At 38.6% G+C, this 125407-nt stretch overlaps 1 protein-coding gene across 1 annotated transcript; it reads right to left on the bottom strand.

Moving 5' to 3' along the window:
• Positions 1–24581: 24581 nt before the first annotated feature.
• LOC139458968 (synaptotagmin-5-like) lies at positions 24582–115375 on the bottom strand. Its single transcript, XM_071240409.1, has 5 exons — positions 114973–115375; positions 60279–60487; positions 44664–45092; positions 40818–40938; positions 24582–26900 (listed from the first exon to the last, which is right to left on the bottom strand). Exons 1-5 carry the CDS (start codon positions 115373–115375, stop codon positions 26602–26604), a joined length of 1461 nt encoding a protein of 486 aa, XP_071096510.1. The 3' UTR covers positions 24582–26601.
• Between the last annotated feature and the right edge of the window lie 10032 nt (positions 115376–125407).

Genomic DNA, 125407 nt, shown 5'->3' with positions numbered 1-125407 from the left:
ATTTGTTTGTTGCTTAATGCCATATTTAGAATTTGTTTGTTTGTTTGTTGTTTAACGTCGCTCTCAACAATGTTCAATCTATATGACGGCGGTCTGTAAATAATCGAGTCTGGACCAGACAATCCAGTGATTGACATCATGAGCATCGATCCACGCTATTGGGATGCAATGACATACAACAACATCAGTGAGCCTGACCACCCGATCCCGTTAGTCGCCTCTAACGACAAGCATAGTAGCCTTTTACGACAAACATGGGTTGCTGCTGACCAATTGTAACCCAGGCCAAAAGGAAGCGATAAATGCTCGAAACTAGAGTCTGTTATGACTGTAAACTTAACTAGTGATATAAGTTGTTCCCCGAACAGACGAAAACGTCCTACCATAAAGTCAACACCATATACAAACCTAGAAACATTATCATGACGCATGGATTCGAAACCATCATCACAGGTTTCTGGCACCTTAGACGTCTGGGCCACCTGTTTCTCCTGAAGCAGCGTGATGTCCACGAAGAACACTTCCAGTGATCCAACAGCCTTGCTATGTTGAGCTTCATAGGATTAACGGCCAATGATGAAGTCAACTTCAGTGTTAACTAACATCATGTTTCATGAACTCGTGTCCATTTCCATTCAAAGGCTAGACGCTGATGTTAATGCCACGTGTGAAACTGAGGTATTGTGTCCACGTAATTGGCGTAATCTGCAACTGTCAGACTTATATACATTCTAATATTGGAGTTAGCAGACAGTCTGGGTTTCCATTGGCTTGTATCAAACTTAATGGGGCTGGTAAATGGCCAGAGCTTAGGTCCCCTTAACATCAACTATCTAATTTCCAAAGCTATGATTTGAAATAATAATAATAATAATAATAATAATAATAATAATAATAATAATAGTAATAATAATAATAAAAAATAATAATAATAATAATAATGATAAAAAGAGGTACATATCAAACTTTTCTTTGTTATTTTCAATTATTACTTATGGTTCACAAAAAAATAGATGTCCGAATAAAAATACAAAATATTTGGTTGATATGATAAGTTTCAATTTTTTTCGCAATGTGACAGGAACATTGCCAATTCACTGTACAAATGTGTTTAGAATGTAAACACATACCAGACATATTCTTAATAGCAATCCTGTTTAGGAACCCGTTTAAATCCTAAACACCTCTGGTGTTCTATCTGAAGACGTGATCGAACAAAAACCTACTGCTCTCCGGGCAGACGCTCTGTCCACGAAGGCGGTCTTTTACAAGAGATGTCCCTGTCTCATTAAGAAAAAAAACCACAGCCGCTTCGTGACAGTGGTTCAGCAAACCGCCAAGATGTTTAATAACCGAAACTGCAGGTTTATACAGAAACTGACACACGAACACGACACGAAACAAACTCCAGCGTTGTGACCTGATTTGCTTCCACCCTTGGTTTAGAATGTAAACAACAATGTATTTTATAGAACAGTTACTCATGAAGCGCTAATCAAAAATATGAAATGAGGCTGTGGACATGCAGACTGTTTTACACGATCAGTTGATTTCCCAGTCTCCCAACTTGGGCAACGCCTTTCACGAGTAGATTGAGATTCATCACGTGTAATGTTATCCAGAATCAGATTGTCAGTTGGAGCACTTGGCACTGGGGGTATCTGACATTGGGGTTTGACAAGATCAGATGGAAGAGTTGGCAGAGATCCATGGGTGTCTCCGTCAAAAGCTGACGTATTTGGTTCACAGCAAGGACTGGAGTCATTTAGCATATTATCTTCAAGACCACGAATGTTACCTGGAGACGATGGTGTAATGACGGTTGGCTTAATTGGATGGCAGTCAAAAGTATGAATGAATGAGGGTTACTTTGAGCGTAATTGGATTTTGGTAAACTTACGAACCTTGCAACTGTCGCCATAGATGTGTGTGATAATGTACTTATCTCTGGGTAAAGTTTTGTCTCTTTCAAGATCACCAATTCTCCTACACAAAGATCATAAGTTTGGGTTTTACCGTTTCCATTGCATTTTGATTTTGCACTGTAGCAATGATTTAACATCCGGGTGTCTTGTTGGAGCGAGATGATATTTCTGTCTTAAACTGAGAGTTGATAGCCTGTGACTTGATCCCTCTCTGTGTCCATATCTCACGAGCAGATAAGCCACACTTGAACATTCTGGAATTTGCACAGACTAGAGCAAGAGGGTCAATTGATATAGGTCTTCCTACGGGCATGAGATGAAGACATGCCATTCCAAGTTCCTGAATAGCACGTTCCGCCACGGATTCTGCTGTCGGAAATACAAATTTGATATATGTAGACATAGACAAGACGAACCAAAAAAGTCTATTAACAAGTTGAACCCTTCTGCGTTTCAAGCTGGCTTCCAAAAAAGTTATTCTACCTCAGATCATATATTTACACTTTATGCACTTTTTGAATAAACCTTGTCACGGCGTAAGCATACATTGTATGTAGCATTTGTAGATTTCAACAAGGCTTTTGATTCTGTTATGGACATATGAAGCTATGGACATGTCAACGAAAAGCTGGATTACATTGGAAAATGTTTACTATTATAAAATCAATGTATTCTAATGTGAGATCATGTATTCGTTGTGGGGATGGTGTAATCTTATTTTCATTTTTCATTAATGGATTATATCACGAAATAGCTGCCAATGGTAAACATGGTATCCAAATGTTTCCAGATTTGATAGAAATATTAATGCTACTTTTCGCAGATGTCATTTTAGTGTCAGATACTGTTGTTGGTCTACAAAGGCAAATAAATATTTTAAGTACATACACGAAAGAATGAAAATTATTATTAAATTTGGAAAACACTAAAATTTTGATCTTCAGAAAAGGTGGTCCAATAGCGTCGAAAGAGAGATGGTCGTTCGATGGGCAGTTAGTCAATATAGTAGATCACTATTCATATTTAGGAATCTGGTTCTTTTACACAATGAATTGAAGAAAAAAACGTGCCCTTGACTTGTCCTTGCGCACAAAGAAAGCTTTAATAAGTGTAATGTCTATTGCTCATAAAGTTGGAACGATGTCACCTAATATCTTCTTTAAGCTGTTTAATACCCAGATACAACGAATTTTATTGTATGGTTCCGAAGTATTGGGGTTTCAACGTTATGACTGTTGAGAGGAGGATCACTTAAAATGTAAAAAGTTTCTTAGTGTCGGATCTTCTACACCAAATTGTATGGTTTATGGTGAATGTGGTAGATACCCATTATATATTAACTCTCAGATTAGATGTTTAAAATACTGGTTTAAAATCCTGCATATGCATGAACAACGTCTCCCTATATTAGCTCATAACATGCTTCTACATTTAGATAACATGGGAAAGAATACTTGACATAGAAGACATCGCATATAAGAAATCTGGTCCCATGGTTTTGGATATCTATGGCTATGTCAGTCAGTTGGAAATGTAAAATTTATTTCTTAATGAATTTCGAAATCGGTCTATAAATATGTTCTACCAAGAATGGCATTCCGCTTCAGAGGATAGTTCACGTTATGAATATTACAAAGCTTTCAAGACTTTACTTCAACCAGATATATATTTATCAGTACTCACTACAGAAAACTGAAGAAAACATTTCATTAAATATCAACTTGGTTTACAAGACCTATTTGTAAATGAAGGAAGAAAACTGCCCATTGAACAACTGAAAAGAATTTGTCCATTATGTGATCTAGAGATAGAAAACGAAATTCATTTTGTGTTTGTCTGTCCATTTTACAATGATCTTCTGAAGAAATATATTAAAGATTGTTTAATGGCAATGTCATCGATACACGCCTTTGTAGTTATTCTGACGACATAGAAAGAATCTAATATATTGAATCTTTCTCTATACTTTAAGCATGCTTTAACCATAAGAAATGAATAAATCAAACAACGTGTATATCCCAATATGTAACATTTATGATTGTATCTACATGCGTATATGAGCTGGGGGCCTTTAGTACAATAACCTTGACTTTGACATTGGATTCCTGTTCACATTTTTGGCATTTCCGATGACAAGAGAAATTCCGTACTTTTTGAGAGTAGGGTCATTGGTTGATGCAGCAAAACAAGGAGCTGGGTTCACACGAACAGTCATCCCGCCATCACCAAGGGAGTGTATGTGTGCATCGAGAGTGAGGAGAGCGTCACACAAGTAGTCATGGCGTTCATTGTCAATTAACATGGTGGATGTCGTGGATTGTTTCAGGGAGAACTAAGTCCAACTAACGATGTCCGACGGATGGCGTCACCGGCATAGAAACAACTTATGGTAGAATGGGGACTGACTGAGGATTGTAGATACAACTGCTTTAGAATGGATTCGAGTGACATGCAGTGATGGCAAAAATTGTTGGTCTTGGCAATAGGTCTATCCAAATCTAAGGCGAAAAAAGTATCTAATGAAAACCACTCGAGATTGATGCTAGCTTGGATGATAAAACCATATGTAAAAGCTGTGAGGAATACGCTTATGATCTCATTATCTCTCACAACTAGCATATCATCTCCAGCTATAGATAACTCACGAAGGTATCTTTTCACGTCGGTTATGTCAGTCATGTTATTTGTTGGACCATTCGTGACCAACTCGTGTTATTTCGGGACAAGCCGAATAGCGACTCGTGACCCTCTCATGGCCATTTTTGCGACCGGGTTCCGTCTTAGCGCAAACGGGCATATCTAAAACAACTGTCAACTCGTTGCGTGATGGTTCATATATATATCCCTATATATTATATATATTTCAGATGCAATTTAAAGCATATCTGGACATGCGGAATTATACAGTATGATTGAACACATTTAACTGTGTCTTGGGTATATTGTTTGATGCAAAACATATGTAAAATCAAAAATTATTTCTGAAGGATTCTTTGACGAAGAACTTGAAATCATACGCCTATTCTGATTGGTTTGTCGTATTTTCGCACATAACATTCATCGATAGGGGGCGAGTCTTCTTGCAGGTTACGGAAAGGGGCGAGTGGTGACGAATGTTGTTGGACGAGTACGTTGTGAAGGAGTCCGCCGAAGGTCCGGACACGTTGGGTATCATTCCAAGCAGGACGACTGGTGAATGGCATATTGACTCCATGTCTTTTACTGTGATGCCTCTGACAACAGAATCATCTGCTTCCAGTATAACGACATATCTGACAACTTTGATCTGAACTACCACTGGGGCGTTGACAAGCTTAATCCGATGGCAAATTTACGGCATCAGAGATATGACGTATTTGCACTTGGTACCTGCTAACACTGGTAAGGAAAGTAGTTACACTTAAGCCAGCAGAGAATTGCCCGCGTCTCAGCTTCTCATATGCTTGAACACAGGGTCGACTATCTGTGGGGATCTGAGCAGTTTGTCCTGACTGAGTAATGTATGGGGCAAAGAGTTCCACAGCAGCTCCAATACCTAATGCCTCGACCTCACATTGGATCTTGTATGCTCCAATGAAAGACCGAATAGCTTGCACAGATGACAAACAGATGACAATGCTGGGATTCTATATGTGGGCTGACGGTAATGGTACCATGTGACCAAATCCACCCAAGGCGGTTGTAGAACGAGGGCATATGACTGTCTTAGTTGTTGTCAGTCTCACGTTGTTCTCATTTAATGCTGCTAGCAAACGGCTCCAACTTTGGAGGGCTGACGAGTTCCTACAAAACCAGTCAACACATTCATCCTCAGTTAGATGTCCAAGGACTCTGCACATAGACTCATCTGAACGAGTCTCGGATTGTTCAGCTTGTATATACATGTATTCCCTTCAAAGGTGTGACCACGCCACGATATTTCGTAGACGACTGGGCGAAGGGATCTGGTAGAAAGCGTTGAGTAGGTCAGATTTCACAATATAATTCCACTGTCCACTGTCCATTATCCCGTACAACTTAACTGGGCATATGGGAAGGTTTGGGTTGCTGTAAAGGCCAGCCTCGCCAAAGGAAGTGACAAGACGATTCCCACCATTCGGCTTCTTTGTTAAATACCTCAACCTTTCATTTCGTAGTTACATTCACCTTCTCTGGTTTGGCAAATACACCGTTTATTTCCAGGTAATCGAATTGTCTCTGAAGCTCCACCATTATATCTCTGTTGTAATGAGGGGGTCTCTCCTTCCTTCGGGGTGGGAGTGTAGGGCCCATATTCACCATTGCCTCAATTTTACCACTGAAACCATTGTATCTTGACACAGTTGGACACAACACATTGTCATAATGTGTTTAGATATTCACACTTGTCTCTCATATCCTGGCTCAAACAGGTGTCAGGGCAAGTGATACATGTTGAGAAATAAGATGAATGCGCATTTGACTTCTGCACAGGAGGTTGGGATCAGAGTTCTGCCGGTTCAAATCCTGGTCCAACTTCTTGTTGATGTTTTTTATTTGATCAATTGAGAACAATTGGATCATCAGAGGTATCATCAGTGATCCTGAGAACATGCCCGACAGATGTTTTGTTTGTTTGTTTGTTGTTTAACGCCGCATTCAGCAGTATTCCAGCTATATGTAAATAATCGGGTCTGGACCAGACAATCCAGTGATTGCCACAATAAGCATCGATCCACGCAATTGGAATACGATGACATGCGTCAATCAAGTCAGTGAGCATGACCACCCGATCCCGTTTGTCGCCTTTCACGGCAAGCATGGGTTGCCGACAGATGTGATCTCCTGGGAAGGAGAACAGGCAATCTTGTCTTTGACATACTGGTAAGATGGACTGTCAACATGGGGCTCCGTACTGTACTTTTTGTCAGTGAACTCTTCTGGTAACAAAGGTGTGCTGAGAGGGTGCCCACAGTAGGAATGCTTGGTGTTCGTCTGATGGAGGCATCGTTGCGCACACATTGGATGACCCCCTGATGATGATTTGGTTCTTTGCGGGTCTTGTAGCAGGATCGTTTTGGGACAGTAAGGGAATACCGACAATAACGTCAATGTCCAGGTGCTTCATAATCAGAGCATCAAGCCGGAAGAGTTTCTAGGAGGACCTCAAGTGGTGTTACACCGTCAACTTGTCTTGCTGATTGTGAGGCTGGCTTAGTCGGGAGGTTAATAGTAATTATACACTTGGCAAGGAATCAGTCATCATATTATTAGTAGCACCAATATCTAGGGTTAGTCGAACTGTATGTAGTAGACATGTAACATTGGGGACTGCATAACATCAACACACTAAACCGTAGGATTATCTATGAGAGCTCTAGGACCCTCCTAGGACAAGTCAGGCTGTTTACTTTGTTTGGTCCCTGTCATCCTGGAAGAATGGCTCCTCTTCATCATTATCAAGTATAAGTCAGGACAGAACTGTGCTTTGGTGTTTCGGGGGCGGTGGGGTAACCTAGTGGTTAAAGCGTTCGCTCGTCACGCCGAAGACCCGGGTTCGATTCCCCACATGGGTATAATGTGTGAAGCCTATCCTGGTGTCCCCATTGCTGATATTACTGGTGATATTGCTGGAATATTGCTAAAAGCGGCGTAAAACCATTCTCACTCACTTTGGTGTTTACATTTCGCAACTTTTGAGATGCAATCGAACATGCTCTCTCCGCCAAGATTTCAAAGAGAGTCGTACGACTCTTGCTCAAAATATGTTTGTTCGTGGTTACAACATTCAAGGTCTCAGTAAAGCTTTCAAAAAGTTTAATGGTCGACTTGTTGAGGACATTTCCAAATTAAACAAACGATTATGTCCGATGCAATTCCCTATTTTGACTTGTAACATATGTTCCCAGGTGTTGTTTTAGGTGAACAAGTGACTTGTCTTTGCATGTGTTTGTGACGGGTGCCACCGGTGGGCAGGATACGCTAATCTTTTCGCGAACACCTGGTATCATTACTATTTGATAGTGATTCATAAACACATTCTCATGATAATGTCGGAGCATGTACATGCACTTCTGGATGGAAAAAAAGTGTCAACATTAATTTACGATTTGAGAGGATTTGTCCTATTCTTGTGGTTAGTAAACTCCGACACGCCAGTAAAGACAAACACAGTCGCTTCGTGACAGTAGTTCAGCGAACCTCCAAGACATTTAATAGCCGGAAGTAGAGGGCTATACAGAAACTGACACCCGAACACGGAACGAAATAAACATAAACTACAACGTAGTGGCGCTGCATTTGATTAATGGTTCTTTTGATAAAGCAACATGGCCTGCATAAAAGCATATGGGTATTCGTGGACAAGATTAAACAAGTAAAAATAACCCGCTCCAGATAACTCGTGGGGTGATGCGTGCTTATGTGTGTATACAATCCATTTCAAATCAGACAGCAAAGCACATCACGAAACATCGTTTCCTGTCACGAGGTCGGTGTTGCATGATGGACAAGTGGTGGAGGAACCACACTCCGCACTGACTAAGAAAACTTTTTCTGATTGGTCTGAAATTGACTTCCGTTGCACTTATAGGAGCTATTTATATTTCTTTTTCTGATTGGATCACGATTGAATTCGTTTTCGGAAAAATGTTCAACTAACGCGCATAATGACCTAGCTATGGTAACCGTATCTATGTGCGGCACCATATAAAGGATTTGTATTTTATTTCGTGGCACTCAGAGCTGTGGCCTGACCTAATAGATCTTCGATCCAAATCTGAAAATCCTTGCATCCGTGCATGCGACCTGATCTAACGACAAAGGCAACATGATACACTTCTTGGGACACTTGCCTTCAAATACCAGTCCTTGTATTTAAGATCTGCAACAATATATTTACTTTTCTAGTTGAAAACCAAAACCAGCCGTGGCGGCCAAAAATCAGTATTCTCTCGATGATTCCAACTTGGTAAATACATAGAAAGTTGCATCGTCGAAAGATAAGTACACAGATTTAAAGGCAACTGCCTCAGGAAGCTAACCGCTTTGAAGTTTTTTTTTCTAGGACTATTATTCATGTACTTTATGGCAAAGTTGTTAGTGTGGTGTGTTCCGAATCCGGAACCTATTTGGAGGACACAATGGAACAACCCGTAGCAATGTGTAGCGACAAGTCAATATCAAAATCGTTTATAGGGAACAGCACAGAGATGTGGCATGGGATATTATAATAGAACTGAATTTATAACAAAATCTCCATTTTGACATCCGTCACAAACACATGCAAAGGCAAGTCCAAATCAAAATTGTTTATAGGGAACAGCACAGAGATGCGGTTACCGCAGCTAATTCGGGTCCTTCCATGTGGCATGGGATATTCTAATAGAACTGAACTCATAACAAAATCTCCATTTCGACATCCGTCACAAACACATGCAAAGGCAAGTCCAAATCAAAATTGTTTATAGGGAACAGCACAGAGATGCGGTTACCGCAGCTTATGTTGGTCCTTCCATGTGGCATGGGATATTCTAATAGAACTGAACTTATAACAAAATTTCAATTTTGACATTCGTCACAAACACATGCAAAGGCAAGTCAATTATTCCCACGGGAACGTATGATCAAAATAGGGAATTGCATTTGACATACTTTTTGTCACTCATGCGTCAAATTTTGAAATATAACCACATGTCTACCATAAGACTTTTTGAAAGCTTTACTGTGGCCTTGAATGTTGTAACCTTGATTAAACAACTTCTGAGCAAAAATTGTATGACGCTCTTTGAAATCTTGGAAGAAAGAGCATGCCCGATTGTTCGTCAAGGGTTGTGAAATGTAGACGCCAATGGCGGGAGCTGCCGGAATATTGCTCGACATAGAGGGAAATACCGTGACAAAGGGGGAAACTTGAACTTGTGCCCGGAATGTGCCAATGTTTCTCCAGCAGTGAATGGGTACCCGGTTGGATGAGGTGGAAACGTATACGCAAAATAAAGTGACAATCTGTCTTATGCTTACCACGCAGCTAGAAAGGTATATCTCCCATGGTGAATTGTCAATACTTATATGTGATGGAGAAACGTTGTGTATACAAACTAGAAAATATTGTCAACGGCGAAGAGAAAGGAATGTTAATGCACATGTCCGTTTACCGAGGTACTGACATGTCATTAGCTTCAGACAGGCTTCTGTGGGAACGTGTCTTATGGATGTGCCACAGGTAATGTCTTGTACCAATTACAATGATTTTGGCCACGATATATCCCTTGGTCGCGATATATCCCTTACCGGTAATCTGGTAGGTTCATCCGGGTATCTAGTAAACACCATATCAAGTACTCCACCCTTATAACACGTTACTGACACTTTCGTTATGTTTTAACAAGTGCGTTTAGTGTTTAATGTTGAATTATTTTTGCATTGTTTGATTAATTGTACATAAGTATAAATAATGTTTTATTGAGAATCTGAAATAGAGTTTGTTTGTTTGTTTGTTTGTTTGTTGGTTGTTTGTTTGTTTGTTTGTTTGTTTGTTTGTTTGTTGGTTGTTTAACGCACTCAGCAATGTCCCAGGCGGCGCTCTGTAAATAAACGAGTCTGGACCATACAATCTACTGATTGAGATCATGAGCATCGATTTGGATACAATGACATACATCAACCAAGTCAACGATCCTGACCACCCGATCCCGTTAGTGGCCACTTAGGACAAGCAATGGTTGCTGAAGGCCTATCCTGACCTGGATATTCACGAGGTTTATGACTTAGAAGGTCTATTTTAAATTATATCGAATTATCTATACGATTATTTTGATGACTGAATGAGCCAAGTGTTGCGATAGATGTGGGTAGGATATTTTGAAACATATAGGAATGTCGAAAAGATGAGTAATTTATATTTAATAAATAAAATGCTATTTTCGTTGCTAGGTATACACACATCATGTCTGGCAATCCAAACTCATAACATTTGCTTTGTTATGTTTAACACACGATAAATATACAGCAGCCTGTTAATGGGCTTATTTCCTGCGACATATCGATACTTGTTATCATACCGGTACAAGACCATCAATTCCTAATTGATTTTGTGACTTGAAACCCACGCAGTCACGTCCCGTATATATTTGAAGGTGAGCTCCGTGACTTATGATCGATGCGAGTATAGGTCTAGTGTAGGTCTAGACTGTTGAATTACTGTCTGTTTGACATTGATTGGGAGACTATTTGTATTTGAGTATGATTAGCTCAAGATGGAACTAGACTTGTTCAACATCAGTACCTTGATAACCCGCATCAGAAAGGATCAAGTTCGTCTGGAAATATAGAATATTAGATTACGCTATTCTATCACTTAAAGTGAGTTGCGGTGTACCGTTCTTAACAGTATATTAGTTAAATCCGTATAACGGTGCAAGTGATGTATACGGTGCTGATAAACCCAATTTCACAATTAGAGGATCAGGGATTCGAACCTACGACCCGAAGATCATGGTACAGTAAACTATGGTTATAACGAACCCAAAGGGACTACTAATTTTAGTTCGTTATAACCGTAGTTCGTTATAAGCATATATACATCATAACTACGGCAAATAGTCGGGACCTAAAAGATAAGTTCGTTATATCCGTCAGTTCGTTATAAGCGTGTTCGTTATAACCGTAGTTTACTGTACTATCTAACGGATGCAGTCCTGTACATATTGACCCCTATTATTTTGTCTTTAGGCACCATTGCGACATCATAGAGGGATTTAAACGTCTATATGCATATATGTTTACCTTATATAATCAGACGAACGACCACTATCATAATACTAGTATATCATGACGGCGAACCTACGACCCGAGGATCATGGTACAGTAAACTATGGTTATAACGAACTCAAAGGGACTACTAATTTTAGTTCGTTATAACTGTAGTTCGTTATAAGCATATATACATCATAACTACAGCAAATAGTCGGGACCTAAAAGATAAGTTCGTTATATCCGTCAGTTCGTTATAAGCGTGTTCGTTATAACCGTAGTTTACTGTACTATCTAACGGATGCAGTCCTGTACATATTGACCCCTATTATTTTGTCTTTAGGCACCATTGCGACATCATAGAGGGATTTAAACGTCTATATGCATATATGTTTACCTTATATAATCAGACGAACGATCACTATCATAATACTAGTATGTCATTCATGTCCATTTTGCCGTATCAGGGAATATATGTATGCGTTTCACAGTGAAATCCTGATGCGGTGAAATCGCAGTAAAATCGTCCGGATTAACATATAGCTAGTTATACAACACCAGTCAAAAGAAATTATTCACTTGAAAATTGGATTTGACCAAAACATTAAAAAAACATTTTCAAAACGTTACTAAGCTGACGTAAGGTCCAAGACATAACTATGATACCCGTATCCAATACATCACCATCGATTGACCATTTCTTGTTTGTTTTATTTTTAATCACCATCAATCATGGGTGTTTACTTTCTTTTTCCCGGCAGTTTAGCTTCCCGTAAGTACTGAAGTCTCGTGCGAGCAAACCTGTGACTAATGGTATGATCAACGCTTCACGCTTCTCAAGGCACTACTATAATTGCTGTTTTAACACCCTATGTCCATCGCAAGGTGCTCAACGGCACTCGCAGTACATACAACATCTACGCAAAAGGGGGCGGTCGGGTAGGCTAGTGGTTAAAGCGTGCGCTCGTCACGCCTAAGACCCGGGTTCGATTCCCGACATGGGTACAATGTGTGAAGCCCATTTCTGGTGTCCCCCGCCGTGATATTGCTGGAATATTGCTGAAAGCGGCGTAAAACCATACTCACTCACTCACTTACTCTACACAAAAGGGATGATTTACCGGATTTCGCTGACAATTCTGGTGATCGTGGATCGTTTTGATTTCACCTGCACGTACGGGCATACAGTGAAACATTATTATACTACCTAAAAAAGGTAAGTAGTACTAGATTCTTTCCTATTACTAGTAGATGATGACATGACAGATTAACTATAGTAATATGAGAGAATCGGGTGGTTGTTAACTTTTTAAATATATTTAACAGTCTGGGAAAAAACACTTTTAAGAGAAGGGTTTTTAGTTCTGTTTTAAAAAGAGCCTGAGAGGAGATTGTCCTGATGGAAATTGGAAGATTATTCAACAGAGATGGAGCTGCTATAGCGAATGCTTCGTCTCCCAGCAGCGGCTTTGGTGCTCGGCTGCGTCAGTCGAAAGGAGTCCACAGATCGAAGTGAGCGATACTCAAGATGGTGACAAATCCTTTCGTGACCCAGACAAATGACACGTGACAAGTGACCCATAAATATACACCTGGGAAATAATAAGCATCACCTTTTGATTAAGTTCATATCCTGAACGTTCACGTATCTTTTGGGAATATATACATTTGGTTCTCCCTAAGTCTGAGGACCCTTGAAGATTCTGGGGTGGAATAGCTCTTCAGCAACCCATGCTTGCCGTAAAAGGCGACTATGCTTGTCGTAAAAGGCGACTAACGGGATCGGGTGGTCAGGCTCGCCGACTTGGTTGATGCATGTCATCGATCCCAATTGCGTGGATCGATGCTCATGATATTAATCACTGGATTGTCTGGTCCAGACTCGATTATTTACAGACCGCCGTCATATAGCTGGAATATTGTTGAGTGCGGCGTTAAACAACAAACCAACCAACCAACCATCCCTAAGTCTGAGAAAAAAACGGAACTGTTTCTCATCACTTTACATCCTGCGCGTCAGTCATTTTTTTGCATTTTTATTATTGTATCACACCCACCCCACCCACCAACCCCTACTCCCCCCATCCATGCCACTAAAACATGTCATGTGAAACAGGTTGTTATCCATGGTTGACAACAGACATTGTATTATAGAGCAACAGAGGTCAATGAGTGCCCTTGTTCCTCCTTCATCACTTTTGTTTTCCATAAAAATTACAAAGTCCTACCTCTCTTCTCACTTTTGTGAGTGAGTGTGTGAGTATGGTTTTACGCCGCTTTTAGCAATATTCCAGCAATATCACGGCGGGGGACACCAGAAATGGGCTTCACACATTGTACCCATGTCGGGAATCGAACCCGGGTCTTCGGCGTGACGAGCCAACGCTTTAACCACTAGGCTACCCGACCGCCCCTCTCACTTTTGTGTGCAGCCCAAGATATCAAAGACACCTGCTGATAATGTATGAACATCCTGCTGTTTCGCCGGATGTTGATAAGTAATTAGTTATATGATAAAGGAGCGGAGTAAGTATAAATAGTGTAAAGAAATGGTCAAATAACTTTTGCGATGGAGCAGTTATAATTACAATACTTGTCCTTAGATCATCGATTTTGGTTTTTGCATATTGGTTTGATTACTTAAATTTCTAAACATAGGATCTTAAAGACTTAAGTATTCCGATCGGTTTTCTTTCAAAATGAAACAGCGAGTGTTCCGCTTCGTTGCCTGTCTGCAGTTCTGCCAGTTATCCTGTAACTTGGTGATCGTTGTATTCGTACAGTGCATGATTCTTGTCCCCAACTTTGTTAGTTTGTTTATCTGTTGTTTAACTCCGCTCTCAGCAATATTCCAGCCATATGACGACGGTCTGTAAATAATTGAGTCTGGACCAGACAATCCAGTGATTTATGTGCACGATATCATGCTAACCGTGCATTGCAAGTTTTCTCCATAACATCATTTTACACGAGAACCGTGAAGATCCGGGGTAGAATAGATCTTCAGCAAACCCATGCTTGCCATAAAGGCGATAATGCTGTTTGTCGTCAGAGGCGACTAACGGGATCGGGTGGTCAGGCTCGCTGACTTGGTTTATGCATATCATCGATCCCTATGATATTGATCACTGGATTGTCTGGTCCAGACTCGATTATTTACAGACCGTCGTCATATGGCTGGAATATTGCTGAGTGCGGCGTTAAACAACCAGCCAACCAACCATTTTACACGTGCAGCATCGCTAAAACGCAGCAACGAGTTTTCATTTATTACGTTCTGTCTTATAATGCTGTCACCTATCTGACCTTCCAAGAACATAAACTACGTACAGTTAACTACGGTTATAACGAACACGCTTAAAACGAACTGACGGATACAACGAACTTACTTTTTGGTCCCGACTATTTGCTGTAGTTATGATGTATATATGCTTATAACGAACTACGGTTATAACGAACAAAATGTCCCTTTGAGTTCGTTATAACCGTAGTTTACTGTATATATTTCAGGTAGTTTATGAGCAGTAGTTTATTCAGAAGTAATACAGGCAATACTCCGAAGACTCACAACGAGAAGTAAAGAGTGAGAAAGTATATTATGATGTAGACTGTCTCAGTAACATAGCTTGATATATATAAACTGAAAAAAAAATTTTCAAATGGTTGTATTTGGGGTAGCATAATCAAATTAAATTTGTGGATTGTTGGCTATTCATAAAAATATTGCTATTTTCGAGGTGTATTTTTAGTTAAAGCCTGAATTGAAGCCACCACGAATACAGTTTATAGCGGCAATGCTACAGCTAACAGTGTGTGTGGTTTGTCCCCGTGTGAACCTTTTAACAAATTTAACATCCGTGTCTCATTTCTCATGCAATCGGCCTTATGTCTTTACTCATTTTGAAAAATAATTAGTGAAAGATTGTGAATAAAGGCCAAGTGCGCTTGTACCACACTAAGGTGTTTGTAAACAGCACACAAATGCTGGAAAGATTAATCGCAGGGTATTTGTCAAATAGATTGCTTTATTCCCAAGATAGTACAAAACGTATTACCAGAGTAATGTAATATTTCTCTTCAAAGGCTGTTAGAAAAAATGAATTTGACATTCGTACGGCGTGAGGAAACAAACAAACACTTAGATTTGTATGCAAATTGTGTGCATTTCGCGAACGCCTGACGTCATCACTGATTTTAAATGATCCAATCATATCATTGTCACCTCTATTTCGCCCTTTACGATCAGTGGAATCAGTTTCAGCAGATATTCAAGACTGATTATTCTCTGGCTTTGAGGTTTTCTATACATTTCCAATCCACGACGAGTGAGTGCGTATGGTTTTACGCCGCTTTTAGCAATATTCCAGCAATATCACGGCGGGGGGGTACACCATTGTACCCATGTCGAAAATCGAACCCAGGTCTTCGGCGTGATGAGCGAATGCTTTAACGACTAGGCTACCCGACGCCCCGCAATCCAAGATGAATAAATTACACGAGCTATATATTTACAAGATCAAAGAATATGCTTATTCGTGTATTATAACTTTGTACTTAGATACGTTACCACATTTAGTGAAATAATATATTGACGCCAGGGCTGTGATAACGCAGCACCACCATCAGTCTCAAACAGTTGATCTGGGTGGTCCTTTCTTGGAATATGATAAACAAAGATAAGAAGTTTGTGTTGGATGTTCCGAGTATCATGTAGGTGCTGCTTTAGGACCCTTGACATCACTTTGAGTGAATGAGTGAGTGAGATGGGTTTAACGCCGCTTTTAACAGTATTCCAGTTATATCACGGTGTGTCAGCTTAATATGGGAGGAAAGCCCGAAGTGATGCAGGTCTCAGACGTTTACCACTTCGGTGAAACCCACGAGCACGGGTACGATGCTGACAAACCTAGAAACATAATTAGGGCGAACAGGGATTCGAACCCACAATCATAGGTTTCTGGCGTGCCTATGGGACGCAACTCTGCACAGCGAATCGCGGCCCTTTAGACGACTGGGCCACCCGTGCCCCCGACATCACTTTGAAGTGACCAGATGTGCAACAAAAATTACCATAACATCTAATCATTTAATAGAGCGGCGGGGGAGCCTCGGGGTCCAAGCATTCGCTTATCCCGCTGAAGACCAGGGTACAATATGTGAAGCCCATTTCGGGTGTCCCCGCCGTGATATTGCTGGAATAGTGCTGAAGGTGGCTTAATACCATACTTAGTCATTCACTAACATTTTAATATAGAAATAATACTCCCTGTAATGTTTCTGATTGGCTGTTTATATCCACAAATACTCTCAAAACTATCCCAAACTGAAATGTGTTTGCATTTCTGCGTTTGGAAGTACCTTTTTCATCTCAGCAATGTTCCAATTATATGACAGCGGTCTGTAAATAATCGAATCTTGATAGACAATCCAGTGATTGACATCATGAGCATCTACGCAACCTTTTTCATCTCGTTATATAGTTTTCAACAATTACATTACTGATATCATCTTCGTCTTCCTCTCTTCACCTTTAACATATTTAGATACAATGAGTCGCGTTATTCCGGAAACACATTCGTGATTACTTGTTAAGGAATCTAGCTATCTGACTGGCCAGTCACCGTCCTGCAAAACCCCATGCAAGACAGCTGGCATAATGCTTGCTGTCGTGTCACTTGCAGCACTGTGTGCTCTTTGAATTACCACACAGATAGACCGGTGGCGCTCTCAAGATAACCTAATTGCCACACACAAGTGTTTCACCTTAAATAAGTCTTTGTAACTTGAGAACACGTAATGGCGAATTCGAAACATGTATATATGCGGTAATCCATGAACTGAAAGTGAGTGCGCATATCCTGGCCGTCGGCCTCGTGGTCAACAAACCAATGCAGCTCGTAAAATCTCGAACACTCTTGTATTGGCACAGGCAGCTTGTTACTCCTGGCAGCTTGTTGTGCAAAGTACCTCTGTAATTTGAATCGACAATTCAGAAATTTGATGACGATACTACTGGAATTGCCCTGTGGAGATTCCGGTTAAAATGTTCTCCCGCAACCTATTCCGGTAGAAAGAGACGACTTAATGGATCCGGTGGTCAGGTTCAGTGACTTGGCCGATTACTTGTCATCGTTCCCGACGGCGTGGATTGCTGGTCTTAATATCAATCACCGGATTGTCTGGTCAATACTCCATTATTTACAGGTCAAGGTCATATAGGCCGAATGCGGCTTTAAATAACAGTCTACTGGAACTAATCTTTAATCTCAAACCTCTTTCAATAAGACGTTTCGGTTGGTCCTGACCTTTAACAGATATCGGCCAAAATCAAACCAGAAAGAGAAACCGTTTCAGAGAAATTAAGTTCAAAGACACCTAGGATTGAGTTCTCTATGGCGTTAAGTCGGTGCTGGAAAGCTTCTTGAAGCCTTCTTCACGAACACATTTAAGTTTCTTAGTTGTGTAGACTTCAGCAGCGTATAAGTTAATGTTCTTAACGCTGCAGCGGAATGATAGATGCTATAATAGACTTTTTGTGGGTTTTTTCTGGATGGGTACTTGCGAGCGGCAAGTTATCACCAACCCCCGTTATAGCGCACGTGATCGCATCTCGCCTTTCTTTTGCTCGTTGTCATTAGAAGAGAGAAATATTTATCCGAAAATGATAAACAAAACTTAACCTTACAAATATTAAAAACACGCCATATAAGCACCTTGCTCAAATAAAACTTGAGAAAAGACACGCGGATGACTTTTCGCTTAAACAGATATCCAGCAACACGATCATGCACATTTAGTTCTGCCATTGCTTACCATATGTCTGTCATTTTTTCCTATAAATACCATTCTAAAACCTAATTTAAAATTTTCCAAAATGCATAACCCGTAATATCGCAAAAAACGTAGCACATAGAATATTGATTTTCGTAAGTTAACAGAACACAAATTGATAAAAAAAATATTTCATATTAAGTTTAATGAATAAAATAATTGAGTGCGATACCAGAGATATGTAATTCTTATAAGTGAAGCGGTGCGCATGATCCAAAAATGTGTAACCTTAATATATCGCGAAAGGCATAGAACATAGTGCTACGGATAAGGATGTGTAGAATTTGGGGGATATATTGGTTTACGTCGGTTGGCAGATGACAAATTGATAAAAGCACTTTATTAAATTTAATGAATAAAATAATTGAGTGCATTCCGTTTCACCGTTTTGATTCCCTCTCGTCGCATTCATACAGAAACCTACTCTAACCTTTTTTCCACGGACAGAAATTCGCGTATTTTCTCATAGTTTCACAAAAATCAAAGTTATTTGTACAATCAGTTTTATACACAGAATATTTCAGAAACAACACGAAAAAATGCCAGCTTGCCAATACAGATCTGTGTTTTTCCATCGGGCAAATTCAACATTATAAGTAATTTAAAACTGAAGAATAAAATTAATAATTAATAGTTTTTAAACCGCATTTATGTTTACTCCATCCAAGGTGTAATAAGTTTCTTTATCACCTAAGTCTCTGTTAGAGATGAGTAAGTGAGTGAGTAAGTTGGGATTAACGCCGCTGTAACGGTATTACAGTTATGTCACAGCGTGTCAGCTTAATATGGGAGGAAAGCCCGAAGTGATGCAGGTCTCAGACGTTTACCACTTCGGTGAAACCCACGAGCACGGTACGATGCTGACAAACATAGAAATCTAATCTGGGCGAACCAGGATTTGAACCCACAAACATAAGTTTCTGGTGTGCCCAAGGCAAATCTGCACAGGGTAGTGGTGCCATAGACGACTGGGCCACCCTACCAGGCCTGAGAATGAGCGGATATTAAATCGTGTCGTGTGGGCTACAAAATAAAACCTTCTTAGTTGCACAACCTTTTATTCCCTATTTACAATAACTGACAAAATATATAAGAAACTCTGATAAAACGCGTATATAATTTATCTGTAACCAGCGGTCACTTATAAATGTCATCAACCAACAAGACTTCATTTGTCACACAATAAAAGAAAGAAGTTACAGCTTATACAATGAAACAAAGGAATTAACAGCTCATCATACAGAGAAGAAAGAAATTTACAGCTTGTCAAACAATAGAACAAAGGAATTTACACCTTTGTGAAACAATTGAACAAATGAATTTACAGCTTGTCAAACAATAGAACAAAGGAATTTACAGCTTGTCAAACAATAGAACAAAGGAATTTACACCTTTTTCAAACAATAAAACCAAGGAATTTACACCTTTGTCAAACAATAGAACAAAGGAATTTACACCTTGCCAAACAACAGAACAAAGAAATTTACAGCTTGTCAAACAAAAGAACAAAGAAATTTACAGTTTGTCAAACAATAGAACAAAGGAATTTACAGCTTGTCAAACAAAAGAACATAGAAATTTACAGTTTGTCAAACAATAGAACAAAGGAATTTACACTTCATCATACATTACAACAAAGGGATTTACAGGTGGTATAAACAATCGTCCTACAAATGGTATGAAACATACAAATCTAGTTGAGTACATAATAATGTATATTGCACTGCCTACATACCAGTGCGGGTGTCATCACATAGGGGGACAAAGGTAGAAAAATATGATATGAATAGTGAAATATGATATTATCACTATTTATTCTTTTATCTACTTTTACTTCCATTTTAATTCTTTATAGTAATCTCCATGAGACAAGTAAACAATATTGATAAAACATCTAAAACATCAAATGAAAAGAGTTGTTTAAGAAATCATTTTGAAACCCTCATATCAGCTGTAACTGCTGAAGATATGCCAGCACTTCACAGTACCTTATTGCAATGAATGTGTTCATCAATGCAGCTTATCTTAAACAATACTAAACATTGAAAAAATTGAAAACAGTACATTTGTGAATGAGTAAGTGCTAACCACACTGACCAGGTAAGCCTGGTGAATATAGCAACATTTGTGGATCATATTTGTAAATCACCCATCTTGGTTTCATGGTATGTGGACAATCAGAGACTTACAGGGGTTTCACTGTATGTGGACAATCAGAGACTTACTGGGTTTCATGGTATGTGGACAATCAGAGACTTACTGGGTTTCACTGTATGTGGACAATCACAGACTTACTGGGTTTCACTGTATGTGGACAATCAGAGACTTACTGGGGTTTCACTGTATGTGGACAATCAGAGACTTACTGGGTTTCACTGTATGTGGACAATCAGAGACTTACTGGGTTTCACTGTATGTGAACAATCAGAGACTTACTGGGTTTCACTGTATGTTGACAATCAGAGACTTACTGGGTTTCACTGTATGTGGACAATCACAGACTTAAGCTTCACATTTATTCTGGGACTGACCATTTGATATTGGATAGGGGGTAGATATAATCAGATGTTGGGATAAAAAACAACACTTATTCCAGAAAGTTATTGAAAAAAATAATTTCTTCCTCAGGTTTTAGCTAAAAACAATTTTGTTCACAAGACATGCTGAATGTCATAAAATAAAATTGGTGTAAAGCTCCTGCTTATCCAGAAACAAGTGACAAAAAAAAATCCTATCTGTAACAAAAATATCAGACTCCCTTAGATATTAAATGGAAGGTCCCTTATTTCCCAATCAGAAATGATTATCCCATGTCGTTGTGGTATAAGTCTTCCGGTAATGCACCAGAGGTACTCTTCTCACAACAGGAACCTACCTTGTACCAGGTCATTGACCTTTGGTACCAACAGACCTTTCTTTACGGTACTTATACAAAGACAGTGGCTAACAACAAAATTCTGCTGGCATGCATCATGTGTTAATAAATTTGAAATCTTCCTTTTACTGTAGAGGGTTTTATTCAACACAATTATTGGTTTATATGTCTTCGATTCTGGTTGAGCTGAATGTTCTTCAAAATGTCAGAACTCTCCATGCATTTCCATTTTCAGATTCAGTGACAGAACTTCTAATAAGATCCATTGTAATTTAACAGAGAACTGTCTGAGGAGCTGTCTTCTTTTTAAAAATGAAATATTCTTGCAAAAGAGTGACTGACTGATTTGTAGTCCATACCATTTTTGCCATATTAAGTGCCCAGCTCCAATTAGTGCATCTTGACCAACATCTGGACCAATTCAGAAGTCATCTTCATAACTGCTCCCTAATAAGACTGTAAATTTACAGTCCTTATTCAGTTGTGTATATTGTAGATTATTTACAGAAAACAGCCATGTAGAATATATATATATACTTGCCAGGTATCTACAATATATTAGTTTTAATGATATTGGAACAAAGTTTGTCCACTGCTGCTTGATATCTGACAATAAATTGAACTCTATGTCAATAGCTCATGATACAGTTGGAATCGTACAATCGACTTTCTTGGACACATCATACATACATGTACATAAAGTGGAAACTGATATTGAACTGAGATTGTGTGATCATTTTTACATTGCTTAAAGGGCAAGTTCACACGGAAATGAACCTTTTTTTCTTGTACTTTTTCCACATTAAAAGTGTTAACATAGAAGTGTCATAGACAAAAATATAAAAACATCATATTTAATTAACATATTTTTTGCACTAAAACGATTTATATTTTTCACATTTTCCAAGTGTTCTATTTCCATAACAAAAACATCATGGCTTATGTCCCTTGCAATATGACGTCATTGGTGCCAATTGATAAACATTATGACGTCATCATGCTTTGTTAGAGCCGCTTCACGTGGTGTAGGTACAGTTTTGTGATTCTAGCATCTCAGATGCCAGCCAGAATTGTGTTATGCTGAGTCACCACTGCGCCGGAGTGTGTCGTAGACCATGTTGTTTTACCGCAAACTGGTCCTTGATATCTTTTGCGTTGAGAATAGACAGGGACCCAGTTGAATTGGCACCAATTACGTCATAATCTAAGGGGGATAACTCAGGCCTATTTCGCTCGTAAAACGAAGGCCTCATAACGGCATATCACTTTCACACTATTGTGAGCTTCCTACTTTCACTGTGAAAATAAAATGAGTGTATATTTTCAAACACAGATACTAACTAATTCTAAAATTGCGTTTTGTTTAGAAAAAGAAAGAAAGTGATTTTTGCGTGTACACTTCCCCTTTAATGTTGTACAATGCAAATCATACAACTTTAAGTGACATTTTAGAAGCAGCAGTATTAATGAAGACAGAGTTGGCCATGGTTTTCCACTTCTTAATTCTTTCATTGCAACATCTGTACTGAAACATCCCAGTAAAAGATTAAAGAAGTCGAAATCCATAAGTCAAAGATGTCTTCCTTGCCAAAGAAGTAACATCCAAGGTGAAAACAAGTATTGTAACGGCATCTTGATGTCAAGGTGTCTTCACAAATGAGGCCATAAATTAGGTCACAAAGGTTCTTCCAACAGGAAATGTATTCAGATAATTTATTATGCCATTGAGCATTCACTCTAATCTAATCATTCTCACTGAGTATTTCAATTTTCATTTCCTTTGGGTATTCAACATTTTTTATCACTCCCTCGATCATGTTTTGAATTTGTAAATATTACCATTGCCTTCCTCCCTAGGAATCTGCAGCACGAATTAGCCTAATTGTAACGAAATATTGATGTGTAGATTAACTGTTATTCATTTCGTCAATCACAATAAATATTCATACAATCTTGCTGAACTGCCTGATAAATCTATTGGGACAGACAGAGTTTTTTCGTTTAGAGATTTTGACACTGCAAAATCTGGATGGCCGAAAAAGACAATATAATAAAATGCTTTGTACAAGATTTGTTTGCGTGGATCGATGCTCATGATATCAATGACTGGATTGTGTGGTCCAGATTGATTATTTACAGATGGATTTATAGCTGCAATATTGCTGAGTGTGGCGTACCAAACAACAAACCAAACCAAAAAACAAGACTTGTTTAATCCTCTTGAAGTTTGATTTGGATCGGTGATAAAAAAACTAAAAATTCTTGGCCTTGTTTGAAGCCTGATAACATTATTAATCTAAAATTTAGCAGTTGCATTTCACTGTCATTTTTATTGTCAACAGGTCAACATAAAAAACCTTGTCATTCCAGTTAAGTTTTTTGGAAAATGTCGATTTTAAAGATCTTTTGAGCCATATACCGAGCATAAAACCAAGGAGGGTCTTATTTTCTATAAATGGGAGAGTGAACAATATTATAAAGCACAGTATGTAACACCGTGAGAATACAAACAGGGTACAAAAGGAAATACAATGTTATCATAAACAAAACAAACTAGCAATACTAAGTATGTTATGTGGTAAAATCTATTTAAAAAAATAGCCACTTGAGTCAAATTTACATAATTCAAATTATTATTTGAATGTACAGGAGCAGAGTTACCTCCCTTTCAAGGACCAGTCATTATTTTCCCACTATCAACACATATTGCAATACAATCACATCATCACAATACAGTTTTTACTATACAAATCAGAAAGTTCCATGGAGTCACAGTGACACCTACATGGCTCCATGGAGTCACATTGACACTTGCATGGCTCCATTGAGTCACAGTGACACCTAAATGGCTCCATTGAGTCACAGTGACACCTACATGGCTCCATTGAGTCACAGTGACACCTAAATGGCTCCATGGAGTCACATTGACACCTACATGGCTCCGTTGAGTCACAGTGACACCTACATGGCTCCATTGAGTCACAGTGACACCTAAATGGCTCCATGGAGTCACAGTGACACCTACATGGCTCCATTGAGTCACAGTGACACCTACATTGCTCCATGGAGTCACAGTGACACCTACATGGCTCCATGGAGTCACAGTGACACCTACATGGCTCCATGGAGTCACAGTGACACCTACATGGACACGTTCTGTCTGTTGCCATCTGGATGTAGAATCATCAACATTGTCACAGATCACATCTAACAGATCACAGAAAACACATCAGGTGGTAATAATAGTATTTAGTGCAGTTTGATCGCATGTATAGGAATTGTGTCATTTAGGGTTTTGTTTTGATGGTTAAGGAACTGACAAAAAAAAACATTATTTCTGTGATCACTAACAAGGAAACGTGTCACAGATATTGTACATACACTGAAAGCAAGGTGTATATACTTCAAGATATGATCAAACAATACAATTTCTTTGATCCAAAAAACAGAGAACTGTGGTAAGGGAAACATATTCCGGTGTGTGTGTGGTGTCATGTGTGTGTGTGAGTGATGTGTGTGTGTGTGTGTGATGTGTGTGTGTGTGATTATAATTAACAGTATAATGTTTTGTGTTACTGCTTCAAGATATCTAATTTTGTTCTTGAAAAATATCTTTTTGTAAATTTGCATGTTTTTTGCCAGAAAATCCATCATGTTTGTCCATAATTGTTTGTTATTTGTAAAACCTGAGACAAAAAAATGCATTTGCTGTAACCATCACATTTTTTTTAAATATCCAGGATCCTCCTCAACGTCCTGAATATAAAAAGGCTGATGCCTTGGATACGCTCCAACTGATATGGCACATGTGTTATGCATCGTAAGGTGCACCAGGTAGAAATGTGATCCGATGAAAGGCAATATCAACACAGTAAAACTCCTACTTGTGTGAGAGTGAGTTGGGTTTTAGCACTGCTTTGAATAGTATTCAAGTTATATTATGGTGTGTCAGATTGTATTCACAGTAGCTGTAGATAATGTTACCATTCAAATAGTTCAGCTTCTGTGTAATTTCATATCAAGTTCAGAGATCAGTAGGTCAAGGTCATGTAAATCAAGGTCAGTGCAGTGTATGTATTTATAACTTCTCTTTGGTGACTCAGAATCCACATTTCAATGATGGACATTTCAACTGAATGTATGTACCAAGAGTTGGGTTACGTGAGAAAACGTGAAGGTCATTTTCAGAGATCATAGTCAATATTTTGTAATCCATTTGTCACTGAATTCATTCATTGTAGTATGTCAAATGCCATATTTCTTCTTGTATGACACATGTCATGAAATTGAGGTCAAGGTCATTTATCCTCCAAGGTTAAGGTCACACAAACACATCGTTCATCAGACAAGTAGCGAAAACTTCATGTTGAAACCACTCTGACGACAGAGATGACAGGAGAGCACAAGGTGATGACATCACAGCAGGAATTGATGATGTCATGACATCTGATGACACTACAACAAAACTAATGACATCAGCACTAGTTTTGATGACACCAGCTGTCAAGAAATGACATGACATCCCAATTTTAATCACTGAAGTAAAGGTTGGTGTGGAGCTTGGTATGCAGAATACCCACAAAACACAGGGCCCTGTTCCACAAGCAGTCCAAGTGCTATGCCTGTCAACGTTTTAACTCCGCAACATTAACACTGTTTTCACATGGTCATAGCACTGTAGCCGCTTGTGGAAGGATAAACAGCTTGTATTTTGTCCCAATCTGCGACCTTATACCACTGATAGTACAACACATCGTCAATACTTCGTGGCTTTGGATACTCTATGTTCCTCCATAACCAATGAATACATCTGGCCACGATACAGCAAAGTCATGACCTATATTTTTAGTCAAGCGATGACATGAGACTGCGTATAACAGCTGAAAGTAAAATGAGCCAAACTCTGAGCAATCCCTCCTGTTGCCAGGCACAAAACCATATGAAACAATGAGTTCACTGGAGTGTGCCAAGACTGGGTCACATGTTGCATGAGAACTATTGCCCATTGTGTGATCTTTTCAAAACATTCACTGGTCAGAGCATTTACTGATTTTGCTCTCACCAAAAACAGATCATGGCTTAAGTTGTTGTTTGGATTAGCATCATCACTGCAAAGCTGCAGATGTTTTCACAGGTGATGGAGGACATAGTGGAAACCCAAAACCGAGAAGTCTTGACGCTGGGTACAGCATCACCACTTCACAACCATTTGAGACACATGGCTTTGTTTAGTTCCGTCATCTCGTCGTCTTCCTGGCGTCAGCTGAGGTTGTGCCACCTAGCAACTGCACTCTTGGCACTGATGAGGTCCTTCCAGTGAGCTATCTCGTCTCCTTCCGAGGCGGGACCGAGCTGACTTTTGCCCAGCAGTTCATCATTACCGATCTTATTGTCATGGTATACAGCTAGCTCCAAGCATATATTGTTGAGGAACTCCTTGCCAAGGTTAAACACCAGAGCTTCATTCCAAACAGGATTTGTTGTGTTGTGTTTTGTTGAGGTCTTCTTCTTCTTTAACTTCTTCCCGGAAAAGGATAAGGTTGCTTTCACATATGGATCTGAAAGAGGAATAGGAAGTTTAGAAAAATAAGGTTACTGAATAGGAGTTGCAAAAAACAGTTTTTGTTTGTTTGTTTGTTTGTTTGTTTAATGCCACACTCATCAATATTCCAGCTATATGACAGTGGTCTGTAAACAATCAAGTCTGGACCAGACAATACAGTGATTGACATCATGAGCATCCATCTATGCAATTGGGATGAGATGGCATGCATCAACTAAGTCAGCGAGCCTGACAACCTGATCCCGTTAGTCGCCTCTTTCGACAAGCATGAGTTGCTGAAGACCAATTCTAACTTGGAATCTTCACAGGACTTAAACTGTTTTGGATTCATTTCAGTAGGTTTATGACTTTTTGAATTTGATCCCACGCAATTGGGATCGATGACATGCATCAAACAAGTCAGCGAGCCTGACCACCCGATCCCGTTAGTCGCCTTTTACGACAAGCATAGCCGGCTTTTACAGCAAGCATGGGTTGCTGAAGCCCTATTCTACCCCGGAATCTTCACGGGCACCGGTAATAAATAATGACATGCTGATGTTTGCAGGTCTAGATTGGACATGGGCACCAGGTGCCCCTTTAATAACACAAACAGCATTGTTACAGCTATGAATTAGGAGATACACTGCGGTCTGAAATTTGAGGTAGCCTCACTGTAGATTATACACCTCTTATTTCATTTAGAACAGAGCACTTAAGCATGACCTCAAATTTCAAAACACAGAGGGTTTATCTCCATTCTACCATGACAAAATTAAATGAGAATCCTTTTGTGTCAGTGCAGATGTTGTTTGAAGTGGAATTGATTGAGTACAATGATTTGAGTGGGTTTACAATCTAAATTAAGGAAACACAGCGAAAAGCCTTTGATGGATGGATGGATGGATGGATGGATGGTTTGTTGTTTAACGCCGCACTCAGCAATATTCCAGCTCTATGACCGCGGTCTGTAAATAATCGAGTCTGGACCAGATAATCCAAGTCAGCGAGCCTGACCACCCGATCCCATTAGTCGCCTTTTACAACAAGCATAGTCACCTTTTACGGCAAGTATGGGTTGCTGAGGACCTATTCTACCCCTGAATCTTCACGGGTTTAAAAGCCTTTGAACAAATAATGATGCAGTCTATGGTTAGATATTGGTTTTTTGATATATATATATTTTTTTCATCATTAAGCTTTACTCTCATATATGACAGGCATTTAAAGCATGGGTCACAGCTTGCCGTAAAAGACGAGGATGCTTGTCGTAAGAGGCGACGAACGGGATCGAGTGGTCAGGCTTGCTGACTTGGCTGATGCATATCATCGTGTTCATATTGCTTGGATCAATGCTCATGATATTAATCACTGGATTTTCTGGTCCAGACTTGATTATTTACAGACCACCATCATATAGCTGGAATATTGCTGAGTGTCACCAGTATCAGAAGATAATCCCAGCTGTATTTTTCGAATTTGTTTCTTACCTCATGCCAATCTGAAATTTTCATCATGGTGAAAAGCTGCTTTTAAATCCACCCATTCACGTTTCTGAATATGTATTATCACATGCTTGAAATTGAACAAACACACTTGAAAATATAATGATAGCACTCCCTCATTACACTAAAAACTGGTCTTCAACCCATGTTTGTCGGAAGGGGCAACTAAAGTCATCATATCCCAAATTGCATGGATCCATGCTAATGATGTCAATCACTGGATTGTCTGGTCCAGACTCGATTATTTACAGACCGCCGTCATATAGCTGGAATATTGCTGAGTGCAGCATCAAACAAACTGAAAACTCAGTTGGATGCAAAGTGCAAATCCTACCCCTCCTGCTATCCTAAGTGTGCAGTGAGGCCATCTTATTGTTGACATAATTCACGCTCGCATTAATTTCAAGATTTACAGTATATGGAATATTCCTTAAATATCATGGGACTATTGCTGGAATATTCCCCGAATATACTGCAATACTGGAGGGATATTGCCATAATATTGCTGGAATAATTCCAGGAAAATACTGCAACATTGTTGGAGCGTCACTGTAGTGTTGCAAGAATGTTGCATGAGTGTTGTAAGAATATTGCTAAAAGCAATGTTAAACCCTTCTCACTCACTCTTAGACCTATTGAGGTCCAGTTCCAATGTGAGACAGTACAATGTTTGAGCCACTCTCCTGACCTAATGGCTGCTAGCCTCACGAAATACCCTTCTTAATCTCATTTCATTCTATGGTCCTCCGTGCGTCTTCAATAACATTTGCAATTTTCAACCAGTTTCAGGTGAGTCCGGAAGGTGACAGCGTGGACAATCAGCAACAGAAACGTTATTATTCCCAGTTGAAGGGCACCCTCAGTGACATTTCCTGGCTCATAAAAGCACCCCAAAATAGAATATTGATGACCGAAAGAGACATGTCAATTTTGACGAGCCATCAGGCAAAGCCATTAATTCATTAGATTTACCAGCCTAGGAACATGTGTTGAAATACAGGACCAGAGCTTGACCACAGTCCTGAGCTCAGCTAGTGCTTGGATTGTCTTTGGTCTTTCCTTGACAGTAAGAGTTAGAATGGTCTTAGTGCTTACACAGACTTATATAGGTCTGTGGTGTTCATAATGAATGCTATTTGAAATGATGCCAATGTTAAAAAAACCCATCTAGATTGAGAGGCCTCCTCAATAATTTACTTTGCATTTTTTAAATATTTCACAAATGTGAAACAATTAAGAGACAATCCTATTTTCTTCCTGCCAAGACTGGAACTAAATTCAGTAATGAAAAGAACTTTAAACTCTTTCACTTTTTATCAAAAAGAGTGTTTCATGTCTTTTCATGACAATTCTTCTAGATCACCTTAAAAACATGTTCTCAAAAAGATTTTATTTTTATTTTGACAAAAGACCATGGATAAAAATCCTGAAAATATGTGATTAAAGAGGAAAGAGCTTACAATAAACCAAATTGAAGCTCCACTCAGCTAATAATTAACTTTTGAATTATATATCATTAACTTATTTCGTTATTTGAGGACCAAAGTGGGCTTTATCACATTGAACCTGTCCTTGAAAGTATTAGTATTGAGTGCTGCATTATTGGCTAATGAGGAGAAAATCCTGGATTTGTATCCTGCTGATCATTTATTGCATCACTGAAGTGGAAACTAGCATCCGAGTGCGTTTGATTAAAAGGCACTCAGTCTTTTTGTGACGACTAGAGGATGAAAGCCAGTCCCTGTTTGAGTTCGATTTTGAAGTTTTTACTTAAGTGGACATGAGATATTTTGTTCAATGGTCATAGTTACTGTGCCAATATTGCTTTCAATGTATGTAATAACTGGTTGATGTAAAGAGAGAGATGATTAGGTCTGGGAATTGCATAAGGCAACTATGCAAACACCTGTCAATGCCTTCCATTCTGTGTAATTTGTAAGGTAATTTTAAAGTTAATGTGCATCGGAGGTTTAATTTGAAGAAGATGATTTCTCGTAGTCAAACATGGCCTTGATGGAGTTGCCTTGTTGCGAAGGTCCCTTGATAGCAGATCATAGATCCAGTTGTTTGTCATCAGATGTTCTACACAAGTGCTACAAATGAGTTCTACAGCTCGATAGATTGGTTTCCCTCCATAGAATGTTGCAATGCAAACAAATTCTGGACAGATAACATGTAGCAATCAGCACTACCTTCAACTTCAGTGTACATTGTATTATGGACTGAAACAATTTGCACTGTTTGAGTGGCATTCTAGAAGTTGAGGAGTAAATACGAAAATGTACAATTTTATGGATAACAGCTTGTTTAATTGCATGTAGCATTCTACATTTTCTTTGCACGTCACATAACTTTACCAATTTAGCATACCCTGCCCATGTCTTCCAAATGATACATACACCTTCAAAACCCTGTACACTCCTTTTAAACCCTGCACCTGAGTCCCAAACCCTTCACACACCTTCAAAAACCTGTACATGCCTTCGCTTTCAAAACCTTCAGAACCCTTAAGACAACTTCAAAACCATTCACCTGCCTTCAAAATGCTTTACACAACTTCAAAACCCTTCACACACCTTTAAAATCCTTCACATGCCTTCAAAACCCATGTACTTGCCTTCAAAACCCTTCATACAACTTCAAAACCCTACACTCGCCTTCAAAACCCTTCATATGCCTTCAAAATCCATGTTCTTGCCATCAAAACCCTTCATACAACATCAAAATCCTTCACATGCCTTCAAAACCCATGTACTTGCCTTCAAAACCCTTCACGCAGCTTCAAAAGCCTTCACTCGCCTTCAAACCCCTTCACATGTCTTCAAAACCCTTCACGTGTCTCCAAAACCCTTCACATGCCTTCAAAACCCTTCTTGTGTCTCCAAAACCCTTCACATGCCTTCAAAACTCTTCACTCGCCTTTAAAACCCTTCACTTGCCTTCAAAACCCTTCACATGCCTTCAAAACTCTTCACTCGCCTTTAAAACCCTTCACTTGCCTTCAAAACCCTTCACATGCCTTCAAAACCCTTCTTGTGTCTCCAAAACCCTTCACATGCCTTCAAAACTCTTCACTCGCCTTCAAAACCCTTCAAATGTCTTCAAAACCCTTCACATGTCTCAAAAACATTTCACTCACCTTCAAAACCCTTCACTTGCCTTCAAAACCCTTCACACAACTTCAAAACCCTTCACTCGCCTTCAAAACCCTTCACATGCCTTCAAAACCCTTTACACACCTTCAAAACTCTGCATACACTTAGAAATTAAACTCACATGCCTACAGACTCTACACAAGCCTACAAGATACTGTTCATTGCTACAAACTCATGACACACACTGTGTGATGTTTGAAGAGGTCATTACCATGGAAATACCAAACCTCATCACATGACCCCTATGAAAAGAGAACAAATGGGGCTCCCAAATAATTTTTTCAAATGTGGTAACCGTGGAAACAAACTAAACGTCTGATTGAGACAGATTGAAAAATCATTACACAGTTTGTGGAATCACCAAAATATATTTATTGCACCACTGCTTTTATGGTTTCAAAGGTTTTAGATCAGATTTGGCTTTGTTCATTAGACAAATCATGGAGAACAAACCAACGATGAAATGAATTATTGTTGACATTTTACCCATTAATACAGAACCCTGAACTTAATTTATTCAACAATCATTTATTCAATGTAGGATATATACTACTCAAAACAAGTTAAGGAACACTCACAGTCAGAAGGCTGCATGTTCCAATACAAGCAGCCATGACACATTAACTTTAGTCATATGTAAAAATGGGGTGTTCTTTAACTTCTTTTGAGTCATATATTATCAACAATTTTGTCGTCAGTACAGATTGTCTTATTTAACATCAATGTCTATCACCGAAAGAATCCCAGGATGATTGCCATATTAATTGAGTGTACTTTTATTACCATTCATTTGTAAAAGCTGGGGCAAATAATTTAATTATCAGCCATTTGGCTGACATCGGATATGGACTGAGCCCACAACGTGCCCCCTGAAATGCATGTAAATGAACCCAGGCATCTGCAACCAAACCATTTTGCATCCCTCAGGACTTGCAATGTAAATTATATGCATCCATTCACAATTTATATGCATATAAGATGCAGTATTCATCTGTTAAAACCTTGTACTCCTTGAATATTGTCCTTTGTCAATCACTTCTGTCATATTCGGCCACTTTATATGTTTAAAAATCATAACGAGAATATCTAGTTGTCATCCGATAATGAATTTTGAGTAATTTCCATACCAATTTAATTTGACATTTCCAGGAAGTCCAAAACAAACTTTTCCCTGCTCTTCATTAGTTCAACTTTAAACTGATTTATCTACTTTCTAAACTGATATAAAATCTGCATCATTAACAGACTATGTCATAACGTCTCCATTAGCAGCAAAATGTATCTCTTCCAGTTGCTTTGATGTAGAGAACTTGCAAGATAGATTGGACAGCCTGTTTGAAAATCACCGATCAAACTCATTTTCTTCAAACAGTAATTTTCGGTGAACAGGATTCTCAAACAGTAATTATATTATTTTCAAGAAAGGCGAATAATTCATGGTGTTATAAATTGCACTCATTCACTGAACAAACATTTTAATATTGTAATTTACCTCAGAATAATATACTGCCCGACTTTATGTGCCCTTCGTATGAGATAATCAAGAATACATCACGTCTATATTACCCCCAAGTGGAATGTAGAATATTATTAACCTTTTTTATGAAGAATCTTCAAAGTGGTTTTAGTCTCTCCTGATAATAGGATAATGTCAAAGAAAAATACTAATCATGATTTTACGACAAGTTTGACAAGGTTGGTTACAAATAGCTCTGTAACGGAACTGGCACGCGAGTGTATAGCCCCTTGAGATGTACTCCCCATTCTTATATAGTAATATATGTGTGTTGTTGTAGGAATGTTCATGCAAAGAGCTCATTCAAATGAAAATGATATATTGATATTTTTGTGTGATTTTGATAGTTATGAGATACAGCCTAGCAAAATGAAATAATGATATATATATATATCATCCAAAACTGGCTCCCACAGGAGAAATGCTTGTGTGAGATAGGGACACATCACTTCAATGAGATTACAACACAATGCTTTGCAGGCCTTTGTGATGTCATTGGTTACCATGATGTCATAATCAAATGACCTCACTACTCTCCCTGCCATTGAACCTTGTTAGCTGTACTTTATACGCTCAAGACTTTTTATCAATTCTCTTGATTTGATCTCCGAAGACACTTGGATGAGATTCTCTATTTAACTCTTTGTAAGACTCATACACACAGACATGCCGCTGACATACCAACGATCATAATTAGTGAATTCACAACTAGTACATCCTTACATGGCTAAGGGACACAACTCTACACATTTGTGTCAGCTTTGACCACTGGGCTGCCATTGAGAATCTAGAATTGAGAAGTTTAAAAAAACTGACATTCAACATATTTGTATTTAAATTCCGTATGGTACTTAAAATTAAAATATGGTTCTTGTAGTTTTGACATTTGTAGGTAACTTGAGATTGAGAAAGAATTTGGATGATAACTAGAATCTCACCCGAGTGTCTTCAAGCTAAAATATATCAAGACTTGTTTATAAAAGTGAAAATATTCTTGGTAACTTTTTTCAACTCTAATTGATATGGTTGATCTCAGAAGACACTCGGGTGAGATTCTTCAGAAGACACTTGGGTGAGATTCTTCAGAAGACGCTCTGGAGAGATTCTTAAGAGGACACTCGGGTGAGATCCTCCAGAAGACTCTCTAGTGAGATTCTTCAGAAGACATTCTGGAGAGATTCTTCAGAAGACACACGGGTGAGATTCTTCAGAAGACACACGGGTGAGATTCTCTACTAACCAGTCAAATAGGGCTATCAATATCTATGAGGTGCTGCGACATATATCACTCAATACTGATTTTCATTTCAAGGGGGAGAAATGTTGCGTTACGTTTGTTTACATATAGTGAGCACCAATATGCACACGCTTTTACGCAATACGTCACATGCCGCAGCATCGGGAGTGACGTCATGACTATGTACCTGTGGTCAACTATGAATAAATCATTGTTCAGTTCAGACATCTTTTTGCTTGATATTCCTTCCAAGTTAGGTGTGGATCGTACAAGTACCTGAGCTTGATGTACAATCTTCCAAATACACTAAAGTAGGCATCCATCATTTCTGTTTGTTTGTTTGTTGTTTAATGCTGCACTCTAAATTCCAGCTATATGACAGTGGCCTGTAAATAATCGAATCTGGACCAGACAATACAGTGATTGATATATAATTTGTCCATGTTTTCATGGAGGAAATATGTTTCCACTAGCCACTGTTTTTAAGTTTGTGTAGTCCAGGCAGATCTGTGAGTGATTGAGTGAGTGAGTTGGGTTTAACACTGATTTTAACAGTATTCCAGTTATATCACGGCTTGTCAGCATAATGTGGGAGGTCTCAGAGGTTTACCACTTTGGTGAAACCCACGAGCATGGGTATGGTGCTGACAAACCTAGAAACATAATTGGGGCGAACCGGGATTCGAACCCACAATCATAGGTTTCTAGTATGCCCAAGGGACGCAACTCTGCAAAGCAAAAAGCGGTGCCTCAGACGACTGGGCCCCCCGTGCCCCTCAGGCAGATCTGTATCGAAGTAGTGTACATGAATATCCACATAAAGGAAAATATCCCATACATCTGCAGCTGTACGAAGAAGTTTGTTTGATGTCACGTGTCTTTGTAACAATCAAGGATGGAGGGGTAGCCTAGGGGTTAAAGGGTTCACTCGTCACACTGAAGACCCGGGTTCAACGATTCCCGACATGGGTACAATGTGTGAAGCCCATTTCTGGTGTTCCCCGCCATTATATTGCTGGAATATTGATAAAAGTGGCATAAAACCATACTCACTCACTCACTGTAACCATCAAATATTTTAGAATATATATAGTATTCTGGATATTAGAACTGGATAATAATGTTGGTTCACTGTAGATTGTTTCAGGTGTTTCACGTAGGTGTCAAGTCTCATTGGTCAGCTGAGATAGCACACATGACAACAATGTTCATAATGTCCACAGTTCCAGTGAGTTAGATAACAATAAGCAATCAATTAACATATTATCGGCTAATCCTTTGAACAAAGTATGTTTTTTTAAATTGGCACTTCACACCAAGATATGGCCGTATTCCATCAGCTTTAGTAAACCTACACATGTAAACACTTACTCTTGACAAATCCACTGTGCAAGATAACAGTGATTAATCAATGAACATATTTTCGGTTGATCCTTTGATGAATGTTTTTTTGTAACTCAGCCAATCATTCCTCTCTTGCTGCACTGTCACATGCATATTACATAACATACACATTTCACCCCAATTCAAACCAGTGGAGTAATTACCCTAGACACAAGAAATGCCAAATGGGAACCTTCGTCAGGTAATCTGAGTGCTGCTACCACTAATTATACCTGTAATAAATTCATTAACTGAGCATCAAGTGAATGATGACAAATAAACAGGTGTAGAGTTATACAATGTACCGGGAAACATGGATGACAAGGGAGTAGCAATCGTATTAATCACGCAATCCGAAATCAGAAAAAACTTTCACTGTAGGAATATAACCGTCAGGGGTATTTCCAAATAACGACATCTGATGAGCTTCCGCTATTCTTTTTGTCTGTTAATTTAAGCTGGAGAAATTAATTAACATGCACCCTTTGTAATATCAAAATCTTTAAAGATCACGGATAACCAATCAGTGTACAGAAATGCGTACAGGTATTGCCTCAAAGTTTATGAACGCTGTCATTACAGATGGTAGCCCAGTCTCTTGTCTCGTGCAAATCGACTCATGGCAGACAGTAAGCCCCAGCAGACAGTGTTAGACAGCTGGGAAGAAGCCAGAGATTAGAGCCCCTTTAAGATATTTCCTGAGACCTTTAAATACGAAACAATATGTCACATTGATACATGCCGAAATGAAAAGCTGTAGGTGAAAAGTACATTTTTAGGATGACAGCAATATCTAAAATCAGTATGAGCAAAATTTAGGATCACAGGCATACAATTTCAGCTTCATCAACCCAGAGGTTTTACAGGAGATGTTATAAACAGGGTTACAGAGTATACATAAAAACACATTATATACTGGCTTCCATACTATCAGTGCTAATTACTGTAAAGTGCTGGCTTCCATTGTCTATTGCTAATCACCTATCAGAGCCAATCATCTGTTGGCTTCCCTTGTTAGTTTCTACCCTTTGTTATTTTCCACCTTTTGTTATCTTATTAATTTTTTTGTCCTTACATGTACATATATATTCTCTCTGCCTCATGACATTCATTCACCTGATGGAGTAAGCATATACTCAGAAATGTTGTGTTCCTCATAATAAAGAAGTTGACATCTATAAATTATCTTCCTTTCATTATATACTCATAATTCTGCATATCAAATTCTTAATGCTACTTGCAAATATGGCTGATCAATAGGAAGAAATAGCATTTACAATATGGTTGCAGTAGTGGCCATGTTGAATATCAAGCTCTACCTTCTCATGGGGTGGAATAGGAACAGTCGTGGCTGATCAAGAATTATTATTTTGTATTTTGGTCGAAAGTACATGATCTTGGAGTATGTATGGATTTACGGTACCTGAATCTAATGAGAAATGAAGCATGTACGGATTTACGGTATCTGAATCTAATGGAGCAAGTACGGATTTAAGGTATCTGAATCTAATGACAAATGGAACATGTACAGATTTACGATCTCTGAATCTAATGAGAATTGGAGCTTCTTGGATTTACGGTATCTGAATCTAACGAGAAATGGAGCATGTACAGTTTTATGGTATCTGAATCAAAGAGAAATGGAGCATGTACGGATTTACAGTATTTGAATCTAATGAGAAATGGAGCATGTACGGATTTACGGTATCTGAATCTAATGACAAATGGAGCATGATGGATTTACGGTATCTTAATCTTATGACAAATGGAGCATGATGGATTTACGGTATCTGAATCTAATGAGAAATGTAGGATGATAGATTTACGGTATCTGAATCGAATGAGAAATGGAGCATGTACAGATTTACGATATCTGAATCTCATATATGAGAACCATCCTCATCACATGCAAACAACTCTATTGATATGTACAATGAATGATAAATACCAGATAAAAACGCTGTAGCCCTAGGAAAAAAAATTACTTTCTTGTGCAAGATATTGATTTTGACATGGTTGTGCCTAATCGTAAAATCCTGACATTGATAATCAAATAATTATCATTAGTCATATTATCTGTCAATTTGTGGCCAAAATAGTCTCTTGAAATGTTTCAAGGCTATAAATTGAACTAATAAAAATAAGATTGGCACCATCTGCTTTATAATTACATTATAGGGGTCATGTGTACAGGGTTGTAAGAGCTGAGACACACTCAGAGTGAGTTGGTTTTGACATGATTTTAGCAATATTTCAGCAATATAGAGTGAAGAATGAACACTACAACCAATAAGCTATCCCACAGACCCTTATGCAATGTAGGCTGAGATCGAGGCCTTAAAAATTAAACATTTTGAGAAAACCAAAATCTGTATTGCAAGGTTGTTTTATTCAGTAACAATGGTTTTTAAAATAGAAATGATCTCAAATTATGTTTGGCAGAGACTGAAATGCTGAAATGAAACACTGTCTTTGAGTGGATATTTTAAAACTTGATAATAGAAACATCCCAGAAAAATGAATTGAAGTTCTATTTATAGGAGACCAGACATTTTTTATATTTTTTTTCACTAACAAAACCAATCAAATCTCAAAAAAAAAAAAAATAATAACTTTGAAATCATTTTATATATTTTATGACGTCTGCTTCCTACCCATATTGTTTACCCATACCCAACCAACCAACAACAGCCCCTCCCCCAAACACCCCCACATCCCCCCACCTATGATCATTGTACTCTGGCACACATAATGGATGAAAATGCCCACCTATCCACCCCTAAAATCCTAATTTTCAAACTGGAAAGACTTTCCGTCTTTTCCTATTAACATTTATCAAATTAGCGCCATAAAATTAAGGTAGCCTGGAAGTCTGGGACATGAAAGGGGGGCATGATCCTAATGTTCACCAGACACAAAGGGGTTTCACCCGTGAAGATCTGTGTTAAAATTGGTCTTCAGCAACCCATGCTTGCCATAAAAGGTGACTATGCTTGTCGTTAGAGGAAACAAACGGGATCGGGTGGTCAGACTCTATGACTTGGTAGATGCATGGCAACCCATATGGCCCAAATATATCAAAGCTCACGTCAATCACTGAATTGTCTGTTCCAAACTTATTTAAATTATTCACAGACCGCCCTGAGATAGCAGGAATATTGTTGAGTGTGGCATTAATTTACAACAAACAAACAAAGGAATTTACAACTTTTACATGTTAGTTATTACAAATTTCACACTGACACAAATGATTTTAGTAACTGTAATAATTTTATTTTAATTACAAGGGACAAATTATAGGGGTTTTTTATTTAAGAACTGTATGGGACGTCTATTCTCATATAACACTGCATTATCATTTCAGTGTAATTTCATTTGGTCAATTTCATGTTGTCAATTTCATGATGTTAATATCTGCCACTCAATCACAGGCCTGCAGCTGACGGGTGTCTTGACAAGATGCTATCACTCTAAACTGACATATCGGAAAGATAATAAAAATGACCTTCACATTTATGACAATGTATTTTGAAAATTTCGGGAGAAAAAACAATTTCAATAAAGTTCAAACTTTTTACAAGAAATATTGCAGTGATAATGTTTGAAAGTAAATGTCATCACAGGCCCAGATCATGTAATGGCTTGTTTTATGATCTAATTTACCCAAGATCCAGTGAAAGTAGAAGAATAAAATTGGTGTGTTTGACAGGAAATGTGACAATTTTTGCATCTTTGCTTGTATTATGGTTCAACTGATATTTTCAACTGAGTTCAAATTCATATTTCATTTCATTTTGTATCTAGATAAATATATCATTATGTTTTCAACCTCTTCAAACCATAGCCAAAAAGTCTAAATCATATGGTGGGGCAATGTCAAAAGTCATTTGTAATGCAATAGTGTTGATAACAAACACAATGCAGCAGCAAAAAGCCACATCAATAGTCATCCCCAATTTTGTGGATTTGATACATTTTGTCCGTTATACTACCATTATCATCTTTATGGTGAGTGAAATTCATGGTATTATAAGGCAGATAAAAAAATATGATGAATTCCAGGAGATTCAAAGATTATATAATGGAACTGATGACTGCAAGATTTCATGACATTTATTTGGACATCTTAATTACATGTTCCAGGCCAGGTGTAGCAAATCAATATGATGGCTGAGGCGGAATCTTGTGAATATACTCATGGTGGTTTAGGTTGGGGACATTGCCATTTTTCATGAATACATCAGATAACCTGTAAAATGAACTTATAAGAGCATTCTTGGAAGAGTTATATATATTAAACACAACATTGATAATATAACATTGATAGCACTGACACCACCAAGATATCACATCAGAGTTCTAGATGTAATGTTTCATTTGTTTGTTGTTAGTTCTTCATGTAATGTTTCATTTGTTTGTTGTTTACTGTACACTCAGCAATATTCCAGATGGTGGTTTGTAAATGATCAAGTCTGGACCAGACAATCCAGTGATTGACATCATGAGCATCGATCTACACTATCAACCAAGACCCCTCGATCCCGTTAGGCGCCTCTTACGACAAGCATAGTTGCCTCTTACGGCAAGCAGGGGTTCCTGAAGACCTATTCTTACACAGTTCTTCCAAGGGTTTCACTTAGTAAATCGTGTCTGCTTAACTCACTTGCTGTTATTTTTGTGTGTGTTTTTTTGCCGCAGTCAGGAATAACACACGGCCTGGATGTTGTCACATCTGTGGTTGATATTATGAGGAATGTGTTACACTGTCAGGGTACAATGAGTGAGTGAGTGAGTATGGTTTTATGCCGATTTTAGCAATTAATATTCCAGCAATATCAAGGAGGGGGACACCAGAAATGGGCTACACACATTGTACCCATGCTTTAACCACTAAGCTACCCGGCCGCCCAGGGTACAATGACATGTAATGAACGAATGAACAGCCTGATCCAATTCGGTCCCATCTTACAATGAGAGTGTGGTTTTTCACCACTTTTAGCAGTATTCCAGCAATATGTTACGGAACACCTGAAATGGATTGACACATTGTACCCATGTGGGGATTAAAAGCGTGTCTTTGGCATGATGAGCAAACACTCTAGCCATATGGCTACCTCCATGGCCTCACGGAACTTACCTAGAGTTATCTTCCCTTCCTCTGAGTGCCGGAGATTCCTGGCTTTGGTTACAACAATGGTAAGTCTTTCAGCACTGGGCAAATAACACAGCGAGAACATCAGATCCCCTATAGCATGTTGCTGTGGAAACAAGTATATCATTATACAGATATATCTGTAAATATATCCAGTAAATATAAGCGAGAACATCAGATCCCCTATAGCATGTTGCTGTGGAAACAAGTACCATATTTTCTTGAGTATAGTGTGCACCCAAGCATAATGCTCATCCCTCTCTAGGGTATTAAGTATTTTGGAGAAAAATATTTGTTCAAGTATTATACGCAGAAAAAAATTACACTGTGTCACTTCAGCGAATTCAGGTAAACGAAAGGGTGATAAGAAACTTGGTCAGTACAAATTTGAAATTGGAGATAAAAAATCAATAGACATGTTGATTTATCATTTATATAGTATTTTCTGTTCTGCAAGCATTGTTTTACGTGCAGAGATTAAGATTACCATTTGTATTTTCTCGTTAACTAGGCTGGAAACAGCAATCAACTATACACACGTTTTCTTGGAATCTACCGGTGATGCGGTTTAAACTTACCCAATGATTTAAAATTAAAGAATTTTGATGCAATGATCAGAAAATTTTTTATCTGAAACTTTTTTTTATCAGGAATAATGTATTCCAATATCGTGTTAGTTTAGCTGCAGCTTATAATATATATATTTAGAATAATAATAACCATAAGCGTAGCACTTCGGTGCAGCTGATCACTATTGCCGGATATTTTTTTTCGCATGGAACAATTTGACCAGTCACAGTTGACAGAATCGTCAAACTACAAAAAATATGACTTTTAACGAGTCAAAGTATGGCATATATGATATATGTATCCATTCTCTGTCAACTAGAGTTAGTTTCAAGACGTCAATAGTGGTAATCTGACCGTGGTTGCTATAAATAATGGTGAGATGTGCGATCTACCGATTACTTCACACACGATTTCGGCGAAATTTAATTTAAACAATATTGAAAGAAATTTTGAATAAAATTAATGAAATAGGTTACAAATATAAGTCCAGATATACAATGAACACCTTTTATAACCAGACAGTGTAATAACAAGATTACATTGCATATTCCAGGATAGATTTGTTGACATGGCAGTTCTGGTCTTCGAAAGGCATTTAGAAGTGATACACATAAGGAAGAGAATATATGGATGTCAACTTCTTTATCATGAGGAACACAGTAAGCATATACTCCGAAACATTGTGTTCCTCATAATAAAGAATTTGACATCCATATATTCTCTTCCTTATGGTATTTCTGGTGTCAGGGGCTTGCGGTAATGTCTTTGCATTTGGGAAAAAAACCATCAAAACTCATTTGGCGTGTATAATACGCACCCCCGTATTTTTTGGAGAAAGAGTGTGCACTATACTCAAGAAAATATGGTATATCATTATACAGATATATATTTCTACATATCTAGTCAAGGGCAAATGTCACATTGGCCAGTCACTGTCTTTTAAAATATAGGAAGTCAGCTGGCCATGGATAATATGATGTCACGGTGTTTAATCACGGACTATTGAATATTCAGAAGGTGGGGAGCCGAGAATTCTGTTGGGACCAAATATGTTGATCCCACTGCTATAATACACGAACCTACTATATGTCTCTCAGGTTTTATAACATTTTAATGAGGATGTTTTTTTTAAAAAACAATTTGTTTTTAAACCCAAGTAAAAAAATTTTTTTCAGTATTTTCAAGAAAAAAATTTTTTGTCCCAAAGACAAAACAACGCCCCAACATTAACCTCTTGAGGCTAGTCATTCTTTTAAATGTTTATGATGGCTGGCGATTTATCGTCCATGAGTGTGCGAAAACAGATAACTTTCCAAATGTCTCTGCATTTTTCATGACCTTAAAGAAGTGATAAAGTCAGGGCAGAATGCCCCTTGGATTAGCTGGATGTCGGACAGAGGGTAAAGTGGCTTAATCTCTGTCTGACAATACTCTCATACATATTACAAAAATTAGCATTAAGATATATATATGGACGTCATCATATTGTTAACCGCCTCCGTGATCTTGTGGTAGAGCGTTCGCCTGGAGAGCGGAGGTCCGGGGTTCGATCCCCGACCGCGTCACATAGAAAGACGTTAAAAGATGATACTTGTTTTTACCCTGTCTGGCGCTCGGCATTAAGGGGCTAAAACAAGGACTGGTCGGCTTGGAGTCAGTATACTGTGTCTGAGTTGGGTATTCATGTTAAACTGCGGCATGGTATCTCAGTGTGCTAGCACTATAAAATCGGCATCAGTCCGGACTAGTACAAGCAGCCACACACAAACACATACACGTGCATGCACGTCGCCATATACGTGCAATAATCTTTGACGCAACGTTAAACCCAATTTCACCTCACCTCATCGTATTGTTTGAGTGCTGCATTATTTTGTAGGAATGGACAGTTGGTTGTGTTCCCTCATGCAGTTGCACATGTGCTACACTCTGTGGCAAGCTGATCTTTACAAAGATGCATGTGTACACTCTTTAGAGTGTTTTGTCAAAGTGTAAGAGTTGTGATGTGTTTTAAGTTTGGGAATATCCTCGTAACTCTCCATTCCTTTAGAATAATCAGCCTCGGATATTCCCCTCTTCATGACACTCAACTCTGCTGATGTACTATTCTACACACTCTTTGAGAGTTGGGGCTAAACAATTGATCGTTGATCAGCCCAAACACATCTGTTTAAAGATTCATGTGTATTCTTCAGAATGTGTTATAAATATCAAGACCAGAAATAAAGAGACTTTGTCCACCTCCCTTAGCAACTGCTGTTGTACCTGAGAGATTCGGTGAGGTGAAATGGAGTTTAACATCACGTTCATGATAATTGCACTTAACGTATTCGACGTAATAAGCGCCCAAGGCGCTCTCAAAATTAGAAATAGGTGGCTCTTATTAGAATGTTATTTTGGTGGAAAAAAACAGAGTTGAAAGATAAATTTCGTGGTTTATGCTGAGAGCCTGAAATGTTTATGTACGACAAATATATTTTTCCAGAATTAAATGCCCATAATTAAGGGTGAATAAAACACACGAGTGCGTATTATACACGAATAAATAAGTCTTGTGTACATTGATCACTTGGAAGGGGTGCTGATAGGGATTGTTCAATAGCCAATATCTTAGCTAATGTCGCCGTGGGCGCTTATTAGAGAGGGGCGCTTATTACGTCGAATACAGTATATGGCGACGTGCATGCACATGAGTGACACTGCCTTCATGTACTAGTCCAGACCAGTAAATGCTTGTTATTATAGTGCCAGCCCACTGAGATATCATGCCACAGTTGGAACATGGATACCCACACAGACACAATATACCCACTCCCACCAGTACTTGTTTTATCCCCTTAATGCTGCACACCAGGCAGGGTAACAACATATATCATTTTATAACGTCTTTTCGTATGATGCAGCCAGGGATCGAACCACCGACCTGTTGATGATAAATAATATTCAAAATAAACATGCAATGTTGTTGTTTGTTGTTTAAAGCCGCACTCAACAATATTCCAGCTATATGACGGCAGTCGGTAAATAATCAAATCAAGACAATCCAGTGATTGACATCATGAGCATCGATCCACATAACTGGGATACGATGACCATCATCAACCAAGTCAGGGAGCGTGACCACACAATCCCATTGATCGCTTCTTACGACAAGCATAGTCACCTTTTACAGCAAGCAGGGTTGCTGAAGACCTCCATGCAATGTAAGGTACATGTAGCAACAAGCACACAAAATTATACGAAATAGTCATCACTACTCACATCCTTTTTCTCGCAAGGTACGATCCCCTTCCACAGTATAACCTTTTCACTGAGATCTACCAACTCCAGGGGCACATGCACTTGTCCAATACACTCATCCCGGGAGAACTGGTCATAATCGTACAATAGCACCTCCAGGGTTGTCATGGCTAACTTATGTGATGACACTTCAAAAACGAACTCCTCCTCAAATTCGGGGTTCACTGTCTTCCTGTGAATCTTGCTCTGTAATATACTCCTTTGTTCGGGAAGTAACGAAACTTTGCAATATGGGTCCGCCGTACCGCTGAAATCCCGCGGTACAAGATCCCTGGCTTGTATCATGTGTACCGTGAGTATTGACGTCTCCTTGTTGTATTCCATACTAAGGTTGATGGAGCCTTGCTGCTCCTCTTGGAGTGATGACACCGAGCTCTGACGTACCAGTTGCTGTAACAGAGAAGAATGAGTTAGTGAGTGAGTGTGGTTGAGTTTACATTTTTACAATATTCCCCTAATATCATACGTTATTCCCCTGTGGGAGTTGACCCAAGGTATTTTTCGTGAGTTTGTGAGTGACTTCGTAAGTGGTGAGTGGGTTGGTGAGTGGGTTGGTGAGTGGGTGAGTGGTGGGTGGGTGGGTGAGTGGGTGGGTGAGTGGGTGGGTGAGTTGGTTGGTGAGTGAGTGAGTGAGTGAGTGAGTGAGTGAGTGAGTGAGTGAGTGAGTGCCAATCTAAACAGTATTTCGGTAATATCACTTTATATGAGAAAACAGCTCAAATAATAGGCTGTAGTGATTTACCACCTGCGTAAAACCTACAGACAGGTTTGAGGGCAACAGGACTATAATCAGGCTAATAAGGGATTTCTGGTCTGGGTATTGACAATGACATATTGTTACAACAGAGAGGAGATAATGGACAACAATATATCCATGAGATATAAGGGACCTTGTGGGTGAAAAATCACTTTTGACTACTGATTATATATTAAAACTACAGTATCTTAGTACCACAAAAATACAAATGATAAACTTCAATTCATATTTATTACAGAGACACATGGTACCAAACATTTGGACTCATTTTCTGCAAAGTCCCATTTTCAGGCCGTTTATGTAATAATTGCAGTTTTTTTTATATAATGTCTGATTAAATGAAAGTATGCTGAAATGATTTGAGTGTGTGAGTGAGTGAGTTGGGTTTAACGCCGCTTTCAACATTATTCCAGTTATATCACGGCGTGTCAGCTTTATGTGGGAGGAAAGCCGGAAGTGATGCAGGTCTCAGACGTTTACCACTTTGGTGAAACACACGAGCACGGGTATGGTGCTGACAAACCTAGAAATATAATCGGGGTGAACCGGGATTCGAACCCACAATCATAGGTTTCTGGCGTGCCCAAGGGACGCAACTCTGCACAGCAAATCACGGCGCCTTAGACGACTGGGCCACCCGTGCCCCCTGAAATGATTTCAAATAAAGTTCTTTTTACATTACGAACTAACGAGATAAAAATATGATATTTTTTACGGTCCGCACAAATGGGGAATTTTATGGAAGTAAGTTGCCGTCAAACGTCTTTCTTTATGACATCATAGCACAATTGTATCCTAACACCCATAAGGTCCCATTTCTCCTGGTGGGTCACATATTGTTGAAATTATGGAGACATTATGGACAAAGACATGTTGCTTTACCAGACAGGAAACAATGATATATCGCTGTAATGGATTGACAATGGACAAAGAAATTCTCCCATGACATGGACAAGACAATAAAGTTTCAAATGAAAGAAGAAAATTATTAATGATATTTCACTGATTGTTTGTTTTGTTTGTTTGTTTGTTGTTTAATGCCGCACTCAGCAATATTCCAGCAATATGACGGCGGTCTGTAAATAATTGAGTCTGGACCAGACAATCCAGTGATTGACATCATGAGCATCGATCCACGCAATTGGGATCAATGACATGTATCAACCAAGTCTGTGAGCGTGATCACCTAATCCCTTTAAAGCCTTCTTCCCCAGATCTTCACGGGTCTGATATTTCACTAAAACAGACAGTAAACACACAACAAGAAGAAGTCAATGGTAAAAAAACATGATGATGTACCAGACAGGAAACCATGGATAGATGCGACTACAACAAACACAATGATTGGCACCAAAAAAGTGTTTTTGTCTGTAATGTTTTATGCCATCCTGACGGGGTCTTCCCAGTTAGCTCAAAACTGAAATTTGGGAGGATTAAGGGTACCATATTCGACGTAATAAGCGCCCAGCTCTAATAAGCGCCCACGTTGAGATTTGCTAATATATTGGCTAGTGAACAATCCCAATTAGCACCCCTATTCGCATATAATACGCACCGCTTCCTTCCCCTATTCGCGTATAATACGCACTTGTGTGTTATATGCACCCTTTATTATTGGCAATTAAATCCTGGAAAAATTTATCTGTCGTACATAATCATTTCAGGCTGTCAGCATGAACCACGAAACTTATCTTTGAACTCCAAAATAATATTCTAATAATAGCCCCCTATTTCTAATTTTGAGAGCGCCCTAGGTGCTTATTATGTCAAATACGGTATTAGAGATAGGGATGTTGACACTGGACTTATGTTTTATCTAGATGCAGCCTCCCAGGGAGTTCCTGACTTTATATATGTACCCGAGTGTCCTATGAGTGTCATGTGTTGTTATGCATCTGAAAACTATTTTAAATTGTGTACATAAAATAAATCAATCTATATATAAAAATAAAATTGTGTTATTATTGTTCATACAAACTATGTCTGGTGGCTGCAGTAGTCAGGAGATGGAACAGACTATACTATAATCCCCCATTGTTCTGCCAATTAACACCTATGTTACAACTCGCTGCAGTTAGCGAAAATGGGGGATTTTGTGCTGACTGGAACTAACCATCCTGACACCATGTGGCAAACTCCACATCCATGAATGAAGCTAAACCTTAGCCCTGCTGGTAAAGAAAGGACTGTTCGTCTGTCTGACCACAGTGCTAATTGGTGGGACTATCCGGATGGGGTAGCTATTTCTGTTTCCTTTTCACACCAGTCCAGTTCCGGAAGCTGAGTTTCGCCACTAACAAGGCAGATGCAATAATACATATTTCGTTGCATCGGTAAAGTAGGTGAAACCTTTGCAGTAAGTCTGACAAGAGAATATACAATAAAGACCGCAAAACAAAGATCTGAGGACATCCCATTACGGGGCACGTCAGACCGACCTTTCGTGAGCTTTGACCGACCAATGCATGACTAAGAAGAAGTCGACAATAGCCAATCAGAAGGCAGTTTAATCGAGCTTTACGGCACAAGTTTCAAACTGGCGACTACACTTTTAAACATATTTTGACATATACACAATCAAAAAATTTAAAACTGTCAAAAGAACATTCTGGAGTGGCTAATAGATGGTCTAGATTGTATGAATACAGACATAAAGCCCATAACTGTTGTTGGGAATACCCTGTGTGTGTTTTTTCAAGGTTGCACGATCAAAAATCACATTCCAACTGTCACTTTCATGATCTGATAAGTGATTCTCTGATTGGTCATATGAAAGGTCGTTCTGACATGACCCGCAATTTAAATGAGATTGCAATAAAGTTTAATTCTTTCTTTACACCAAGGCAATTAATAAGCCCAAATGGATTACACATGTATAGCAAAACCCAGTTAATTTATTGGTAAGCTCAGAGACGTGACCTGACTCTTAACCCTGTATGACCACGTAAGATGTCCGCCCATGTGCGAACCATTCTGAAGAAAGGGGTAGCAGATGGTCCACGACAAGTCAGTACGATGGATATGTGCCTCTCTAGGATAAGAAGTCTGGCATCGACTTGTCACACCGACATCTTAATAGTCGTATGAGCAACATATGTGTCCATGGGAGCATAGTGAAATTTATCATCATGACCTGCACGTGCACAACATGTGTACACCCTCTCTACCTTTAACAAACCAAATATGTTTGCCTCAATTCTGTGCACTGCCTACCAGAGCAACCTGTCCTTATATCTTCAGACCACCATGTAATAATGGGTTGTTTTTTAATTGGAAATTTACACGATATACATCTCTTCCATTGGAAGAGAGGCCGGTCACATGACCATGACAACTGAAGTTCATAAGAATATGAATGGCACAATTTGACGTTCATAAGTTTTTTTAACAAGATTGCATTCTTCCACATTCCTGGAGAAACCCCTGGAAATTCATTTGCATGAAGACACACGAAAGCATTGTTTCCGATCATTTTCTGCATGCATGTGTGGATGTGTGTGTGCAGCTGCTTGTACTAATCTGGAGTAATGCCAATTTTACAGTGCAACCAGCTCACTCACAGATGCCACGCTGCAGTTTAACATTAATACCCCACTCAGACACAGTATACTGACTCCGAGTCGACCTGTTCTTACAGAGTAACCACAAATACCTCCTTTTAACATCTTTTGGTTTGACCCGGCCGGGTGTCAAACCACGACTTTCTGCTCTCCAGGCAGACACCTATCCACTTTACAAAGAAGGCAGTCCAACTAAAAAAAACCCTGACCTACAGAAGTAGAGAGTATGTTTATGTGAACATATTCGAAAACAAAACACGAACACCATTACTGGTGGCCATGAGGGGTCACTTTGGAAGGGGAAATAACTCTAAACATGAGGAACTGGAACTGACTTCAGCATGCAGAACAAATTTAAATTGAAACATCAGGGTGATTTTTAGGTACAGTTGAATATGAGAAACAAGAAATCTTTAGGTAGCCTTCTTGCCAGTCAGTTCTGAAAACATCTTGACTCCATCAAAAAGTGCATCGTTTGAAGTGAAAATATCTCTAAACAATGTGGAACTGGAATGGTATTCAGAAACATAAATAATAAGTTCTGGTCAGGTCAATTGAATATGAGAAACGAGAAACTTTTGATGTAGCTTTCTTGCCACACAGTTCTCGAAACAACTCAGTTGCATCAAAAAGTTCAACTTCGGAAGGGAATAACCAAAAAGTTGCGAACTGGAACTGAATTAGATACACAAGAAAATCATTAGGGCAGGGGTCAGGAACATGTTTAGATTTGGATGCAAAACAAGAAACTTTCTTATTTTGCCTTGCTGCCAGACAGTTCTCCATGCACGTCATAAATGTGGTATATATTCAGCTGCACTGACAGCAGTGATGGTGCTATATCTGCACCTAATGAACCACTCAGACCAGTATCATTATACTGTATCTCCCAATGTACAACAGTTGAAGGGGACACTATCATTGCCTTGGAGGAAAACTGTCAGTCACAGGTATAGAGGTTTGGCTGGCCAGACATTTTCATCACAGTGTTATCAAGATACCTGATTAGTATGTGTATTTATACGTTGCCGTTCTGTCTGCGGATTTTATTGTGTCAATGGCACAGCTACACGGAAAACTTTGTGCAAAAGTTGATTCAATCAGTGTATGTTTTGGTTTAAGATTTTGTTGTGACTTGGACAGTTTGTGGTTAAACTTTATTCAATAACTTGGGTAATGTCTCTACTATGAAACTGCATTACAATGCTTTGCAGATCATTGTGACATCACAATCAAATGACATCACTAGTCTCTGCCACTGAAGCTGTACTCAACGACCAGTGGTAGTTGTTTATCATACAATAAAACACTGCAGGGAGTATAACCATGAGAGGCACAGCCCAAAGTGGTTTATTCTCCCTGCAGTGTTTTATTGTATGATAAACAATGACCATGAGTCATTTATTTCTTATTTCAGAGGGGCGGTCGGGTAGCCTAGTGGTTAAAGCGTTCGCTTGTCACGCCAAATACCCGGGTTCGATTCCCGACATTGGTACAATGTGTGAAGCCCATTTCTGGTGTCCCCCGCCTTGATATTGCTGGAATATTGCTAAAAGTGGCGTAAAACCATACTCACTCACTCACTCACTCTTATTTCAAAAATCAACATTATGTACAGGCTCTTTAAGGATGTTGATAAATGTACAAGCTTTAAAACTATTTTCCCAAATTTTAATAGTGATGAATCCCTGAATAGAATCGGACCTCAGGAATTTCGGACAAGTCCTTTTTTTAAGTTTGATATTTCCCGCATATTCTCACAATCCTCACATCGATCATCTGTACCCTTTCTCCTAATACTGAATGTCAAATGTCTCCCACTTTTGGATGCAATTGTTCTGCCACTGCGTTATCTGTGTAGCTCAGCTACATCTATGGGGTACAACTTACTGGACATTTCCCTATAAAAAATAATGTTGTTTAATATATGACGACGTCATCAAATTGTGAGCGCATGTTCAAATCTCCAGATATGACGTCATGATAGAACAATGTTTTATCATGAAAAAGAACATGCTTCGTTTCACATTGTTCTTTGTGATTTGTTGCATAGCTATCTTATATTACTGTTTACAAACTTAAAAAGTTGGAGAAATATTTTTTGAAGACTTTTTTCACTGGGTTTCTTTATCGCATTTGAATCGCATTTTGTTTTTACTGTATTCGTGTAATTCACATTTCGTTTCCACTGTAATCCTAGTTTTGTATTTTGTCCCTTATCTGATAAACTTGTGTGAGTTTGGAGAGTCGGGTTTGTGATTTATTGGTGTGGTGGCAGCAGTTAATCCACCCAAAACACCTTATGTAAAAAAATACCAGTCTTGATTATCCGATTAAAGAGATTTCATTGACTTCTTCGAGAGGCATTTAGAAGTTTATATTACTGGCTTCATCCTTTTGTTTATATTACAGGCTTCACCATCCAATATGTTAAACCCTTCTGTGTACATAACGGGTGTCTCCACTCCAGCAGTGTAACTGCATCTTAAACCTCCTCAATGGTATAAACACTGCCTCCTTTCCTGTATATATACTTGTCAACCATACTCTACCATACCATACATCACTTGCTTGATAACGGTGTTAGAACCTAGACCGAAACGCCACTCCTATTTGTAATAAAGAAGTTGTTCTTCCATATATCTTATCCTTACTGAGATTTCATTGGACATAAAAGGCAAAATAGCAGTGAAAATTATTTGTATGGATCACTGAAACTCAGTGAAGACACAAAGTGTTTGAACTCCAAAATCCTGGAGTTTAGTGTTTAAATACCAATTGATGACATAGCTCAGCCTCTTTCCATGTCAGTTAAATTTTCATGTACTGCATCAGAGATATTACTGCAACCTCACAAACAAATTACTTACATAGAGATTATTATAAAAGCACTGATTTTTTTTAAACAAGTGTTAGAATTCTTTTTTTTCCCAAGCGAGAGCAAGAGTAATACATTTATTCTTACACAATGATCATAACATCAGTATGGCACACATACAAGTGTCAAGATTTCGTTATAACCCATTATTCTGTAACCCTTTTGAGTGCCCCTTTACAAAAAAAGCACTGATTACGACTACCTACTTAGAAAACCACAATTGTGGGATGACCTCTTCAGTAATGACGTTGTTTCTTACGTAACATCATTCCGACCTTACGTTGCAATAACATTCAAATGTTTCAACACTGCCGTCTGGAGCAAGTAAAATATACACTGTTGCACATGCAGTGATATTTGCACTAGTGCACATCCGACCCTTATGAACTTGGTTACTTCCGACCTTATGAGTAATTCTGAATCTTAACACTTGTCTCAACCTTGACCCACAACAGAATACTTCACCATCACAGCCAAGAATAAATACCATCAACAATAACAACAAAAAATCTCACGAAATGCGATTTATTGTCGACAAGTATTTAAGACACAGCAACCAATCAAAATGTCTATAAAAATACTATGTAATAACTACGCTCTGGCCCCAATCCTCTGACATCATTAATAGACAAAAGCCGACCTTATTAGTACAATCGTTATAGACAACCGGAGGACAACAGAGAGCTATATACGACCTAACTCAGGCACAAGGCTTCTTGAAATCACCTAATGCTTGTGTCAATTCCATACCATCATACAATGGCCATACCAAATCTTCTCCAAACCCTCTTTTCTAGGAAGAGTATTTGAACCGAGGTGGCTCAGAATAGCAAAGCTCTTCTCCCGTCCTGATGTGGCATGAATCGGGAAAATTATCTGTTGCCCACAAGATCCTTTCTGTCTACAGGAGGTAACAGAATGCCTTGTTCCAAGAGGAAATTCAATTTCGGGAAAGACTACAGTCTGTGACTAGCATCAGACAGGCCTGTACAAATTCTTGTTGTCGCATAGCCTTGAGGCTACAATCTCATTCTCAAAGAGTGATAAGATTTGCTGTCAATTTTGTCCCGGTTTTGAAAGATTTGAGTAGAAAGAAGTTGCTAAGAATTGAGGTTTTTGGCATCTTCAAACATCTTTTCCATCTTCAAAGCTTCTAATTTTGGATTTTTTTGTAAAATAGTGGTTTCCTTTGAGATATTACTGTTTACAGTTTAAGACTTGTCATTGTGAATTTATTATATAAATTCAGAATTTCATTTCCATGGCAATATTTACAAAAAAACATATTACAGCTCATTTTTAAAAAAAAGGGATTTGTTCTTAGTTGAAATATAAAATTATTTTATTTACAAAAGGAATAATTACAAAGGTATTGTTACTTATGGCATATTGATTAATTGTTGGTGTCAACTGACACTTATCAATATTGAAGTATGATAATTACATGAGATTATCTCATTTAGTTGAATGAAAGTGAAATGCTGTTGAAATATAACATTTTTTTGTTCTTATTTTGTAAAACTTTTGTTTCAAGATATTTTCGAGAAAAATACTATATAATAAACTCTTACAATGAATTGAATTTTTATTATTTTGCCTTCTTTGGCATATTGACAAAGAAAATCCGTATGTAACAAATTGAAATCGTACAGTATTATTTTTAGAAAAGACATTATGATGCATCAGTGACCAAAAAGATGTCTAATCCGATTTCCTATTTTGACTTGACCATATGTTCCCATGTTTTTTTCATTAGAACAACTGACTTGCTTTTGTGCAGATGCAACCAGTGGGGCAGGATACGCATACTGGAAATGGAAAGCGTACAATGAGCTCTTGTATGAGAAGAGATTTTGTAAGAGTATGGAAACAGTCTTTGTCGCTTTTATTTCCGAAGCTTTCCCTTAAACAGTAAAACCATGTTAACCTCGGATAGCTATGTCTAAATTAACAGGATTTCAATGTATTGTGATAAAAAACCAAACCTCCATGCTATCATCACCTTACAAACTATGGCTATGGCTTTATATTTAATTAATCAGACAACTTTTTGTATTATTATTGGTTATGGATGAACCAGCTTGAGATTTAAGTCACAAACAGAAAAAAAATAAAAAGTAACTCATTTTCATTGACCATCTATTTTGTTATTATTGATGGATGAGCAATAAAAGATAAAACTGAACAAAGAGAGAAAAAAAGTAACTGGTAACTTGTCAAATTAGGAGGTGATGAAATGTAAACCTGTAAAAAAATGTGACCACATTACAAGTGATGAAATGTGAAATACAGTCTCTGATCACTTACAAATGATGAAATGTGAAATACAGTCTCTGATCACATTACAAGTGATGCAATGTGAAATACAGTCTCTGACCACATTACAAATGATGAAATGTGAAATACAGTCTTTGACCACATTACAAGTGATGAAATGTGAAATACAGTCTTTGACCACATTACAAGTAATGCAATGTGAAATACGGTCTCTGATCACATTATAAGTGATGAAATGTGAAATACGGTCTCTGATCACATTACAAGTGATGAAATGTGAAATACGGTCTCTGATCACATTACAAGTGATGAAATGTGAAATACGGTCTCTGATCACATTACAAGTGATGAAATGTGAAATACGGTCTCTGATCACATTATAAGTGATGAAATGTGAAATACGGTCTCTGATCACATTATAAGTGATGAAATGTGAAATACGGTCTCTGATCACATTACAAGTGATGAAATGTGAAATACGGTCTCTGATCACATTATAAGTGATGAAATGTGAAATACGGTCTCTGATCACATTACAAGTGATGAAATGTGAAATACGGTCTCTGATCATATTACAAGTGATGAAATGTGAAATACAGTCTCTGATCACATTATAAGTGATGAAATGTGAAATACGGTCTCTGATCATATTACAAGTGATGCAATGTGAAATACAGTCTCTGATCACACGACAGATGGTGAGGTGAAATGGGGTTTAATATCGCGCCCAAGATTATTGCACTTAAAAAGTGATGTTCATGCATCTAACTCTCTGGGCGGACACTCTACCACTGGCCCACGGAGGTGGTTGATCACATTACAAGTGATGAAATGTGAAATACAGTCCCTGATTTAATTAAAAGGGTTTGTGAATGTCGAGACTGACCACGTAGATAGGTATTTGAGATTTAGGATGATTTGGACCATTAACGGTCTATTTATGTCCAACACAAGAAATGGTTTTAATAAAGGGCAAAGAGAGTATTGAAAATGTGATATGTTCAATACTCTTGTTTGATAAGCAATATCCTCAGAAGTTGACAATGGCAATGTTTCAGTATAGATCCTTCTACCATTCTCAAGCAAGGCTGATGAAATGTGCCTTGCTTGACAATGGTATAAGGATCTATAAATAAATAGATAGTAACTCATTTTCATTGACCATCTATTTTGTTATTATTGATGGATGAGCAATAAAAGATAAAACTGAACAAAGAGAGAAATAAAGTAACTGGTAACTTGTCAAATTACGAGGTGATGAAATGTAAACCTGTAAAAAAATGTGACCACATTACAAGTGATGAAATGTGAAATACAGTTTCTGATCACTTACAAGTGATGAAATGTGAAATACAGTCTTTGACCACATTACAAGTGATGCAATGTGAAATACAGTCTCTGACCACATTACAAATGATGAAATGTGAAACACAGTCTCTGATCACATTACAAGTGATGAAATGTGAAAACAGTCTTTGACCACATTACAAGAGATGCAATGTGAAATACAGTCTCTGATCACATTATAAGTGATGAAATGTGAAAAACGGTCTCTGATCACATTATAAGTGATGAAATGTGAAATACAGTCTCTGATCATATTACAAGTGATGAAAGGTGAAATATGGTCTCTGATCACATTATAAGTGATGAAATGTGAAATACAGTCTCTGATCATATTACAAGTGATGAAATGTGAAATACAGTCTCTGATCACATTACAAGTGATGCAATGTGAAATACAGTCTCTGATCACATTACAAGTGATGAAATGTGAAATACGGTCTCTGATCACATTATAAGTGATGAAATGTGAAATACGGTCTCTGATCACAATATAAGTGATGAAATGTGAAATACAGTCTCTGATCATATTACAAGTGATGAAATGTGAAATACGGTCTCTGATCACATTATAAGTGATGAAATGTGAAATACGGTCTCTGATCACATTACAAGTGATGAAATGTGAAATACAGTCTCTGATCACATTACAAGTGATGAAATGTGAAATACGGTCTCTGATCACACGACAGATGGTGAGGTGAAATGGGGTTTAATATCGCGCCCAAGATTATTGCACTTAAAAAGTGATGTTCATGCATCTACCTCTCTGGGCGGACACTCTACCACTGGCCCACGGAGGTGGTTGATCACATTACAAGTGATGAAATGTGAAATACAGTCCCTGATTTAATTAAAAGGGTTTGTGAATGTCGAGACCGACCACATAGATAGGTATTTGAGATTTAGGATGATTTGGACCATTAACGGTCTATTTATGTCCAACACAAGAAATGGTTTTAATAAAGGGCAAAGAGAGTATTGAAAATGTGATATGTTCAATACTCTTGTTTGATAAGCAATTTCCTCAGAAGTTGACAATGGCAATGTTTCAGTATAGATCCTTCTACCATTCTCAAGCAAGGCTGATGAAATGTGCCTTGCTTGACAATGGTATAAGGATCTATATCAAAACATTGCCAATAAAGTAAAAATAAAGAAGTTGTTATCCATAAATTGTGTCTACTTTGTTCAATACTCCTTTCTGAAATGGTTTAAAAGTTGATGAACAATGCATGAAGATATGAGTCTTCCATAATATATCACATTTTCCAAACGCAGACACCAAGTCTAATATATCCTGCTGAATTGAACCATAAAATGTCTTGGGGCCCAAAAGTGTGAACAAGACTGACATGAAACAACAGAAGAGTTATCCCCCTTGTTTGAACATTTCTACCTCAGTTGCTCGCAACTTGTTCAATCTCATCAAGATCAGATATTTCACTTTGATTGATAGCTCCTCTGACAAAAACTGACAACTACTCTGAGCGAACTTTGATCCGCAAATAAAAAATGAATGATTCATTGGGTTTTGACCTGATCAAATGTTAGCTTTCAGCTTGCCTTCATTCTCAAATGGGGAGGTGGGGTAGCCTGGTGGTTAAAGCGTTCGCTCATCACGACAAATACCCGGGTTCGAATCCCCACATGGGTACAATGTGTGAAGTCCGTTCCTGGTGTCCCCCACCGTGATATTGCAGGAATATTGCTAAAAGCAGAGTAAAACCATACTCACTCTTCCGCAAACTAGTGGCTATGGGCAGCCTTTCACTGGAACTTTTACTCATGAGAGATGTGGGATTAATAAAACCATGCACACCTGAAAATCCTTGTTGATTTTTAAAGTGAATTGACACTGTGTAAAATATTCACAATATAACACAGTCACTAGTTTTCATTCGTAACTGCTCATTTGCTTTTGTTTCTAAGCTCAGGTGAGGTGAGGTGAAATTGGGTTTAACCTTGCATCCAAGATTATTGCACTTATATAGCGACATGCATGTAGCTGTGTGTTTGTGTGGCTGCTTGTACTAGTCCAGACTGATGCCAATTTATAGTGCTAGCTCACTGAGATACGGCAGTTTTAACATGAATACCCCACTCAGAAAGTATACTGACTCCGAGCCGACCAGTCCTTGGTTTAGCCCCTTTATGCCGGGTGCCAGACAGGGTAACAACAAGTACCATCTTTTAACGTCTTTTGGTATGACGCGGCCAGGGATCGAACCCCGGACCTTCCGCTCTCCGGGCGGAAACTCTACCACAAGATCTAAGTTCAAAAGTCAAACATGCGGCTCCAATAGCTCCACTCACTCGCACTGAGAATTAAAAGTCCCCATGCTGATAGGCTGATTAGAACTTATGTCAGACCTTGAGAGGGGTATCAAATCTAATTACTAAAAGATCTGATTTTAATTAGATTGCACACAGATCCATAAAAGGAATACAAGCCAGTTGATGAGATAAACTGAGAATCATTTTTTTATATTATTTATATCCTGAAGGTATTACGCTGAATTTACAATGTCCTCGCCAATGGAAGTCCGTGTCTCATCCTAATGCCACATGACTGTACTGTGCAGTAGGGTGATCACAATCAGATGTCAGCACCAGGCTCGGGGCTTCCAGCTGCCTGGGACAATACTCTTTACCAGTAAAGAATTAGTACATGCAGTCATCATCTGCCTGGTGGAAAGCAACATGGCTGAAGTTTGCACGAAGACGAAAGAACTGGTCCAATCGGTCATCTCTAATGAAGTCAGATAAGCTTAAATGGCTTAATATGTTGCCCAATAATTGTGACTGAGGATTGTGGAAGCCTTTGAGATTTTGTTTTATTGGATTACGGGCTTCGGCGATAGCTTTAACAGATTGGAAAAAAGATTACAGATAGGTCTGTTGTGCTGGTCTCTGTTTTGATGGAAGATCTACAATTCAGTGAAAGAAACTCTACAACTATTGTTCTTTGGTCTTGGGCATTGTAAATGATGCTTTTGATCTCACCCAAAATACAGTACATATTTTTCATTGAAATGTTCAGAAGTCTATATGATGTTCTTCACTCCGGACAGCAGGATAGAAAGGGTATATACATTGCATCGATAGCATTTGAAGGTTTCAACAGGGAGGGGGTTGGCACATTAGATGAAGAGTGAGGTGAGGTGAGGTGAAATGGGGTTTAAAGTTACGTCCAAGATTATTGCACTTATATAGCGACGTGCATGTACGTGTGTGTGTTTGTGTGGCTGCTTGTACTAGTCCGGACTGATGCCGATTTATAGTGCAAGCTCACTGAGATACCATGTCGCAGTTTAACATGAATACCCCAATCAGACACAGTATACTGACTCCGAGCCGACCAGTCCTTGTTTTAGCCCCTTAATGCCGAGCGCCAGACAGGGTAACAACAAGTGCCATCTTTTAATGTCTTTTGGTATGACGTGGTCGGGGATCGAACCCCGGACTTTCTGCTCTCCGGGCGGACGCTCTACCACAAGACCACGGAGGTGGTCTAGATGAAGAGTAGTATTATGACAGCGATATATGTGGTAGTGGACAAACATGTAATTTTTGTTTCTTTTTTGTTTAAAGCCAAAATACAGTGGCCTGTAAATGATCAAATCTGAACCAGACAAACCAGTGATTGATATCATGAACAAAGTCCATGCTGGCAGGGTATGACTCGCAATCAACCAAGTGACCTTTTAAAAGTAACCAGTTGCTGGGGATCAAACCTACCAGGAATCCCCACGGGGTAAACAGAGTAAAACCACGTGATATCTTTTATTTGGCTGAGTAATAGATGAAAAACTAAATGTCTACTGAATGGTTAACTCTGTTTACCAGTGCTAATTGCATAAATGATCAGAATTCTACCTTCATGCAACACCAAACAGCAAAAGATCACATTGCATGAAGCTGTGTAAATAAATGAACTGCAGACATCCAGATCACTAATCAAACAATCTGTGCAAGGCTCAAATAGAAAATAACATTGAATACTCATGTAATGATCCCAAAAAATGGCTCGGTGGACTGACCCAAAGTACTGATGAATCTCTAAATCCTAAGGATATTTTACTAATTGATTTTCAAAACTGGTAGTTTATGAGTAAAATATAGAAGTCTTCTGACATATATTATTTAAACTATGATGTTTCAAAATTAGCTGTTGTCCAAGGAATGTTTAAGTAACATAAATTGTAGGACAAAATGACTTCTGATATGCTCCTCAAACAACTTCAATGTTAGCAAGACAATCTCAGGTCGACACATTGGTTCATGTTTTCGATATTCCTCGCATGTATGTTTGGATGTATATTGAATAATGATTGCAGCTGAAGAAGCTTAAACTTTGACAACCACATTCCTACAAACACTCAAACACTACCAACGCCTTCCAATTTTGTTTTTTTTCATTTATTTATGTACATTTTTAACTTGAAATTCCCAAAAAATATTTTCCACCTACACAGAATTTTGTAAACTAACAAAAAATAAAAATCCTGGTTATAAACTGTATAAGCCTGAAATGTTTCTCAGCTTGTGTAGCTTTGAACGAAGAAAACATGACTTTCATTTTTGTGTGATGTCTCCTAAAAAACAATAAATTGAACATACATGAAGCAATGTTAAAAAACATGTATAGATATAGATATATAAACACTGTACAATGCTAATCTTTAACAAAGTCTACAACACATGGAAAGATTCACAATATATTTTAGAATGTGAAGAAAAATACAAATCAAATTTACCTTTTTGTCATAAAGCCTTGTGTCAATTTTAGTGAAATCGATGGCATCGTGCATTGATGCTCTTCTTCGTTGGTTATAGGCAGGCGGGGGGGTTGATGGAACAGCCTCAGATCCCATCATTGGCCCAGTCAGCTTCTCACTCGGAAAGGTGAAGGCCAACTCTCGGAGACCGGGTATTGAGGCAGGTGTAACTACGCCGGAACTTATTTCTGGAACAAAAACAAAGAACTAATATATTTATCCATGAAGAAGAAGATCCAGGCATCAGAAAAAATCCATACATTTCTCAGGCTCGGATGAGTTAGTGAGTTGGGATCAACGCTGATTTCTGTTGTTTCTGGAATAACACAGCGTGTCAGTGTTATGTGCCAGGTCAGCTAAAAATGATGCAGGTCACAGATGTTTATCAGACAAAACCATGGTAATATGCAAGACCAAGCAGATGTAAGATTAGGTGAAATGGGGTTTAACGTCACGTTCAAGATGTGTATGTGTGTGCCTGCTCGTACCAATGCTGGTTTTATAGAGTTAGCCCACTGAGATACCATGCTGCAGTTTAACATGGATACCCCACTCAGACACAGTATACTGACTCCGGACCGACCAGTCCTTGTTTCAGCCCCTTAATGCAGAGCGCCAGGCAGGGACACAACAAGTACCATCTTAAACGTCTTTTGGTATGACGCGGCCAGGGATTGAACCCCCGACCTTCCACTCTTAGGGTGACTGCTCTACCACTTGACCATGGATGGGGTGACAGACCAAGGACCATTAGCTAATGAAAATTTGTAAATCTGTAAATGATCAAGTCTGGACCAGATAATCCAGTGATTGACATCATGAGCATCCATCTATAATTGGGATACAATGACATGCATCAACCAAGTCAGCAAGTCTGACCACCTGATCCTGCTACTCTTACATCAAGCAAGGATTGCTGCTGAAGACCAATATTAACCCGGATCTACACTGGACAATGGACAATCTGTCATAAGACAAAGTGTTTTTTTCAACCAATCTTAATGATTTAATTAATGGTTTTGCCAACAGAAAACTTCTACTGGATAGCGACCAGTTATTGCCCCCAAAAAAGTTTTCTCCAACCCCCATTATGGCAAGCATGTGATACTTGTTTTACTTTGGATCATTTTTATAAGAAGAGAGACATATTTATCCATAAATAATGAAATAAAATATTCTTGTCAGGAAAACACACACCATATAAGCACCTTGCTAAGATAAACTTTAGAAAAGAAATAATTAACTTGTCAACAAAAAATCAAACAAGACGATGAAGCACATTTTGTCCTGTCATTGCTTACATTCTGTCTCTCATTTCTTCCCCAAAATACAATTCCAAACAGTAATTTAGCTAGTTTTCTAAAAATGTTCAACCTTAATATATCACAAAATCTATAGAACATTGTGTTATGGATGAGCATGTGTAGATCAAATCCGGAGGATATTGCTTTACGTCGGTTGGCAGACGACAAATTGATAAAAGAATTTCTTATTAATTTAATGAATAAAATAATGGAGTGGGCTACCCAGAGATATGCATGTGATCACATGGCACATGCTGTTTACACGATGGCATTACTGGTACTGATAGTAAACGGGAAACTTCTATTTCCACCGATTTGATTCCCTCTCCTAGAATTATAACAGAAAATCTACACAAACTTTTTCCACAGACAGAAATAAGCGCATTTGCTCACAGTTTCACAAAAACCAAAGTCATTGGTACAGTAAATTTTATACAAGGAATAATTTAGAATGTTGAGAAATGGTCAGTGACCATGCAAATTTGAAATGCAAGTCAATAGGGAAAGCAACCGTACAATGCTTCATACAAAAGACACTTTTCAAAGTTTTCTTTCATTCCTCCAAACAACAAAACTTCTAAAATTTAAGCACACCCTCCACTTCTTTTCTTTAAAAAAAACATGAACTTCAATTGATCGTTGAGAAAGATCTTCATGTCATTTCGAGTTCATTCTCAAATAATGTCTAAAATTCCAACTGCTGAAACGCTGCTGCCAGCACCGACTATGGTCTTAAGCTGTATTTAGCATTATTCCAGCAGTACTGTGGCAGAGGTCACCGGAAATGGTTCCTCCAAAGAGTCACGACAACTGGGTCATATATGATTCAAAGGAGCAGACAAAGCTATTGAAAGAGTCCACAAACAGCTCTTGTAACAGAACAGCCAAAAAAATAGGAAAAAATGAAAATCTCTCTCACATCCCCTAGAGCATACATTCAATAATACATTTACCCTCATTACCCACTCATCCCCTTCTCAGCTTCAGCAGCCAATAGTCATCCCTTTTTCAGATCTTGGAAATTCAGAGACTTGAGGGTTTCCTTTTGATACTCATGAATTCCCTTGCAAAATGATGTTTACATAACCTTATACATGACTTAATTTCAGGGACAGTGTGAGTGAGTAAGTTTGATTTTATGCCGCTTTTAGCAATATTCCGGCAATATCATGGCGGGAGACACCAGAAATGGGCTTCACACAATGTATCCATGTCGGGAATCGAACCTGGGTCTTCAGCATAACGGGCGAACGCTTTAACCACTAGGCAACCCGACCGCCCCTCAGGGACTGTGTGTTTGTCTAATAGACCTGCTAGAGAACATTTCATTTGATGATGGATTTCGATCTCAATGATATGTCATTTAGCAAACAAAAACAGAAGTGGTTTGTTAGAGAATTAACATATGATAACTTCAATAACAGTACCCTGGCACTGTAGCTCACCTGGATATGTAGTCAATAGTTTATAATGTCACTAAAGACAGCCACTTCACAAAACTTTCTGTCAGTATTGTTTTTCAATTATGTAATGGAGAAATTATGACAATCTGTTGATTTTACTAACAGAATCAACAGATTCAAATGTTTGTTTGTATGTTGTTTAATGCTGCGCTCAGCAATATTCCAGCTGTATGACGGCAATATGTAAATAATCAAGTCTGGACCAGACAATCCAGTGATTGACATCACGAGCATCAATCCACACAATTGGGATACAATGACATGCATCAGCCGAGTCAGCGAGCCTGACCACCTGATCCTGTTAGTCGCCTCTAACTGCAAGCATTGATGGCTGAAGACCTATCGTACCACAGATCTCCAAGTGATTTCATTGACTTAAACCATGGTTGGAGTATAATTTCTCTATAATTTGGAATTATGATCTATAGTTATACTTGTATGAGTATAGTTTCCCTTGGTAAAAATGCATATTTGGAATGGCCAGTGAATTCCTGACACAGAATTAACTACAAGAACAATCCTGTGACATCACCATAATGGTTTAATTTCTAAATAATAATGAGATCTAAAAAACATTAATATTCTAATAATTTGAACAAAAGATGAAGAAATATACAAGCCAAAGTTCAGCTTCCTCATTTCAGAGGAGAAATCTCAGTCAGGTGAGCTAAAAATATGTAGTCGTCGGTGTTTAACGTTTTTCAAGGTGTATATATCTATGAAATATACACCAACAAGTGCAATCAACAACACCAACCACATGTCCATCACTGTCAAACACATGCCTCACATTTATTGATTTATTTCACTGCAATCAGCAAGCTTCCTCCTTGTCAGCTGTTTAATCTGCTTCACAATATACAGTACTATCTCAACTCTCTGCAAATTATGGGTCTCAGCTCGAGGGCTTTTCAATTATTTCCACCATGGTCTAGGTTGCATTGATATCAACGTGTGCCTAGCACAAGAAACACATGTTCTACCCCCAACTGGCCTCTGTTGCGTCAATGTTACTGATAGATGCCAAAAAATTTATTCATTTATCTAATTTTCTCATGCAATTTTTCAACATTTATTAAATTAGAACATGGGGAAAAACAAATTTATATCTTGTTTTATAATCAGCTGACTTTGAATTTTTCAAATTGCATAGAGTGCTTTGTTGGTTTGAAAATATGCTTACCAAGCCCTTTTTGTAGGTGGCGATAATTTAGCCTGCACAAATTTAATTAATTGATTTTTGGCTCGACTGTAGCTTTTTGTCCATTTCTCAAATTATCTTAAATCCATAATGGGAAATAATTTTGTCCAGCAACATTTTATCAGACTGCACTACAATGCCATTTTGTCTATGCCATAATTAGCACGGCCGGCCAGGTATGTCATCTGATTGGATATTATCACCAGTCGGGTATAGAATATACGCAATCATTTCATTGGTTGTTAGGGGACCTGTGTAACATTCAAATAATTATAGTATGGATTCCATGTACTGAATTCGACGTAATAAGCGCCCACGGCGATATTTGCTAATATATTGGCTAGTGAACAATCCCAATTAGCACCCCTTCAGATTGATCAATGTACACAAGACTTATTTATTCGTGTATAATACACACTCGTGTGTTATGTGCACCCTTAATTATGGGCAATTAAATTCTGGAAAAATATATCTGTTGTATATAAACATTTCAGGTTGTCAGCATAAACCATGAATCTTTCAACTCTGGTTTTTTTTCACCAAAATAATATTCTAATAAGAGCCCCCTATTTCTAATTTTGAGAGCACCCTGGGTGTGTATTATGTCAAATATGGTATGTCAAGAGTATGTCTAGTAGGGGCGTGTCAAGTAACCCTGATTTAACGTGAATTATATGATTTTAGCATCGTACGATATTTATCTTTTCAATTTTATGGGTGCGGTTTCCACCCACACCCTCGATCTGTGCGGTCATAAAGATAGACATTGATTGATATTCGTAGCCAATCAGTGATAATTAACAGGATGGTATATGTCACACCTGCAGTCACTCATCTCACAAGAACATGTAACTGCAGTAGATTATTGCCTAATGTGTGCCATCAGTCAGTCCAGGTATCATAAAACATTCAGCCTTGTGTATAGTATATTAATGTAACACGTTAGCAAGTGACACGGATTCACAGAGTCTATGACATGTCGCTTCATCTTTGTAGTGCTATTTCAAGACTACAACGACAAATTTTGATTTGGAGAAAATATATGAAAGAAACAAAGCAATCTGCAAACACTTGTAATCCATGCGTCCAAGATGTTGTGCATCCTGATTATTTTCATCTAAATTGTCCGTCACAGGTAACTTGTGCGATCAGGCATGTAATTTTGGAGTTACTTTCCCTTTATCAAGACCATATATGGAGTCTCTGTATACTGTAAAGCTTGAAAATAACGCGAGCGTGAATAAAATGCGAAAAAAGCGAGTGGTCTTTGCTCGCATTAATTAACTTCGCATTTATGTCTCCAAAATGACTATCAACAGTAATACGGCCTCACTGCACACTTTGGATAGTGGAAATAGCAACATGAATATAAACACAAACACGGTTTATTGAGCAGCAGTTGAAACAAGGATATAGCAATGTCATTTAAAGAATAGGAATTACACAATGGGCATCAAGTGAGTTATCACTGCTGGGGTCAAGAGTTCTACCAACTCATGTCAAGTTTGTTGACACTTTCTCGCATACCAATCAGTGAACTGTTGTTGGTTCAATTATTTTATTGCCTTTGAACTTCCTTCATGCCAGTCAACAGTGTTGTTTTTAGGAAAACAATGTTTATTGTTTTTACAGAAGTGCTCTACTCAGTGCTAATAAGCAGTGCTATTTGCTGTATGATTGGATTATGGTAAGGATATGTATCATTCCACTGGGGATAGGGTGGCTAGGGGTCAGCAGTCATATTAATTTGGAGATGCATTAATGTCCAGATTTACAGTATTAAGGCTCCATCTCCGCTGTATTTTCAGACTTTGGAATTGATAGACAGGACAAAAATGCAAATACACCTTATATATGCGCCGCTTTCAATGTTTTGAATACGATATTTGCATTAACGATGTTACAATCTATCCAAATCTGCCAAGTTGTATATGACCATGAGACCTGCACTTTAAGTAGCTTTAAGGTGCTCCTTGTCAACCCAATAAATTCAACCCAAGATCCAACAAAAGCCAAACTCATACTCAAATGAAAGGAAAATTGAAATTGCCATCTCACGCCTCAGACTCAGTCACAAAAAGCACTGTGACAAGGTTTGTTCATCTTGCAATCAGGCTGAATCCATTGCTCACGTGTTACTAGAATGTCAAGACCGCGCCCCAGCCCAGGCTTGGTTAAAACAAGAATTGCAGTTAGATTGGCTATCTGTCATAGATCTCCTAAAGCCAAGAGATGCAATAGCGAAGGCCAAACTAACTCTATTTCTGAGAGATGGACAGATACTTGAACGTATATAAACAGAGCAGCCAAGGATAAAAATGAAATTATATCAATATACGAAAATAAAAATCATATCAATACAACAGAAATTATGTGAATACCAAACTCAAAATAGATATGTGTACCCTACTCACACACATGAGTCACAAAGAGGGACAGGTCAGCCAAAATTGCAAAGGCAGAAGGCGACCTCTTAAACACTAAATTGTCAACATTATTCTTACTGGACAAAACTCTCTCTTCAACTGAGCACTGAAGGATAGATTAAGCACATATGCAGGCTGGAACGTTCGACCAAGTTTTCTTGGTCGAAATTCAACAAAGTTTTTGACACGCCATCAAAGTTTTGGTGGAAATTATCTTTCCAAGGTGCATGCTACTGACGAGGAATTGTTTGCTGTTCTCATATGTATTTTGTGTATTGCCATGTTGAGAAGGCGGCGTCCGGGTAGGCAAAGGCATATTTGGTCCCGAGAATGGCTGCTCGTTGTTGAAACAAATCAATTAATTTTTCCAACATCTCGTCAGTCTAAAATAGTTGACTTGACTCTATGCACTTCTGGTTAAAAAGGGGTAAATGTTCCTTGCAGTCTGATTGGCTAAATTAAATAAATGTCATCAAACTTTGATCAACTTTGACGAGAAATAGGATCGGTTTCTATTCCATCAAAGTCCTGTCAAAAACTTTGTCAAAGATTTTGACGGCATGTTACATTATCAAAAACTTGGTCAAAATGGACTTTGACCAAGTTTTTGATCAAAGTTTTTGATAGTGCAATGGGGCTTTGGCTGCATCAGTCCTCTTAAATGAGAATACAAACCAACAGTGGGAGTGATGATAACAAAATTTCATTCCAAAACTTTTTATTAAACACTCTGTGGCATAACTGAACATATATACCTAGACAGATTAATTGATTTCTCTGTCTAGTCTATTACTTGAAACGCGAAAGCAAATAATGGCCACGTATTTCTTTGAATGAATATCAATCAAAATAAACTTTTAATTTCCTCAATACTCATAAAACTAAAAAATATATGTTTGCTATTAACACAAATGATCTGCTTATATATACATTTATGATTTCTTTCAACACAATATCACATAGAATAGTCATTCTTTCTCTGATTTCAATATCACTTAAAACTTTTTTCCAAAAATATCACCTTTTCTTAACAAGTACAAGATCATTATGAAACATAAGAGAGGTGAACTCAAACAGAAATAGATAAATACTTACTCTAAACATGATTCAGTACCTAAAGATTGGCAGTGTATTGACCAGCACCCTGTCAGTGGACCTTGATTTGCTCTGATTTTCCAATAGCACCAGCACCATCATAAAATCAATTCTCACATCTTTCCTTTTTTCCTCAAAACATTACTTTGTAATGGATTTCTCACTTGATGATATCTCTGACAGCAACAAAGGTATTATTCCACCAGGATCAATGTACCAGTGGGAACACAGCCACATTTCAATACCGATAAACCATGCACGAAGGAAACCTATACCTCAGTAATTTGCTGCCTTTCAATTTACTAACACCAGAAGAATAAGCTGTCTTTCCAATATTGGAAAGCACATGGAATGAACAGGACTGAATAGGAATTAATGTTCCCCCTATTCTGTCCATCTGTAGAGAGCTGCTAGTTCCACCATTTCCACAAATCAATTGACTACCTTTCCCAGGTTATTGCCAGATTGGGTTTCAATGGAATGTTTACAGCTGTTTTTGATTGTTTTAGATATCAAGCAGTATCGCCGCAGCCTCAGCCTTTGGTGTCAACATTTCACAACTTTTGCAGTGCAATCGACCATGCTGTTTTCAAGGTTTTAAAGAGCACCATTGTGTTACGACTCATGCTCAAAAGATGTTTGATCAGGGTTATAACATGAAAAGGTGCAATTAAGTTTTATGGTAGACATGTGGAGAACATTTCCAAATTTGACGCATCAGTGACAAGAATGTCTGATGCAATTCCCTTTATACTTGTACCATATGATCCCATGTTTTTTCTGGTGGATTATTGACTTGCTTTTGCATGTGTTTATGATGGTGCCACCGGTGGGGCAAGATAAGCTCACCTATTCGCAAACACCTGGTATAACTATTTCATTGTGATACATAAACACATGCTTATCACATAGTCAGAATGGTACAATGGAGATTTCTTATGATTAGGAAAATGGTTTCATCGCTATTCTTGACATTTAGTGACTAGGATTGTTTGTAGGGCTGTGACAGGTATTCAAGTACTCCAGCAAGGCTTGGGTTTAGATGGACCCAATGATGAAGCCAAGGCTTGGGTTTAGATGGACTCTATGACGAAGCCAAGGCTTGGGTTTAGATGGACTCCATGACGAAGCCAAGGCTTGGGTTTAGATGGACTCCATGACGAAGCCAAGGCTTGGGTTTAGATGGACTCGATAAAGAAGCCAAGGCTTGGGTTAAGTTGGACTCCATGACGAAGCCAAGGCTTGGGTTTAGATGGACTCGATGACGAAGCTATGGCTTGGGATTAGATGGACTCAATGACAAAGCCAAGGCTCGGGTTTAGATGGCCTAGATGACGAAGCCATGGTTTGGGTTTAGATGGACTCGATGACGAAACCAAGGCTTGGGTTTAGATGGACTCGATGACGAAGCCAAGGCTTGGGTTTAGATGGACTCAATGACGAAGCCAAAGCTTTGGTTTAGATGGACTCGATGATGAAGCCAAGTCTTGGGTTTAGATGGACTCGATGACGAAGCCAAGGCTTGGGTTTAGATGGACTCGATGACGAAGCCAAGGCTTGGGTTTAGATGGACTCGATGACGAAGCCAAGGCTTGGGTTTAGATGGACTCTATGACGAAGCCAAGGCTTGGGTTTAGATGGACTCCATGACGAAGCCAAGGCTTGGGTTTAGATGGACTCTATGACGAAGCCAAGGCTTGGGTTTAGATGGATTCGATGACGAAGCCAAGGCTTTGAGGACCATACAGTGGGGATACCTCACACCTACACTTCTATAACATCATGTGCTGGACATGGTAGAGAGAAACAGTACTGTGTCTGGATTAGGGCTGGGACGGGTAGCTAGGGTACTTGGATCGGGTAGGTCCTGACTTGGACACGGGTCCCCACAGGACTACCCGGACACATGGTTAGTCATGTGATATATTTTTTAAAGACAAAAACTCTCTATAGCTAAGGGGTTACACTACAAGTTTCTAAGGTATGCATTTCTTTCTGACGATGCACACATTCCTTTTGACTTGTATATGTTTGAGTAAAGATAAAGCTTCAGTCAACTTCAGCGTACGCATAATCTGATCGTTTGATATATGTATCTAAATAGCTTTTGTCAGGGCTGTGGTAAAACAATTAACAATCAGACATTTTGTACCCAACTCTTGAGACCTACAGTGGGTACCCTGGTAGGGTCGGGTAACAGGGGGTGCAAGTTCCAGGGTACTAAAGTTGGACTTGTCCTAGCCCTAGTCTGGATGCATTTTGACTTTCGCAGTTAATCAAAGAAAGAAATCAGGTTTTGTCACAAGGGTACTAAAGTACATTTTCTTTAACTGTCAGATCATTTATAACCAGTGAGAATCTGTAATAATGTTTGTTTGTTGCATGGAGTAATATGCCATCAAATCAATGTTCGGACACCAAGAACTGACTTCACATATTGCCCATGTCGAGAATCAAACCCAGGTCTTCAACATGAATAAATGCTTTCACCACTTAGCTACCACACACATCTTTGGCTGCATTCATACATTAATACAGACTATCTAATGTATAGATAATTTGGACAGATGGAATTTGTTGAAAATAAGAATTCCAGAATTAGAAAGTTTGGAAAGTTTGAAAATGAAATCTTTTCTGTCGTGCAAAAGTTGGTCTGTCTAAGATTTTATAGCAATACTGATCGAGTGTTTGGTAGAAATTCTGCCAAATCAAAATCTGATTTATCGCAATAAAAATAAACTCTGAATATTCACACTTCCTTTCTTATGGTGTAAAATTTATTCAGAGACAAACATAGAAAATTATTAATGAATATTTATAACCTCACTCTGTGTTGGATTCATATTGCAAAATAAAGATTATCGTTTCTTCCATATTTCATTTTCAATAAAGGAAGCAATTATTGTTGGATACATTTATCGACACTGAGTCAATGCTGAATGTCATTCTACTATGAAATTATGAGATGAATTATTCCAAAATGTTGCACTTGGCGGATGAAGATTATATGACAGTTCCTGAGATGTTTGTTTCATTGCTATGCAAAAACAGTCCGATTAAAAGACAAATGCTAATATGCTCAAGAGGATGAAATGAGATAGTAGCAATAATGACGATAATAATTTACGACTGTATTTCCACAAACAGAGCACGACCTCTAATAGACGCCAGGTCAAACCAAATTGGAAGAAAAGCATGCCAGGTCAGTAAAACAATAAATGACTTTCCCCTGACTTAGAAACTATATAATGAATGGTCCCTAACTAAAGGTGAGAAAAATTACCCCCTTTTTTATCTGAAATACGCTCTTTAAAACATTTTTGTGCAACTTATTTTAAGAAATTAACCTAAAATATAACCCATAACATTATGTAATATTAATTTTATTATCTAAATATGCTGAAAATGGGTGCACAGAAAGAAAATTATTACTGAAGTAAATAATGTGTGGATTAATGAGTGAATTTTGTCATAAGGCCACAATGAATTAAATATTGTTTAGAAATCTGAGGCTGGAAAGTTTATATATGATGATTTCAAACAAACAAACTCCAGGCAACTGTTGAGGGATGTGAATCTAAGGAAGCGGAAATGTTCAGTAGGACTATTAACTACATGCTCGTGTAGAGATCACCCGTTTATTAAACACACAGCTGTATTACACATTGAGTGATACTAAAACTCGTGCTGTACTGCGGGAACAAGATTCTGTAACAAATATTGAAATCTCCCAGCATTCCTGACATTGACATTGCGTGTAGAGTTGACAGATCACACAGAGAGGTGCTTATGCACACTCACTGACCCTAGCAATCCTGTTGCTAGGCTGACGTCACATGGCATTTTTTTGCTGGTGGATCTTGCAACACATTTTCACAAATTACACCATAGGGTCTTGTGATGTGATTGTAAACTTGTAGTGCAGGGCCCTGTTCCACAAAGCAATCATAGCGCAACAACAGTCGTAAGTCTATGCACTGGTATGGGAGTTACGATAACCTAGCACTACAATAGCTTGTGGAAAAGACCCCTGAATTCTAAATGTGGGCCTTACTAAGGTATTCAATTAAAACGTATCAATGTTTTATTTGTTTGAAGTATGATTCTGTCAAACTGAATTTGAATAAGCTGTGGATTTAAATCATTTTTTTATAAATGGCAAGTAATAAATAAAATACTAAACTCGCTCCGATGTAATACCAATTTCATGATTATTCATTGGCCTATTGGAACACGGCAGTGAAATTTAAATTATTATTTTTTATAAATGGCAAGTGATAAATAAAATACTAAACTCGCTCCCATGTAATACCAATTTCATGAAACTTGTGAATTCTATATGTATGTAGTATATATTCATGAGGTAAACAAAGAAGGAAATACACATAGTTCTCTTTTTTGGTCAGTAGGTACTTTAGGACAATAAAACGTGGTTGCTGCGTGTTAGTGAGGCGGCCAGACAGGAAAATCTAATGACTAACTTATGGCCTAAAACGTCTTAATTTTGTCACCTTTTATTACTGTTATAGTAATTACCCTTTCAATAACTCCAATATCTGCTTGGATTTTGCTCAGTCTTAACCATGAAAAATATTTTCAACCAGCCGACTTAAACACTCCACATGACTAACTTGGCAAATGCATAGTCTCAAATTTAACAACACTGTCATCAATTTTTTCATCTATGAGCCATATGTTGACAGGTGGCGTGTTGTTCCTGTCCGCGACATCCATGACTGACACTATTTTCAGCAGGAATAAGATTACCATCTGTTGCCAGAGAAGCAACAGCGTGGAAACGTGCAACCTACGTTAACCAATGATGAAAAGCTCACATTTCTCAATGTTTTGTTTCTATATCCAAAACACCTGTTAGTTTCGAATATGTTTTAGCAGCTATGATTTTCACAACAGTATGGCTGCATAGTTTGAAACTTCAAAACACAACGCGTGTATCAGGAGATTTGATTTTAGTGAGTGAGTGAGTGAGTGAGTGAGTGAGTGAGTGGATATGTATGGGTGAGCGAGTGAGTTAGTGAGTGCAAGAGCAACACTGCACTCATCAATATTCCACTTATATCACAGCATGTCAGCTCGATGTTAGTCCCTGAGAAACTATAGCCAATGCAGCTCATGCAAGTCTATAATAGTGGGCAAGTCTAGATTACTGAAGCTTCAGGGTCCCTGAAAATGAAGAGAGTCTCTGCCTTCCTTCTTATTTGATCTTATTTAGATAATTTAACAACTTTATATTTTGCAAATATGTTCATTTTAGAGATGAGATGTTAATTTAGCTTGGTGTAGGAGATTGAGAAAAGTCACTGATAGTGACTACAGATCTTGTATCCTATTTGTAACACATCCCATTATATTTTTTTAATTATTATTATCATCATTATCATTATTATTATTGTTGTTGTTGTTGTTAATTTGTCGTCCACTGAGTTCATCACCACAACATTTACCATTCAAATAAGCTTGATAAGCAATGATATATATTTGATTTATGGTACAGCCAGCTACAGTGTTGACAATCCCAGCACAATTCCTTGTCCAAAAGATTACCTGGTTTCGAATTGCACAGTTCAATTCAATCAGCACTATAAATCAATATCCATCTCTGAAGACCTCAACCAAACTTTTTTTTTAATGATCCTACCCCTGATCCCCCCATGTTTTTTTGTGATCCTCTGAATCCCTCCAGCCCATATGCCTGTGTGTTAAATGACAGGTCCCTCACATGTGAATAAAATATCTTGACATGACTGACTTGACTACCATCTGTTCAGCTGCTACACATGAAACAGCCTTTGGGCAGATGAGTTGAAATTCCACATGGATAAATTTGATTTTCACAGAGAGTGGCTGAAAAATAGAATTCGGCAATCAATATCTTAAAATGGCAAGACAAGGAATTTTGCTCAGATTTGAGCATGTTGCCTTGGCAATAAAAATCTTTCTAAAACCACATCAAAGCAGAGAAGATACTATTCTCCTGACAAGCAATTACAGCCTGAGAATGCTGTGTCACATTGCTTGGGAAGGATCTCATTTTGTGGTTTCTATCAATATTTCATAAGTGCATTGTTAGTTTGACTGGGTCACTCTACATCAAGAATTGATTTCATGGTGGGTAGGTGTTGCTATGATTTTATCAAAGGTCCATGATAAGGTGACATTAAGAAGCTCTCGCCTTGTAGGAGTTGTCATATTGTTCTTTCATTAAACAATCTGATTCAATACATGAGAAAAATACCTACAAACTAAACTTATGATCCCATGCTGCAGGGTCACTGTGCCTTCTGTCCCAATACTGGACTACATGCCTTCTGTCTCACTTCAAGCCTTCTGTCTCACTACTGGACTACATGCCTTCTGTCTCACTACATGCCTTCTGTCTCACTACTGGACTACATGCCTTCTGTCTCACTACTGGACTACATGCCTTCTGTCTCACTACTGGACTACATGCCTTCTGTCTCACTACTGAACTAAAAGCCTTCTGTCTCAATACTGAACTACAAGCCTTCTGTCTCACTACTGGACTACAAGCCTTCTGTCTCATTACTGGACTACATGCCTTCTGTCTCACTACTGGACTACATGCCTTCTGTCTCACTACTAAACTACAAGCCTTCTGTCTCACTACTGGACTACATGCCTTCTGTCTCACTACTGGACTACAAGCCTTCTGTCTCACTACTGAACTACATGCCTTCTGTCTCACTACTGAACTACAAGCCTTCTGTCTCACTACTGGACTACATGCCTTCTGTCTCACTACTGGACTACAGGCTTTCTGTCTCACTACTGGACTACAAGCCTTCTGTCTCACTACTGGACTACAAGCCTTCTGTCTCACTACTGGACTACAAGCTTTCTGTCTCACTACTGAACTACATGCCTTCTGTCTCACTACATGCCTTCTGTCTCACTACTGGACTACAGGCCTTCTGTCTCACTACTGGACTACAAGCCTTCTGTCTCACTACTGGACTACAGGCTTTCTGTCTCACTACTGGACTACAAGCCTTCTGTCTCACTACTGGACTACATGCCTTCTGTCTCACTACTGAACTACAAGCCTTCTGTCTCACTACTGGACTACAGGCTTTCTGTCTCACTACTGAACTACATGCCTTCTGTCTCACTACTGGACTACAAGCCTTCTGTCTCACTACTGGACTACAAGCCTTCTGTCTCACTACTGGACTACAAGCCTTCTGTCTCACTACTGGACTACAAGCCTTCTGTCTCACTACTGGACTACATGCCTTCTGTCTCACTACTGGACTACATGCCTTCTGTCTCACTACTGAACTACAGGCTTTCTGTCTCACTACTGGACTACAAGCCTTCTGTCTCACTACTGGACTACATGCCTTCTGTCTCACTACATGCCTTCTGTCTCACTACTGGACTACATGCCTTCTGTCTCACTACTGGACTACATGCCTTCTGTCTCACTACTGGACTACATGCCTTCTGTCTCACTACTGGACTACATGCCTTCTGTCTCACTACTGGACTACAAGCTTTCTGTCTCACTACTGGACTACATGCCTTCTGTCTCACTACTGAACTACATGCCTTCTGTCTCACTACTGGACTACAAGCCTTCTGTCTCACTACTGGACTACAAGCCTTCTGTCTCACTACTGGACTACAGGCTTTCTGTCTCACTACTGGACTACATGCCTTCTGTCTCACTACTGGACTACAAGCCTTCTGTCTCACTACTGGACTACAGGCTTTCTGTCTCACTACTGGACTACAAGCCTTCTGTCTCACTACTGGACTACATGCCTTCTGTCTCACTACTGGACTACATGCCTTCTGTCTCAATACTGAACTACAAGCCTTCTGTCTCACTACTGAACTACAAGCCTTCTGTCTCACTACTGGACTACATGCCTTCTGTCTCACTACTGAACTACAAGCCTTCTGTCTCACTACTGGACTACAAGCCTTCTGTCTCACTACTGGACTACAAGCCTTCTGTCTCACTACTGGACTACATGCCTTCTGTCTCACTACTGGACTACATGCCTTCTGTCTCACTACTGGACTACATGCCTTCTGTCTCACTACTAAACTACAAGCCTTCTGTCTCACTACTGGACTACAAGCCTTCTGTCTCACTACTGAACTACATGCCTTCTGTCTCACTACTAAACTACAAGCCTTCTGTCTCACTACTGAACTACAAGCCTTCTGTCTCACTACTGGACTACAGGCTTTCTGTCTCACTACTGGACTACAGGCTTTCTGTCTCACTACTGGCGTACATGCCTTCTGTCTCACTACTGGACTACAAGCCTTCTGTCTCACTACAAGCCTTCTGTCTCACTACTGAACTACATGCCTTCTGTCTCACTACTAAACTACAAGCCTTCTGTCTCACTACTGAACTACAAGCCTTCTGTCTCACTACTGGACTACAGGCTTTCTGTCTCACTACTGGACTACAGGCTTTCTGTCTCACTACATGCCTTCTGTCTCACTACTGGACTACATGCCTTCTGTCTCACTACTGGACTACAAGCTTTCTGTCTCACTACTGGACTACAGGCTTTCTGTCTCACTACAAGCCTTCTGTCTCACTACTGGACTACAAGCCTTCTGTCTCACTACTGGACTACAGGCTTTCTGTCTCACTACATGCCTTCTGTCTCACTACTGGACTACATGCCTTCTGTCTCACTACTGGACTACAAGCCTTCTGTCTCACTACTGAACTACATGCCTTCTGTCTCACTACTGGACTACAGGCTTTCTGTCTCACTACTGGACTACAAGCCTTGTGTCTCACTACTGAACTACATGCCTTCTGTCTCACTACTGGACTACAAGCCTTCTGTCTCACTACTGGACTACATGCCTTCTGTCTCACTACTGGACTACAAGCCTTCTGTCTCACTACATGCCTTCTGTCTCACTACTAAACTACAAGCCTTCAGTCTCAATACTGAACTACATGCCTTCTGTCTCACTACTGGACTACATGCCTTCTGTCTCACTACTGGACTACATGCCTTCTGTCTCACTACTGAACTACAAGCCTTCTGTCTCACTACTGAACTACAAGCCTTCTGTCTCACTACTGAACTACAAGCCTTCTGTCTCACTACTGGACTACAAGCCTTCTGTCTCACTACTGGACTACAGGCTTTCTGTCTCACTACTGGACTACAAGCCTTCTGTCTCACTACTGGACTACATGCCTTCTGTCTCACTACTGGACTACATGCCTTCTGTCTCAATACTGAACTACAAGCCTTCTGTCTCACTACTGGACTACATGCCTTCTGTCTCACTACTGAACTACAAGCCTTCTGTCTCACTACTGGACTACAAGCCTTCTGTCTCACTACTGGACTACAAGCCTTCTGTCTCACTACTGGACTACATGCCTTCTGTCTCACTACTGGACTACATGCCTTCTGTCTCACTACTGGACTACATGCCTTCTGTCTCACTACTAAACTACAAGCCTTCTGTCTCACTACTGGACTACATGCCTTCTGTCTCACTACTGAACTACATGCCTTCTGTCTCACTACTAAACTACAAGCCTTCTGTCTCACTACTGAACTACAAGCCTTCTGTCTCACTACTGGACTACAGGCTTTCTGTCTCACTACTGGACTACAGGCTTTCTGTCTCACTACTGGACTACATGCCTTCTGTCTCACTACTGGACTACAAGCCTTCTGTCTCACTACAAGCCTTCTGTCTCACTACTGAACTACATGCCTTCTGTCTCACTACTAAACTACAAGCCTTCTGTCTCACTACTGAACTACAAGCCTTCTGTCTCACTACTGGACTACAGGCTTTCTGTCTCACTACTGGACTACAGGCTTTCTGTCTCACTACATGCCTTCTGTCTCACTACTGGACTACATGCCTTCTGTCTCACTACTGGACTACAAGCTTTCTGTCTCACTACTGGACTACAGGCTTTCTGTCTCACTACAAGCCTTCTGTCTCACTACTGGACTACAAGCCTTCTGTCTCACTACTGGACTACAGGCTTTCTGTCTCACTACATGCCTTCTGTCTCACTACTGGACTACATGCCTTCTGTCTCACTACTGGACTACAAGCTTTCTGTCTCACTACTGGACTACAGGCTTTCTGTCTCACTACATGCCTTCTGTCTCACTACTGGACTACATGCCTTCTGTCTCACTACTGGACTACAGGCTTTCTGTCTCACTACATGCCTTCTGTCTCACTACTGGACTACATGCCTTCTGTCTCACTACTGGACTACAAGCTTTCTGTCTCACTACTGGACTACAGGCTTTCTGTCTCACTACATGCCTTCTGTCTCACTACTAAACTACAAGCCTTCAGTCTCAATACTGAACTACAAGCCTTCTGTCTCACTACTGGACTACATGCCTTCTGTCTCACTACTGGACTACAGGCTTTCTGTCTCACTACTGGACTACAGGCTTTCTGTCTCACTACTGGACTACAAGCCTTCAGTCTCAATACTGAACTACAAGCCTTCTGTCTCACTACTGAACTACAAGCCTTCTGTCTCACTACTGGACTACATGCCTTCTGTCTCACTACTGGACTACAGGCTTTCTGTCTCACTACTGGACTACATGCCTTCTGTCTCACTACATGCCTTCTGTCTCACTACTGGACTACAGGCTTTCTGTCTCACTACTGGACTACAGGCTTTCTGTCTCACTACTGGACTACATGCCTTCTGTCTCACTACTGGACTACATGCCTTCTGTCTCACTACATGCCTTCTGTCTCACTACTGGACTACATGCCTTCTGTCTCACTACTGGACTACAAGCTTTCTGTCTCACTACTGAACTACATGCCTTCTGTCTCACTACATGCCTTCTGTCTCACTACTGAACTACAAGCCTTCTGTCTCACTACTGGACTACAGGCTTTCTGTCTCACTACTGGACTACAAGCCTTCTGTCTCACTACTGGACTACAAGCCTTCTGTCTCACTACTGGACTACATGCCTTCTGTCTCACTACAAGCCTTCTGTCTCACTACTGGACTACATGCCTTCTGTCTCACTACATGCCTTCTGTCTCACTACTGAACTACAAGCCTTCTGTCTCACTACTGGACTACAGGCTTTCTGTCTCACTACTGGACTACATGCCTTCTGTCTCACTACTGGACTACATGCCTTCTGTCTCACTACATGCCTTCTGTCTCACTACTGGACTACATGCCTTCTGTCTCACTACATGCCTTCTGTCTCACTACTGGACTACATGCCTTCAGTCTCAATACTGAACTACAAGCCTTCTGTCTCACTACTGAACTACAAGCCTTCTGTCTCACTACTGGACTACATGCCTTCTGTCTCACTACATGCCTTCTGTCTCACTACTGGACTACATGCCTTCAGTCTCAATACTGAACTACAAGCCTTCTGTCTCACTACTGAACTACAAGCCTTCTGTCTCACTACTGGACTACATGCCTTCTGTCTCACTACTGAACTACAAGCCTTCTGTCTCACTACTGGACTACAAGCCTTCTGTCTCACTACTGGACTACATGCCTTCTGTCTCACTACTGGACTACATGCCTTCTGTCTCAATACTGAACTACAAGCCTTCTGTCTCATTACTGAACTACAAGCCTTCTGTCTCACTACTGGACTACATGCCTTCTGTCTCACTACTGAACTACAAGCCTTCTGTCTCACTACTGGACTACAAGCCTTCTGTCTCACTACTGGACTACAAGCCTTCTGTCTCACTACTGGACTACAAGCCTTCTGTCTCACTACTGGACTACATGCCTTCTGTCTCACTACTGGACTACATGCCTTCTGTCTCACTACTGGACTACATGCCTTCTGTCTCAATACTGGATTACATGCCTTCTGTCTCACTACAAGCCTTCTGTCTCACTACTGGACTACATGCCTTCTGTCTCACTACTGGACTACATGCCTTCTGTCTCACTACATGCCTTCTGTCTCACAACTGGACAACAAGCCATCTGTCTCACTACAGGATTGTTAGAATTAGTTACTGGGAAAACATGAACAAACAAAATCTATTTTCGGCAAAGCTTACAAACTACGAAAATCTGTTAAATCATTTTATATATTTAAATCATAAATAAAACATTTCATTGTTTTCTAATATCTATATCAGTCCTTCCACAATGGATCAGGTTAACCATATTGTGAAAAGTTTGAATGTGAGTTAAACAAATAAATTATAGAAAATCTAATATAATAAATTCCAACATTTTTTTGTGTTAAAACATGTAATCCTTGGGGTTTTTTCTTCAGAAAATTAAACATTATTCCACTATCAGCCATGTTCACAAATCTAACACTTCACATCTGTATGAGGTTTCATAATTTTAGCAATCAGTTGTACTGAAAAAACAGATAGCAGCCACAAATAGCCATGTGATTTTTTTTTCATGCTGATTGACATTACGTTGGACAGAAAGCTGATGTAATTCTGACACGAAATAGTGCAATAAACCACATTTGAACTCATCTGTCAATCAAACAGACATGTACAAGGTAATGTAATAAGTTCGAAGGCCATTAAGCATAACTCAATTATGTAGGTTATGATTTGTCAAAAGTTTTTAGCAACAAGACATCCAAGATTGTTATTTCATGTGATTGACTTATCTTGTGCATGCATCACTAAGACTTGCTTTCAACTCTAAAATTGGTGTTGACACGATGTACAGGAATTTCCGAAATTGACTGATGAAAATGCTCAGTGCTCACACGTTCTATCAGCAAAATTCAGAACATTTCATTTCGCTTTCAGAGAATGACTGAGGAGACGACTGAAGTGATGCCAGTCTCAGACATGTTCAACTTTCATGAAACCCATGAGGATGGGGACGGCGCTGATCAACCTCAAAACATTAGCAGGGCAGATCTGCGACTCCAACCCACGATCATTATTTATAAGGTCATGCAGAGTTGCGTTTGAACACTAAGGATCCTTAGCGTGCCAGAAATCTATGATTGTTGGTTCGACTCTCATATTTGCCTGACTAAATAATATTAATAATGATGACGACGACGACGATGGTCGCGACGACGAGGAGAAGAAGAAGAGGAAGAAGAAGAGGAGGAAGAAGAAGAAGAAGAGGAGAAGGAAGAAAGAGGAGGAGGAGGATAAGAAGGAAGAGAAGGAAAAGAATGAAAAGAAAAGAAAAGAATAATAACAGTCCACTTATAAAGAGCATAACTCCACATGCAATGTATGTTTGAAATGCCCAAGACAGGATCAGTTCAGGTGAAAAGGTGAGTCCTTAATCTGCACTCGAGATTTGAGTTGTAGCAGTCACTCAGTTTGTCAGCACCCTACCCGTGCTTGTGGGTTTCACAAAACTGGTAAACATGATGACCTGCATCACTTCGGGCTTTCCTCCCACACGAAACTGACACCGCGATAAACTGGAATACAAAGCGAAGGTAAACCAAACTCACTCCTCACCATGGTAAAGAAACAGGTTCTCAAGAGAATCAACTTCTTAATCTGCCGGCATTAATCATCAAGCTCTTCGGATGATGGAAAGAAACCTGAGATTTATAAGTGATCTGCCCATAAAACAGGACCCAATACAGATGTAATTCAAATCAGGTTTTTCAATCTATTTCGATCTTCCGAACCTTAAAAAGAAATAACATGAGACTTTCGGAAACATCTTTACTGAAGCTGAATGAGTGGTCAGTGTTTTTATGGTGTTCATGATATGTGAATCATTTACGTCGTCAATGGGAATAAGAGCATTTATTTACAAATAGAATTATTTCAAATGTGAAAATACTTTTCATCGAGATTCATGCCTTGATGGTGGTCAAACTAACCTTGTGGAAATAGCCATGATAGGAACAAATAGCTTCTTTGAGACACATTGAGAAGTTGGAGTACTAAGTGAGGATAAGATATATGGATGAACAACTCCTATTATTGTAATAAAGAAGTTGTTCATCCATATATCTTATCCTTACTTTGGAATGAATCAGCCTGAACGTTCCATGTTCAATATCAATGTCATATAATGTCATAATGTCATATCTTAATTTGTTTAAAATGCATGGTTAAAATCTCCTCTCTATGAAGATTTTTTTGTGAAGTGGTGCTTAATTGGATATAAGTGTGTTTGTTTGTTTGTTTGTTTGTTTGTTTGTTTGTTTGTTTGTTGTTTAATGCCACATTCTGCAACATTCCAGCTATATGATGGTGGTCTGTGAATAATCAAGTCTGGACCAGACAATCCAGTGATTGATATCATGAGCATTGAAACACGCAATTTGGATCGATGACATGCATCGACCAAGTCAGCGAGTCTGAGCAACAGATCCCATTAGTCACCTTTTAAGGCAAGCATGGGTTGGTGAAGACCTATTCTAGCCCAGATCTTCACAGGTCGAGTTATCAGAGGAAACATGATTACACTACAATTTGTCTTTGTATATAAAACTCATTAGTAAGCACTAAACGGCCTTGAAGTGATTGCTCACACCTCACATCTTCAATTTGGACGAAAAGTATCAATTTCCCTGAGTTCAGTGATCAACTCAATACAGTCCTCAGCTAACATGTGTCAAAGGTCCAATGACCCAAGGATTTCAAAGTTACAAGAAAACAGGATTAATTGTCAGGAAACTTGTCCCATGTCTTTTCACAGCTTTGATAATTTAATCCAGTGTTAACTCTTCCCAATGTTGTGTAATTTGTCTGGACACTAATCAACAGTTTCAGCAAAATTATCGACTAATGTATGTCTTGTTTGTCTCCCCAAATGAGACAGACGTGGACATTTCGAACTCTTGACCTTCTCAATCTTTCACTGACTAACTTGGTCTTGATTGAGTGATTAAGTGTTGATTTGGGATGCACATTCACCCAAAGCCAGACAGATCTAATGATAAGAACAAGTTCAGTGCCATTAATTTGGTTTTGGATTTGACGCATGGTGTACAAATGTTCGCGACATCATCCAATTCAAAATACTAAAGAACATAAAGTGAAAAGCATGGATAGTATGTTTCAATAGCAGGCAAAACTTGTTATGATATATAGCTTTTCTGTTAATCAATAATCTTGGGTAGGAAAAAAATGAATTTGGGTAGCCTGCATTATTTTATCCAATCTCATTAAAATCAGATCTAAGTTTTCGCTGCCACTAAACAAAGATCTGAGGACATCCCATTACGGGTCACGTCAGAACGACCTTTTGCGAACTCTGACCAACCACTGAAACAACTAACAAGAAGTCAATATCAGCCGATTAGAAAGCAGCTTTCTGGAGCTTTACAGCACTCGTTTTAACCTGGCGACTTCCATTTCAGACTACGCTTGTAAAATATGTTGACAGAGTTCTCAATTAAAATTTTGAAAACTGAACAAATGAACATTCCTGAATGTCTAATGTAAGGTTGCGATTCTATGGCAGTGCTTCCCACGTACTGTGCAACACCTCCTCCGTTCAAATGTTTATGCAACAGAAGCAAGCGATAGACGATAATTTTGACGGAATCAGTCGTATGGGCCGCAACTGTCGTTCGGAATACCCTGTGTTAACTTTTTCAAGGTTGCATGATCAGAAAACACATTCCGACTGTCACTTTCATGATCTAGTAAGCAACGCTTGATTGGTCGGATGAAAGGTCGTTCTGACGTCACCCGTAATGGGATGTCCTCAGATCTTTGTTAAGCGATAGCGAGAACTAAGATCTGATTTTAATGAGATTGTATTTGATCATATTTACAGACCGGTGTCATGTAGCTGGAATATAACTAAGAGGCGGTGCTCAACAGCATGCACACACACATAGTGGAGGACCTCTGCTGCATGTGAAACACCTCTTTGTTAATTTTCTAGATATTACCTTCAGATGCTTTGACTTTCTATAAGTGTTTTCTATACTTGTAAACCAAATATTGCCTCCCTTAGCCACACCAGGAATCGCTGAACATGGCATCTATTTCAAGGATTCTCTCATTTTCTATGGTTATCTTATGAATGTAATAATGAATAATGTTAACTGCACTCACATTCATGTCTTGTATACCACACAATTGGGATACGATCAAATGCATGAACCAAGTCAATGAGCCTGACCACCCGATTCCCCTGGTTGTAAGAGATTAAGGGGACAGGGTGGTCAGGGATGCTGACTTGGTTCATGCATGTCATCTTATCCCAATTGCTATTGGATCGATGCTCGTGATTTCAGTTACTGGATTGTTTACAGAACGCTGTCATATAGCTGGAATATTGCTGAGTGCAGCTTTAAACAACAAACAAACCGAAACACTAACAATGACATCACTTTTGTATGTAGGCACACTTGGTAAGTAAGTACAGAATAAGTTATGAGGACAAACAGATTTATTTTCAAAGTGAATTGCTTTTTTCAATTTTCAACATTATTTCCCCCAGGACAAATACCCCCTCCTGTTGAAGTAGGATGCAAAAAGGGTCTCCTCTTCATTACGATGTAAAATCACAGTGATGAAGCAAGACACTGTTTGCCACTCTGGTGAAACCAATTAACATGGATAATTTGAACCCATAGTCATAGGATCCTTGCATGCTTAAGGGACATAACTCTGCACAGTCAATTGGGGTAACTTAAACCATCGGCCCACCTATGTCCCTGCATGCATCTGTGAACAGCCTATTCCATGACATAACAACCATGTGGGCAAAAAGGCAACAGCCTGGATATAATATAATATAAAGTACAAAAATAACTTTGTCAATATTAACCTTTCTCGGCAATCCATCGGTCCGCCCACAACAGTGAAGCAACTTTTGTCTACAAGATCCTATGTTTGCTTAGAGTCTGCCTAGTTCGTTCAGTCATTACATTGTCATAAGATTATGAAAAGCAGTCAGATGTCATACACAGCGACAAAATGAAACAAAGTAAACTTTCGGACATATTTCGAACAAATCAAACTGTTCTGAATTAGGAAAAAGATTCCAAGTTGCGTCAAGCATAGATATGAAAACTGACATAGCGTTCTCAGACGCTGCACGCGATATGTCCAATACTGTGTACACGTGTAGAAGGCCTCAGCTACGCCCCAGTTAGATGCTGTTTTTGGTGTTTTAATTCCAACTTGGTAATTATGTGCTGCAGACATCAGGCAGAATATATGCCTCTGATCAGGGAAATCCCTGAGTATGTGAGGTTAGACATTGTTTAGCATTGCCTGACTCTATTCACAGTGCGAAAAGGTGTTTTAACAGTACTAGATTTTAAAAGTGGATCTTATTTATTTATTTAATTCTGCACTAAGTAATAATCTAGCAATATGGCAGTGGTCTGTAAATAATCGAGTTTGGACCAGACAATCCAGTGATTGACATCATGAGCATCAATCAACCCAAATGGGATATGTTAACATACAATCAACCAAGTCACCTGAAGCTGACCACCCCATCCATATAGTCGCCTCTTATGACAAGCATAGATTGCTCAGGGGACCTATATTCTTACCCAGAATCCCCAGAGAGGTGTTTCAGCAAGTAGTATAGAGAGGTCAAGGTCACTCTGTATTCAGTTCCATGTGTGAAACTGAGAAATTGTCTCTACATTATGACTGTAATCATTAATTCATAGATAGATATACATCAGGGGAATAGTAGAATAACAAAGTGATCACTGATTGAATGACTTGAATCAAACTAGCTGACGCACACACTTGCCAGAGCCTGAAAGGTTCAATACTAATAGGGGATTCATTGTCATTACTTGCAAAAACACTCCCCTGTGGAGATTCTGGGTTAGAATCGGTTAGAATGTGTTGTCGTTAGGTGACTTAATGGATCAGGGTACCGTTGTACAAAACAACCTTAGTGCTACGACTGTCTTAAGTCTATGTTGAGGTATGGGAGTTACGATCACCTTAGCACTAAGATCTCTTTGTACAACGGCAACCAGAAGGTCAGACTCGGTGACTTCATGTTTTGCATAGCATACAGTTATATGCACCTTTGATTATACCCTTACATATATGCACCCTTAACTATGGGCATTTAATTCTGGAAAAGTATATCTGTCGTACAAAAACATTTTAGGCTGTCAGCGTAAAACATGAAATTTATTTTTCTTTGATGTTTTTTCACCAAAATAATATTCTAATAAGAGCCCCTTATTTCTAATTTTGAGAGCACCCTGGGCGCTTATTACGTCGAATACAGTAAATTAGTCAATAAAATGTGAAATTTGAGATAAAATATCACTATACATGACGATTTACCATTTAAATTGTATTTCCTGTTCTGCAAGGCATTGCATTATATGCAAAAATTATGATTATTGTGTGTATTTTCTCATAAACAAAGGTGGAAATAGCAATCACCTGTCCACACCTTTTGTACCAGTGGTTCGGTTGAACGAAACAAAATATTATTACTTCAAAGCATTTTGATGTAATGATCAGAAATATTGTATCTGTAACTATTATTTTATCAGAAATAATACATTCAAATATTATGTTAGCTTAGTTGCAGCTTTCAACATTTCATATTTAATATCATAAGAACCATAAGCGTAGCACTTTCGTCCAGCTGACTGCTATTGCTGGATACTTTTTACGTATGGAACAATTTGACCTGTCACCGTTGAAAGTTCAAGCCGACTTACGAAAATGTTATGTTCATATATAATAGTCAAATAACAACCAATATGACTTATAACAAGTCAAAGTATGAGGCGTCAATATCAGTAATCTGACCGTGGTTGCTGTAAAGAACTGTGAGTTTGTGAGATTTTCCGATCACATCACATAATCTTTCTGAAATTAATGTAAACAATATTGAATGAAATTTTGAATAAAATTAACAAAACAGATTTTTAAAAAAAGGAGATATATACAATGAACACTTTTTATAAACAGATAGCGTAATAACAAGATTAAATTGTGGACTTCAATACAAATTGGTTGACAAGGTACTTCCAGTTAACATGATCACGGTAGTTTCTCTGCTTTGGGAAAATAACATTCAAACTCTCTTTGACATGTATTATGCACACCCCTTCTACACAACTGGTTTTGCAAAAAAGTGTGCACTTATCTCAAGAAGATCAGCTAGATATGGTATATGTTATGAAAATGACACTTGATATTAGTATTTTCATATTTTATTCATACATGAATGTCCAACAGTAACTTTTAAATATGAAGTGGGCATGACCAAAACACAAACGCCCTATTGGCAAAAACAATCAACATAAACATAAGTTACGGTTGTCGTACCACCAAGGTGATCCTAACTCGCATACTTTAACATACAGTTACGATTGTTGTATCATCAAGGTGATCCTAACTCACATACTTAACATACAGTTACGATTGTCATACCACCAAGGTGATCCTAACTCGCATACTTTAACATACAGTTACGATTGTTGTATCATCAAGGTGATCCTAACTCACATACTTAACATACAGTTACGATTGTCATACCACCAAGGTGATCCTAACTCGCATACTTTAACATACAGTTACGATTGTTGTACCACCAAGGTGATCCTAACTTGCATTCTTTAACATACAGTTACGATTGTCATACAACCAAGGTGATCCTAACTTGCATACTTTAACATACAGTTACGATTGTCATACCACCAAGGTGATCCTAACTCACATACTTTAACATACAGTTACGATTGTCATACAACCAAGGTGATCCTAACTCGCATACTTTAACATACAGTTACGATTGTCGTATCATCAAGGTGATCCTAACTCGCATACTTTAACATACAGTTACGATTGTTGTATCATCAAGGTGATCCTAACTTGCATACTTTAACATAAGGTACGATTGTCGTACCACCAAGGGGATCCTAACTTGCATACTTTAACATAAGGTACGATTGTTGTATCATCAAGGTGATCCTAACTTGCATACTTTAACATACAGTTACGATTGTCGTACCACCAAGGTGATCCTAACTCGCATATTTTAACATACAGTTACGATTGTTGTACTACCAAGGTGATCCTAACTCACATACTTTAACATAAGGTACGATTGTCGTACCACCAAGGTGATCCTAACTCGCATACTTTAACATACAGTTACGATTGTCATACCACCAAGGTGATCCTAATTCGCATACTTTAACATACAGTTGCGATTGTCATACCACCAAGGTGATCCTAATTCGCATACTTTAACATACAGTTGCGATTGTCATACCACCAAGGTGATCCTAACTCGCATATTTTAACATACAGTTACGATTGTTGTACCACCAAGGTGATCCTAACTCGCATACTTTAACATACAGTTACGATTGTCATACCACCAAGGTGATCCTAACTCACATACTTTAACATACAGTTACGATTGTCATACCACCAAGGTAATCCTAACTCGCATACTTTAACATACAGTTACGATTGTCATACAACCAAGGTGATCCTAATTCGCATACTTTAACATACAGTTACGATTGTCGTAGTGCTATGATCTCTTCTTGGTCGTTAGAGGCTACTTAATGGATCAGACTTTGCGGATTGCATGTCATCATATCAAGACAGTATAGAGCAACTATAAATCCTGGTCGTGACTTAATGGATCAGGTCATCAGACTTTGTGAATTGCTTGTCATCGTATTGAGATGGTATAGAGCAACCAATCCTGTTTGTAAGACGTGGCTTAACAAATTGGGTGGTCTTGGTTGATGGCATGTCATCGTACCCCAAAACAATATCAATCAATGGTTAGTCTGATCCAGACTTGATAATTTACAAGCTGCCATCATATAGCAGGCATCTTACTGAGTGTGGGATAAAAAAAAAAAACATCTTGCAACACAGAGCAGAGCGCAAACATTGTAAAACACATAGTTTCGCACGAACTCTCACATAATACAAGATCAATTTACTGTTTCTGTTAAAGCATGACATATTTGCTATTCCAATAGCGCCACTATACAGGGTGAGGTTTGTATTGACGACTGAACCTTGCAATCACATGACATCTTTGACAAGCATGTCCTACACCTGATAGGTGGCCAATGGGCAGCAAAATGGATCATGAGGTCAGGCTCGGAGACTTGATTGAATGTGTGTCATCATACAATGACAGCGTGGTATTGCTATTTCAGAATGTTTCTCAATATCATCAGGGAGCAACTTAACTGCTGGAACTTTGGCTTAAGAATCCAGAGAAATAAACCAAGGGTAATTCAAATATTAGTCATGGGTCTTACTGATACACTGAGGTACAAGAAACAATTTTTTTTAGAAAATATTTTTGGGTTGGTCTTAACAATAACAAAATAATAACATGTATGTTGTAAACAATCCTCCACCCCACCCCACCCCACCCAAACTACCCTGCCTGAGAGAGAATTTTGATATTTTGGACCCCTCCCTTTTAAAAATGCTGGATCTGCCATTGGATCGTGCCAGCATAGATGAACATCTTTGGGTGATGAGTTCAGAGGGTGGTGCAGGGGTGGGCATCCTGCCATTTTCATGCACATTTATCACGTCAATGTATAAAAAACATTAATCATATCATGATTGACCCATGAAGATCCTGGTCAGAATAGGTTTTCAGCAACCCATGCTTGCTGTAAAAGGCGACAATCCTTGTCGTAAGAGGCGTCTTACGAGGTCGGGTGGTCAGACTCGCTGACTTGGTTGACCCATGTCATCATATCCCAACTGCATGGATTGATGCTCATGATATCAATCACTGGATTGTCTGGTCCAGACTCGATTATTTACAGACCGCTGTCATATAGCTGGAATATTGCTGAGTGCGGTATTAAACAACAAACAAACAAATATAATAAACTATCATTTGGTTAACAAATATAAATTCTTTCCAAAATAAGTTCATTTCAATTATGTATATATATTAATTGCACCCTCTTTTCCAAAAAGCAGTAACTGTGACTGAATTATTTTCATAACTGACTTTCACTCACATAGGTGACCAAATTTCATTAGATCAGCAGTCAGTGCATATGTGCTTAATACACATTTCCTGGCACATACATATTTGGCACTTCAATGAGTTCATGTTGAATGTCACCAAATATCAAATGTGGGATTTTTTTACAGTTGTCACTTTGACATTTTCACATGATGAAGCTCCATCAAGTTAGAAATGAGTGGCAACATACATGTTCATATATGTCGAGTTATCAGAGACCTGTAACTGCAAATCTGAAACCCTGATTCATCAACCAGGCTCACATGTTCTCCAATTCATGTTAAAATGTTCTAGCAATAAAACGTTACATTCTCAAATCTGAATTTTTCATTCACACTACAAATTTATATTTAAATGTGAGTCATGTGAATTATCGAAGAGTCATCACGAACAAATCGACCATTCTTATTTTTTTGGCTTTTTTGTTTGTGTTGGGAGTTTCAAGATGTCAGACTAATGCACACATTATCCCACCTATCATGACAAGGAGTATTATGATAAGTTCACCTGACGAAGGAGCAAGAAGAAGCTCTGAAACTTTGTGTACCTCATTACTGCCTGTAATGTCTGCTTTGGGGGAAAAATGTCAAAACACATTGTGGCATGTATTTTGCACACACCCCTCTACACAGCTGTATTTTTTTTGGAAAAAAGTATACACTTATAATACTCAAGAAAATTGGTATGTATAACAAAGAAGTTGTTATTCATAATACTTTTAATTCACCTGATGAAGGGGCCAAAAGTAGCCCTTGGCTCACTTGCGCAAAGTGATCTTTATAAGTGCTGAGACTATCATATAAGATAGAGTATTAAAGTTATGATCATGTTAGCGCTAAGATAGCTTTGTGCAAATGGGCCCTGGATTGTTGTTGTGTAATAGAGAAGATGTTATTCACAATATGCCTTGTCCTGATTACAATCATCTTAGCGCTAAGATAGCTTCGTGCAAGTGGGCCCTGGAACGTCGTGTAATACAGAAGATGGTCCTAATTACATGCAACTTGTAAACACCCATAAAGGCTCTCATTACCATGTTACATTTAAAACACCTTGAGCAGTCTAATAGAGACGACTCAATCTGACTTGAAAACAAGTTATGAAAAACAGCAACAACATCTATTTCCACTTGATCTGTTTTCATCTGTTTTTTGAGCTTTCACCATCTTTGTCAAGCTAATACATCATAATGAAAATATTCCCCATGGGGGTATTTCTTTCGAACACACTTCTGGGCCCGAAAAACAATCTGCCATTGATTCTTGCCAAGCAAAACAGCCAAACAATTAGCTTGCATGGACACTGGTTAGTACTGACAACACATGACAGATGAGGGGATGAGAGTCATCAGCATCCCTAAAACACTTTTTCCTGTTTTGGTTCTCAACATTAACCCTTACTGAGCTCAAACATGAGCTGAACATCATGAGTTTCAGGGGCGAGGGAGTTAACTGACTATAAAAGACCCGTTTCCACCCTGGCTGAACTAGGCTGGAATTTCTAGCCTTGATCAAAGCTCTACCAGTAGCTATTACAGGTTATGTCCCTTCTATGTCCCTCCTATTGACTAATCAGATTCCACCTTTCATATCACTTGCATTTGCTTCAAACAAAATGGCGGTGCCCAGACAAGATGGTCTGATCGATAAATAAGATCTATATTGTAATAAAATGGGTGTTACTTCATGAAGTGCATCAAATCACATGAGCACCTTGATTAGAAACATGAAAGGATTTGGAATCTGTTGACACCGAGTTGGTGGTACAATTCTTTACAAATGCGGCAATCAATCGAAATGTGCACCGCAGATGGCGAACCGGATGTCAAATTTGTTACGCAATTTTGATTGGACTATGCATAGACTCACTGTAATCAACAATTCTTGATATGCCTGGAAATATGCTTGTTTACAGATCTATTGAAACATGGTTTGGCAAAAACACGAAATTCACAACTATCTGCTCCATCAATTTCCCTAAAAAAAAAATTCAATTGTCACTTTGACCAAACTGCTTTAAAAAACTTATTTTGTTTAAGGTGCTTGAAAATGTGTCTGTTCAATGATCCATCATGCAAACATATTCTGCAATAGACATATATATGATGCACAAGAGTTGACAATTTCCCTCAAAACATATTCTGCAATAGCCATGAAATTTACATATTATAGACAAGCGTCATCAATTACATTTCCTTCATGGCAAGTTAAACTTCCTCATTGAAAACTTATAATTCATAGACATATCTTGTTAAAGTGTTCAAAAATAGCATGTTCACCATTCTAAACAAACAATGTCTGCAATAGCCATGAAATTTACATCGTTCGGACAAGAGTTGTCAATTACATTTCCTTCATGGCAAGTTAAACTTCCTCATTGCAAACTTATAATTTATAGACATATCTTGTTACAATGTTTAAAAAGAGCATGTTCACCGTTCTAATCAATCAAAGTCTGCAATAGCCATGAAATTTGCATGTGAAGGGCAAAATTTGTAAATTTCCCTCAAGACAACATCTTCCGCAATAGACATGAAATTCCAATACGATGGACATTATTGATCCTGTAGCTTAAACAGGAGACAGACTGATAATGGCTGAGCTACACAGCATCAACATCTTACACTGAAGGTGCTGTCCAGAGATAGTCAGCAGAGGACCCCAGTATCCATTAACGAACATGGCTATTTTCAATTTGGGAGAGACATGATGATATTGAGTAGCACTGGAGACAACTGAGGAAGAGGAATTCAAAGCTGACTATCTACACAGAGTGATGGTGATCCATACTTTGATCTTCCCTGTAGTTTGATCATTTGATCGTGCTGAGATCACTGAGTCTGAGTCTAAATCCCGATATGTGGAGGTGGAGAATCATATGGAAGGATGAGTAAAAATTGATTATGATTTACTGATTCCTAACATGTCCTCTCAAGCTTCGGAAACTTTGATCGGCTAAAATGGTGTGTCTGTATGCTGTTTGGCAACAATATTTGGAAAACTTTACAGAACATAGACAAATGAAAAGCACTTTATTCTAATCCTTAAACTGTTAATAGAATAAGGTATAAGTTTGATCTCTTCATATATTGAGTGCATTGGCATAGATCTTGTCTTTGTTCATATCTAGTTAAAAATCAATGATAAACCATCTTAACATCAATATGTATCTCACCTTAACATCAATAATATCTCACCTTAATATCAATATCTCACTGTACCATCAATATGTATCACACCTTAACATCAATAATATTTCACCTTAATATCAATATTTCACCTTAACATCAACAACTATCACACCTTAACATCAATAACATCAATATGTATCTCACCTTAACATCAATAATATCTCACCTTAATATCAATATCTCACTGTACCATCAATATTATCACACCTTTACATCAATAATATCTCACCTTAACATCTAATATTTCTCATCTCCACTTCCAAATATCTACAGCATAACTTTCATAATTTCTCACTTCAATTTCTATAATAGTTCATCTCAACTTCTTCTGTAATGCCAATCTCCATTTTAAAACCAAATGTTAGTTCCATTTGAGCAAAATATATGACAGGTCCAAACTAACATATTGACTGTTGTGTGCATGTGGAACACCAGTTGGTTTCAGTTCATTATGCATGTTGACTGGCATGTAATTTGAACACCAGTTAGTTTCAGCTAATAATGCATGTTGACTGGCGTGTAATTTGAACACCAGTTAGTTTCAGCTAATAATGCATGTTGACTGTGGCATGTAATTTGAACACCAGTTAGTATCAGCTAATAATGCATGCTGACTGTGGCATGTAATTTGAACACCAGTTAGTATCAGCTAATAATGCATGCTGACTGTGGCATGTAATTTGAACACCAGTTAGTATCAGCTAATAATGCATGCTGACTCTGGCGTGTAATTTGAACACCAGTTAGTTTCAGCTAATAATGCATGCTGACTGTGGCGTGTAATTTGAACACCAGTTAGTTTCAGCTACTAATGCATGCTGACTGTGGCGTGTAATTTGAACACCAGTTAGTATCAGCTAATAATGCATGCTGACTGTGGCATGTAATTTAAACACCAGTTAGTATCAGCTAATAATGCCTGCTGACTGTGGCGTGTAATTTGAACACCAGTTAGTATCAGCTAATAATGCATGCTGACTGTGGCGTGTAATTTGAACACCAGTTAGTTTCAGCTAATAATGCATGCTGACTGTGGCATGTAATTTGAACACCAGTTAGTTTCAGTTCATTATGCATGTTGACTGTGGCGTGTAATTTGAACACCAGTTAGTATCAGCTAATAATGCATGTTGACTGTGGCGTGTAATTTGAACACCAGTTAGTTTCAGCTAATAATGCATGTAATTTGAACACCAGTTAGTTTCAGCTAATAATGCATGTAATTTGAACACCAGTTAGTTTCAGCTAATAATGCATGTAATTTGAACACCAGTTAGTTTCAGCTAATAATGCATGTAATTTGAACACCAGTTAGTTTCAGCTAATAATGCATGCAATTTGAACACCAGTTTGTTTCGGATGATAATCATGTATTTTGAATGCCATCTATTGCTTCGCCTGCTGAGACATTCAGAGACATACAACAAAAATACAAGGTCTGTGAAGGTCGGAAATGTTTTTCAGTGAGCCAGCAGGTTGCCATCAGTTTTTAGTCCCCACTTAAGGATAGCAGAGAGATCTTGAATACATTTGCTTCATATTGATTATGGTGATAATCTTATGGCCATGCAAAAGCAGCAACAAATTGTAAAGAGGCAAAATATTTCAAATAAAACAATGATAAGCCAGGTTTATTCTGCAATGCTGAGCTTCATATTTCTAATATAAGCCCCAGGAGCATCGGGGAGAGTCAAAGGAAAGGGAAAGTGAGTTGTATATGATGCCACTTTGAGAAGTATTTCAGTTACCGTATTTGACGTAATAAGCGCCCAGGGCACTTTCAAAATTAGAAATAGGGGGCTGTTATTAGAATATTATTTTGGTGAAAAAATCAGAGTTGAAAGATAAATATTGTGGTTTATGCTGACTGCCTGAAATGTTTATATACGACGAATATATTTTTCCAGAATTTAATTGCCTATAATTAAGGGTTCATGTAACACATGAGTGCGTATTATACATGAATAGATAAGTCTTGTGTACATTGATCAATCGGAAGGGGTGCTAATTGGGATTGCTCACTAGCCAATATATTAGCAAATATCGCTGTTGGCGCTTATTAGAGCAGGGCACTTATTATGTTGAATACGATATATCACGGCATTCTGTGAGTGTAGCCCTAAGTGATGCAGGTTCTAGATGTTTAGATGGACTACCACCAGCATGGTACAGACAAACCTAGAAACATAATCAGGGCACTTATAGGATTCGAACCAACACTCTGGTTTTGGGCATGCCTAAGGGATAAACTTAGACAACTGTACCACCCTTGCTACAGGGCTGGGTAAGATTTCGTATAAAACCAACAAGTTCAAGTTCCATACACTGCTCAAAAGAAGTTTACAAAGGACTCCAGACATGGATGCCATGACAGATTAACTATAGTAATATAAAAGAATCTTCTTTTGAGTAGTATATATATATGTCTACAGTTGCATTCACATATGGTTGTGATGCATATGTTTGTTTGTTGTTTAACGCCGCACTCATCAATTTTCCAGCTGTATGATGGCGGTCTATTAATAATCGGGTCTGTACCAGACAATCCAGTGTTTGACATCATGAGCATCGATCTACGCAATTGGAATACGATGACATGCATCAACCAAGTCAGCGAGCCAGACCACCCGATCCCGTTAGTCGCCTCTTCCAACAAGCATAGTCGCTTTTACGGCAAGCTGGGTTGCTGAAGACCTATTCTACCCCGGATCTTCACATGTCATGATACATATGTATGACATGGGGAAAACATTGTGTCATTGGAAAAATTGAGTTTATCAAAATTGTAAGTAAATGCTTTCGTGCATGCTATAACCGAGTTAGCGCTATATTGAAGATTTCAATAGCATGGGAACACAGTATTCAAGTTAGGGCCTCGAATCAATTAACTCACCACAATAAGATACTAAAATTGCACTTCTTTCATTTGCTAAAAATGCAACGTTCTATTTTCCAATCCAAGTCATGGTAACCCTTGATATCACTATGACCTGCAATCCATTGTGATGCAATTTTGTTTGAACAGAGCTTGATCTCGCACAAGCGATATCTCCTGTGGAAGCAGTTTTGCATGATAAAAGGCTTTTCTGTAATGTTTGTTAATTTTGCAGTGGTAGCACACCTCTGTGTTGCGAAAAAAACCAAATCACACAAGTTGAGGAAATGGGTTTGATATTGTCTTGGACAGCATTTCTGTGATATCGCAACATGTCAGCTTACAGAAGGACAGTGCTTGATTGTCAGGCATCTAGCTCCAATTTGAGTCTTCATATTGATAATGATGGTTTCATGTTTGTTTGTTTGTGTAACAGCGCACATAACAATATTCCGGCAATATGACAGCGGTCTGTTAATAATTTAGTCTCAACAAGACAATCCAATGAATGACATCATGCACATTGACCTACGCAATTGGATACAATGACATGCATCAACCAAGTCAATGAGCCTGATCACCTGATCCTGTTAGTCACCTCTAATACAACAAGCATGGGTTGCTGACAATCTATTCTTACCCGGACCTTTACAGGGACTTGATGTTGTAATTAGTACAATGTGTATAATAATGCTGTGTAATAATTCTCTGTTGTACACACACATGCACCACATATATCTGTAAAATGCTCTGTAAAAATGTTCTGTCACAGTGCTCAATGATACAGCTCTATAATATGCTTTTGTAATAATGCTCAATGATAAGTGATAAGTTCCTTGATAAAAGTGGCAAAAATCTTCGGCAAGCCTCGGAATTTTTCCACTTGTATCAACCCGTGTTGATATATTTGATATCAAAAGACACTCGGGTGAGATTCTCTATATATACATACAATACTGATAATAAATTGGAAAAACGGGAAGTGGAACATGAGACTCCACAGACCTAGAGAATCTCTATGCGTTGTGAATGTGTTCCTATCAAGTGATATCCACTAATGATGTAGTGTAATGACTAGCCATCACACCTGCGGTACGGATGCTATAGTCATGTTATCCTCATAATGAGATGTCCCACCCATCTGGGCCGAGGAGATAACCCATCTGTTATACAAAATAGTGTGATCAATAGAGATTACTACAACACAGTGTGTCTAACAAGACGAGGGTCCAACTTTTGTATTTCCCAAGCAAAATATACAGAGAAACATGGCGATAATTCCACTAAAATAAGAACTTTGTGCCCCGTTTCGTTCTTTGTATTTTGCTAATTGAGGTGGAAAGGAAATTAACCCAATTCATTTGAGAAAGCTCACATCTGGGCAAGAATTTGAGCAAGAATCATCCATCACCATTTGCCACCATTTGCCCCTTTCTATAACCTGCAAGAAGACTCGTCCCCCTATTGATGAATGTTATGTGCAAAAATATTACAAACCAATCAGAATGTGGGTATGACTTCAAGTACTTCGGTCAAAGAATCCCTCAGAAATAAGAAAATATTTCACACATCATGCATCTAAAAATATACCCTAGATAAAGTTAAATGTGTTCAATCATACCGTATAAATTCTGTAAGTCCCGATGTGTTTAAAAAGCATCTAGAATATATATGACATGGCGGAAATAATAAGTGAATCATTAGGCAACGAGTTGACAATTCTTTCAACTATTCCCGTTTCACTTAGATGGAACCCAGTCACAAAAATGGCCCAGAGAGGGACACAGTCTGGCTTGTTCTGGAATAACACGAGTTGGTCACGAATGCCATGCAGCCTTCATTTAAATTGGGAGATCAAAGTTCACTCATGACCTTCTAAGGAGGTGTCCACATACTTTTATGCAGAGAGATATTATATCGGAGTAAAAGATCTGATTTGAATGGGAGTGATATAGAGTGTGAGTGTGGTTTTAGGCTGCTTTTAGCAATGTACAAATGTTGGGAATCAAACCCGGCCTTGAGCGTGATGACCAAATGCTTTAACCACAAGGCTACCCTCCGCTCCTGAAACAGTTGGTTGGTTGCATGGTTGGTTGGTTTGTTGTTTAACGCCACACTCAGCAATATTCCAGCTATATGACGTCGGTCTGTAAATAATCGAGTCTGGACCAGACAATCCAGTGATTAATGTCATGAGCACCGATCCACGCAATTGGGATCGATGACATGCATCAACCAAGTCAGCGAGCCTGACCACCCGATCCCGTTGGTCGCCTTTTACGACAAGCATAGTCACCTTTTACAGCAAGCATGGGTTGCTGAAGACCTATTCTACCCCGGACTTTGCACGGGTCCTGAAGCAGAGATACCCATGCTGTGACGTGCATGGGGGACTTTCAAGAGCACATTTTTTGTTTAATACAACTGCGATAACATGCAAGAGCTAAAACATTCCTTCAAGACCATCGTGATATTGGTACATATATAGTGTAATAGTATTGTGATAATATCACAAGTACCTGTACTACCCTTCATCATGAATTTACTTATTCAACAGCATGATGGTAATCTAATAGTGTTGCCATGTTCTCATGCCGAATGCCCGGGTTCGATTCACAACATGGGTACAATGTGTGAAGCCCATTTATGGTGTCCCTGCTGTGATAGTGCACAAATATTGCTAAAAGTGGCATAAAACCATACTCACTCACTGTTAATTCAGCAGATTGTTTATGGAATTATGTGATACAATTAAACAGTGCTTTCATGTTTTGCTTGGGTCAAGTGTGGATATTTGTTTTTTACACAAAATGATGAAGCAGTTATGACAGTCGCAAACTATGTATGGTGTATTTGTTCTTGATGACTTTGTGAAATAGTCCTATAAATAATAGCAAAAGACTGCTCTCCCATATGTAGTGAAAATACAGCAAGGCACGAGCTGTGATGGTGAATACGTAATACTTCACGTATATATTCTGAGGATTGCTCTTACTCGTGTGACATCACTTGGAACCTGAACGACCTCCCACGGTTGTCTATCTCTCACTCTCGTACATGGACAGTCTGGTGCAGCTTGATGTTACTTATGGATATCTGAACTAATTATTAATGTATGCAGCTATTGGGCCATGGCCGATCACAATACATCAATAGTTCAATTGTTACAGAGACGCCTGCTGTATCCACATGACGTCAACAAATGTTCTTCTTTCTCTTTTGAAAAGGATTAGTTCCCACTACTGTGTTGTAATGCTATAAATAACATTCAACGATTGAAAATCCCATAAGCATTGCAAATATAGCCTGCTACTTCGCCATCTGTTGCCTTGAGAGACTCCCTGACCTTGAGACACTCCCTGACCTTGAGAGACTCGCTGACCTTGGGACACTCCCTGATCTGCTTCCCAATTATCTATTTGATATAAACATACATGCATGTAACCTTCATATTTTCTATGTGAAAAATGAATTGAATATTAATAGAAGCAATAAAAATACAATGATTTGACATCATTATCTACTGAAGTATCACTAAGCCTTTTTTCCATAATGTGAGGTTTGTACATGCACTGCTCCGATGATGCCACGATGGTACCGTGTGTTGAAAATTTGTGTTAAAAGGCTCATTAGGTTTATTCATGCATGTAAATATACAGGCAAATTGGGTAATATTGTTGTTTCGTACAAAATAGGTATTAATTTCAGAGCTAATTTAACATTGTGTTTTAGTATTGTATCTTGCCAAATTGTAATTAATAGCCATCACATCAGTAATAACCACATTAAAATGAATTTTAATCTGAAAAATGCAGATTTGAGAGTTTGAATAGCGGCATTAAGCAGGGCAATAAATCCATATCAAGTTTCTCTTATATTGACATCGACGGCGTCAACTACATCTACAGCATGTAATGACATTTCTAGCTTAAAAAATGATCAACATCAACAAGAGTGAATACTGAAAGCTAACTTAAAGTAAATAACAGAGTGATAGTGCAATACTATTGTGATAATTTCATAAGTACCTGTACCTTAACCCTTCATAGATTTACTTCCTCAACATCAGGATGGCGTTCTAATAGTGTTGCCATGTTGTCACATTCTGTCCAAGAAACCCACATGCTTGCCATGTTGTCACATTCTGACCAAGAAACCCACATGCTTGCAATGTTGTCACATTCTGACCAAGAAACCCACATGCTTGCAATGTTGGCACATTCTGTCCAAGGAACCCACATGCTTGCCATGTTGTCACATTCTGACCAAGAAACCCACATGCTTGCAATGTTGGCACATTCTGACCAAGAAACCCACATGCTTGCCATGTTGTCACATTCTGACCAAGAAACCCACATGCTTGCCATGTTGTCACATTCTGACCAAGAAACCCACATGCTTGCAATGTTGGCACATTCTGACCAAGAAACCCACATGCTTGCCATGTTGTCACATTCTGACCAAGAAACCCACATGCTTGCAATGTTGGCACATTCTGACCAAGAAACCCACATGCTTGCCATGTTGTCACATTCTGACCAAGAAACCCACATGCTTGCCATGTTGTCACATTCTGACCAAGAAACCCACATGCTTGCCATGTTGGCACATTCTGACCAAGAAACCCACATGCTTGCCATGTTGGCACATTCTGACCAAGAAACCCACATGCTTGCCATGTTGGCACATTCTGACCAAGAAACCCACATGCTTGCCATGTTGTCACATTCTGACCAAGAAACCCACATGCTTGCCATGTTGTCACATTCTGACCAAGAAACCCACATGCTTGCCATGTTGGCACATTCTGACCAAGAAACCCACATGCTTGCCATGTTGGCACATTCTGACCAAGAAACCCACATGCTTGCAATGTTGTCACATTCTGACCAAGAAACCCACATGCTTGCCATGTTGTCACATTCTGACCAAGAAACCCACATGCTTGCCATGTTGTCACATTCTGACCAAGAAACCCACATGCTTGCAATGTTGGCACATTCTGACCAAGAAACCCACATGCTTGCAATGTTGGCACATTCTGACCAAGAAACCCATATGCTTGCCATGTTGTCACATTCTGTCCAAGAAACCCACATGCTTGCCATGTTGTCACATTCTGACCAAGGAACCCACATGCTTGCAATGTTGGCACATTCTGACCAAGAAACCCACATGCTTGCCATGTTGTCACATTCTGACCAAGAAACCCACATGCTTGCAATGTTGGCACATTTTGCTGAAATGCTTGGGTTTAACTTCTACCCCTCCACATGTTCTACAAAGCTAGACTTGTTATATTACAGACGACAGTCCACATACAGACCGCAGAGTCCATCAGATAAGACTCAGCAGCAGAAAATCAAAAGGACAAGATAAAAAATCACCATGTCATCACAGATGCAGTGAACCAACCAGGAACCTAATTGAGCCACTCACAAAACATGCAAACAGAATTACTTCAGACACAGACATCTTATGAGTGACTATCTTATTTCCCAAGCCATCACACTGCCTAAGTGTCCAGCCAGGCAGCTCCCTGTAGATATCTTTAATAGTGTGACACTTGGTGGAGCTTGCGTTAAAACGAAATCTTTTGTCAATCTATATTTGTTTTTTTTCATTTTCCTCGCGTGATAGGTATGGATATTTTATCTAAAAAAAAGGTCAGTGTGCAATAGACTGGCACTTTAGCCACAGGAGAGTCTGGGGTAAGGAGATAACAGTAGACTTTGAGATAAAAGTGACAGTACACTTTGAGAAAAAAGAAACAGTAAACTTTGAGAAAAAAGAAACAGTAAACTTTGAGATAAAACTAATAGTGAACTTTGAGATAAAACTAATAGTGAACTTTGAGATAAAAGTGACAGTAATCTTTGAGACAAAAGTGACAGTAATCTTTGAGATAAAGTAACAGTAAACTTTGAGATAAAACTAACAGTTAACTTTGAGATAAAACTAACAGTTAACTTTGAGATAAAACTAATAGTGAACTTTGAGATAAAAGTGACAGTAATCTTTGAGATAAAGTAACAGTAAACTTTGAGATAAAACTAACAGTAAACTTTGAAATAAAATTAACAGTAATCTTTGAAATACAAGTGACAGACAAAGTAACAGTAAACTTTTTAAAGTTAACTAGAAATGATTTTTAATGGTTACATAACATTATTATTATTATTTTTAGTTTAGGGGTTTAGGAGATGACACAAGTGGAAGGTGGATACATAACTATCAAAACATCAATGCCCGAGAATATTCAGTCTTGATTATCTGATAAAAAAGATTGGGTGTAAAAGGCAAAATAGGGGTGAAAATTATATGAATGGATCACTGAAAATCAGAGATGACACCAGGTGTTTGCAAAAAGGGTTAGTATGTCCTGCCATGTTGTCACATTCTGACCAAGAAACCCACATGCTTGCAATGTTGGCACATTCTGACCAAGAAACCCACATGCTTGCCATGTTGTCACATTCTGACCAAGAAACCCACATGCTTGCCATGTTGTCACATTCTGACCAGCATCACCCACCACTCCCATCATTTGCATAAAAAAGTACTGTATTCAACGTGATGAGCGCCCACGACGATATTTGCTAATATAATGGCAAGTGAACAATCCCAATTAGCACCCCTTCCAATTGATTGATGTACAAAAGACTTATTTCTTCGTGTAAAATATGCACTCGTGTGTTATATGCACCCTTAATTATGGGCAATAAAATTCTGGAAAAATATATCTGTCGTACATAAACATTTCAGGCTGTCAGCATAAACCATGAAATTTATCTTTCAACTCTGTTTTTTTCACCAAAATAATATTCTGATAAGAGCCCCCTATTTCTAATTTTGAGAGCACCCTGGGCGCTTATTGCGTCGAATACGATATGTGTTTGTTGCATATTGCAGTACTCCTGCCAAGCAAAGACTCATAAACAGGGAATTATATTTGCCTGGCCTAGTAAATATAAAGACACTTCAGACACTCTTGCATGAACGATGATGACATGTGAAACAGCAGTGATCACTCATACAGTATAAAGTTTTAAAACTTCTTTGTATGTATCATATGGATCTCTCTAACCTTTATATGTTTTTCATGTAATGTTTTGTCAATTCAAATTAATGCAGTATCATTGTCAGCTGAGTATTGACGAGTGCTGAAGTGACACGTTTCTCCATAGCAAGATCTTGATAATCAATGTTGGAAATCTACACCCTGCTGTGATCTTGTCTTGTCAACACAATTCATCACTCCCGGAGTTACACAAGCTTTCAATAAGGCTGCATTGTCATATTTACACTGCAGGGAGACGTGATAATTGGGAATGATTGTGAAAACATGACAACTTAACAACACAATGTTGTGCCAACAACAGCATACACTACTGCCTAGAAGTTCATTCCCCTTACACGCATGGGCAACGCGTTACGCAACCAGTGTGCATCGGGTTGGTCACGCGTGTGATACCCGTGTGCAACGCGTTGCACACGGGTGTGCACCCCGTCCGCCACTCGTGTGCAACGCGTGACACACTCATTAGAGGGGGAACAAACTTTTGACCAAAGCAGGACCCGTCTTAAGCTGAACCTGGAGATGGTAACAAGGAGAGAAAAATTTGTTCTCCTGACGAAAAATGATAATACACATGTATTTGCCAATGTCTCCTTTCTTTATGTGATTTTGTGGGAATAACATGAATACTGTTGTGTTTAAATAGATCTGTCTTGTTTTATACGACCATTGCTTCTAAATCCGATTGTGTTAAGAGAATACATGGTCCTGGAACATGTTATTGCAATTGAAATGATTTTATTGTGATTTGACATTAACCGTCTGTAGTACGACTTTCAGTGATAATATGTATGAGGTTTGGCGGCGCATTGTTTTTATTGGACCCTAATTACTTTATGATAACTTGGACTCTTTATCTCAGCTCCATAGCCGTGAGGCTGGAAAAGAGAAGCAGGTAATTAATGAGGGTGGGTTATATAATTGAGGATACACTTGAGGGAGAGAATACTAATAACCGTACTACAGGAAGAGACCTGTAGACGTAAGCGCAGGGTTGTGTTTTAGCTGGCCGTTCGATAATGGCCGCCAGGAGAAGTGAGCTTTGACTGCGTCATCTAAAATAAATAATAAGATACAGCAGTGTTATTTTCACGGGTCTGTTGAATAAACTCCCAGCGCTGCGGTCAATGTATCTTCTACTTGATCCTTGATACATCATTTTGGCATTCACAATATATAGTATTTCAACGTACAAAAGAGCACTGTTCTAAAGCAATTCCGCGGGAGTAGTTGTTACCTGTGCATTACTGTATTTTCCCAGTGAGCACCCGGATGATAGAGCAGAAATCTAGACTTGTTCGCGACCTGTGCTCGCCATTCGTAAGCGCATTTTTATTGAAAGTAGAAGGACGTATGGTCACATTGATCAACAAAAATGAAATACAGTTTTGGAAATGTAGGTATATTTGTGGGGAGCATCGGTAATAGTGATGCAGTTTTTGTAAGTCACTTGCATGGTAATTGTGCGATCTTTGTGTACACTATTTTGACTTGCAACACAAAGTAAATATTTCATCTGAACATTGCTTATTTTACCGTGTGTATATGTTTACATTCAAAATGTAAACAGATTTCACTAAGGAAATTTATTAAACGCCTAAATATTCAGTTCATTTTACAAATTAACTGAAAAATATGTCCATCTTTATTAATATGATAACGAATTCCAAATATTTGTTTATGTTTAATATCATCACCAAGTACAGTTCTGTATTGTTTGGCTTCTTTTCTTAGCATAATTAATATATTGTGATATGTATAAGCTCTTTTTGCTCGTCTTTATCATTTTTAGTCAGTCGGTTAAATAAATGAATGGACTATTCAGTCAATTTGTAAAATGACTGAAATATTTAGATATTTAATAAATTGCCTGAGTGAATCATATTTTACACATTGACTGTAACATATACACGCTTACAAAAGAAAACACTTGCGAAAACAACGTCTATCGCGCATCGAAAAACTTCCCAACCAAACGGAAAGGAACAAGAATGATTCTGTTCAAAGCTGCAGCGAATGAATGAAAACAAAATGCAAATATCATTATTACAACCTAACAAAGTTATAATGTATCCGGGAATATCAACATAAAGGAACAATATCCATTGCGTCTGCAGCTGTACAAAAATACTTATTCGATGTCAAATGTCTATGTGAGAATCAAATACTTTAATAATAATTATTTGGAAACAATATTTGGAATATATATGAAATATATTAAAATATTTAAATATATCGTTTTTAAACGTTATTTAAATGTATCGAATAGTATAACCCGTGTTTGTTTCTTAACTGATCACCTAGTTTGTTTCAATTGTTTCACATAGGTGCCAAGTTTGCTGAGAAAGACCACGTGACAACTATTTTTATAATGTCCACGGTTCTTTAAAACATACATTGAGTTAGATAACAATGAACAACCAGTCAGTGTATTATCGGTTACCCTTTGAACAAAGTATGTTGTTTTTACATCTGTACTTCACGCCATGATATGAGTGTATTCCCTAGGTTTAGTAAACCTACCTTCACATGTAAACACTTACTTTTGACATATCCACTCTGCAAGATAACAGTAATTAATCAATCAACGTATTTCCTGTTGATCCTTTGATGTCTGGGAATGATCAGTTGATTTACAAAAAAAGTAAAGCAACTGACCATACATCTCTTGCTGGGCTGCCGCGTGCATATCACATAACTCACATTCCACCTCACTTCAAACCTTGATTTAGATTGAATAATTACCCCAGGTACAAGAAAGACCAAATTTGAACCTTTATAATCTGAGTGGTGCTACAATTAAGTATACATGTTATAAATTCATTAACTGAGCAGCAAGTGAATTACGACAAATACACAAGCGTAGGGTTATACCAGAAAATGTGGATGACAACAAGGGAGTAGTAATTATATCATCCACGCAATCCGAAATCCGCAAATGCTTTCACTCATGGATACTTTTTTATTATTAAACTGTAACCATCAGGGGTATTTCAAAATAACGACACCCGATGAGCTTTCGCCGTTATTTGTCTGTTTGTTTAGGCTGAAGAAATTAATTACCATGCGCCCTTTGTTGAAATCTTCATAGATCATGGGTAACCAATCAGTTTTCAAAAATGCTTAAGCTTATTTAGCTGTCCTTGCAGACTGGTAGCCCAGTCTCTTGTCACGCTCGGTTGCGTTAACGAGCAAATTGACTCACGGCAGCTAGAAAGCCCAAGCGGAAATCCAAAGGTCGTATTACCTGAAGAATCAACCTTCATTTGCGAAATATCTACTGCTCTCAAAATTAAAGTCATAACTTTCTAACCAATGATTACCAGTTGAAACAGGTCGGTGCCTGAACATTCCCAGGGAAGACAGCCAGTGTCCACTCTGTGAATCTATCGCTGTGGGAGATGAATTGCATTATTTATTTCAATGTGAAGTTTTCACCTATGGCGATATGAACATCTTAAATAAGCAATATCTTAAGTTTCCAAACATTTAAGAAAATTATGACCACTAACAGTGTAAGAAATCTAAAAGGCCTATCTAAATTCCTTAACAATGGGTACAATACAATTGGTAAATTGTATTAGTATCCACGTATCCTATTTTTATTATTTTTGTTAAATTGTACATAATAAAAATTGTAGATAATTGTATGTCATGTTATTCTAAGAATAAATGAGTTTGAGTTTGAGTCCGACACCCGAGAAGAAGCCAGAGATTAGTGCCCCTTTTTGAATAGTTTACAATCATGTGTTTTAGGGTTAGCCGTGTTGCCTTAAACGTATTTTTATTTCAAAAGAAATCTGGATCGGTAAACAAGCAAAACTTGCTTATGTAATACCTCTCCAGGTAACAACTTAACAACAGCTGGATATATATAAGAGAGTGATGAACATAAACATACAAAATGCACAAATGAAATACACGAAGCCAATACACTGAAGCAAGTGGTGTCTGTGAAATAAGGTAATGCAGTTTTCCTTTACTTTATGCATAACATTAAGCTACTCAAACCTTTTGCTTTTGACAATGATGTCGTGAACTGATTTAAGAAGAGTCATGTTTGTAGAACTGATTAACTACTGCCACGTAATATCATTTTTAGACCATACCCATGTGTGTAGAAATACACAGTGTTTCTGATATTATCGTATTTTTTGACAGTTATAGAAAAAGTGAATTGCATCTTCAAGGTGATATCCACGAGTGCAGTCTGGTATGTCTGATACATGTCGTCTAAACTTATCAGCGTTTAAGTCACTGCATCCGAGCCTAAGGCGACAGTGGACAATTTGGAATGATCTATGAAAATATTTGAAGTCAAATTTTTTATTTGTAATTGCATCAGAACGATTAATTAATGATTTGATTTCTTTTAATGAGCGAGCATTAGTTACTTTATCGGATAGAGGGTTCCGCAGGTTGATCATATCCAGAAGAAATTATTATTAAGCATAGGTCTGTGTTCTACATTTGATTGTTGGTATGTTGAATCTATTTCTAAGGTTAAATTTGCTGTTATCAGAGAATTGAATATACACTTTTCAAATATTTTGGCTGAGCAACTTGTGAGTGCTACAGGTCTATAATTTGAGCATTCATGTTCATCGCTGACACTGACACCGCATCAGTCCGGCAGTGGACTTGACACAGTTATTTGCGCACCGATTATATAACTCCTACAGACAGGGTGGGGTGGTTGTTTAAAGCGAAACGGACGACCCCGTCTGTTATCTAACAAATGCTGTGCGGCGCCTTTGATCTTGCCTCAAAACATAAACCTTATAGTAGTAAACGACGATCAGGATGGCCTGGAAATAAACACAATTCTGTCTGCCCAGTGTATCCACAATTAACTAGAATGCTTCATATCCACAAATATATATATATAGAAAATAGATATTTGCCCACAGCAAATATTCATTTGCTTAATTGCATCAGTGTGGTTTATCAGAACATGTACAATGCTTACGCTTGGTGAGGCAGACTGAAATTGAACATTAGGATAACGTCAGCAGGGATAAAAGAGGTCATACCAAAGAACTTTAATTACTAGTGGAAAAGTCAGACATTCCGATCAACCACTACAAGGCCCGGCCGGATCTCAAGGTTGACCAGATCAACACCCCAAAGGAACATCTCTACGTCAGACAAGGAGTCCCTCTCGTCATGGTGCACAAGAAGGGGGGACAGGACATCGAGTACGACATCACAAACTACACAGACTTGAACCACTTCTTCCAGAGTAGTGGCGTACCGACCTCAAACCACTTCGTCGCCAATACCGCCGCCCTCCTTGCCAAGAGTCTCTACCAGAATCCCAACCCCCAGGATGAGAAGCTGACCAAGAGACTACTAAGACTACTAGAAGGATACCGCCGTTAGACTTCTAGCCACACATGCTCGCCAGCCGACGCCGTGCCTTCCCACGCTTGCCCCCCCCCCCCCCCCACCCCCCCCCCCCCCCCACCCCCTCACCCTCCGCCCAAACTTTACCTTTACCATATTATTGAATATTCTTTTATCACCCACTCCCACCCAGCCAAACCCCAACCCGCTTAACTTTAATGGAATAGGCTGCAAACTTCTATATATATTTTTTTTTTTTTGGGGGGGGGGGGGGGGGGGGGGGTGCATTTAATCATTACGTTTTTTTACCCTAATAGTATAAGTGCTTCCCCGTGTGCGAGATAGGCTTAAGTCGGAAAGCGCACGTTAAATCTCCGAGGTACTTATCTACCAGAACTTTATTTGTTGTTCTGGTCATACATAAATATATGTAAGTTACGTACATGGGGAGGCTAGATTATTTACAGCTAACAGCAATATAGTGCAAATATTATGTTCAATAAAAGAAAACGTTGATAGATCTATAACACACTTTTTGTACTATTAAGCAAACTGTGGACTTTTAAGACATTTTCGCTTATTGTAATAACATCTAGCTAACAAATCATGTCTATCTCTGAAATCCACAAGCATAGTTGCTGTCAAACCTATAAAACATATTCAGGGAGGTCAGTTTTGACATTGGGCAAATGTAAAAATCACAAACCCTAACGAGATTCTGTCTACATGGTCACACCCGGTGATTGTGAAGATCTCAAATTCTATCAACAGTCAGACAGCATGGCTGTTCATATTCATTTACAACATCCTCTTATAATTAGTATAAAAGTGTCCCACACAAAACCTTTTATTTATTCTTTCAAAATACAAAACAGAAAGTGGGGTGTGGGGAAATGGGACATATTCCTACGTGAAATAATGAGACATTAGTAGTGGTGACGGCTATATCATAATTGTACTGTCTAAAGCATAAATTTGGCGAACGAAAAACGTTATATTTGCAATCAAATGAAATGACTCGTGTGGGCAAATGAATATGTTCGTAATCCACAAACAATCATTTTAGTAATGGCGAAAATTTACCTACCCGCGACAATCGTGTCAACGCGGTGGTTCCCCTAGCAATAAACTCGCATCTAAATTCACTACTGTTCTACTGTCGGCTAGCCACAATGACGGGACCCTAGTGGAATGGTTCATGCCATAAAAGTCTAACAACCGAACACTAATTAAGACGGGCCGACCTTGTATTTACGGTCTGGTGAACACAGCTCAATGGCCGCTCATTAACTCAAATTTCACATCTCACTGTTTTGTTTTATCTCACTATTCATTTGATAATTTTGTCAACTTCAACTGGAACCCGGTCCCGTGTTACACGCGTGGTACACGCGTGTGCAACGGGTTGCACACGCGATGCACACCCGTTGCACACCCGTGTGCAACGGGTGCTCACCCCGTGTGCAACCCGTTGAGCACCCGTGTCACATGCGTGTTACACGCGTTCTCAACGCGTGTTAGGGGAATGAACTTTTAGGCAGTAGTGTATACCCACACCTGAATGTTGTTCATTTCAACCTGTATTCGTTAATCTATAACAGTGAATAAAGAAAGTGACAACAAACAAAATTCCATTCCTTCTAGGTGACAATTAATGGTCAATTAGCGAGGGCACAATGTTTCTTTTGTTTGGTTGAAGATCGAATAACTGTTGCTAAAAGCACCATTAAAATAAAGACATTTTTCTAATGCACTTATATTTTTCTGCTAACATTTTGAATGAACCTACCTCTACAATCAAACATGGGCAAGAAAGGTATGGGTGGCCACTCTGTCATAAAAGTCATAAGTGTCCTTTCATGCACACTGATGTTTTTTAGTAACATTGTTCTTTCTTTTCATGTGACGTCTTTTCATAACATCAAACTATTATATTGCGTACTTTTGACCTTTATTTCAACTTTGTATTTTTTAACTGGTGTCTGTTTGTTTTGTATTTTGACCTTTATTAGTCACATTTAATACTTTATTCGTAAAATTTGACTATTATTGCATACTTTTGTACTTTATTTCAACTTGGTATTTTTGACTGAATGGCCGCCCATAGAAAGGAGTGTTTAAAAATACAATAATCCAGCTGTGCATATATATCGTCTGACCACCGACAATATGATATCATCCATTGTTCATAATGCCACAGATTGATTCCATTACTTCATCTGAAACTAAGACTGCCTTCATATGCATTATTTTCATTATCTCCCTTAAAATGTAGATAGCCTACTCGGAACTGGGAATTATGGATTGTCCATCCCTTGTCAATGAACGCTGTAAGTCCCTCACCAAAGATTAGGATTAACACCATTCATACACTCGAGACAAATAATCTGTGCTGCATCCCCCTTTTTGAAGTGTACTAATCATTTTGACGCATAAATAACACATAATAAATAATTTCGGGACATTTTTTCAAATTAATGACAATAATAGTACGACTATATTATCTCAGGCTTGTTGCAGTATCCGTATATCTCAAAATCCACACCCCCTGTCGTCTGTTTGCTTATGAAAATCTAAGCAGGATGCTTCATCGAAAACAGGACTCGTTGTGTTATGTCACGGCTCCTCGTGAGTAACACATTAACTTTTTATGATAGTTTATGGAATGTTTATGAAGAGGACTAACCCCTACCTACATTCGAAATTGATTAGAAAAGAACCCATTTGTTTGGACAAACTAAGTTCCTTGACCCAATCTAGGTCGTATGCATACTGATTATGCATAATCCCAAACAGGAAGTGATGTAAAGAACATATTCCACACGTATCATACCCCAAATTAGCCATACCGCGATAAAATAGAGTTGCCTGCCCTTGAGTCACTACTAACAAGTACTTTGTTTACCGAAAGCAAAGAAAATCAACAATGATCAATCCTAATTGATATGTCATAAAAGTTGAACAATGAACAAGATGCATTTCGCATATGACATATTTAATAGGTAAGTAAGAGTGCATCATTACGATCATTTATAAATTTACTACTGTGATAATATAGTTTTCCATGCTAATTGACTATTTTGGGGTAGAAGTTGCTTCCCTAACTATTTCCATATGTAGCGGCCATAAAAGTTACGAGTCCAGTGATGTGATTCGAAAAGGACCTTCTGATCCGAGGTTCAACGTCATCTATGGGATGGCTCCATGCCCTGCTAATACTCCCCATCAACAGAAGGCATGTCCCGGGCCGTATAGTAAAGTACAGTGACTTATTTTGCTCAAATTTAATATGCACATCTTCAGCCATACATTGGGTGCCAATGCAGCGTCCATAAAATTTCCTAGTCCTGTGTTGGGATTCGAACCACAGATCTTCTGATTCGAGGTCAAATGCCTTGTCCACATGACGAAAGAGGTAAGGTTACATCTGTTGGATGACTCCACTCTGCTACAATTCATTGTTGGTTATTTTCACTTTATGTACACCCCTCTTCTGTATCTTTACTTGTATTGTTTATTTTAACATTACATATGTATTTTATAAATGTCTTCACTATTACGGGGTGGGTTTGTGGTGGTTGGGGCATGGGTTGCCCAGTCATCTAAGGCCCTGCAATTCACTGTGCAGAGTTGCATCCCATACCCGTGCTCGTGGGTTTCACTGACGTGGTAAACATCTCAGACCTGCATCACTTCGGGCTTTCCTCCCACATTAAGCTGACATGCAGTGGTATAACTGGAATACTGTTTAAGCGGGCGGTAAACCCACTCACTCACTTCACTATTACGCTAATGTTTGACTCTGTTTTATAAACTTTTTGGATGAGTGCTTATACATGTTATTATACCATGTCAACACACTGTAATAATATCATCCTTTTAGTCAAAAGTAACACAAAATAACACATTTTTCTCTCTTGAATTTTTTTTTAAATTACCAAACTTTAAAGAGTTAAAATCACTAAATTGTGTTACAACCATATTACCACAATGTCAGCTCTTGGATATTCATAAGAATGAATAAAAGATTTCCAAACTTCTTACATAACTTTTAACATATTTATGAGTAAAATATTGATTTGAAGCCATCAAAAACGTGAAACCCTATTTCTGTCACGAATACACAACATGTGTTTGTAGAATTGTGGTAGCTGAATACATTGAAAGAGAGCATATGCTGGGAAATCAATCAGTGTTAATTTAACTGCTACGCCTGTCAATCAAAATGTAAATCCAAATGAAATTTGCAAGGGAAACAAAGCTAATGCCTGTTTAACAGCCTTCCACCTGGGACTTGTTAATCAGGTACCAGGTATATCAGGTAGATTCTGATTCTCGTCAATTTCAGACATCTGGTACGTCAGGTAGGTGCTGATTCTCGTCAATTTCAGGCATCAGGTTTCACAAGTAGATCATGAATGTTGTTAATTTCAGGAAGTAGGTATACCAGACAGGTACTGATTCTCGTCAATTTCAGGATTATTTGTGTAAAGTGTAACACAGATTCTAGACACACATAGCAAGACAACAGGCTAATTCGTTCTTGTCAATTACATTCAAAATGAGACAATGGTGTCGTATTTTATAATCCTCTCTACACACTGATCCTTGAAACATCCCACACATCATACTTAATAATACCTCTCCCCATTTACCAATCACAATCAATAAACAAGCACTTAAACGGGAGCACAATGAAAAGGAAGGATTCGTTGACAACAGCATTCAAAGAATGTTTTAATCCATATGTAGAATTAAACAATAGAAACACCAAGGTCGAAACTCATAAATATCTCATTTAGAAGGCATTGTCTACCAGAAATAATTATATTTGTTCAGTAACGAAACCCTTTTGATGATCCCTGAGCCAGTCAATAATTAAATTACATGTGTTCATAACAACCACGGTTGGAGGAAGCATCTGTTTATATGTACCTATGAAGTATGACTATGCACAGCAAGAGGGACCAGTAAAATTGTCATAAAATGTAACAAACTTTCATCAATAACCTATCACATTTGATATCAGGCTTGCAACTGTGGAAAAAACATGAGTGATTGATTAACGGGAACTGGATACAGGTTGGGTTCCTATCACTTTTCTACCTTGTATTAGAGTACAACCCCTTAATCCGAACAGTACCAGTACCAGTGAAACCACCCTTCTTAACACAATCCCAGTGGAACACCTTGATCAAAACATTCACAGTGAAACTGCCCTGCTCAACACAATCCCAGTGGAACGCCTTGATTAAAACATTCACAGTGAAACTGCCTTGATTAAAACATTCACAGTAAAACTGCCTTGATTAAAACATTCACAGTAAAACTGCCCAGATCAACATAATCCCAGTGGAACGCCTTGATTTAAACATTCACAGTGAAACTGCCTTGATTAAAACATTCACAGTGAAACTGCCCTGCTCAACATAATCCCAGTGGAACGCCTTGATTAAAACATTCACAGTGAAACTGCGTTGATTAAAACATTCACAGTAAAACTGCCCTGCTCAACATAATCCCAGTGGAACGCCTTGATTAAAACATTCACAGTAAAACTGCCCTGCTCAACATAATCCCAGTGGAACGCCTTGATGAAAACATTCACAGTGAAACTGCCTTGATTAAAACATTCACAGTGAAACTGCCTTGATTAAAACATTCACAGTGAAACTCCCTTGATTAAAACATACACAGTGAAACTGCCCTGCTCAACACAATCCCAGTGATATTGTGAGCGATGAATCAGTCCTTGGTATAATTATTCTGGAGGAATGACACTTCATATGTAGAAATTGACTGAGGGAAGGAAATACAATCCTCATCCCAGGTATACTGCTCCACAGGAACTAATACTCCTGGTATGTTCAGGGGGAACATATTTACTCTCACAAAGTCACCCTGATTCCAAGTGAAACTTCCCTGATTAACACATTCACAGAGAAACTGCCCTGATTAAACATTCACAGAGAAACTGCCCTGATTAAACATTCCCAGTAAAACCGCCCTGATTAAACATTCTCAGTAAACCTGCTCTGATTAAACATTCTCAGTAAAACCGCCCTGATTCAACATTCCCAGTGAAACTGCCTTGATTAAACATTCCCAGTAACACCGCCTTGATTAAACATCCCAGTAAAACTGCCCTGATTAAACATTCACAGTGAAACTGCCCTGATTAAACATTCACAGTGAAATCACCCTGATAAACACATTGCCAGTGAAACCACCTTGATTCAAATATGCACAGTGAAAATGCCTTGATTAACACTTTCACAGTGAAAATGCCTTGATTAATCATTCCCAGTGAATAGCCTTTTCATAAAAATAATAAAGACTTCATATGAAGTAAATAACTAAGTTTTTCTACAGAAGTAATTACACTAGAGTAACATTTTATTGATGAAAATCAGCAATACTTTCATATTGAAGTGTAAAGTCTGAATTTTGATTCAATTAATTGGCAACATAATATCTACAGAAATTCAGCTAACATCAGTTGCTTCAAAGATCAATCATTGATTTCCTCAGACTGCCATCAAGGGCATCCAATGTAATCTTTGAAAATACATCATTAACAAAATATTCTGAAAAAAAATATCAAAAGGGGACAATCTCTATAAGAACCCAACGGAACAGAGAAAAATGCATTCAGGGAACACCTGGTAATTTCTAGTAAAATTAATTATCAATATATTAATTACAATACAAACAGATTCACCTACCTTCATCACTATCGTTCCGGGAAAGAGAAGGAACCAGACTCTGAGCACGTTTCCGCTCAATCACTGTCGGTGGTACCCAAAACTTTTCACTGGCATCGGCAGTTGGCGAACTGGGACTACTCCCCATCTTGCGGACGTTTAGGAGCCATTCGGTTTTTAAACTCCCTGCCCGTATTCCTCTGCCTTTGGCTGTCCCAGACATGAATGAAATTGCTTGGTCCCTCCGCAGTAGTGGACTCACCTGGTCCGAACACCTCTCTTCCAAAAGTGTACGTTCATACCAGTTGAGCCGGAAACGTTTGGAGCAGAACACATACAGAACCACTATGACCAGAGTGAGTACAACGGCTGGTATGCAGGCATACACTGCTATTAAATAGCCCGGTGTGCTTTGACTAGTCATCGTCAGCGCAGGCTGAACGGGATTATCTCCCTTGGATAAGATTGTTTTCAGCCAAATGAGTTTTCTATTAGAAACAGTGGGAGGGAGCTAGATGGTGTTTGATATGAATGGCTTATTCATTGTGATTAGCAGGTGAGGGACGCTCTGCAGGGAGTTGGTGTGAAAGGTCGGGATTAAGCACCTGGAATAAAGAAGGATTGTTATTAGAGATGGTTTGTTGTTCACAGCATTCCACGGAAAGATGGGTCATGTTATTTTTCTGTTATGTCGTGTGTCGGTGTGTCAGTGTGTATGATGGAAGCATAGTTTACAATATAGAAAAGTACAGAGTACTTACATGAGTGATTCTATTTTATCCTTCATTGATAGGTGTGTCAGTGTGAATGTGAAAGGATGTACAATATAGAAGAGTATAGGGCTCTTTCACCTGTAATTTTAATGCACACAGTTCCTAGCTTGTGTTTAGTCAGTGGAAAGGAGAAGCGTTCATGCTTGACTGAGTGGGTAAGTGCGTGTTAAGACTGGCAGATAATCCTTTTAGACACAGTCCAGTATTGCTGTAGAAAGTAGGATCAGAATCAGTGAACAGTTTTACACAAATATTATTGACTATAGTAGGCCAATTGATTCATTTGAAATTTCTATTCATTTGTTTTCTTTCCATTCTAGTTTATTTGGTCACATTGGTTAAAATCAGATATGTCGGAAGACCTCACCCAAATTCCAAATATCAATTTTGTGCCATAATTCTTACGTTTTCAAGCTATGTTTTTATTACCTGACCTTAATTATTTATTTCAAATAGTAAAGGTTCAAATTATAAACCAACTTGCATAAACTAGCTAAATCGAAACGAAATACTTAAAAAAAATAAAATACAATATGTTACAAATATTTAACTTTCACCTCGTTTCTATGGAAACAGATATTTCATGCATTCCTGAATCTAAAACAAATAACCATACTGTTATAACAACATAAAAACAACAACAACTGGCATAAACTTGCACAGTCCATTCACGCCAGGCCAACAATTACTGTATTCGACGTAATAAGTGCCCCGCTCTAATAAGCGGCCACAGCGATATTTGCTAATATATTGGCAAGTAAACAATCCCAATTAGCACCCCTTCTGATTGATCAATGTACACAAGACCTATTTATTCGCGTATAATACGCACTCGTGTGTTATATGCACTCTTAATTATGGGCAATTAAATTCTGGAAAATATATCTGTAGTATATAAACATTTCAGGCCATCAGCATAAACCACGAAATTTATCTTTCAACTCTGTTTTTTCCACCAAAATAATATTCTAATAAGAGCCCCCTATTTCTAATTTTGAGAGTGCCCTGGGCACTTATTACATCGAATACGCTATTCTAAACTACAACTGCATGAAGATTCTGTGGATTTTCCAGTCAGCCCCCTGTGAAAGCCATGTCATTTAGTCAGAGGAGACTAATTGCTAAACTGGGGGATTAAAGAGGATTACCAGGCGGATTAACCTCACAGCCATTCAAAACATGACATGAGGTATAAATCTATAAATGTTGCGTAACATATGTTTCAGGAATATTTTGTTTCATATTTTATTTTATTTTCAGGTACTCATGGCAACATAACATATTAAGGGCATACATACATCATTCATAAATGTATACAAACATATATCATAATTCTTTGTTTAGGGATTCAAACTATTTTGCAACTGAGAGTCTTTATGGGTATTTAGAAGTGGGACGTAAACATAACAAGGAATATTATGGTAACAACTTCTGTATTATAGTGAGTGAGTGAGTATGGTTTTACGCCGCTTTTAGCAATATTCCAGCAATATCACGGCGGGGGACACCAGAAATGGGCTTCACACATTGTACCCATGTCAGTAATCGAACCCGGGTCTTCGCCGTGACGAGCGACCGCTTTAACCACTAGGCTGCCCGACCGCCCTCTGTATTATATGTACACAACATTTCAGGGCTACTTCTTGCCCTGTTTCATTGGCTGAATGACAAAGTAGGGAACATAGATATATATAGAGATATATACAGATGAAGAAATATGTTTCAAATTATATAACATAGATATGCGATAAGTCGCAAAGAACAATGAAGAACAAAGAGTTGTTTATTTCACAATAAAAATTTGTTCTGTCATGATGTCATTTCTGGCGATTCAATCATGCGCTCGCAATTTGACGACGTAGATTGGAGAATGTTATTTTTGAGTGGGAAGTGTCTAGTGAGTCGTTCCCCATAAATGTACCTGGGCAACGTAGATAAATGCAATGGTCGAACAAACGATTCCAAAAGTTGGAGAGATATGACAATCGGTATTGGGAAAAAAACCAAACAGATTATCAACAAAAATTGTGAGAATATGAGGGAAAGACCAAATTTTACCCCCCTGTTGTCCAACATTGCCACAGTCGTAATCTATTCAGGAAGTCCTTATTAAATGCAGGTCAATATTTTTTAAAGCGTATACTTCTTACTAATATCCTTAAAGAGGCTGTACTTAATATTCATATCCCATTTAAGAAATAAACGACTCGTGTTCATTATTGTACAATAAATAACTACCTGTGGTCATTTATTTCTTAAATAACTGGCTTTGTTTGTATGCATATAATAGGTCATGTTACCCCGGCCAGTCATTCGCCTGCTGAAGGGGAAAGAAGCCCTGAATTGTGTATGTATAATAAAGATGTTATAATCTATAGTAATACCCTTTGTCAAATTTTGCAATTCATGCATATGTGTAAAAGATTAATGTTTCCAAATCAAAAAGTTTCCAGAGGAAAGAATATTCATTTTGGAAAATAATCTAGTGTGGGTAAGATCCAGGCTGTGGAAATAATATCCTTGGCAAACATTTCTTCCAGAAAATTGTACCTAGGTTATTACTTTCTCCTGGAAAGAATCTCCAGGAGGAATAAATATCCTATTACACATGCGTATTTCACGACCGCGGTGAGACAGGGATTTGTCATTTATTCAATGTGGAGGACAGCCAGGCATCTATGTCTATTCTAATTCCAGAAGGATGTCTTCTGGGGTATTGATTGACCAAGTGGGGAATTGTCTTCTGGGGTATTGATTGACCAAGTGGGGAATTGTCTTCTGGGGTATTGATTGACCAAGTGGAAAATTGTCTTCTGGGGTAATGGTTGTCCAAGTGGGAAACTGTCTTTTGGGTTAATGGTTGTCCAAGTGGGGAATTGTCTTCTGGTGGTAATGATTGTCCAAGTTGGGAATTGTCTTTTGGGTTAATGGTTGTCCAAGTGGGGAATTGTCTTCTGGGGGTAATGCTTGTCCAAGTGGGAAATTGTCTTCTGGGGTAATGCTTGTCCAAGTGGGGAATTGTCTTCTGGGGTTATGATTGTCCAAGTGGGGAATTGTCTTCTGGGGTTATGATTGTCCAAGTGGGGAATTGTCTTCTGGGGTAATGATTGTCCAAGTGGGAAATTGTCTTCTGGGGTAATGATTGTCCAAGTGGGGAATTGTCTTCTGGGGTTATGATTGTCCAAGTGGGGAATTGTCTTCTGGGGTTATGATTGTCCAAGTGGGGAATTGTCTTCTGGGGTAAGGATTGTCCAAGTGGGGAATTGTCTTCTGGGGTAATAATTGTTCAAGTGGGGAAATGTCTTCTGGGGTATAAATGTCCACGTGGGGAAATGTCTTCTGGGGTAATGATTGTCCAAGTGGGGAATTGTCTTCTGGGGTTATGATTGCATGTATATGTCCAAGTGGGGAATTGTCTTCTGGGGTAATGATTGTCCAAGTGGGGAATTGTCTTCTGGGGTAATGGTTATCCAAGTGGGGAATAGTCTTCTGGGGTAATGATTGTTCAAGTGGGGAAATGTCTTCAGGGGTATAAATGTCCACGTGGGGAAATATCTTACACTCGCAACACATCCATCAACATGCATCTCCATTCAACCCCATGCAGCTTGACCGTGTCCAGTTCCTGCCACCAATCAACATCTCTAGGACATGGCTGAGAGGTCAGACAGACACTTGTCAACTCCACATACCATATTCATCGCAATGAGCATTCCACTCCAATAATAAGGCGCCGCGATTCACTGTGCAGAGTTGCGTCCCTTGGGCACGCCGGAAACCTATGATTGTGGGTTCGAATCCCGGTTCGCCCCAATTATGTTTTTAGGTTTGTCAGCACCATACCCGTGCTCATGGGTTTCACCGAAGTGGTAAACGTCTGAGACCTGCATCACTTCGGGCTTTCCTCCCACATTAAGCTGACACGCCGCGATATAACTGGAATAATGTTAAAAGCGGCGTTAAACCCAACACACTCACTCACTCACTCACTCCATTCCAATAACCAGTCCCCTCTCTGAGCTAGTCTGCCTGCAGCTCATTCTGTCTACTGTTTACAATACACATAACAAGGTTTATTGGGATAAGTTCCACATGACTGAATGTTTACTGAATACCTGTCTCCCCTTTCCCACAATAGACTAATCCTCTCAACACAAAATATAAAAACCTGTATATAAAGAAATGTGAATACATATCAGCCTGAGAGATGGTCAGCTCCTCGAATGGATATCAACAGAGCAGCCAAAAATATTCTATCAATTCAAAATGAAATCCTATCAATATGAAAATAGAAATCCTATCAATACAAAAGCAGAAATTTATCAATACGAAAACTCCCAATAGATATGTGTACCCTACTCACACACATAAGTCAAAAAGAGGGACAGGTCAGTCGAAATTGCTAAGGTAGAGGGCAACCTCTTAAACACTTAAAGCAACAACAACAATATCAACCTATCTTGTCTCATAAAATACAGGTCCACAAAAAGTAGAGTCAGTGAGTTGGTTTTAAAGCGCTTTTAACAGTATTCCAGTTATATCGCGGCATGTCAGCTTAATTATGTGGTAGGAAAGCCCGAAGTGATGCAGGTCTCAGACGTTTACCACTTCAGTGAAACCCATGAGCACTGGTAGGGTGCTGACAAACCTAGAAAGTTAATCGGGACAAACGTGGAATTGAACCCATAATCATAGGTTTCTGACGTGCCCAAGGGACACACCTCTGCAAAGCGAATCGCGTACCTTAGACGACTGGGCCACCCCTGCCCCCCACAGAAAGTAGAATATATTTAAAACTTCACAGGCTGGTGGCCATCATGGCTTTCATGATGTTTTTTTATATAGACTGAATGTACAGCGTGAGGCGTATTAGTGATGTGATATCATGTATATGGTAATGATGTTATATTGTCTTCAATAAAATATGATAAATGTGTCACAGCAACTGATTTGGGACAATTGTCTGAATGAACATTTAATTCCAAAGGCTAATTTCCCTGTGGCCATGACATGTATAGGTCATTACCTATAATATGCTGATCCCAATTGTTAATCCCCATTGTACATTGACTGTCAGCCATCCTGAACAAGCTGTGCAGCTATGTCACTGATTCATTACTGTTGTTTATATTTAGGACTTAATCCATGACAGGTGACCTTGGCTGCATTAGCCTTGTTCCCGAGATGAAAATCAGAGAGAAGGTGTTACCCTCAGCCGAGCGAGGGTTAGGCTAGGTGCTCCGAGCACCAAGACAACAACCACTACCACTATGTGCTGACCTGGCATGTTGTGCTTCTTGTACGTATATATCTACCTGTATAAAGCAAATTGTATATACTGCAAGCCATCGACTTGATGTTACCACTTCCTACCAAGAGACCCGTGACGATTCTTGGGAAGAATAGTCTTCAGCAACCCATCCTTGCCGTAAAAGGTGACTATGCTTGTCGCAAAAGGCAACTAAAGAGATTGGGTAGTCAGGCTCACTGACTTGATTGATACACGTCATCAATCCCAATTGCATGGATCGATGCTCATGACATCAATCACTGGATTGTCTGGTCCAGACTTGATTATTTTACAGACAGCTGTCATATAGCTGGAATATTGCTGAGTGCGGCGTTAAACAACAAACAAACTTCCTACCGAGAACCATGTGCCGACCCAATACACATATGAATATGCAAATAACATTCATCAACGTCACACCAGCACATGGTTAAATGCATTACAAATGAAAGGTGTCGACACAAATAAGTGTATTATTACTGTATTCGACGTAATAAGCGCCCCGCTCTAATAAGCGCCAACAGCGATATTTGCTAATATATTGGCCAGTGGACAATCCCAATTAGCACCCCTTCCAATTGATCAATGTACACAAGACTTATATGTTCATGTATAATACGCACTCTTGTGTCACATGCACCTTTAATTATGGGCAATTATATTCTGGAAAATATATCTGTCGTGTACAATACACACAGACTTTCCTTTGTACCATTTCAGGCTATCAGCATAAACCACGAAATTTATGATCTTTCAACTCTGTTTTTTTTCATCAAAATTTTATCCTAATAAGAGCCCCCTATTTCTAATTTTGAGAGAGCCCTGGGCGCTTATTGCATTGAATATGGTACTTATGATGTGATATCACGTATGATAATGATAGGAATGCAATGAAAATGAAAAATGAGATTAAAAACGTCCTAATCTGATCAATTGTTTCTATTGTTCTTGTTTAAACAAATGGACAGTCTCAATTTATTGAGAGGCTGGAAAGATTGATACCACGGTGTCTGATTTTGTAATAAATATATAAAAATTATCTTCATTTATGCTTATCTAAGGACGTAATCAAGGTCCTAAACAGTAATGAAAGGGTGTACTGTTATGTAAGATTTGATAATTACTTTAGTTACAGGACCTTCATATTTTTGTCAAGAATTTGGTATAATGAATATTATTGTGATTCCTCGAGGAAGCATCTTGGATATTTTCTGCGCCCATTGTATACATCTGTGCGTAATGGAAACACATTTCTAACTGATTCCTGATTCATATAATTAATTATTACCGTCATACACAAATATAAACAACAACAAAACAAGATCACAAAGAACCAAACTAATTCATCACATCATTTCCCACAAAATTACAATAATTCATGAAAAGGCGACACTTCAAAATCACGCAGCTTCACGGGGCTGCTGATGTCAGTGATTTGAGAGTGATGTGAAATAGAGTGCTGTCTATTTCAAGTTGCGGAAGGTGAGGCAGTGTATTTCCCATGGCCTCTGATGTAGGTCAAGAAACATTGATGGCACCTCTGATCGGACGTACACTTATATTACAACAATATCAATACTCCTCCAGCTTAGCCTAATGGAATAGGTAATGGCTGCTTCACTTAGTGTACAAATGCATTATGGGAGGAAAGATCTCCAAAGATAACATTGTTATCCTGAGAAGTATTTCGGCTTCATGGTTGAACATGAAATTCACAGAGCTTAGTCATTTCATTTTTCATGGATGAAAACTTCTTTGTTATCCATAAATTGTGTCTACTTTGTCGTCCGTCAACTTCTAAATGCCTATCCACACTTTGTCCCATTTTATATTTCTTTTTTTATTCATGAGTAGCCAGGCAATCACACATGCAATGAAAGATCTTCAAAGATAACACTGTTATGTCGAGATGTATTTCTGCTTCTTTATTTGAAGGTGAAATTCACAGAGCTTAGGCATTTTATTTTTTATTTCTCAATTTCTGGATTCATCAACAAAAACACCAGGATTGTAGATAAAAACTAACTTCAGTCTTCATGCCAAGCCTAACAATCCGACATCTGAGTAAAAAACAGGAATTGTTTCCTTGCCTGAACACGACAAGTGGTACATTCTCACTAATCAATTACTGTTTCCTGAAAATACTATTTAAAAAAAGGTGGCAAAACCCTTTCCAAATAAGTGACAATCAAATAGTGATGACACCAGGTTTTTGAAAAAAGTGAATACCGATCCATCAGTGGCACCCATCACAAACACATGCAAAGGCAAGTCAATTGTTCACCTCATCAAACATGGGAACATATGGTACAAGTTAAAATAGGGAACAGCACCAGAACAGTCACAGTTCACCAAAAGACCAGATGAAAATAGATCATGTGAATTTGTCTTTTTTTTCATTCTCGAATATCATTTTTAGTTTCATTGCAATCACTTTTTGAGAAAAATAACATTCAAAACAGTTTTGTTATTTTACTTAAATGACTAAATGACGAAATAATGTGAACTCTGATGTCCAAAATCAAATATTTTCAATCAAGTTGAATGGTCAAATTCTGGGATTGGCAACAATAGGCTTTAATCTATGAATGTTTGCTTTATAATATTCAAACTATATACTATATGTATATATACCAGAACACTGAGAACCAGTAAATTAATATTGGAAATTATCTACCAGTCAGGTTTGAGAAAGAAGTACTGTCCTTTAAATGTTTTTTGTCATCAACCAAATCATGGTTTAATGTAGATCTGCTACAGCTGGAGAACCAATCAGAATTTCTGATCCTAAATTGTCTTTGAAGAATTCCTCCTAGAATATTATTCTTGGTCTGTACTTCATTAAAGTCTAGGGCCAGCTTCACCCTGTTTCACACTCACTCACTCACTCACTCATCTTTTTTTACCAACTAACACACCCTGTTTCACTCTCACCATTTTCACTCACTCACTCACTCTCATTCACTCACTCACTCAACCACTCACTCAACCACACAACCACTCCCTCAACCACACAACCACCCCTGAAATAAACACAACATACACACTCTGGTGATAGATGTTTAGAGCTGGTGACTGAATCAACATTTACATCCTCATCAGACTCAGACCCACAGTCCACACATTCCACAGTACAGGAAGAGTTGTCTCCCATCAATTATCGTCCTGCAACTGGTCACCCTTACATATTGTGTTCATTTTACCAATAACTTCATTTTACCAGAACACAATTTACCCAGACAGTTTATAAATGGATGTGTATTGATAAGGATAAATCATAATTTCTATGATACATTTTTAAAAAACCCAACCTTCTGACAACTTAGAATTAATGTTCAATTTCCTATGTTATTGTTTGTTTGTTGTTTAACGCCGCACTTAGCAATATTCCAGCTATAGGACAGCTGTCTGTAAATAATCGAGTCTGGACTAGACAATCCAGTGATTAATATCATGAGCATCAATCCACACAATTGGGATCGATGACATGCATCAACCAAGTCAGCGAGCCTGACCACTCGATCCCATTAGTTGCCTCTTACGACTGTGTTGGTCTGTACAAGAGCAGTAATAGGCACGGATGATTCCTTTATTGTGGTTAATGCCGTATCAAAGGAAAACAATACAGTATTTTTTGTGAAAATGTAATTGTCATTGAAATGAATAAAAATAAAAAAGACATTTAAGATATCATTTTTATCATTTAAAACATTATTAGTTATGCATTTTCCAGTGTGTGCAGTGTTTGGAAAGATGTTCTCATCAGTCTTGAAGTTATAAATATAAGTATTCTCTGCACAGTACCTATGTTTCTATTTTTATTGTTTGAGGTTTTTTTTATCTGGATTCCAAAGAAAAAACAAATAACCCCTTCAATCCTACAATCCTGCAAGCATTATATCAAACCTTTCCTGATTATATACTGTTGTACCTCACTCACTCACTCACTCACTCACTCACTCATCTCTATGGCGACTAATGGGATCGGGTGGTCAGGCTCACTGGCTTGGTTAATGCATGTCATCGATCCTAATTGCGTGGATAGATGCTCATGATATTAATCACTGGATTGTCTGGTCCAGACCTGATTATTTACAGACCGCCGTCATATAGCTGGAATATTGCTGAGTGCGGCGTTAAACAAGAAACCAACCAACCACCCAGTTTTTGAAGAAACTTTGATGCAGCACTGAAGCACACATAAAATCACAAGATGGTGCATAAACACTGAGGACACTGGAGGAACACTGACTGAGGACTTGAAGGGGTATCTGGCTAGGACTAACTATCTTGAACTCAGTCCACGTAACTAGCACATGTAACACTCACTTGAAGTGAGAGTTGTTTGCTTTACTAAAGGCAATGATAAATGAATTATTAGATTCTCCATACC

The sequence above is a fragment of the Haliotis cracherodii genome, unplaced genomic scaffold (genome assembly GCF_022045235.1).
Source record: "Haliotis cracherodii isolate W230 unplaced genomic scaffold, xgHalCrac1.p SCAF_13, whole genome shotgun sequence".
Lineage (NCBI taxonomy): Eukaryota > Metazoa > Mollusca > Gastropoda > Lepetellida > Haliotidae > Haliotis > Haliotis cracherodii.
This window is presented reverse-complemented; position numbering and strand designations above follow the sequence as displayed.

Coding starts and splice junctions, on each gene's coding strand:
- LOC139458968 (XM_071240409.1), bottom strand. CDS start 115,375: ATGACTAGTCAAAGCACACCGGGCTATTTAATAGCAGTGTATGCCTGC. Junction 45,093..60,278: donor CAAGGCTTTATGACAAAAAG/GTAAATTTGATT, acceptor TCTCTGTTACAG/CAACTGGTACGTCAGAGCTC. Junction 40,939..44,663: donor TACCTTGCGAGAAAAAGGAT/GTGAGTAGTGAT, acceptor TTGTTTCCACAG/CAACATGCTATAGGGGATCT.